Consider the following 144,179-nt stretch of genomic DNA (forward strand, 5'->3'; position numbering starts at 1 on the left):
TCTTAACATTCTCCATCCGGTAAAATTTGAACGTAGAAATATTCTGTGATATACCAGTTGAACATATAGCCTGCCAACTCTTTATGAAGGCAATGAGTAGAAGACTGCTTTTGTAAAAGGTATATGGTTTCTTATCATTTGAATGCATTCCCAGGGGACATATACTTGCACCATTAATTAGATTAAATTGCTTGCAAGCATCTGAAATACTTTCTTTAATTTAAGGTGGTTGATCAGATACTCAATAAATGGGTGGAATTAGCACTGTGCAATGAAGTAGAGGTTGAATTCTACATACATGCCTTTGCCCTTATACAGATTTTTCAAGTTGGGGCATTTAGAATTCAAAATATTTGTGATTTTTTTTAAACTAGAAAATTGCTGTGAGATTTTGTGTTTCTAAGCAGATTCTGCAATATTTGATATTTTGATCTGTATAGATCTCAACTTGGATCATAAAATTGACCAGATAACTTGTAGGCATCTGTCTACATTGTTGTGATGTCTCTCTAGGTAACTTTCGTGGTCTGGGACTGGCCAAAATAGCTCTGGGTGACTGGAATGAAGGAACCATTCTATCCACTAGGCTGAACCTTCTGATTCAACTGCTATATCTTCTTTTCTGCTAGGTATTATGGGCAAAGCTCTACTGCCTGGAGGGAAAGTGGTTGAGAAAAAAAATGGAGAATCAGTCCTTGTTCTTCAGAAGAGAGCCCCACTCATAGAATGCTCAGCTGTGGCCAGTGCCAAAGGCTTCAGATTAGTCCTGTGGGACCCTTGAGTGTCAGCCCTGCTGGCCACCAGAGCCGGGTGATCCAGAGGCGGCCCCTGGTGGCAGCCACCAAAATCAGGGGATCAGAGGAGGGTACAAACTCCTTTCTGGAGACTGTGAGTTAGATGAGGCCGAGAGGAGTTTGAATATGGTGCTGTTGCCTCCCTTCTTCCCTCCCTCCAGGAGAGTATTTCAGCAAATGAGCCTCCTTTCAAGGAATTCTGGGCACTTTTCAACCAGGTCCCTCTGCATGAGGCCCTTGGGTGGGTGAGTGTGAGTGCAGGAGTTTCAGAGTTGTTTCTCAGTTCATTCGAGTCTTGTGGGTCTCCTGGACGTCAATCCTGTTGCCTTTCAAAGACAGATGTTTTGAAGGCATGTTCTTTAGGTGCAAGTCTTAAAAGTTGGGGTGCCCAATGTGAGGTTCAAATCCTTCACTTCTCAAGCAGAGAGTTCTCTCCAATTGTGAGTCATCTGCTAGTGCTGCTAAGTCACTTGAGTCATACTCAACTCTTTGTGTCCCTATGGACAGTAGCCCACCAGGCTCCTCTGTCCGTGAGCTCCTCCAGGCAAGAATACTGGAGGGGGTAGCTGTTCAGGCAAGAATACTGGAGCGGGTTGCCCCTTTCTTCTCCAGGTTATCTTCCCGACCCAGGGATTGTTCCCAGGTTTCCTACATTGCAGGCAGATTCTTTTACCATCTGAGCCACCAGGAAAGTGGGTGGGATTTATGTCAACACTGTGTGTCAACCTCTCCTACCTGCTTGATTGTGGGTTTTTCTTCATTTGCCTGATGTGTAGTTTGGGATGTTTTTTAGAGGAAATTCAGAATCACATAGCTGTAGATTCTGAGTGTCCACAGAGGGAGGTAAGTTCAGGATCTTTCTACATTACTGTCTTGAACGAGAACCTCTGTAGTCCTTTAGCTGAAGTGAGAAACGTGTCCTGAATACTCTGTGGTCCCAGATAACCAATGCAAAGCTGACATTAACACAGCCCCCCAAAGTTCACAGAGATTAATGTGCAGCTGAATTATTTAGAAGGCTCAACAGTTCTTTATCTTATCCATATGTATTGCTTGGTGATCCAGCAAGTTTGGTGCAGTTATGATGAGAAGAGGTTTTAAAGATAAGGTTAATCAGAATGTCCATCTTAGTTAAAAATCAGCTCAGGGCTAGATAAAAATGTGTACTCTGTGGGACAAGAATCAACCTCATCAATATATTCCACTCCTCTTCAATAATCTCTCAGAATAACTGTTTGAACTGCACCTCTTCAGGAGTGCTACTGCTTGTCAATGGATTAGTCACCAGGGACAGAAAGGTAGGAGTGGAAAGAACCAGAAATGATCAGAAATCCTTAGGATAAACAAACGAATGGGACTGGATTGACTTGGTGGGCCTGGTTTAAGTTGTGGCTCTGCTATATTGTTTTCTCCTCTAAAACGGGTGCCCATGAAACCCTGGGGTTGTGTGATGCAAATTAAATGGTTTGTTCTCAGCCTGTCAGAGATGACCCGTGTAGGTAAAGTCTAGCAGGTTTATTGATTCAATATCGAGTCTTAGTGCTACCTTTTATCATTGCCAGGCCCTAGTGTTAATTCTGGATCCTTGCTGGGTAGTAAACACCTGAAGTTGTGCTAGAGACAGTCTACATGCTTCCCTTCTGGAGTAATTTAGTTAGACTTTGTTTCTCGATCACAGGAGATTAGCTGCAAAATACTGGTGAGTGGATTTAGTACTTGGCAAAGGCAACACTCTTTAAGAATCCTGTCTGGGAGAGGCTGTGAGGTGTCTTCAGTGGAGCTGGTGGCTAGTCCAACTTTGACTTGCCATATGCTGCTTTTGGGGACTAGTCAGGTGGTGCTAGTGTAAAGAACTGCCTGCCAAGGCAGGAGCTTCAGGAGGTGTAGGTTTGATCCCTGGGTCAGGAAGATCCCCTGGGGGAGGGCATGGCAACCCACTCCAGCATTCTTGCCTGGAGAATCCCATGGACAGAGAAGCTTGGCGGGCTACAGTCCATAGGGTTGCAAAGAGTTGGACACGACTGAACCGACTTAGTGCTCATGCTTGTATGCTGCTCCTTAATGCAAGGCCAGCTGGGAGCAGAGCTAGGTTGTCTCAAAAGACACCGTGGGTCTGCAGAAGAGGGAAGAGATCTCCTGAGAGACTCCCTCCCTAGCTGCCTGCAGCACTGCTGGGCTCCTGAGCATGGACAGCTGAGTTGCTCTGGAATGACCAGGAGTCTAGTCATTCCAGAGAGAAGGAAGAGCATAATCAGAACCACAAGCATTTCTTTTGGGGGGGATGGAGGAGGGACATATGGTGAAGCTGGAAAAGCAAGAAGGATCCGGATTACAATGAGCCTGTTTGTAATACTCAATGAGGAATTTGAACTTCGAATAAAGTATGTGTATTTTATGGATGTATTTTAAAAACAGAAGCGACTTTATTAGATTTGGGATACATCTGACAGCAGCCCTGAGAGCTCCTGCTTAGGGACTTTTGGGTTTGGTAAAGTAGATTTATTTTTCTAGTAGTTATGTATGGATGTGACAGTTGGACTTTAAAGAAGGCTGAGCACTGAAGAATTGATGCTTTCAAACTGTGCTGTTGGAGAAGACTCTTGAGAGCCCTTTGGACTGCAAGGAGATCAAACCAGTCAGTCCTAAGATCAGCCCTGAATATTCATTGGAAGGACTGATGCTGAAGTTGAAACTCCAACATTTTGGCCACTTTCACTGGGAAAGACCCTGATGCTGGGAAAGATAGAAGGCAGGAGGAGAAGGGAGTGACAGATGAAGAAATGGTTGGATGGCATCACTAACTCAATGGACATGAGTTTGAGCAAGCTCTAGGAGACAGAAGGACAGGGAAGTCTGTGCTGCAGTCCTTGGGGTCGCTAAGAGTTGGACAAGACTGAGTGACTGAACAATGGCAAAGTAGCTTTGCCCAAGGCCTGGCTGGTGATGTCATAGATACTGATGAACCAATGAGGTCCTCATTAAGATCAGGAGATTTATTTTTTAAAATTATTTTTTGAAATAATTGTAGATTTACAGGAAATTATAAAATCAGTACAAAGATGTTAGTTGTCCTCAATAGTAACATCTCACCATCTATACAGTACAATTGTCAAATCCAGGAAACCGACATTGGTACAGTGCACAGAGCTTATTCAGAGTTTACCAGGTCACAGTCACATTTCTGTGTGTGGGTAGCTCTATGCAATTTTATCACATGGAAATTCTGTTATCATCACCCCAACCAAGATACAAAACTGCTCCATCACCTCAAAATTCCTCATGATACCCATTACAGGCACATCCGTGGCAATCCTGCCTCTCCACCACTCCCCATCCACCATTCCAAGTCCTTGGGAAGCACTAATATGTTTTCCATTTCTGTCATTTTGCGACTGTTATAGAAATGAAATCACACAGTATAAGAACTTTTGAAATTCTTCTCTTTCCCATTCAGCATAATGGCTTTGAAATGTATCCAAATTGTCTTGTGTATCAATAATTAGGGCATTAAACAGTCCATAAAAGTTTATTTTGTTCCTACAATAGGTCTTAGTTGGTAACAGTTTAAATATTTAAATAGAGGCCAAAGAAAGTGAAATGGTGGCTAATTGTTAAAGGAATTTTGCATTAGATTCTGGAGGATAATTATTACATATGACATGTCTGGAGGAATTGAGAGACTTTTTGTCAGCCACAGTTATCTCAGATAGAGCTGCTGTTTTGGTTTTCTTTTCCTGTGATTTGTGCTTTTTTTTTTTCTGGTCCTCCCTCCATATGCAAAATGAGAGCTGAAGTAACAGACCTCTGTTTTTTTTTCTGTACAGTGTTTTGGGAATCATGAAATATCATGAAAATCAGACAACCTGGTTTTGTGTCCAGGCTCTGCCTTATACGAAGTCTCAGACTTGCAGGACTCAATTTTTTCCTCTGGAATGTGAGGGATTTTAAATTTACATTTCTGCTGAAAGTGTCATTAGTAGGATTAAATGAGATTATGTGTTTTAGAGCAATATTTAAACTATCAGAGATTATTTGAGGGGAAGGATGGTTTTTTAATATTGACATGTAGGAAGGGATTAAAAAATTGCTTTTCTATTTCAAAACCACAGATATAAAACATAAGAGGCAACTCAGTGTAAGAAAGAACAGGGCAATCAGTTCCAGCTATTAAAATCTGTGTCACCCAGAAAATTTACTTAACTTTTCTCAGGCTCAGTTTTATTTTCAATTTAAAAATGTATTTAATGCCGATTTTTGTAGTGTTTTAGTGACAGGAGATTGCAGAAATAGTGTGAAAAGATCTTAGGCCCCAGTATTTAATAGTGGTAGTTCTGCCATGATTACAAGTGCCTCGATTTTTATATATTTATTCAGTTCAGGTCAGTCGCTCAGTCGTGTCCGACTCTTTGAGACCCCATGAATCGTAGCACACCAGCCCTCCTGTCCATCACCAGCGCCCGGAGCCCACCCAAACTCATCTCCATCGAGTCGGTGATGCCATCCAGCCATCTCATCCTCTGTCGTCCCCTTCTCCTCCTGCCCCCAATCCCTCCCAGCATCAGAGTCTTTTCCAGTGAGTCAACTCTTCGCATGAGGTGGCCAAAGTATTGGAACTTTAGCATCAGTCCTTGCAAAGAACACCCAGGACTGATCTCCTTTAGAATGGACTGCTTGGATCTCCTTGCAGTCCAAGGGACTCTCAAGAGTCTTCTCCAACACCACAGTTCAAAAGCATCAATTCTTCGGCGCTCAGCTTTCTTCACAGTCCAACTCTCACATCTATACATGACCAGTGGAAAAACCATAGCCTTGACTAGACGGACCTTTGTTGGCAAAGTAATGTCTCCGCTTTTCAATATTATATCTAGGTTGGTCATAACTTTCTTTCCAAGGAGCAAGTGTCTTTTAATTTCATGGCTGCAGTCACCATCTGCAGTGATTCTGGAGCCCAGAAAAATAAAGTCTGATACTGTTTCCACTGTTTCCCCATCTATTTCCCATGAAGTGATGGGACCAGATGCCATGATCTTAGTTTTTGGAATGTTGAGCTTTAAGCCAGCTTTTCACTCTCTTCTTTCACTTTCATCAAGAGGCTTTTTAGTTCCTCTTCACTTTCTGCCATAAGGGTGGTGTCATCTGCATATCTGAGGTTATTGATATTTCTCCCGCCAATCTTGATTCCAGCTTGTGCTTCTTCCAGCACAGCGTTTCTCATGATGTACTCTGCATAGAAGTTAAATAAGCAGGGTGACAATATACAGCCTTGATGTACTCCTTTTCCTATTTGGAACCAGTCTGTTGTTCCATGTCCAGTTCTAACTGTTGCTTCCTCACCTGCATATAGGTTTCTCAAGAGGCAGGTCAGGTGGTCTGGTATTCCCATCTCTTGAAGAATTTTCCAGTTTATTGTGATCCACACAGTCAAAGGCTTTGGCATAGTCAATAAAGCAGAGATAGTTGTTTTTCTGGAACTCTCTTTCTTTTTCGATCCAGCAGATGTTGGCAATTTGATCTGTGGTTCCTCTGCCTTTTCTAAAACCAGCTTGAACTTCTGGTATTCCCTGTGAATTGATTGTTTTGGGAAAATGCCTGTTTACTTTGTTAGTTCCAACACAACAGTGGAAATTCAGTTTATTGCCTAGATGCCCTATCTTGCCTAGAGCCCCCAGCTCTGTTACTCCTGCCTTGGGCAGATCAAATAATCTTCCATCTCTTTCCTTATCTGTGAAATAGGATCCAATAACCCTTTGCCTGTGGAGATATTTTTTAAGATTATGAAAAGTGCCTAACAAAATGACTGCTATATAGCAGGTATGGGGGGTAACAACAGGCATCCTCAAGTTTAAAATGAAAAAGTATCTACTGTCCTAGTGTGGAGTGGGCAAGTTATACCTTATAACTGAGACTCTTGCTCTTATTTGTTGGTTGAGGGGTGGCTGAGATCAGGAATTGAGAACAGGTGGCCCAAGGACTGACTCTTCCATCTGAATGTGCTTTGTTTGATCAACAGATCTCTGGCTCTCTGTTCATCTCTCTCTCTCCCTCAGCCTCTCACTTGATTTTGGTACTTTGAACTTGAAATCCTTTAGGAGAGGGAGAATCTTGTTCCACAGCTCACATCACTCCCTGTTGTCTGATACCAGACTGTTTCACACATTTACTTTGTATACCTGCACATCAGAAGTACTTGAACTTGACAGTTGAAATGGACCACCAATCCCAAAGTGTGATCTATGGAATGTTAATAAATAGTTAAAATAAACTTCATAGCTAAGTACATTTGGGAATGGTCACCAAACAAGATAAACAGAAATCTTTACTGTTTTTTTCCTGTTGACAGAAGAATGTGGTTTACTCAAATTAGCAAATATTTTAAAGGTATTAAAAAAAAACAGGGTACTATCATATATAATGACATGGGTGAATTTCACAAAGAACATTGAGGTAAAAATCTAGACTCAAAAAGAGATGTAGTGTATAATTCAATACATTTAAAGTGCAAAAACACATAAAACTCATAAAAGAGTTGGAAGTTAGAAGAGTTATCTTTTTGTATGTATGTGGTAAAATATACACAATATAAAATGTACCATTTCAACATTTTTTTTAGTATACAGATTACTGAGCTGAAGCACGTTTGCATTATAGTGCGAGCAGTCATCACCACTGTCCACCTCCAAAGTGAACTTCCATACCCAGGGATCAGTAACCCTCTATTTCCTCCTCTTTCTGCCCTTTGTTGTTTAGATGCTAAGTCGTGTCTGACTCTTTTGCAACCCCGTGGACTGTAACCTGCCAGACTCCTCGGTGCATGTGATTCCCCAGGGAAGAATACTGAAGTGGGTTGCCATTTCCTTCTCCAGGGGATCCTGACTCAGGGATTGAACCTGGGTCTTCCTGCATTGGCAGGAGGAGTCTTTAGCACTGAGCCGCATAAGGAAGTCCCCTATCCTTGGTAACTACTAATTACTTTCTGTTTCTATGAATTTGACTATTGTAAACACAGAGGTCTTTACTATTGAATTTCTTAAGTACCAATGAAGAGCATAGGTTTCACCATTTCCTAAAAATATTTGATAACAGAATTCCTAGAGCATCTTTCAGGATTAGTGAGCCATAAAACAATCTACCTTAGGAAATTTCAGATGATTGTGTCAACTGATAATTTACTCCCAGCTGACTGGGTCTAGGGATTTGAAATAAATGGGCTTCCATGATATCTCAGTTGGTAAAGAATCAGCCTGCAATGCAAGAGACCTGGGTTCAATTCCTGGGTCAGGAATATCTGCTGGAGAAGAGATAGGTTACCCACTCCAGTATTCTTGGGCTTCCCTTGTGGCTTAGCCAATAAAAAATCTGCCTGCAGTGTGGGAGACCTGGGTTCAATCCCTGGGTTGGGAAGATCCCCTGGAGAAGGGAAAGGCTATCCACTCCAGTATTCTGGCCTGGAGAATTCCATGGACTGTATAGTCCATGGGGGTAGCAAAGAGTCATACATGACTTAGCGACTTGCATTCAGCACTCATTTATCTAAAATATGTGCAAAAAATACAAAAGAAACACACAAAAACGTGGACATACCAAATAGAAATGATACTGAGTAGAAATGTCATCAAAGATTATAGCTTCAAAACTTACACATTTATGCAGCATCAATTAAGAAAAAACACCTGAGTCTTTTAAAGACAGTGCTCATTCTAGCTAATCAATTTAGTTATACTTTGAAAGCTTGAAGTTTAACATGACATTTCTTTTTTTTTAATTTTAGATGCTATTTATTTGAAAGACAGATTCAGACTCTTTTACATTTAACAGATATATTAAGCAAACGTTGACTTCAGAAAGAATATTTTTTAATGAATTCAAATACAGTATCAAAAGAATAGTTGATTTACTTGCAGAAAAAACAGTAATTATTAACACTTTTTACAAGACATCTTGTTAAAAATAAATTTAAATGCAACACATTAAGCCACTGTGCTTCTTGGTAACTTTTTTCTTTCATTTATGTGATAAATACATCAGCATCCATTAGCATTTCTTAAGCTCTATAAGAGCTAAATGTTGCATTGGATTCTATTTAATACATTGGAGAAATCGACAAAGCCCAGTCTGTCCCTTCATTCCCATGTCACCTCTACTAAAAAAGCTTTCTGTTAAATATGGATGGTGAGGTAGACCTAGGGCCAGGCTGCTTGTGTTACAATCCTAGTAAACTATGTGTCATAGTTTATAAGGAGTTTAAGTTTTTTCAGTTCAGTTCAGTTCAGTGGCTCAGTCGTGTCCACTCTTTGAGACCCCTTAACTGTAGTATGCCAGGCCTCCCTGTCCATCACCAACTCCTGGAGTTCACCCAAAGTCATGTCCATAGAGTTGGTGATGCCATCCAGCCATCTCATCCTCTGTCGTCCCCTTCTCCTCCTGCCCCCAATCCCTCCCAGCATCAGAGTCTTTTCCAATGAGTCAATTCTTCGCATGAGGTGGCCAAAGTACTGGAGCTTCAGCTTTAGCATCATTCCTTCCAAAGAAATCCCAGGGCTGATCTCCTTCAGAATGGACTGCTTGGATCTCCTTGCAGTCCAAGGGACTCTCAAGAGTCTTCTCCAACACCACAGTTCAAAAGCATCAGTTCTTCGGCGCTCAGCTTTCTTCACAGTCCAACTCTCACATCCATACATGACCACTGGAAAAACCATAGCCGTGACTAGATGGACCTTAGTCGGCAAAGTAAGGTCTCTGCTTTTGAATATGCTATCTACGTTGGTCATAACTTTCCGTCCAAGGAGTAAGCGTCTTTTAATTTCATGGCTGCAATCACCATCTGCAGTGATTCTGGAGCCCCCCAAAATAAAGTCTGACACTGCTTCCACTGTTTCCCCATCCATTTCCCACGAAATGATGGGACCAGATGCCATGATTTTAGTTTTCTGAAAGTTGAGCTTTAAGCCAACTTTTTCACTCTCCTCTTGTTTTTTAGTTGAAGTAAATAAATAATGTTTTGTCATTTAATCAACAAATATTTATTGTTTGAGGATCACACTATATAGTACCTCATTAACAATTCCAGGCACTCCTTGGACACTGCAGGGAGAACAGTAAATCAAATAGGCAGCAATTCCAGCCCTCAGGGAGCTTCCATTCCAGTGATGACCCACATGACATTTCTTGAAATACAGCTCATTCTGGGCTAAAAGGAGGCATCAGGAGATTCCATTGTTTTGATGTTTGCCCTTTTGAATATTGTATGGGACAGATTTTTTTTTTTATTTCTGCTTAGAATGCTCCTGATAATTTGTATTACAATTCAGTATGATTTTAAGTGCATTAAATACAGTTAAAGAAAACAAGGGAACACTATGGTAAATCAGAGGATCCTTTTATAGTGAGCATATCTTATTTAGATTTATTCATTAGTTTATTTTTTAATCTTAATTTTGATGAGTACAAGATTTATGACAATGGGAGGTAGGTTAAGGATCTGAATCTGGGAATAAATGGAAAGTAAGAGAAATGTAGCCAGAAATAAAACAAGAGAGCTTCCCTGATGGTTGTTTTAAGTGAAAGAAACAGAAAGAACAGAATGGTCTACTACTTCCACCATGTGAGACAATAGACTCCTGCAATGAATTGATCCACTTTCCACATATTTATATTATATTTGTTTACCTGTTAACATTCTCATACCAAATCTCATAGACTGGGAATCTGAGAATCTGGCTGAATGTGAGGATGGCTTGAGGGCCACAGAGTTAAAGTGGACCCAGTTAAAGTGGACAGCGTCTAGGAATGAATCTTAGAATCCCCCCAAAAAAACTCAATCTGAAGGGATTTGGTGGAGGCATACTTTCATGGATGGTAAAGAGGCAAATGCTGAAAAAAGAAACACTAAAGACAAGTTGGTCTTGGAATATAAATGATAGATTCCCAAGGAAGGAAATGCTGAGATGTAATTCCAAGAATTCTTTTAGAGGTCTTGTGGTGGTTGAAGGGGAGCAGTTAGTGGGTTTGCACTCTAGCTTCTTTGAGTACAGCTTTCTCCTAACTCTGTCTGTCCTATGCCCTGCCAAAGATAAAGCCTGGCTGGAACCACCTGGATACACTCTGGTAGAAGACTCCATGGTCTCAGTAGCAAGGAGGAACACTGGAAATGGATTCCTGAAATCGGTCTCCTGGGTATTAAACTTTTATTCAGTTCAGTTCAGTTCATTCGTTCAGTCGTGTCCAACTCTTTGCGACCCCATGAGCACAGCACAGCAGTCCTCCCTGTCCATCACCAACTCCTGGAGTCCACCCAAATGCATGTCCATTGAGTCGGTGATGCCATCCAACCATCTCATCCTCTGTCATCCCCTTCTCCTCCTGCCTTCAATCTTTCCCAGCATCAGGGTCTTTTCAAATGAGTCAGCACTTCGCATGAGGTGGCCAAAGAATTGGAGATCCAGCTTCAGCATCAGTCCTTCCAATGAACACCCAGGACTGATCTCCTTTAGAATGGACTGGTTGGATCTCCTCGCAGTCCAAGGGACTCTCAAGAGTCTTCTCCAACACCACAGTACAAAAGCATCAATTCTTCAGCACTCAGCTTTCTTTATAGTCCAACTCTCACATCTATACATGACCAGTGGAAAAACCATAGCCTTGACTAGACGGACCTTTGTTGGCAAAGTAATGTCTCTGCTTTTTAATATGCTGTCTAGGTTGGTTATAACTTTCCTTCCAAGTAGCAAGTGTCTTTTAATTTCACGGCTGCAATCACCATCTGCAGTGATTTTAGAGCCCAGAAAAATAAAGTCTGACACTGTTTCCACTGTTTCCCCATATATTTCCCATGAAGTGATGGGACCGGATGCCATGATCTTAGTTTTTGGAATGTTGAGCTTTAAGCCAACTTTTTCACTCTCCTCTTTCACTTTCATCAAGAGGCTCTTTAGTTCTTCTTCACTTTCTGCCATAAGGGTGGTGTCATCTGCATATCTGAGGTGATTGATATTTCCCTGGCAATCTTGATTCCAGCTTGTGCTTCTTCCAGTCCAGCATTTCTCATGATGTACTCTACATAGAAGTTAAATAAGCAGGGTGACAATATACAGCCTTGATGTACTCCTTTTCCTATTTGGAACCAGTCTGTTGTTCCATGTCCAGTTCTAACTGTTGCTTCCTGACCTGCATATAGGTTTCTCAAGAGGCAGGTCAGGTGGTCTGGTATTCCCATCTCTTTCAGAATTTTCCAGTTTGTTGTGATCCACACAGTCAAAGGCTTTGGCATATTCAATAAAGCAGAAATTGTTATCCTGGAACTCTCTTGCTTTTTCGGTATCCAGCAGATGTTGACAATTTGACCTTTGGTTCCTCTGCCTTTTCTAAACCAGCTTGAACATCTGGAAGTTCACGTTTCACATATTGCTGAAGCCTGGCTTGGAGAATTTTGAGCATTACTTTACTAGCATGTGAGATGAGTACAATTGTGCGGTAGTTTGAGCATTCTTTGGCATTGTCTTTCTTTGGGATTGGAATGAAAACTGACCTTTTCCAGTCCTGTGGCCACTGCTGAGTTTTCCAAATTTGCTGGCATATTGAGTGCAGCACTTTCACAGCATCATCTTTCAGGATTTGAAAGACCTCAACTGGAATTCCATCACCTCCATTAGCTTTGTTTGTAATGATGCTTCCTAAGGCCCACTGACTTCACATTCCATGATGTCCAGCTCTAGGTGAGTGTGCGTGATCACACCTTCATGATTATCTGGGTCTTGAAGATCTTTTTTGCATAGTTCTTCTGTGTATTCTCGCCACCTCTTCTTAGTATCTTCTGCTTCTGTTAGGTCCATACCATTTCTGTCTTTTATTGAGCCCATCTTTGCATGAAATGTTCCCTTGGTATCTCTAATTTTCTTGAAGAGATCTCTAGTCTTTCCCATTCTATTGGTTTCCTCTATTTCTTCGCATTGATCACTGAGGAAGGCTTCTTATCGCTCCTTGCTATTCTTTGGCACTCTGCATTCAAATGGATATATCTTTCCTTTTCTCCTTTGCTTTTTGCTTCTCTTCTTTTCCCAGCTATTTGTAAGGCCTCCCAGACAGCCATTTTGCTTTTTTGCGTTTCTTTTTCTTGGGGATGGTCTTGTTCCCTGTCACTGTCATGAACCTCCATCTATAGTTCATCAAGCACTCTGTCTATCAGATCTAATCCCTTAAATCTATGTCTCACTTCTGCTCTCTAGTCATAAGGGATTTGATTTAGGTCATACCTGAATGGACTAGTGGTTTTCTCCACTTTCTTCAATATAAGTCTGAATTTGGCAATAAGGAGTTCATGATCTGAGCCACAGTCAGGTCCCAGTCTTGTTTTTTTCCGACTGTATAGAGCTTCTCCATCTTGGCTGCAAAGAATATAATCAGTCTGATTTCAGTGTTGACCATCTGGTGATGTCCATGTGTAGAGTCTTCTCCTGTGTTCTTGGAAAAGGGTGTTAGCTATGACCAGTGTGTTCTCTTGGCAGAACTCTGTTAGCCTTTTCCTTGCTTCATTTTGTACTCCAAGGCCAAGTTTGCCTGTTATTCCAGGTGTTTCTTGACTTCCTACTTTGGTATTCCAGTCCCCTATAATGAAAAGGACATCTTTTTTGGGTATTAGTTCTAAAAGTTCTTGTAGGTCTACATAGAACCTTTCAACTTCAGCTTCTTCAGTGTTACTGGTTGGGGCATAGACTTGGTTTACTGTGATATTGAATGGTTTGCCTTGGAAACGAACAGAGATCATTCTGTCATTTTTAGATTGCATCCAAGTATTGCAACCATGATGGCTACTGCATTTCTTATAAGGGATTCCTGCCCACAGTAGTAGATATAATGATCATTTGAGTTAAATTCACCCATTCTAGTCCATCTTAGTTCACTGATTCCTAGAATATCGATGTTCACTCTTGCCATCTCCTGTTTCACCATTTCCAATTTGCCTTGATTAATGGACCCAACATTCCAGGTTCCTATTCAATATTGCTCTTTACAGCATCGAATCTTGCTTCCATCACCAGTCCCATCTACAACTGGTTGTTGTTTTTGCTTTGGCTCCATCCCTTCATTCTTTCTGGATTATTTCTCCACTGATCTCCAGTAGCAAAAACTTTTATTCCTTAATGTCAAATATGTAAAAAGTTACATTCCTGAGGAAAAAAAGGGAAAAAGTTGATTCTTAATGGACATGGGAATTCGTGCCCTAAATTTAAGTTAAAAATAATTTTATTCTATTTCAGTGATAAAAGATATGCATGACAGAGAGATTTGATTTAAAAAGTGCTCTATATTTTGGAAAATCTTGATGTTGACATTATATATGAAATGCAATTTTAATTGGCTGTGATTGAAATTTTAACTACAGGTCATTTGTTTAATTTGGATTGTCAAATGCAGATCTAGAGTGCTTTTTAGGAAAAAAGTGCAGGTGGAGCCTGATTTTTCCTGATAATCTGGAAAAGACATTAACATTCTTACCTTGAGATGCCTTCATGATTTAGAATATGTTGAGCTAAACTTTAATAGCTTTAACAAACATACAAAAATATTAAAAGCTCATGACTCTATTCCAAGATATTGAGTTATTTCTGTTGGAAAATTGGTATGGACCTGGTATGAAATTGCCATCTATGAGAATTGGTATGGGATTACCACCAATGAAACAGTTCCCTAAAAAGCAATCCTGCCAAAATACGACTGATAAGTCATTAGGAAAAATATGTGTCTATAGAATGAGAGTACCATTAAGGTTTTTCAGTAGCTTTTGAGACAGAATTTGAACAAGTCTTGAAAACTGGTTAAATGACTACTTTGTGCTCCGCACTTTTCTACATCAGGGATCAGCAAACTATTTTTGTAAATAACAGGGCAAATATTTCAGGCTTTGTGGGCCATCTGGTCTTTATTGCAACTACTTTGTTCTGTCTTTGTAGCCCCAAAGCATCCATACACAATCTGTAAAGAAATGTAATGTCTGTGTCCTAATAAAACTTTATTATTTACTAAACAATAGCTGGCTGGATTTGGCTGCAGGCTGTAGTTTGCCAAACCCTGTTCTAGGTACTGAGTCCCAGATTAAGATTGTTGGCGCTAGTAGTAAAGAATCTGCCTGCCAATACAGGAGGCACAAGAGATGTAGGTTTGATCCCTGGGTTGGGAAGATCCCCTGGAAATGGATATGGCAACCCACTCCAGTATTTTGGAGTGAATTGAGTTTTTAAAACTCAGAGTCATGAGTTTTTAATATTTTTGTATGTTTATTAAAGCTATTAAAGTTTAGTTCAACATATTCCAAGTCATGGAGGCATCTCAAAGGAAGAATATATTATCTTTTCCAGATTAGGAGGATAAATGAGGTTCCACCTGCAATCCCATGGACAGGGGAGCTTGGCAGGCTACAGTCCATAGGGTTGCAAAGAGTTGGACACGACTGAAGCAACTTAACACAGCACTGCACATTGATCAAAACAAACAAGGTTCTTATGTGGGGCTTGCATTATGGCACTAGGCTAGGGGTAGGGGAGCTTGCAAAAAGGAGAGATAGAAATCAGTAAGCAAGAAAAATATGACATTGTGCCAAGAAGCACCCCTTCTGTCCCCAGTGGGTTTCCCCTTAGATTTCATTGCCAGAACTTAATCACATGAACCCACCCTCTGTTGCAAGGAAGGCTTAGAAAGTAGGGAACAGGTTTGTTTTGACTGGTTTAGATTAATCATGATTGACCACTAGGCTGGCTACATTGCAAACATCAAATAAATGAGTTTCTGCTGGTGAAATGAAGGGAGTTGGAAATTAAAGAGACTACTATGAAGATTATAGGTCATTGTAGAAATGCTAATTATAGAGGAAATGAGAATAGCAGAGTGAAGAATTGTATCCACACTGTGATCACCTATATTAAGGTAAATTACTGAACATTTGAGCAGTGCTTATAAATGCACATTTCCTAATGTAATTCTCATAACAACTTTATGAGGAGGATAATATTTTTGTTCCCTTTTTAAAAGTGAGCAAACAAAGATTTAGAGAAATTGGGTGATTTGGCAAGGGTCGCACAGCTAATAAGTAGTCCATCAAGGATTGAAATTAGATTCTCTGTTTCTTAATCTTAACTTCTTTCTATATGGAATTTGTGTACAGAATGACTCCTTTTAGTAACAGAATGTATGGAGCTATGAAAAAGAATATACAAGGAAACACAAATAAATGAAAACAGTTCATGTTTTTAGTATTGGGTTAGAAATTGAGATATATGTGGTATTTCTTTCTTTAAAATTCTTTTAGATTCAATTTTAATGATCTTATGACCAACATAAAATTGGATGTGGGCATTAATCCTTGATGGGAAAAGAAATAATTTACACTCTTTTTTGCCAGACCTGTACTTCTTTACCTCCCTTGAGATTTTCATTTTTGATCCCTATAGTTTTTATTTATGATTTTTCTTAAGATATTAACTACATTAAGCATACATATATTAATTGTACAGTCTAGTGAATTTTTCAGATGTGTAAATCCACATAATTACCACCCAGATCAAGTCATAAAACATATCCAAGGTCTCAGAAAGATCAATTTTGCCCCCCTTCTGGGTGGTTTCCCTTCCACCAGGTCTAACCACTATTCTGACTTCTACCATTGTAGACACGTTTTTGCCTATTAAAAAATTTTTTTTTCTGTATTAATTTATTTTTGGCTGTGCTGGGTCTTCATTGCTGTGTGCGGGCTTTTCTCTAGTTGCAGCAAGTGGGGGCGACTCTCTAGGTGCAGTGCGCAGGCTTCTCCTTGCAGTGGCTTCTCGTTGCAGAGCACGGGCTGTAGGACGAGCGGGCTTCTGTAGCTGCAGCACGTGGTCTCAGTAGTCGCGGCTTCCGGGATCTAGATACTGGCTCAGTAGTTGTGGCACGAGGGTTTGGTTGCTCTGTGGCATGTGGGATCTCCCCCAATCAGGTATCGAGCCTGAATCTCCTGCATTGGCAGGCAGATTCTTTACCACTGAGCCATCAGAGTAGCCCATATTTTTGCCTATTTTTAAGTGTCAAAGAAACAGAAACATAACACATGCAATCTTTAGTGTCTAACTTCTTATATTTAATATTTCCTCTGTGAGATTCATCTATGTGGTAACATGTATCAGTAGCTCGTTCTTTTTTGTTACTCTGTGGTATTTCAGCATAAGACCATTCCCGTTTTACTCATTGTACAATGGATGGACATTAGGTTGCCATATTCAGTTTTTGGCTATTATGAATAAAACTTTCATTAACATTCTTATACCAGTCTTTGATGGATCCAACACTCATTTCTATTGAGTGCCTGTCCAGGAGTGGCATTGCAGGGTCACAGGGTATATATACTAAACGTTTTCCAAAGTTGTCCCAATTTAGATCCCTACCAGTAAGATAAGAATGTTCCATTGTTTAATATCCTTGCCAGCATTTTGGCATTGTTGATCTTTCATTTTGGTCCACTCAGTGGGTATGTGGTAGTTTATTTAATTTTGAATTTCTTTGATAATTATTTAAGGTGGAGTATTTTTCATGCATTTATTGGCTATTTTGACATTTGATTTTGTAAAATATCTATCCAAGTCTTTTTTGCATTTTAAAATCTAGGATGTCTATCTTTTCCATATTGATTTTTTGAGTTCTGTATGTGTTCTGATACACACACATCCCTATCAGTTGATTCTCTTTTATACCATGTATATTACAACTATCACTTCGTGCCCTTTGATACTATAGTGACTCTTACACAGTCACGTCAACCTTCCATATTCAATCTTCTTTGGCTAACTCTTGCTAACTCCTGCTCTCTGTGTGTGACATACCTCCATGTGGTGAAATGTTCCAGTATCTTTTATTATTAAGAACCTCATCTTCTTCAAAATTCAGAGGAAAACTTACCTCTTGGATGTCTTTGTGTGCATGCATCCATAATCTATAGTCACTTTAATACTGATTTTCTTTTCTCTCTAAAGAAGGCTGATACATTGCTTGTATTGGTCCTAGGTTTGTGTATATATGTGTGTTTGTGTCTTAGCACATAGTTGACACTCAATTAATGTGGATTCTGTTGTCCAATCTACAAATAGCTATAAATAAATATTTATGTGTCATAAATTCATAATTATATAATGTAGAAGTAATACATTCTAAATAAATATTTTCTTCTTTGAGTAATTTCAAGAACTGCTTCACTCGATTGTCCTCATTTCTTTTTTAATCTCATATGCAATTCTCTTTCTCAGCACCTGAAAATTAAAATGGAAAATTAGGTTCAATTTGGAAGTCAGAGTTTATTGTTGAATAGAATGAAATAACCTCCCAAGAGGTTTGTTTCTTAACATTTAATTTTGTTAACGTTTTATAAGTTTTTAAATAAAAGTACATGATAATTATAGAGCAAATACTTTGCAATCATAACCCCAGTCAAAAAATAAGCCATTTCCAACACCCAGAGCCTGCGAGGCTCTGCTCCATCAGACTACTCTCTCTCCCTTCATAAAATCATTAATTTTATGATACTTAATCCCTTGTGCTTTCTTAAATCGTTTTACCATGTATGTAAATATTCCTGAATAAGTTTAGCTTTGCAAATTTTTGAACTCTATATAGTATTAATCTTACTGTAAGAATTCTTTTAACTTGCTTCTTTGGCTCAACATTGTTTGAAAGATGAATTCATGCTGTGTGTCAAATCAATTTATTTTTATTTTTGCACATATATTGTTGTGTGGATGGAATTGTATGAATTACTATGTTTTATTTATCTTTTCTGTTGTTGATAGACTTTTGGATTATCTCCAGTTTAGGGCTCTGGCAAAGAATGGTGTTATCAACATTCTTAAACAGGGAGCTTGCTCAACATTTGTATGCATTTCTAGAGTAAATTCTCAAGAATGGTATTACTGGTCATATGGTATATACATCTTTAATGTTCTTAGATAATGACACACCAATTTCCCCCAAGAATTTGGGGAAGACAGTAATAGTAGTCAGCTTTGAATGATTTCCAGTCAAAGCTTGATTTTGGAGCTGGTTCTGAAGGCAAAGAATATGATGCAGGGGAGAAGTTTATTATTTCACCTGCCTAGTGATAGCAAGTGTGATGTTTGTGGAAGAATCAGGAAGAAAGCATGATGGAATAGGTACATAAGCTGCCGTAAGAAAAAACTGAGGGTACAAACTCTGCCTCCACTACTGAACTGCTGTTGATTTTCAGCCCAGGTTCAATTCCATTACCTGGAAAATATATTAACAGAGACATACAGAATGGTAATAGAAAATAAATGTATCAGCTATGAAGTGTGTAATGCAGTGCTTTGCATGTGATAGGTTCTTAAATGTTATTTCTCTGTCTAAGAAGGAAAGCATTAACCTGTCTTAATGCTCACCCTCCACTTCCTGAGATATTTGAGTGAGACTTTAAGATGTGTCTATTTTCATGGCACTTCTCAGTCAATCTACAAAGCCAGAACTAATTATAAACCCTCCAACAAAATCCACATGCATTCTCAAAAGCAAAGTCATAGGAAATCAGTGGAGCTAGATTCATATATTTTAAGATTATTAAGGTAATTTCCCTCTGCCTATGTCATATACGGATATTCTGCACTTCATATTCTAGTCTGAAACCATCTATCATCATTATAAGAGCTTAAATTCTGTATTCCATTCTGCAAGGTAGGACGCTATACTTCATGCTTGTGAAATGAAGGGTTTAGTCTGATTCTGTGATTTCTGTATTTTCTTCTACTTATCCAATTCCAGGGTCCCACTTTGAGCTTCTCTCTGATTAAGTGTTTAGTGTGACAAGGGGAAATTTAGTTTAACATAAAGTTGGCTTGCTACAAAGACTCGGGTAATTAAGAAATCTTCATTAACTTGGCAAGACCTTTTTAGCTAGCTATATTTTGCCTTAATTATGGTAATAATAACAAAGTCAATGAACTTACTATCTTTCCATTAAGTGCCTCCAAATGTTTTATTCAGAAGAACAATGATTCTTGAAGGGTTATATATTACATGTCTCTGCATGATGAGCCTTATCATTTGATTAGATCACATAATCTTTGAGTTCAAGGTCAAAACTAGCTATGGAAACATTAACATGGCTTTAACTCATACATGCCATTATGAAAGCCTTTAAAAATACACTTGTTAACTTTCTCATAATGATCTAGATACTTAGTATTTTGGCCTGTTTCCTTTTAACACTTGTTAGGGGTCAAGTGTCAATGGTTTGTCTTTCACGTCCCTATGTGTTTAGCTGTATTTAAGGTATTTGAGATTTTTAAAAAAATTCATCCAGCAAAATTCAATCTTCATGGTATGCAGTTCTTTGCCTTTATGACAAGTGAATAAAGTTGTGTATCCGACACCACAGTTATGACACTGAAATTTCCGTTACATGAAAATTCTCTGATAATTTTTTGTAGTCACCTCTTCCCCCAACTTTACCCTTTGGCCATCACGAGTCTGTTTTCTTGCCTATAGGTTTGCTTGACTAGAATGTCATATGATAAAACCAAAACAATGTGTAGTATTATGTGACTGTCTTCTTTAATCCAACAAAATGCATTTGAGAGTCATTCATGTCCGTGTGAATCAATAGGTCACTCTTTTTCATTGCCAAGTAGTAGTTCACTGAGTGACTGCATAGTGCTCTGTTTATTCATTTACAAGCTGAAAGACACTTCATTTATCTCTGGATTTTGGCAGCTATGAATAAAGCTGATGTAAACATTTGCATACATTTTGTATGTGTGTAAACATAAAGTTTCATATTTCTTGGTCAAATACCTAGGAGTGAGATTGAAGCGTAGTATGAAAGCAAAAGATGCTATCATTGTGACCCCATGGACTGTACAGTCTGTGGAATTCCCCAGGCCAGAATACTGGAGTGGGTACCCTTTGCCTTCTCCAGGGGATCTTCCCAACCCAAGGATTGAACCCAGGTCTCCTGTATTGCAGGCGGATTCTTTACCAGCTGAGCCATAAGGGAAGCCCAAGAATACCGGACTAGGTAGCCTATCCTTTCTCCAAGGGATCTTCCCAACTGAGGAATCAAACCAGGGTCTCCTGCATTGCAGGCGGATTCTTTACCAACTGAGCTATCAGGGACGTCTGATGGTATGATAAGTGTATGTTTAATTATAGTAAACCATTAAACTATTTTCCAAATTGGCTGCACCATTTTCTTCCAGTTATGTAGGAGAATTCTCAGCATTCCATATCCTATTACTTTGTTTTGTCAGCTTTTCATATTTTAGCCATTTTAATAGTTGAATAACTATGCTTCATTGTATTTTTAATGATGTTGATCATCTTTTTACATGCTCATTTGCCATCCACACATTTTCTCTGGTGAAGTGTCTGTTTAGATCCCCTGTACCCAACAAGGTACATTGTTTCCTTGTTATTGAATTTTAAGAGTTTTTCGTGGTTTCTGCGTGTAAATTCTTTGTCCGATATGTGACTTGTAAATGTTTTTTCCTAATCTGTGGCTTGTATTTTTATTCATTAGTGTCTTGCCTAGGGCAAAGTTTTTATTTTTTGATGAAATCCAATTTATTATGATTTTCCTTTTATGGATTATACTTTTAGTGTCATATCTAAGAATTCTTTACACAATCTGAGACCAGAGATCTCTTATATTTTCTTGTAAACTTTTTACAGTTTTACATTTTATACTTAGATCTATTTTCTGTTAATTTTTAAATAAAAAGTAAGATGTAGGTTGTGATTCATTTTTATTTCTGCCTATAGATATCCAGTTGTTCCAGCACCATCACTGAGAAAACTTTTTCTCCATTAACCTGCCTTTTCAATTTTGTCAAAAATCAGTTGTCCATATATAAGTAGGCCATTTCTGAACTCCCTATTCAGTCCTAATGATCTAAGTGGCTATCCATTCATTATACTATCTTAATTAATGTAGCTTTATATTGTCTTGAAGTTGGGTAATTTGAGCCTGCTGACTTTCTTTTTCTTTTAAGAATTTATTTGGTTATTTTAGTGGTGCTGTCTTCCCATAAATGTTAGAATATGCTTGTTGAAGTGTTGTGGGGAAGCTGCTATACTCCAATATAAAATAAAAAATTCAAAAGAAAAAAAAGGTTATGAGGTTTTGATTGGAATTGTATTGACTCTATAGATCAAATTAGAGAGAACTGACAGCACTATTGACTCTTCCAATTTATTGATACGGTATATTCTTCATTTATTTGAATCCTTTGGATTTTTCTTTCTTCATCAATGTTTTGTACTTTTCATCACATTGTCCTGAATGCATTTTGTTAGGTTTATATTTATATAGTTAATTATTTTGGTATTATTGTAAATGATACTATTTCAAGTTTTGATTTCTAATTATTTGTTGCTAATACATATAAAACACTATTGATTTTTGTATATTGACTTTGAATTCTGGCACCTTGTAAAACTCAATATTTCTAGAAGCTCATTTATAGGTTGCTTTAGATTTTCTATATAGATAATCATGTCACCTGTGAACAGAGGAAACTTTTTTTTTCTAATCTGCATGTTTCTTTTAAAATTCCTCCCCCAAGACACTGGTTGGATCTTTCAGCATAATACTGAAGAGAAGTGGTGAAATCATGCCTTATTCTCAATTTTAGGATGAAAACATTTTTTTTTTCTTGGTCAGTCTTTCTTTAATGATTATGTTTTATTCATCTTCTCAAAGAACCACCTTTTGGTTTCATTGAAATCTCTTCATTATTTTTTATATTTTAATTTCATTTATTTGAGATCTTAGGAAAACATCAGAGGAGAAACAGTCTACTGTGTTTACCCAGATACCTGCCATTGTTACTGTTTTTCTTTCATTCTTGAAGGTTCAAGTTTCCCTCTGCTTTCATTTTCCTTCCCCCTGAGGCACATCTTATTGTGTTTGTTTTAGAACAGATTTTCTGGTGATAAACTTCTGAAACTTCACATGTTTTTCTCCATTTGAAATTGGCTGTATTTTGTCTTCATTTTTTAAGCGTCTTTTTTTTTTTTTTTACTGGATACAGAATTCTCATTGAGTGTCCTTTCCTTGAACACTCTAAAGGTGTTCTTCCATTTTCTTGTGGCTTTGAGAGTCTCTAAGGAGAAATCCATAACTCACTTTGATCACTTTCCTCCTTTTAGCTAAGACGTCAGTGGTTTTTCTAACTGTATTAAAGCCTGTTCAAGCGTGAGACCCCCGGGGTGCAGAACTTGAGGAGGCGCCCCCTCCTAGTCGGGGGGCGTGAACAGGCTGCGCGCGCACAGCGCCGAGAGCCCGGCCTTCAGATGTGCTTCCCGAGCGCTTCTGTCGCCTCACCCTCGGCCCAGCCCTGCTCCCCCTGCTCCCCATGGCCTCCTGTCTCCCTGCTCAGGATGACGCCTGCTAGCCTCATGCAGTCTTGTAATTGCACACAGCCAGGGCTGCCGGGGTGTAATAAGGCAAGAGGAAAACCCAACAAGGACATCCCTGTACGCTCCCGGGACTGCAAGCATCCTCTCCCCACTTTCTCTGGCCAGAGAGACGGGTTTTCTTTCAGGGGTTCGGGTGCTCTCACGGTCCACCCCCAGCCCCACTGTGATAGGCTCAGCTCTGTGACCTGGGCCGCCCTCCAGGCACGTCTAGGAGAAAACAGAGATTGAGATTGAGAGAGAGAACTTTGGGGATTTTCTTAGGCACTCGCTACTTTACAGGAGGCCTTTTCTCAATCCTCTAGCTAATGGCTAGACTTCTTCCCAGGTGGCTCAGTGGTAAAGAATCTGCCTGCCGATGCAGGAGACGCAGAAGACTCGGGTTCGATCCTTGGGTCGGGAAGATCCCCTGGAAGAGGAAATGGCAAGCTACTCCAGGATTCTTGCCTGGAAAATCCCATGGAGAGAGGAGCCTGGCGGGCTACAGAAGTCACAAAGACTCGGACATGACCGAGCACGCACTAGCGAGAAAAAGAATGTTTCTTTCAGACGTTTTGTTTTGCATTTCCACACCTCACTGCAGTGAGATCAAAGAAGTGGAAAAAAGGAGGAACAAAACAATGAACTCCACAAACTCTGGTTGTTTAAAATTCTCCATTATATGCTTTTTGTATTCTATGTAGAGTATTTAGTTGTAAACCGTGGAAGAGAAGTTATATGATCAGTTTATTCCATCTTGACATACACTGGCACTCCTAAGGTAATTTTAAAGGTGGAAAACATAAAGGTGAATAAATTCATGACTGACTAAGAGAGTGATGACCACATTTTTGAATCGTTTATCAATGGGTTGACATTTTAAAATAGATTTCTGGAGGCAAATTGTTTGAAACACGTTGTGTTCTGGAAAATCTAGATGTGTTTCCCAAGTCTTTCAGATCTTAAGACTGGATTAGATGTCTCTTCTTTATATTGTCAAAATACTATGATTTATTGCTTTCTTAGTTTTTTTCTACACTAAATTAAAATCGTCCACTTCCTCATCTTTCACATTAAACCATTTAGTTCTTGAGAAAAAGAACTACGTCTTATTCTCTTGGACATTCTCAGCATTGAGTAATAATGCCTGGCAATTGATAGGCATTGAATAAAAATTTCCTGAATAAATGGCTAAACCAAGCTATGGAAGATTCATTCACACCTTTTCCACATTCAAATACTTACAAATAAAAGATCCTGTCACCCAGTTGTGCTTTATACTCCCAAATGTTGTGAAGCCAACCTGTCCTTTGAGATTCAAATACTGAGCTAAGTCTAATATGGTCCCACACTTTTAAAAAATTTTTATGAAACATATTTAGTTTTTTAATAGCTCATTAATGAAGTTGTAATAGTTTCAGGTGGACAGCAAAGGGACTCAGCCATACATATACATGTATCCATTCTCCTCCCAACTCCCCTCCCATCCAGGATGCCACAAAATATTGAGCAGAGTTCCCTGTGCTATACAATGGGTCCTTGTTAATTGTTGTAGTTCAGTTGCTCAGTCACGTCCAACTCTTCATGACTCCATGAACTGCAGCATGCCAGACTTCCCTGTCCTTAACCATCTCCTGGAGTTTGCTCAGACTCATGTCCATTGCATTGATGATGCCATCCAACAAGTTCATCCTCTGTTACCCCCTTCTCCTCTTGCCCTCAATCTTCCCCAACATCAGGGTTTTTTCCAGTGAGTTGGCTTTTTGCTTTGGGTAGCCTAAGTATTAGAGTTTCAGCTTCAGCATCAGTCCTTCCAAAGAGTATTCAGGTATGACCTAAGTCAAATCCCTTATGATTATACAGTGGAGGTGAGAAATATATTTAAGGGCCTAGATCTGATAGATAGAGTGCCTGATGAACTATGGAATGAGGTTCGTGACATTGTACAGGAGACAGGGATCAAGACCATCCCCATGGAAAAGAAATGCAAAAAAGCAAAATGGCTGTCTGGGGAGGCCTTACAAATAGCTGTGAAAAGAAGAGAGGTGAAAAGCAAAGGAGAAAAGGAAAGATATAAGCATCTGAATGCAGAGTTCCAAAGAATAGCAAGAAGAGATAAGAAAGCCTTCTTCAGCGATCAGTGCAAAGAAATAGAGGAAAAGAACAGAATGGGAAAGACTAGAGATCTCTTCAAGAAAATTAGAGATACCAAGGGAACATTTCATGCAAAGATGGGCTCGATAAAGGACAGGAATGGTCTGGACCTAACAGAAGCAGAAGATATTAAGAAGAGGCAGCAAGAATACATGGAAGAACTGTACAAAAAAGATCTTCACAACCCAGATAATCATGATGCTGTGATCACTAATCTAGAGCCAGACATCTTGGAATGTGAAGTCAAGTGGCCTTAGAAAGCATCACTACGAACAAAGCTAGTGGAGGTGATGGAATTCCAGTTGAGGTCTTTCAAATCCTGAAAGATGATGCTGTGAAAGTGCTGTACTCAATACGCCAGCACATTTGGAAAACTCAGCAGTGGCCACAGGACTGGAAAAGTTCAGTTTTCATGCCAATTCCAAAGAAAAGCAATGCCAAAGAATGCTCAAACTACCGCACAATTGCACTCATCTCACATGCTAGTAAAGTAATGCTCAAAATTCTCCAAGTCAGGCTTCAACAATATGTGAACTGTGAACTTCCAGATGTTCAAGCTGGTTTTAGAAAAGGCAGAGGAACCAGAGATCAAATTGCCAACATCTGTTGGATCATGGAAAAAGCAAGAGAGTTCCAGAAAAACATCTATTTCTGCTTTATTGACTATGCCAAAGCCTTTGACTGTGTGGATCACAGTAAACTGTGGAAAATTCTGAAAGAGGTGGGAATACCAGACCACCTGATCTGCCTCTTGAGAAATCTGTATGCAGGTCAGGAAGCAACAGTTAGAACTGGACATGGAACAACAGACTGGTTCCAAATAGGAAAAGGAGTATGTCAAGGCTGCATATTGTCACCCTGCTTATTTAACTTCTATGCAGAGTACATCATGAGAAATGCTGGGTTGGAAGAAGCACAAGCTGGAATCAAGATTGCTGGGAGAAATACCAATAACCTCAGATATGCAGATGACACCACCCTTATGGCAGAAAGTGAAGAGGAACTAAAAAGCCTCTTGATGAACGTGAAAGAGGAGAGTGAAAAAGTTGGCTTAAAGCTCAACATTTAGAAAACGAAGATCATGGCATCCGGTCCCATCACTTCATGGGAAATAGGGAAACAGTGGAAACAGTGTCAGACTTTATTTTTTTTGGCTCCAAAATCACTGCAAATGGTGACTGCAGCCATGAAATTAAAAGACGCTTACTCCTTGGAAGAAAAGTTACGACCAACCTAGATAGCATATTCAAAAGCAGAGACATAACTTTTCCGACTAAGGTCCGTCTAGTCAAGGCTATGGTTTTTCCTGTGGTCATGTATGGATGTGAGAGTTGGACTGTGAAGAAGGCTGAGTGCCAAAGAATTGATGCTTTTGAACTGTGGTGTTGGAGAAGACTCTTGAGAGTTCCTTGGACTGCAAGGAGATCCAACCAGTCCATTCTGAAGGAGATCAGCCCTGGGATTTCTTTGGAAGGAATGATGCTAAAGCTGAAGCTCCAGTACTTTGGCCACCTCATGCAAAGAGTTGACTCATTGGAAAAGACTCTGATGCTGGGAGAGATTGGGGGCAGGAGGAAAAGGGGACAACTGAGGATGAGATGGCTGGATGGCATCACGGACTCGATGGACGTGAGTCTGAGTGAACTCCGGCAGATGGTGATGGACAGGGAGGCCTGGCGTGCTGCGATTCATGGGGTCGCAAAGAGTCGGACATGACTGAGCAACTGAACTGAACTGAAAGAGTATTCAGGACTGATTTCCTTTAGGACGGACTGGTTTGATCTCCTTCCTGTCCACGGGACTCTCAAGAGTCTTCTCTGGCACCACAGTTTGAAAGCATCAATTCTTCAGTGCTCAGCCTTCTTTATGGTTCAACTCTCACATCCATACATGACTACTGAAAAAATCATAGCTTTGACTAGATGGACCTTTGTTAACAAAGTGATGTCTCTGCTTTTTAATACACTGTCTAGGTTGTTATAGCTTTTCTTGCAAGGAGCAGGTGTCTTGTAATTTCATGTTGAAGTCACTAACTGCAGTGATTTTGGAACCCCAAAAAAGAAAGTCTGTCACTGTTTCTATTGTTTCCCCATCTATTTGCCATGAATTGGTGGGACCGGATGCGATGATCTTTGTTTTTTGAATGTTGCATTCTAAGCCAACTTTTTCACTCTCCTCTTTTATTTTATCAGGAGGTTCTTTTGGTTTGTAGCTTTTTGCCATAAAGGTGGTGTCATCTGCATATCTGAGGTTACTATTTCTCCTGGAAATCTTGATTCCGGCTTGTGCTTCATCCAGCCCATCATTTTGCATGATATACCCTGCATATAAGTTAAACAAGTAGGGTGACAATACACAGCCTTGACGTACTCCTTTCCCAATCTTGAACCAGTCCATTGCTCCATGTCCAGTTCTAACTGTTGTTTCTTGATCTGCATACAGGTTTCTCAGGAGGCAGGTCAAGTTGTCTGGTATTCCCATCTCTTTCAGAATTTTTCACAGTTTATTGTGATCTGCAATAGTCAAAGGCTTTAGTGTAGTCAATGAAGCAGAAATAGATGTTTTTCTGTAATTCTCTTGCTTTTCCAATAATCCAACAGACGTTGGCAATTTGATCTCTGGCTCCTCTGGCTTTTTGAAATCCAGCTTGTACTTCTGAAAGTTCTCAGTTCACATATTGCTGAAGCCTAGTTTGAAGGGTTTTGATGATTACTTTGCTGGCATGTGAAATGAGTTCAATTATGCAGTTGTTTGAACATTCTTTGGCATTGCCCATCTTTGGGATTGGAATGAAAACTGACCTTTTCCAGTCCTGTGGCATATTGAGTGCAGCACTTTAACACCATCTTTTAGGATTTGAAATAGCTCAACTGGAATTCCATCACCTCCATTAGCTTTGTTTGTAGTGATGCTTCCTAAGGCCCACTTGTCTTCACGTTCCAGGATGTCTGGCTCTAGGTGAGTGACCACAGCATCATGGCTGTCCTGGTCATGAAGACCTTTTTTGTACAGTCATGTATATTCTTGCTACTTCTTCTTAATATCTTCTCCTGTTAGGTCCATACCATTTCTGTCCTTTATTGTGCCCATCTTTGCATGGAATGTTCCCATGTTATCTCTAATTTTCTTGAAGGGATCTCTTGTCTTTCACATTCTATTGCTTTCCTCTATCTCTTTGCACTGTTCACTTAAGAAGGCTTATCTCTCCTTGCTATTCTTTGAAACTCTGTATTCAAATGAGTGTATGCTTCCTTTTCTCCTTTGCCTTCCACTTCTTTTCTCAGCTATTTGTAAGGCCTCCTCAATCATTTTGCCTTTTTGCATTTCTTTTTCTTGGGGATGGTTTTGATCACCACCAAATTAACCTCTGTTCATAGTTCATCAGGTACTCTGTCTATCAGATCTAATCCCTTGAATCTACTTTTCACTTCCACTGTATAAGCGTAAGGGATTTGAGTTAGGTCATCCCTGAATGGCCTAGTGATTTTTCCATACTTTCTTCAATTTAAGTCTGAATTTTACAGTAAGGAGTTCATGATCTGAGCCATAATCAGCTCTTGGTCTTGTTTTGGCTGACTGTATAAAACTTCTCCACCTTTGGTTGTAAAGAATGTAATCGATCTGATTTCAGCATTGACCACCTGGTGCTGTCCATGTGTAGAGTCATCTCTTGTGTTGTTGGAAGAGGTTGTTTGTATGACCATTGTGTTCTCTTGGCAGAATTCTGTTAGCCTTTGCCCTGCTTCATTTTGTACTTGAAGGACAAATTTGCCTGTTACTCTAGGTATCTCTTGACTTCCTACTCTGACAAAACATGGTCCACTGGAGAAGGGATTGGCAAACCACTTCAGCATTCTTGCCTTGAGAAATCCATGAACAGTATAAAAAGGCAAAAAGATATGACACTGAAAGATGAACCCCCAGGTCACTAGATGTCCAATATGCTACTGGAGAAGAGCGGAGAAATAGCTCCAGCAGAAATGAAGAGGCTGAACCAAAGTGGAAACAATGCCCAGTTATGGATGTGACTGGTGGTGAAAATAAAGTCAGATGCTGTAAAGAGCAATATTGCATTGGAACCTAGAATATTAGGTCCATGAGTAAAGGTAAATTGGAGGTGGTCAAATAGGAGATAGCAAGAGAAAACTTTGACATTTTAGGAATCAATTAACTAAAATGGGTGGGAATTGGCAAATTTAATTCAGATGACCATTATATCTACTACTGTGGACAAGAATCCCTTAGAAGAAATGGAATAGCCCTCATAGTCAACAAAAGAGTCTGAAATGCAGTACTTGAGTGTAAACTCAAGAATGACAGAATAATCGTGGTTTCCAAGGCAAACCATTCAATATGATAATAATCCAAGTCTATGTCCCAACCACTAATGCCAAAGAAGATGAACAGTTATCTGAAGACCTACAAGACCTTCTAGAACTAACACCAAAAAAGAGTGTCTTATTGGTTATTTTAAATAAAGCTGTGTGTACATATCCATCCCAAATTTCCTAACTATCCTTTCCTCCTAGGCTTCCCCCAGAAAACATAGGTTTGCTCTCTAACTCTGAGTCTGTCTGTGTTGGAACTATATGTTTATTTGTATCATGTCTTTTTAGATTCTGCATATAATGGATGTCATGTGATGTTTCTCTTCTCTGACGTACTTCACTCAGTATGACAATCTCTAAGTCCATCCATATTGCTGCAAATGGTATTATTTCATTCTTTTTAATGGCTGTGTAATATTCTGTTGTATATATGTACCACATCTTCTTTTCCTGTTCCTCTGTTGATGGGCATTTAGGTTGCTTCCATGTCTTGGCTATTGTAAACAGTGCTGCAATGAACATTGGGGTGCATATATCCTTTATCTCCAGACATATTCCCTTATCCCAGAGTGGGATTGTAGGGTCCTATGGTAGCTCTATTTTTAGTTTTTTAAGGAAGATTCATACTGTTTTCCATAGTAGCTGTTCCAATGTAGGAGGGTTCCTTCTCTCCATACCATCTCTGGGATTTATTTTTTGTGGATTTTTTGATGATAGCTATTTTGACTGGCCCAATTTTTTTTTTTTTTTTTTTGATTCTCAGGAACTTATGTTCTTTTTTTGGTTTGATGTTTCAATACAATTACAACTTACTTCCTTTGACACTACTTTGGCTGCACAGTTAAGGATGAAACTGAGCTTTTTTTCTTTATTTCCCAAATTCATTATGGAAGGGGTGTGTGTGTGTGTGTGTGCGCGCACGCACACGTGTGCACATGCGCACAATCTTCAGGAAGGTACATGATGATGAAAGTTATCTTGCAGACAAAAAATTTAGTATTAGATGCTTTTAAGAATCTATCCATCACATTACTACATAATCTCCGTTCCCTTCTCTAGATTTAATTTCCTTCACATTATTATACAGAATGATTTATCTTTTCATCCTTCTACTGAGTCTGGGTCTACTTTTATACATCCAAAAACCCGTTAATGGACTCTGCTAAAATCAAGAGTAAGCTAAACTTTTTTTAGTCCAACAGAAGGACTAGCAGAGGCTTTAAAGCTTCAGTTTCCTTTTGCCCTTCTCTTAGTGAGCGTGCATGCATGCATGCTATATTGCTTCAGTCATGTCCGATTTTTTGTGACCTTGTGGACTGTAGCCCACCAGGCTCCTCTGTCCATGGGATTCTCCAGGCAAGAATACTGGAATACTGAAGTGGGTTGCCATGCCCTCCTCCAGGGGATCTTTCCAATCCAGGGATCCAACTCACATCTCTAATGTCTCCTGAATTCGCATGCAGGTTTTTACCACTAACGCCCCCTGGGAAGCCCCTCATGAACTTAAGTATAAGTGTTAGTCATTCAGCAGTGTCTGGCTCTTTGTGACCCCTAGTCAGGCTCCTCTGTCCACGGAATTTTCTAGGCAAAAATACTGGAGTGGCTAGCTGTTCCCTCCTCCAGGGGATCTTCCTGACCCAGGGACTGAACCCACATCTCCTGCATTACTGGCAGATTCTTTACTGCTGAGGCACCAGAGAAGCCCTTAATGAGCATATAGACACATTTTCAAGTGGTATGATTTAAACCATACCCTCTACCCTGCTTCCCTACCTCCACACACACAGGAACAGTTAAAGTCCACTTTGGGTTTCAAATGACAGTTTATACTGTTACACTTCCTGGTGTACATACATATTCATTTCCCAAAGACCCAAAAAATGCGTATCTCACTGAGTATGCCTACCTGTTTGCAAAAGAAAATGAGATTTTGAACTGGAAGACCGGTGCTTGAAACCTGGCAATATAGCTTCCTATTTCATTTGAGATGTCTTTATCTCAAACTATGGAGGGCTCTTTACTTACATATAAATACTTATATATAAAGATAAATGAATAGATAAATGTTAGTCACTCAGACATGTCTGTCTCTTTGCAACCCATGGACTATAGCCCTTTAGGCTCCTTTATACATGGAACTCTCCAGGCAAGAATACTGGAGTGGGTTGCCATGCCCTCCTCTAGGAGATCTTCCCAACCCAGGGATCAAACCCAGGTCTTCCTTATTGCAGGCAGATTCTTTACCATCTGAGCCACCAGGGAAGAAATATAAAAGCCACCCATATAGAAAGATACTTATATATAAATCTGCATATTTTAATTCATCTATTTATTACATCTTTCATCTACATATTACCATTTTGGACCTCAGTTTTATCACCTGTAAAATGAGAATAACCATAATTTTGGACTCAAATTGCCTTTTGGAATATATTTGGCTTGTACATGAATCTGGTTAAATGAAAAGGAAAAATGTTCTGGAAAATTACTGATAGTGATGAGCTACTAAGAAGCATATAACTGTAGTCAAATGCCTTGACATTATCGTTAAATAAATCCATTGGAAGTTTAATGGTCATCTTTCAAATCCACTTAGAGTGATAAATGTTCACACCAAAGTCACTGGATTTGAAAGGCTAGCTTGCATCACTCCTCACTTATTAAAACATTTTTTTCACATTTGAAAGGGAATATTACAATTAAATAAAAGAAAGCTTAAACAATAAACTATAAGACATTTACTAGCTATTATTCTAATCCAATAATTGATTTGGATAATTTTGGGTAGTTTTCAAATACCTTTCAATTCCACATGCATATGTTAATTTATACTTGTTATCTTGGTGATCAGATTTCCCTCTTCCACCACTGCCCCACTGGCTATCTATTTTACATATGGTAATGTAAGTTTCCACGTTACTCTTTCCATACATCTCAACCTCTTCTCCTCTCTCCCCATGTCCATAAGTCTATTCTCTATGTCTGTTTCTCCACTGCTGCCCTGTAAAGAAATTCTTCAGTACCATTTTTCTAGATTCCGTATATGTGCATTAGCATATGATATGATATTTATCTTTTTCTTTCTGACTCACTTCACACTGTAGTGAATGGGCCCTAGGTTCATCCACCTCATCAGAGCTAACTCAAGTGTGTTCCTTTTCATAGCTGAGTAATATTCATCTGTGGATGGGTGTCTAGGTCACTTCCATGTTCTAGCTATTCTAAATAGTGCTGCAGTGAACTTCTGGACACATGTGTCTTTTTCAATTTTGGTTTCACCAGGGTATATGCCTAGGAATGGGATTGCTGGGTCGTATGGTGATTTTATTCCTAGTTTTCTAAGGAATCTACATACCGTCTTCCAATGTGGCTGTGTCAGTTTGCATTCCCACCAACAGTGCAAGAGCATTCCCTTTTCTCCACACCCTCTCCAGTATTTATTGTTTGTAGACTTTTTGATGATGGCCATTCTGATTGGTGTGAGGTGATATCTCATTGTGGTTTTGATTTGCATTTCTCTAATATTGAGTGATGTTGAGCATTTTTTGTGTGTTTGTTAGCCATTTGTATATCTTCTTTGGAGAAATGTCTATTTAAGTCTTTTTCCCACTTTTTGATTGAGTTGTTTGTTTTTTTTTTGAATTGAGTTGTATGAGCTCTTGTATATTTTGAAAATTAACCTTTTGTCAGTTGTTTCACTTGCTATTATTTGCTCCCATTCTTAGGGTTGTCTTTCCACCTTGCTTATAGTTTCCTTTGCTGTGCAAAAGCTTTTAAGTTTAATAAAGTCCCATTTGTTTACATTTGTTTTTATTTCTGTGAAATATGAGCCATGCTGTGTAGGGCCACCCAAGATGGACGGGTCATGGTGGAGAGTTCTGACAAAATGAGATCTACTGGGGAAGGGAATGGCAAACCACGTCAGTATTCTTACCTTGAGAACCCCAGGCACAGTATGAAAAGACAAAAAGATAGGACACTGAAAGATGAACTCCCTTGGTCAGTAGGTGCCCAAAAAGCTACTGGAGATCAGTGGAGAAATAACTCCAGAAAGAATGAAGAGACAGAGACAAAGCAAAAACAACACCCAGCTGTGGAAGTGACTGGTGATGGAGGCACGGTCTGATGCTGCCAAGAGCAATACTGCATAGGAACCTGGAATGTTAGGTCCATGGGTCAAGGCAAATTGCAAGTGGTTAAACAGGAGATGGCAAGAGTGAACATCAATATTCTAGGAATCAGCGAACTAAGATGAACAGGAATTGGTGAACTTAACTCAGATGACCGTTATATCTACTACTGTGGACAGGAATCTCTTACAGAAATGGAATAGCCATCATATCAACAAGAGAGTCCAAAATGCAGTACTTAGATTCAATCTCAAAAATGACAGAATGATCTCTGTTCCTTTCTAAGGCAAACCATTCAGCATCACGGTAATCCAAGTCTATGCCCTGACCAGTAATGCTGAAGAAGCTGAAGTTGAATGGTTCTATGAAAACCTACAAGACCTTCTAGAACTAACACCCCCAAAAGATATCCTTTACATTATAGGGGACTGGAATGCAAAATTGGGAAATCAAGAAACACCTGGAGTAACAGGCAAATTTGACCTTGGAGTACAGAATGAAGCAGGTTCGGTTCAGTTCAGTTCAGTCACTCAGTCGTGTACGACTCTTTGCGACCCCATGAATCACAGCATGCCAGGCCTCCCTGTCCATCATCATCTCCTGGAGTTCACTCAAACTCACGTCCATCGAGTCAGTGATGCCATCCAGCCATCTCATCCTCTGTCGTCCCCTTCTCTTCCTGCCCCCAATCCCTCCCAGCATCAGAGTCTTTTCCAGTGAGTCAACTCTTCACATGACGTGGCCAAAGTACTGGAGTTTTAGCTTTAGTATCATTCCTTCCAAAGAACACCGAGGGCTGATCTCCTTTAGAATGGACTGGTTGGATCTCCTTGCAGTCCAAGGGGCTCTCAAGAGTCTTCTCCAATGCCACAGTACAAAAGCATCAATTCTACGGTGCTCAGCTTTCTTCACAGTCCAACTCTCACATCCGTACATGAACACTGGAAAAACCATAGCCCTGACTAGGCGGACCTTTGTTGGCAAAGTAATGTCTCTGCTTTTCAATATGCTGTCTAGGTTGGTCATAACTTTTCTTCCAAGGAGTAAGTGTCTTTTAATTTCATGGCTGCAGTCACCATCTGCAGTGATTTTGGAGCCCCCCAAAATAAAGTCTGCCACTGTTTCCACTGTTTCTCCATCTATTTCCCTTGAAGTGATGGGACAGGATGCCATGATCTTCGTTTTCTGAATGTTGAGCTTTAGGCCAACTTTTTCACTCTCCTCTTTCACTTTCATCAAGAGGCTTTTTAATTCCTCTTCACTTTCTGCCATAAGGGTGGTGTCATCTGCATATCTGAGGTTATTGATATTTCTCCCAGCAATCTTGATTCCAGCTTGTGCTTCTTCCAGTCCACTGTTTCTCATGATGTACTGTGCACATAAGTTAAATAAGCAGGGTGACAGTATGCAGCCATGACATACTTTTTTTCCTATTTGAAACCAGTCTATTGTTCCATGTCCAGTTCTAACTGTTGCTTCCTGACCTGCATACAGATTTCTCAAGAGGCAGGTCAGGTGGTCTGGTATTCCCATCTCTCTCAGAATTTTCCACAGTTTATTGTGATCCACACAGTCAAAGGCTTTGGCATAGTCAATAAAGCAGAAATAGATGTTTTTCTGGAACTCTCTTCCTTTTTTGATGATCCAGCGGATGTTGGCAATTTGATCTCTGGTTCCTCTGCCTTTTCTAAAGCCAACTTGAACATCTGGAAGTTTATGGTTCACGTGTTGCTGAAGCCTGACTTGGAGAATTTTGAGCATTACTTTACTAGCGTGTGAGTTGAGTGCAATTGTACAGTAGTTTGAGCATTCTTTGGCATTGTGTTTCTTTGGGATTGGAATGAAAACTGACCTTTTCCAGTCCTGTGGCCACTGCTGAGTTTTCCAAATGTGCTGGCATATTGAGTACAGCACTTTCACAGCATCATCTTTCAGGTATTGAAATAGCTCAACTGGAATTCCATCACCTCCACTAGCTTTGTTTGTAGTGATGCTTTCTAAGGCCCATTTGACTTCACATTCCAGGATCTGGCTCTAGGTGAGTGATCACACCATCGTGATTATCTAGGTTGTGAAGATCTTTTTTGTACAGTCTGTGTATTCTTTGGCAAAGACTAATAGAGTTATGCCAGGACAATGCACTGGTCATAGCAAATACCTCTTCCAACAACGCAAGAGAAGACTCTACACATGGACATCACCTGATGGTCAAGACTGAAATCAGATTGATTATATTCTTTGCAGCTAAAAATGGAGAAGCTCTGTACAGTCAGCAAAACCAGACTGGGAGCTGACTATGGCTCAGATCATGAACTCCTTATTGCCAAATTCAGACTTAAATTGAAGAAAGTGGGGAAAACCACTAGACCATTCAGGTATGACCTAAATCAAATCCCTTATGACTATACAGTGGAAGTGAGAAATAGATTTAAGGGACTAGATCTGATAAACAGAGTGCCTGATGAAATATGGATGGAGGTTCATGACATTGTACAGGAGACAGGGAGCAAGACTGTGCCCAAGAAAAAGAAATGCAAAAAAGCCAAATGGCTGTCTGAGGAGGCCTTACAAATAGCTGTGAAAAGAAGAGAAGCAACAAGCAAAGGAGAAAAGGAGAAAAGGAAAGATATACCCATTTGAATGCAGAGTTCCAAAGAATAGCAAGGAGAGATAAAAAAGCCTTCCTCAGTGATCAGTGCAAAGAAATAGAGGAAAACAATAGAATGGGAAAGGCTAGAGATCTCTTCAAGAAAATTAGAGATACCAAGGGAATATTTCATGCAAAGCTGGGCTCAATAAAGGACAGAAATTGTATGGACCTAACAGAAACAGAAGATATTAAGAAGAGGTGGCAAAAATACCCAGAACAACTGTACAAAAAAGATCTTCAGGGCCCAGATAATCACAATGGTGTGGTCACTCACCTAGAGCCAGACATCCTGGAATGTGAAGTCAAGTGGGCCTTGGGAAGCATCACTATGATAAAAGCTAGTGGAGGCGATGGAATTCCAGTTGAGCTATTTCAAATCCTAAAAGATGATGCTGTAAAAGTGCTGCACTCAATATGCCAGCAAATTTGGAAAACTCAGCAGTGACCGAAGGACTGAAAAAGGTCAGTTTTCATTCCAGTCCCAAAGAAGGGCAATGCCAAAGAATGCTCAAACTACCACACAATATCACCCATCTCACATGCTAGAAAGGTAATGCTCAAAATTCTCCAAGTCAGGCGTCAGCAATATGTGAACCCTGAACCTCCAGATGTTCAAGCTGACTCTAGAAAAAGCAGAGGAACCAGAAATCAAATTGCCAACATCTGCTGGATCATCGAAAAAGGAAGAGAGTTCCAGAAAAACATCTGCCTCTGCTTTACTGAGTATGCCAAAGCCTTTGACTGTGTGGTCACAATAAATTCTGGGAAATTCTGAAAGAGGTGGGAAAAGCAGACCACCTGACCTGCCTCCTGTGAAATCAGTATGCAGATCAGGAAGCAACAGTTAGAACTGGATATGGAACAACAGACTGGTTCCAATACAAGGCTGTATATTGTCACCCTGCTTATTTAACTTATATGCAGAGTATATCATGAGAAATGCTGGGCTGGAAGAAACACAAGCTGGAATCAAGATTGCTGGGAGAAATATCAATAACCTCAGATATGCATATGACACCACCCATATGGCAGAAAGTGAAGAAGAAGTAAAGAGCCTTTTGATGAAAGTGAAAGAGGAGAGTGAAAAAGTTGGCTTAAAGCTCAACATTCAAAAAAGAAAGATCATGGTTCCATGATCTGGTTCCATCACTTCATGGCAAATAGATGGAGAAACAGTAGAAACAGTGGCAAGACTTTTTTTGATGGCGGGGAGGCTCCAGAATAGTGAGTGCAGATGGTTAGTGCAGCCATGAAATTAAAAGATGCTTACTTCTTGGAAGAAAAGTTAAGGCCAACCTAGACAGCATATTAATTAGCAGAGTCATTACTTTTCCAACAAAGTTTCATCTAGTCAAGGCTATGGTTTTTCCAGTAGTTATGTGTGGATGTGAGAGTTGGACTATAAAGAAAACTGAGCACCAAAATATTGATGCTTTTGAACTGTGGTGTTGGAGAAGACTCTTGAGAGTCCCTTGGACTGCAAGGAGATCAAACCAATCCATCCTAAAGGAAATCAATCCTGAATATTCACTGGAAAGACTGATGCTGAAGCTGAAACCCCAATACTTTGGCCACCTGATGTGAAGCGCTAACTCATTTGAAAAGACCCTGATGCTGGGAAAGATTGAAGGGAGGATGAGAAGGGGATAACAGAGGATGAGATTGTTTGATGGCATCAGTGACTCAATGGGCATGAGTTTGAGTAAACTCTAGAAGTTGATGATGGACAGGGAGTCCTGGTGTGCTGCAGTCCATGAGGCTGCAGACAGTTGGACAGGCCTGAGTGACTGAACTGACCTGAACTGATGAGGTGGGTCATAGAGGATCTTGCTTGGATTTATGTCATTGAGTGTTCTGCTTATGTTTTCCCCTAAGAGTTTTATAGTTTCTGGTCTTACATTTAGGTCTTTAATCCTTTTTGAGTTTATCTTTGTGTACGATGTTAGGAAGTGTTCTAATTTCATTCCTTTATATGTAGCTGTCCAGATTTCCCAGCACCATTTATTGAAGAGATTGTCTTTCCCCATTGTATATTCTTGCCTCCTTTGTCAAAATAAGGTGTTCAGAGGTGCATGAGTTTATTTCTGGGCTTTCTATCTTGTTCTATTGGTCTATATTTCTATTTTTGTGCCAGTACCATACTGTCTTGATGCCTGTAACTTTGTAGTATAATATGAAGTCAGGAAGGTTGATTCCTTCAGCTCCATTCTTCTTTCTCAAGACTGCTTTGGCTATGCAGAGCATTTTGTGTTTCCATGTGAATCGTGAAATTTTTTGTTCTAGTTCTGTGAAAAATGCCATTGGTAATTTGATAGGGATTGCATTGAATCTGTAGAATGCATTTGATAGTACAGTCATTTTCACAATATTGATTCTTCCTCCCCAGGAACATGGAATATCTCTCCATCTGTTTACGTCATCTTTGATTTCTTTCATTAGTATCTTATAGCTTTCTTTGTACAGTACTTTTGTCTCCTTAGATAAGTTTATTCCTAGATATTTAATTTTTGTTTTGTTGCAATGGTTAATGGGATTGATTTTTTAATTTCTCTTTTTGATTTTTCATTGTTAGTATATAGAAATGTAAGTGATTTCTGTGTATTGATTTTGTATCCTGCAACTTTTCTAAATTCACTGATTAGCTCTAGTAATTTTCTGACACTGTCTTTAGGGTTTTCTATGTACAGTATCATATCATCTGCAAACAGTGAGAACTTTTCTTCTTTTCTGATCTGGATTCCTTTTCTTTCTTTTTCTTCCCTGATTGCTGTAGCTAGGATTTCCAGAACTATGTTGAATAATAGTGGTGAGAGTGAACATCCTTGTCTTTTTCCTGATCTTAGGGGGAATGCTTTCAGCTTTTTATCATTGAGAATAATGTTTGCTGTAAGCTTATCATATATAGTCTTTATGATGTTGAGGTAAGTTCCTTCTATGCCCATATTTTGAAGAGTTTTCATCACAAACGGATGCTGAATTTTGTCAAAAGCTTTTTCTGCATCTCTTGAGATTATCATATAGTTTTTATCTTTCAATTTGTTAATATGGTGTATCACATTGATTGATTTGCATATATTGAAGAATCCTTGCATTTCTGGAATAAACCCAACTTGATCATGGTATATGAGGTTTTGATGTGTTGGTGAATTGTTGGCTGAAATTTTGTTGAAGATTTTTACATCTATGTTCATCAGTGGTATTGGCCTGTAGTTTTCTTTTTTTGTGTTGGCTTTGTCTGGTTTTGGTATCAGGGTGATAGTGGCCTCCTAGAATGAGTCTGGAAGTGTTCCTTCCTCTGCAATTTTAAAAAAGAGTTTTAGAAGGATAAGCATTAGCTCTTCTCTAAGTGTTTGATAGAATTCTCCTGTGAAGCCATCTGGTCCTGGGCTTTTGTTTTTTGGGAGATTTTTGATCACAGCTTCAATTTTAGTGCTTGTAATTGGGTTGTTCATGATTTCTGTTTCTTCCTGGTCCAGTCTTGTAAGATTGAACTTTTCTAAGAATCTCTCCATTTCTTCCATGTAATCCATTTTATTGTCATATAATTGTTCATAATAGTCTCTTATAAACCTCTGTATCTGCATTGTCTGTTGTAACCTCTCCTTTTTCATTTCTAATTTTTTGATTAGATTCTTCTCTCATTTTTTCTTAATGAGTCTGGCTAAAGGTTTGTCAATTTTGTTTATCTTCTCAAAGAACCAGCTTTTAGTTTTTTTCATCTTTACTATTGTTTCTTTCATTTCTTTTCATTTATTTCTGCTCAGATCTTTATGATTTCTTTCCTTCTACTAAGTTTTTTTTTTTCTTTTTCCAGTTTCTTTAGGTGTAAAGTAAGGTTGTCCATTTGATGTTTTTCTTGTTCCTTGAGGTAGGATTGCACTGCTATAAATTTCCCTCTCTGCTTTTACTGCCTCTCATAGGTTTTGTGTTGTCGTGTTTTCATTGTCATTTGTTTCTAGAATTCTTTTGATTTTCCTTTTAATTTCTTCAGTAACCTGTTGACTATTTAGACTCATGTTGTTTAATCTCCAGATGTCTGTGTTTCTTACAATTTTTTTTCCTTGTAATTGATATCTAGTTTCATAGCGTTATGGTTGGAGAAGATGCTTGAAATTATTTCAGTTTCCTTAAACTTACTGTGTTTGATTTGTGACCCAAGATGTGGTCTATCCTGGACAATGTTCCATGTGCATTTGGGAAGAAGGTGTATTCTTCTGCATTTGGATGGAATGTCTTGAAGATATCAATGAGATCCATCTCATCTAATGTATCATTTAAGACTTGTGTTTCCTCATTTTCCATTTTGATAATCTACCATCAGTGTGAATGGGGTGTTAAAGTCTCCCACTATTATTGTGTTATTATCAATTTCTCCCTTTATGTCTGTTGGTGTCTGTCTTATGTATTGAGGTACTCCTATGTTTGGTGCATAGATATTTACAATTGTGACTTCCTCTTGGATTGATCCCTTGATCATTATGTAGTGTACTTCCTTGTCTCTTGTAATCTTTATTTTAAGGTCTATTTTGTCTGATATGAGGATTGCTACTCCAGCTTTCTTTTGCTTCCCATTATCATGGAATATATTTTCCATCCTCTCACCTTCAGTCTATATGTGTCTTTAGGTCTGAAGTGGGTTTCTTGTAGAGAACATATATATGGGTCTTGCTTTTGTATCCATTCAGCCAGTCTGTGTCTTTTGGTTGGAGCATTTAATCTATTTACATTTAAAGTAATTATTGATATATATGTTCCTATTGCCATTTTGTTAATTGCTTTGGGGTTGATTTTGTAAATCTTTTTTCTCCTCTCATATTTCTTGACTATATAAGTCCCTTTAACATTTGTTGTAAAGCTGATTTGGTGATACTGAATTCTCTTAATTTTTGCTTGTCTGAAAAGCTTTTTATTTCTCCATCAACTTAGTGAGATTCTTGCCAGGTACAGTAATCTTGGTTGTAGATATTTCCCTTTCATAACTTTAAATATATCCTGCCATTACCTTCTGGCCTGCAGTTTCTGCTGAAAGGTCAGCTGTTAAGGATATGGGGTTTCCCTTGTATGTTACTTGTTATTTCTCTCTTGCTACTTTTAATATTCCTTCTTTGTGTTTAGCCTTTGTTAGTTTGATTAGTATGTTTCTTGGCCTGTTTCTCCTTGGGAGAATCTTACTCTATATGGGACTCTTTGTGCCTCTTGGACTTGACTGGGGGCTTGGACTTTCCACTGGGGAATATTTCAACTATAATCTCTTCAAACATTTTCTGATACCCTTTCTTTTTCTCTTCTTCTTCTGAGACCTCTATAATTTGAATGTTGGTGTGTTTGATATCGTCCCAGATGTCTCTGAGACTATCCTCATTTCTTTTCGTTCTTTTTATTTTATTCTGCTCTTCAGAAGTTATTTCCACCATTTTATCTTCCAGCTCACTGATTTATTCTTCTGCTTCAACTATTCTGCTATTGATTCCTTTTAGAGTATTTTTACTTTCAATAATTGTGTTGTTTGTCTCTGTATGTCTAGTCTTTAATTCTTCTAGGTCTTTGTTAATTGATTCTTGCATTTTCTCAGTTTTTTTTTTTTCAAGGTTTTTGATCATCTTTTCTATCATTATTCTGAATTGTTTTTCAGGTAATTTTTCTATTTCCTCTTCACTTATTTGGACTTCTGTGTTTCTAGTTTGTTCCTTCATTTGTGTAGTATTTCTCTGCCTTTTCATTATTTTTTTTTTTTAATTTATTGTGTTTGAGGTATCCTTTTCCCAGGCTTCAAGACTGAATTCTTTCTTCCTTTTGCTTTCTGCCCTCCTAAGATCGGTCCAGTGGTTTGTGTAACCTTCATATAGGGTGAGATGTTTGCTGAGTTTTTGTTTGTTTTCCTCTGATGGGCAAGGTTGAGTGAGGTTGTAATCCTGTCTGCTAATGATTGGGTTTGTATTTTTGTTTAGTTTGTTGTTTAGATGAGGCATCCTGCACAGGGTTGGGTGATGCTGGGTCTTGTATTCAAGTGGTCTCCTTTGTGTGAGTTCTCACTATTTGATACTCCCTAGGGTAGTTCTCTGGTCGTCTAGGGTCTTGGAGTCAGTGCTCCCACTCTAAAGGCCCAGAGCTTGATTTCTGGTCAGGAACGAAGATGCCACAAGTAGTTTGTTATGGCGTTAAGTGAGATTAAAATAAATAACCAAAACTAGAAACCAAAGATGAGCCGCAGACAAATGGCAGTTAAAAAATCAGGCAAATTATAATTAAAATAATAGAATATACACACATATATATACACTCATGAGCAAAGTCAAAACAGTCCGACAAAGATAAAGTACAGTAGATTGACCCAGCGAACAAAGGAAATCAGATATCATATTTACCAGTTAAGAACAAAACTAACTAAAGCACAGACTGGAAAACAAAACTAAAGCAAGGTGCCAATTGGGGAATGAAACAATGAAAATAAAACTAACAAATATGTTGAGAGGAAAGGAAAGAAAGTAAAGAAAGAAAGAATATATATGCAAAGTTAAACAGAAGTAGATAAAGAAGATTTATATACATTAAATATTAACTGCAAGGGGAAAAGAACAGTAGGAAAAGCAAACAGTGGAGTAAGTGTAGAAAAAACAATAATATGTTTAAAAAATTAAAATTATAAAAGTGAAAATTAAAAAAATAAAAGGAAAACTCCCCAGAACTGCCAAAGCCCAACAGAGAGGCAGAGGTTTATAACAACAATAAAAAATGTGACTGAGAGAAAAAAAGAAAAAACTCAAAAGCTTAATTACATTTCATAGTGCCAATAAAATGGACAACTCCAACAGAGGGGGAAAAAGGGGGGAAAAAAGAAAAAAAAAAAGAATCTACAGAACAAGTCAAAACATAAGAATAATAAGTGTTTTTCTTGAGTCACTGCTCTCAGAGTCCTTTCCCTCTCTGGGAGTCCCAGTCCACCTCACCTCCCTAGGATGCCCTCCAACACTGTGATGATCTCTGGACCTGCTGTGGGGGCAGCTCAGATTCTAAACTGGTCCTCCTCCTGTGTGTTCTTGCTCCAATGTCCACAGCTATCAGAACGAGAACATTTTCTTTTGCGGGAGCTCTCAGTGTCTTTTTATATATTCCATAGACACAGAGTCTGCTTAGTTGATCATATGGATTTAATCTGCAGCTTGTACAGCTGGTGGGAAGGTTTGGGGTCTTCTTCCTTAGTTACACTGCCCCTGGGCTTCAACTGTGGTTTTATTTCCACCTCTGCATGGGGGTCGTCCACTGGGGTTTGCTCCTGAGGCTGCCCTGGAGGACTTGGGTCTGCCCCTGTGAGGGCCAGGTGTGGAGAATGTGCAGCTGCTTGGGCTGCAGGGGTTCTGGCAGCACCAGGTACTCAGAGGGGTTGGCGGCTAGGTCAGAAGGGAACATAGAGCTCTAGAAGGGTATGGCGACCAATATTGGCCAATATGCTCCAGTATTCTTGCCTAGAGAACCCCCCCTGACAGAGAAGCCTGACAGGCCACAGTCTACAGGGTTGCAAAGAGTCACCGAAGAGACACCACCAAAGCGACTCTGTGTACACAGGCACAATTTTTTTTTTTTTGCCTGTGGCAGCTCTGCCCCAGTGAGAGTTCAGTGTGAAGGTCACGCAGCTGCTTGGCTTGCTGGGACCCTGGTGGTGACCAGTGTGCAGGGACATGGATTGCCTCTGCTGCAGGGGTTATGGCCCTATCAGAGTCTTTTATCGAGCCTCTTGTAGCTGGTGATCAGAAGGCCTCTATGGCCAGTCTTTCTCTGCAGCTCTGCCCATTCAGGCTCTTAGAGGGCTTCCTTTCCTGGGGTCTTTCTCTGTTGTTTGAGGCATCAGGCACATAGAGGGACACCCCTGGGTGGGTTCCTACTCTGTAGATTGGTGTGTCATGCACTTAAAGGGGCACCCTGAGTGTGGTCCTACTCTGTAGTTCAGTGCATCTGGCATTTGATGGGCCAGCCTCTCTATTGTTCAGCTCCCATTGCTGGCCTGTGGGGAGAGAGTCTATGGTGATGGATCCACCCCCATGCATGACTCAGCAGTATCGCCTTGCTTCCACGGCTTCCTGGTTTCCTCCACAGGCATTTCCCATCACAGTCTCCTCCCTTACATCCCCTCGATCTGTTTCTCCACAGTCAACAGCAATCCTCACCCTGAGATTGCTTCCCAGTTCCCAAACTCCAGCTCTGAGCCACTGTACCTTCCAGGGTATCTGTGTCCCTGTCCAGGGTATGTCCTGGTGTGGCAAGGACTGTTTGATTTTCATTCCATTTAGGCTGCCACAGATCAGTTGTTTCATTCTCAGCCTTAAATGTTCCTCTCCTGACTCAGACTATTGCCTTGACATGGGGATCGGACCCCAGCTTCAGTTCCCCACCTGCCGAGAGCAGATCCAGTCCTCCTAACACTCCAGTTTCCCCCCCAGTTCCTTCATCCTACCGCGTTTTGCTTGGGTCTATGGAAAAGACTTTGATGCTGGGAGGGATTGGGGGCAGGAGGAGAAGGGGACGACCGAGGCTGAGATGGCTGGATGGCATCACTGACTCGATGGATGTGAGTCTGAGTGAACTCTGGGAGTTGGTGATGGACAGGGAGGCCTGGCAAGCTGCGATTCATGGGGTCGCAAAGAGTCGGACACGACTGAGTGATTGAACTGAACTGAACTGATACACTGTTTCCCACTGTTCAGGGACTCCTATCTGTTCTTAGCTGGTGTTCCTCATGCCCCTCTGTGTCTGAAGGTGTATTCCTGATGTATCCATGGAGCGAGATGTACTCCACGTTCACCTACTCCTCTGCCATCTTGTTTCTGTGATCAGATTTATAATCTGTTTTTACTTAATATTATGCTATCATTATTACTTTCTACAATGGTCTGTAGTGCTCACATTATCTTAATAACAGTATATTACGTTATTTCACCAATTTAATGTGCCATCACTTACATGACCATTTAGATACTTTTCAAATATTTGCTGTTATAGATATTAGTGCACTATCTTCCTAGATTTAGCTTTTTGTTATTATCTTGTTCTGTTATTTTTTTAGGATCCATCTTCTATGCTGTGCTGTGCTAAGTTGCTTCAGTTGTATCCAACTCTTTGTGACGCTATGGATTGTAACCTGCCTGGCTCCTCTGTCTATGGTACTCTCCAGGCAAGAATACTGGAGTGGGTTGCCGCGCCCTCCTCCAGGGGATTTTCCTGACCCGTGGATCAAACTTATGTCTCTTATGTCTCTTGCATTGGTAGGTGCATTCCTTATCACTAGTGCCACATGGGAAGCCCCAGGATCCATCTTCTAGGAGACTCAAAAAATTATTGTACTACCATACACATAGGAATATACCAAGGTCAATAGAATATTCCCACTTTTTTAGAGTATTTAAAACTTTTGAATAGTTTGAATTATTTATTTATTTATTAACCTTTTTTTTTTTTTCCCATGCAAAATAAAAGTTTAATTTCATTCAGTACAGTGTAGCCACAGAATTTTGTTTTTCAGAGTCCAGCACATCTTGGCATTAGTGAATGACATGCCTGCTGGAGCTTCAAGATCTGTCACTGCTCACGTCATCACTTTCGACTGGCTGCTCTTGTCGTATCCAGGGGAGGGCTGACGTTCTGTTGAATAATTTAATAAGTATAGTTATCTCAAGATTGGCTTTACATTTTTATTAACAGTGAGGTTGAACATTTTCCATATATTTTTTATTAGAATTTCCTTTTATGTGACTAAATTGCTGCTATCAGTTGCCCAGTGGCTTGAGATATATTTTTGTAATATATATTAACAACCTGCTGTAAACATTTTTCAACTTTTGCTTTCCTTTTTAACTTGTTTTATTTTTTTTAATGTAAATGCCTTTCAATTTTAGATGGTCAAGCAAGTCTTCTATTCTCTTTACGGTTTTTTAGATTACTTCAAATAGAGGAAATAATCATTTTCCCAAGGATCTGACAGATAATATTTTAACTTTTTTTCTATTTTCCTACACTAAAACCTGAGATTTAACTCTTAATCCTTGAATTTGTTTTGAAAAGTTTGTATTTATATACATCAAATTTGCAGATTTAATAAAACACTATGCCATCAGGTTTCTGTGCACAAATATGGAGAAAGAGAGATAAAGTTGATAAAAAAGAATTTAGGAGAATAAAAAAAAAATCCAAGGACAGAAAATTATTGCAAACTGCCCAATGTGTAACTATATCTTATTTCTTCACATAACCATATGAAAAACTGATGAACATTTGAAAAAATTTTATCTTATAAAATTCTCATTTTTCTGTATTCTGCTTTTATGAATTTTGAAATTATATATTTCTTGGAAGTTTGGTGGAAATATTCCACAGTATTGCCTGAGTGTGGATTTTTTGTGAAAATTTTAAGATAGTTATGAAACTGTCTACATTTCCCTGCTTGTTTTTGATATTATTATTTTTTGCTAGTATATTTTAACTTCATTTACATTTTCAAAATGTTTGACATACAGTTTTTCTTAGTACTTTCTTAGCATTTAAAAAAATCTTTAATGTAACTGCAGTTACTTCTCTCTTTGTTCACATTTTAGTTTGTTTCTTCTCTGTCTCTTTTTCTGAATTAATTTTCCAGAGAATTAGTTAGTTTATCTCTTTAAAGGGTTGAATTTGTCTTTGGTGATGCTCTGTAATGCTTTGTTCTGCATTTCATTTATTTTCACTTTTAACTTAATTACTTTTTCTAATTTTATTATGCTTCACTTGCTAATTTCAACTTTTTAATTTTCTAATATAAGTTTATTTTAAGGCTAAAATTTCTGCTAAAAACCACTTTAGCTATATTCCACAGATTTTAATACACAGTAGTTTCTTCTAAGTATTTTATTCTTTCTGTTATGATTTCCCTTTAAACTTTTCAGTTATTTAAAAGAGATATTTAAAAATTTCCATATCTTTTGAAATTATTAATTTTTTATTATTGATATTGAATTTAATTGCACTGCAGAAAGAAAATATAATCTGTATAATGTTAGTTCTTTGAAGTCTTTTGAGACTTGATTTATGGTCTGTAAATGCTAATTTCTTAAATATCCCTTGTATGCATGGAAAGAATATATGTTTTAAAATCAATAGGTGCTCTATGGACACCTTATCTTTGACAAAGGAGGCAAAAACACGCAACGGAGAAAAGATAATCTCTTTAACAAGTGGTGCTGGGAAAACTGGTCAACCACTTGTAAAAGAATGAAACTAGAACACTTTCTAACACTGTACACAAAAATAAACTCAAAATGGATTAAAGATCTAAATATAAGACCAGAAACTATAAAACTCTTAGAGGAAAACATAGGTAAAACACTCTCTGACATAAATCACAGGAAGATCCTCTATGACCCACCTCCCAGAGTAATGGAAATAAAAACAAAAATAAACAAATAAGATCTAATTAAACTTAATAGCTTTTGCACAATGAAGGAAACTATAACCAAGGTAAGAAGGCAGCCTTCAGAATGGGAGAAAATAATAACAAACGAAGCAACTGACAAAGAATTAATCTCCAAAATATACAAGCAGTTCATGCAGCTCAATACCAGAAAAAAAAAAGACCCAATCAAAAAAATAGGCCAAAGAACTAAACAGACATTTCTCCAAAGAAGACATACAAATGGCTAACAAGTTCAACATCACTCATTATGAGAGAAAAGCAAATCAAAACCACAGTAAGGTACCATCTCACGCTGGTCAGAATGGCTGCCACCAAAAAGTCTACAAACAATAAATGCTGGAGAGGGTGTGGAGAAAAGGGAACCCTCTTACACTGTTGGTGGAAATGCAAACTAGTACAGCCACTGTAAGACTGAAGATTGAAGGTGGAAGGAGAAGGGAACCACAGAGGATGAGATGGTTGGATGGCATCACCAACTCTATGGACATGAGCTTGAGTAAGCTCTGGGAGTTGGTGATGGACAGGGAAGCCTGGCACGCTGCAGTTCATGGGGTCACAGAGGCAGACACGACTGAGGGACTTCACTTTCTTTCTTTCTTTTCTTTCACATCTTGTCATGGGCTTTCCGTAGTCTCAGAGTGGTCATGCAAATGAATCTTTCCTGCCCTTTTGATACAGGAGAAGCAGGTTGGAAGTGAATTGTTCTTGGTAGCTTTGGGTGCAGTGAAACCACAGGTGTCATTTTTGACCAGTGAAATCCTGTCTCCATAGGATGGTGCCACGTATCAGTGGAAGTGACATCCAAGTTGTCACAGCGTGCCGAGTTCCCACATGCTGTCAATCTGTGGATTTCTCCTTTGGCAGAGATGACCTTTTCTGAAATGTTTATTAGAAAGCTCAAAAAGGAAGCTTGACTTCCAAGCACCATTTATAGCTCTTGTAAGTATAAAGGCAAAGACTGTCTTACACAGTATTCTAGAAAATGTTCATAGTTTTGGAAGAAGCGAACAGATAATATTAGTCAATAAATCTCACTATCTGAGAGCAAGATTTGTGTGCCCTCATTTACATTCCAGACTAGGAAATGGTCTTTCATTGGATGATAAGAAAAAGACAGAAGCTCATTCATGACTCTTCTATTAAAACCAAATTTATGAGTGAAAAAGATATAATGACTGAAAATTTTCAAGAATTATGAGGGAAGAATTGAGCAGTGTGTTCTGCAGCTTTTGCTCTTGCTGTCTCTAATAAATCTGTGCTGCCCAATTGTTGCTCTTATCCCAGGGAGCTGAATGATGATGAAAATTTCTCTTCCACATTAGCAATCTGAACTGTGTAACAAAATGTCACTTTGCTGAAGATTAGATGGCAGCAGGGGGGTCAAAAATGCAAATACACGAGTCAATTGCACAAAAATTCCCCTGCTTCTTGTACCAGCTGAAGGAAACTTGCTATTAGGGTTGAAATTTGTGTTACCTACCTCAGGCAGGATTTGATTTTTGTCATCAGTTTTTTTTTTTTTTTTAAGTCACAGTAAGGAAAGCTGAACAATTTTGTGATGCTCAGCTGTCAAAACTCTTTTCCATAAGGCCCCAGTCATTAAGAGTAGGCTACTGGAACAGAGGTCAACAGAATGATCAGTGAAAGGGCAAGATGACCCAGACCCTCAAACATGTAAACACTTACTATACAGTTAAAACTTCATCTCACATCATATAGCCAAAAAAACCTGCTAGATTTTAATATAATGAACTACACAAGCATTATAGGAAACTGTCAGTGATTACTTCCCTGATCTCTGCACTGGAGTGAAGTTTGTAGGATAGATGCAGGCAATATAGAATGCTGTGATTAAAAGCATGGCTCAGCAGTCAACAAGCTGCAATTTAATTTTAGCTAGCAACTTACTAGCTTTTTCACTTAGGCAAATTGCCTAATCTTTCTAAATTCACAATTCTGCAGTCTGTAAAATGGGAGTGACAGTAAAAACTATCTTGGGTAAATTATGTTTCATCATCTCAAATAGTGTTAAAATAATAAAGATTGTCACAGTATATAGCAAGTGGGTAATAATAAAACTTTGTTTGTTTGTTTGTTTTTTTTTTGGCCAGGACAAAATAAAATAGTAGATAAAGCTATTAGCATAATAATTGTCTCATAATCACATCTTTCGTCATTGTCAATTTATACATTGGAACAAAGAAGGGAAAGATATGTCTATGTAAAACACTACAACTATATAAAAGAAACAAAGGCAACCATCAAGCAAAAATATTAAAAAAAATATGTCTAATATATAAACTTTCTTTAGATCTATTTTTTTTCTTTTTCTGGTGGAATAGACTCACTAAAAGTTATTTAGTGAGTTATTGGCAATGCATTCTCTTTACTTCCTTTTTTCTTTTTCCTGAAAGCATCTTTATTTTATCTTCATTTTCGAGGGGGGTTTTCATAAGATATAGAACTTCAGGCTGACTTTACATATATTATTCTATTATTTTGTGGCCTTAATTGTTTTTACCATGAAGTCAACTGTCATTTTGTCATTATTCCCCTGCATGTAATTTTTTTTCCCCTTGGTTATTTTTAATATCTTTATTAAAAAAAGTTTGGTTTCAGATATTGTATTATTTAGTTTTTAGATTCATAGTTGCCCCTTGAACAACATGGATTTGAACTGTGCAGGTCTACTTATACATGGTGGATATTTTTCAGTAAATACATTTTACAGTCCTAGAGGTTTTCCCAGGTGGCGCTAGTGGTAAAGAATCTTCCTGCTAGTGCAAAAGAGGTAAAGAGACAGGAGTTCAGTCCTTGGGTCAGGAACATCCCCTGGAGGAGGGCATGGTAATCCACTATAGTACTCTTGCCTGGAGAATCCCTTGGACAGTGGAGCCTGGTGGGCTACAAAACATAGGGTCACAAAGAGTCAGACATGACTAAAGCGACTTAGCACACACACACACAGAGTATCACATGACCCACAGTTGGATAAGTCCATGGATGCTGAACTGTGGATACAGTGGGCCAAATGTAAAGGTATATGAGGATTTCCAACTGTGTGGGGTCAGTATCCCTAACCCCTGTGTTGTTCAGGGATCAACTGTATTTTTTTTTGTTATACTGTGGAAATCTCTTATTAAATTCTCAATATATTCACTTATATCTTTGTCTTTTTATATAAACTGTATATTGTTTTTACCTTAGTTATTTTAAAATCTTATCTGAAAATAGCAAATCTGATTTGTTGTGAGTATATTTTTCTTGAATGACATTTTTTCCCGACTTTACATATTCTTGTCCTTCCCCTGTGCTACCCCTCTCCCCTACCAAATCCAATAAAATTTCATTGACTAGTGGATATTTTAAATGACACTTTATAGAGACTGGATTCTGTTATCTTCCACTAAAATATGTTGAATTTTGCTTTATTAGGCAGTTAAATTACTGATTGCTCATCTTGTACCTGTGAAGGCTTAGTTTTTTCACCTACAAGACCAGGTCTCTTTCTTGCTGTAATTTCCCTAGTGCTAATTCTTTAGTTCTGAAATGTTTCCTTTACTCCTTAAGTGGTTAGTCTTGTTTCCAGAAAAAGCTTGAGGCGTTTTTCAACTTCCTTCAATTTTAAGATAAAGAATTACACATTTCCCCTTATTCGGAGAAGGCAATGGCAATCCATTCCAGTATTCTTGCTTGGAAAGTCCCAGGGACAGGGGAGTCTGGTAGGCTGCCGCCTATGAGGTCGCAGAGTCGGACACGACTGAAGCGACAGCAGCAGCAGCAGCCCCTTATCAGCTCTTCTAGGTTTCTAGCTGCTGTTTTCACTCTGGTATCCTTGGCATCTCTCTCTCATGTATGCAGTTCAGGGATTAGCCAAGCATTTGAGGAAAATCTCACATGCAAATTTGGGAAGATCTGGATATCTTTTTTATCTGCAATTTACCCCTTTCATTTCCAACCTTTCTTGCAATTCCAAACTCCCTTTCTTGATTCCTTAGGTCAAAACCAAATCAAAACAAAATAATCTATGCCTTGCTTCGAAAGGCTTCGATAGCTCCATGCCTGCAGCTATCAAGTACCCTTATGGAACCAATTATATAAACATATATTTCACTTAATACGGTGAGACTTCCAAGAGTCAAATGCCTTCCATGTTCTATTTGATTTTGGTTGCTTTACTGTGATTTCAGTGATTTAAAAAATTTCAGTCATTCAGTCATTAAAAAAAAATTTTTGTCCAGAGTTTGTAAGTGTTATTTGCAAGAGGGATAGTCTGATATGAAAGCTCTTTCATTAGTAACTCTGTGTGTGTGTGTGTGGTCAGTCATGTCCAACTCTTTGCAGCCCCATGGACTATAGCCCACCAGGCTCCTCTGTCTGTGGGATTTTCCCCTCAAGAATACTGGAGCGTTGCCATTTCCTTCTCCAGAGGGTTTTCCTGAGCCAGGGATTGAGCCCACATCTCCCGTGTCTCCTGCGTTGTAAGGTGGATTCTTTACCACTGGGCCACTCGGGAAGCCCCTGGCAGAATTTACTGGAGACTCAGACTCCAGGAGGATATGGAACACAAATAGCATCTTAGGGAAACAGTGCAAAACTGCATGGTTGCCAAAATTATGTTGATCTTATAGTGAAAGATGAAACTCTCTCACATGATTATGCCATTCAGAGAGGTGGTGCCACATCTTCAGACTACAGTATAGAGAAAACCCAAGAAAATAGTTTTGTTAAGAGTCCAGATTTATAAGAAATGTTCCAAGTTTTATCATTTTAGAGGCCAGTATCAGTCAGAGTATCCTTTGCTTGTTTTTTGGTTTGTTGTTTTTTTTTTTTTATCTTAGAGTGAAAGTGTTGATTATTTTTATTTTCTTCTTGAATGATAGTTATTGAGATGTAGAGATTTGGTCATTTGGGAGATAGAGATTTTATGAGTTTGTCTCATGTCTCATTATACCATATGTAATATTCCCTGGTGGCTCAGCAGTAAAAAATCTGGCTGCAATACAGAAGATGCAGGTTTGATCCCTGGGTCAGGGATATCTCCTGGAGAAGGAAATGACAACCCACTCCAGTATTCTTGCTTGGGAAATCACATAGACAGAGGAGCCTGGTGGGCTACAGTCCCCGTGGTTGCAAAAGTTGGACATGACTTAGCAACTAAACCACTACCAATATTCTTTTTTGGGAGCTGAAAATATGCATCAAGTTCTTTAAAGCTGTTCATATTGTTTTGTCAATAATTCTAATATACAAAAAGAAAGTGAGGTAGCTCAGTCGTGTCTGACTCTTTACAACCCCGTGGACTGTAGCCTACCAGGCTCCTCCCTCCATGGGATTCTCCAGGCAAGAGTACTGGAGTGGGGTGCCATTTCCTTCTCCAGAGGATCTTCCTGACCCAGGAATAGAACCCAGGTGTCCTGCATTACAGGCAGATGCTTTAACCTCTGAGCTACCAGGGAAGCCCATAAAGCTCACACAAATTGATGAGAAAACCACTCTAATTTGAATGGGATACTAGGCATATGCCTGAATTAGAAAATTGACAGAGGAATATGTAAATGAAAAAGATGGGAAAATGCTTCATATCATAAAAAAATCAAACAAATTCAAAGTACAAAAACAAATACAATTTTTATGGTATTACATTAGTGAAGACTATAATACTTAATATTCACAAGGATATAATTAAATGGATATTTTCATGTACTACTGGTAGAAATATAACGACAAAACTCTTTTAAAAACCATTTGTTTATATGTTTGAAAGCCTTAAATATTCTTAAATTTTAATCCAGTTATTGTCTTTCCAAAATGCTATTTTAAGAAAACAATCAATAATTTAGAAAAGATATATTTATATGTTGGTTAATTAAGAAATTTTTACTCAGTGCTAGTTAATTAAATATATGCTAAAATGTTTACAGTTAATTCCAAAATGCATCAAAATGTATTGAAGGATATATAGAGAAAGAATAAATGGATGGATATATTCTCAGCTAAATATAATCAAACATTAATTAGTTAATGTTTAATTGATAGTAAACCTAGGAGTTTGGTGTGCTATTCACAGAATGATTCTTTCCACTTTTCAATATATTTAAAGTTTTTAAGTTAAAATGTTGGGACTAAAAAAAAATAATAATTAACAACCACAAATATTTGAAAATAGTCTAATGTATAATAAGTTTGTTATAGTGCATACAAATGTTAGATTAATGAAATAGTCAAATAGTGTTTTAAATGAGTTTTTAACAAAATTTGTTTAATGAGCTTACTATTAGGAGAGAATTAGACAATTCAGTGTACCCTTAATTTAAAAAAAAGAAAATTATATGTATTGTCAGTTAAAAAAAGCTAACCAGAAAGAAAGGGATCTACATTTTACTATTTTTAAAAAGTTCTGGATTCTAGTGTTATAGATGCCTACCTTCTTTGTGCTTTTTTCCCATATTCCAGATGCTCTGTAGATCACATGTGTTAGTTTTTATTGTTGGTAAACGTAGTACTGCAAAGGTAAAACATCAGCCTGAAACAATATCCATTTGTAATGTTTCAGTTATCTTAGAGTTGTAGATTGTAGACTCTAAATCTGACGTGGGTCACTATGGGCTAAAAGGACTGGACCATGTCCCTTTTTTGGAGACTCCAGGGGAGAATTTATTATTCTGTCTTATCCAGCTTCTGCAGGCCACCCTTAAACTTGGCAAGTGCCTCCTCCCTTCAGCAAGGTTGCACCTTTTTGACTTTTCTGCCCTAGTCATATCTTTGGGTTTCATTATTCTGCCTACCACAGCATATATTACTCCTGTAAGCAAAACACATATGTATTTAAAGTTAAAAACCACCTTAAATCATTTCTAAAGTAGTTCACTTACAAATCTCTATCTTAAAAAATGATAATTTCTTAAGATATAACAGATATAATCCTTGGTTTATATAGAAGATTATTCATTGCATTTTTAACGATAATTGTGAAAAATTACAAGTAATAATCATTCCCAAAAAACAAATGAATATAAAATATTTTCATAGAGTATGTATTATTATCCTATACAGTCATTAAAAATGTTTATGACTATTTTTATCTTCTTGGGAAGTTCTCAGTTAAAATGTTGTGCATAAAAGCAAAATAAAAGTCTACGTACTGTTTGATTTCTATGTATATACTCTATGGATGTATGTATAATCTTACTCTCTTTTATGTGTATATGTATGTGCTGTGCTGTGCTTAGTCACTCAGTCGTGTCCGACTCTTTGTGACCTCGTGGACTGTAGCCCACCAGGCTCCTCTGTCCATGGAATTCTCTAGGCAAGAATGCTGGAGAGTTGCCATGCCCTCCTCCAGGGGATCTTCCCAACCCAGGGATGGAACCCAGGTCTCCTGCACTGCAGGCAGATTCTTCACCATCTATGCCACCAGGGAAGCTCATGTTTATATATGTTTATGTATATATGTATATGTATAATGACAGAGATGAAAGGTAGCACTATACAGCAAAATGTCAAGAAAGTGGTGTCTTTCTTGGTGGTGGCATTGCAGGTAATTAAGATAATTTTCTTCTTAGTTTGTGTACCAGAAAATAAATTACTTTAAAAATATATGCATGAGTGTGTGTGCATATATAGGCATATAAAGTTGACTCTTGAAAAACACAAGTCTGAACTGTGCAGGTCCACTTATATCCCCATATAAGTATTTTTTTCCAAAGTACCTCACAATCTGCAGTTGGCTGAATCCAAGGATGCAAAGGGCTGACTATAAGTTATACACACATTTCTGACTACATGGAGCATTAACATCCCTAATCCTTCCCTTGTTCAAGGGTAAAGTGTCTGTATATATGTGTACACACACACACACACACACACACACACAAACTCACCAAATAATATATCAAATATTTAAGGTGGGATCCTCACTGTTCACTTTCTAATCAGGTATTTAGTTTCCCAATAGAGAAAGCTAGTACTTCCTGTTTTCTACTTAAGAATACTGTGATTTGTTATCTGTTTATTTTATGTTTATTGAATGCCCATTATGCAAACAGCATTGTGAGGGGCCTGTGGAGCTGTTAGATTTCTCTTTGCCAATTTGTTTTTGATGAGTGAAGAAATTTGTCTATGTCTGTTTCTTCTCTCTGCTCTCTTTTTAAATACTAAAGATAATTTTTAAAACATTGATATATTTCTAAACAGAAAGCAACTTTCACACTTCTCAAAATAGCTTTCTACCATCACTTGAAATTCAGGTGTTTATTGGAATTTTCATATGATGATCCCCTTAACAACTTCTGCAAAACTATCTATTTTTCAAATACTTTTTTAATGCAAGCCATAATGATAAGAGGATATTTCAGAACTCATTTCTAAAAGAGCTCTATCCCCACTAGAATGAAACATTGTATAACACTTAAAAATGATGTTTAACATCATCTTTAAGAAAGAAGATAGAAATTCAGGTGCAAACAGAAAATGAAGATAAAAAACCCTGATACACATGAAATATTTAGATGCTCTGATAATATTTTATTAATATTAATATTATTAACTATGAATGGCTCATTTTTGGTGATGTAGCTTCATCTTGTTAAGGTTAGAAAGAGGAGATGAGGCTGTGGGTGTGTGAGAGAAACCCTTTTGATTTATCACAGCTCAATGGACTATTTTAATCCTTTAATGAGGCTGTGGGCATCTCTGAGTTCACATTGACTTCTTTCCCATATGTCTCTACTGCTTGTTTCCCTATATACACTTTAAATTGTTCTAATTTTCTATTGAAAGTTATAAAATTCCAAGTGGCCGGTTAATAAGATTCCAACAGTTTTAAGAGGAGCATTTCTTCAGTAATATGTGAACCATGAACTTCCAGATGTTCAAGCTGGTTTTGGAAAAGTCAGAGGAACCAGAGATCAAATTGCCAACATCTGATGGATCATGGAAAAAGCAAAAGAGTTCCAGAAAAACATCTATTTCTGCTTTATTGACTATGCCAAAGCCTTTGACTGTGTGGATCACAAGAAACTGTGGAAAATTCTGAAAGAGATGGGAATATCAGACCACCTGACCTGCCTCTTGAGAAACCTATATGCAGGTCAGGAAGCAACAGTTAGAACTGGACATGGAACAACAGACTGGTTCCAAATAGGAAAAGGAGTACATCAAGGCTGTATATTGTCACCCTGCTTATTTACCTTATGTGCAGAGTACATCATGAGAAACACTGGGCTTGAAGAAGTACAAGCTGGAATCAAGATTGCTGGGAAAAATATCAATAACCTCAGATATGCATATGACACCACCCTTATGGCAGAAAGTGAAGAGGAACTAAAAAGCCTCTTGATGAAAGTGAAAGAGGAGAGTGAAAAAGCTGGCTTAAAGCCCAACATTCAGAAAACAAAGATCATGGCCTCTGGTCCCATCACTTCATGGCAAATAGATGGGGAAACAGTGGTAACAGTGTCAGACTTTATTTTTCTGGGCTCCAAAATCACTGTGGATGGTGATTGCATCCATGAAATTAAAAAATGCTTACTCCTTGGAAGGAAAGTTATGACCAACTTAGACAGCACATTGAAAAGCAGAGACATTAATTTGCCAACAACGGTCAGTCTAGTAAAGGCTATGGTTTTTCCAGTGGTCATGTATGGATGTGAGAGTTAGACTATAAAGAAGGCTGAGTGCCGAAGAATTGATGCTTTTGAACTGTGGTGTTAGAGAATACTCTTGAAAGTCCCTGGACTGCAAGGAGATCCATCCAGTCCATCCTAAATGAGATCAGTCCTGGGTGTTCATTGGAAGGACTGATGTTGAAGCTAGAACTCCAATACTTTGGCCACCTGATGCAAAGAGCTGACTCATTGCAAAAGACCCTGATGCTGGTAAAGATTGAGGGCAGGAGGAGAAGGGGATGACAGAGGATGAGATGGTTGGATGGCATCACTGACTCAATGGACATGGGTTTGGGTGGACTCAGGGAGTTGGTGATCGACAGGGAGGCCTGGCGTGCTGTGATTCATGGGGTCGCAAAGAGTTGGACACGACTGAGCAACTGAACTGAACTGAATTTGAGAAGTAGGTTTTGGTATCTGAGAAATCTTTATTCAGATCCAGTCTCTGCTATTCTGTGAACACAGTTCAAACTTAAATTCCTTCATCAGTAATAATAAGGGTAAAATTACAAAGTAATTCACTATTTTCTTGTGAAATGAAATAACAGGGGGCAGTAAGAAAAATGTTAAAGTAAATGAATTAACAAAAGTCTTAGAGTTCATTTACCTACTAGGTTCTGAGCTTTTACTGAGAAACCAACTTTATATGGCATGCAAGTTTATTTCTTGGGAAAGATAGATATGGGGAGTGAAGCTGTTCCTAAAAATGATATACATGTGATTTGTTTCCAAGGCCAACCATTCAATATCACAGTAATCCAAGTGTATGTATGCCCAACCACTGATGCCAAAGAAGTTGAAGTTGAACAGTTCTATGAAGACCTACAGGACCTTCTAAAACTAACACCAAAAAAGATGTCCTTTTCATCATAGGGGACTGGAATGCAAAAGTAGGAAGTCAAGAGGTACCTGGAGTAACAGGCAAGTTTGGTCTTGGAGTACAAAATGAAGCAGAGCAAAGGCTAACAGAATTTTGCCAAGAGAACACACTGGTCATAGCAAACAAACCAACAAACCAAGAGACGACTCTACGGATGGACATCACCAAATGGTCAATACCAAAATCAGATTGATTACATTCTTTGCATCCAAAGATGGAGAAACACTATACAGTTGGCCAAAAAAGACCTGGAGCTGACTGTGGCTCAGATCATCAGTTCCTTATAGAAAAAATCAGATTTAAATGAAAGAAAGTTAGGAAAACAACCAGTCCATTGTGGTATGAGCTACATAAAATCCCTTATGATTATACAGTGGAGGGGTGATGAATAGATTCAGAGGATTAGATCTGGTAGATAGACTGCATTAAGCACTATAGATGAGGATCTTAACAATATACAGGAAGCAGTGACTAAAGCCATCTCAATGGAAAAGAAATGCAAGAAGGCAAAGTGGTTATCTGAGGAGGCCTTACAAACAGCTGAGGAAAGAAGAGAAGTGAAAAGCAAGGAAGAAAGAGAAAGATATACCCACTAAATGCAGAGTTCCAGAGAATAGCAAGGAGAGATAAGAAGGCCTTCTTAAGTGAACAATGCAAAGAAATAGAGAAAAACAATAGAATGGGAATGATTAGAGATCTCTTAGGGAAAATTAGAGCTATCAAAGGAACATTTCATGCAAAAATGGGCATGGACATTTAAGGACAGAAATGGTAAGAACTGAACAAAGGCAGAAGAAATTAGAGGAAGGGGCTAGAATACACAGAATTGTACAAAGAAAGGTCTTAATGACCCAGATAACCATGATCTTGTGGTCACTCACCTAAAGCCAGACATCCTGGAGTGTGAAGTCTAGTAGGCCTTAGAAAACATCACTACAAACAAAGCTAGTGGAGGTGATGAAATTCCAGTTGAGCTATTTCAAATCCTGAAAGATGATGTTGTGAAAGTGCTGCACTCAATATGCCAGCAAATTTGGAAAACTCAGCAGTGGCCACAGGACTGGAAAAGTTGTGTTTTCATTCCAATCCCAAAGAAAGGCAATGCCAAAGAATGCTCAAACTACCACACAATTGCACTATTCTCACATGCTAGTAAAGTAATGCTCAAAATTCTCCAAGCCAGGCTTCAGCAATACATGAACTGTGAACTTCCAGATGTTCAAGCTGGTTTTAGAAAAGGCAGAGGAACCAGAAGTCAAATTGCCAACATCCACTGGATCATCAAAAAAGCAAGAGCATTCCAGAAAAACATCTATTTCTGCATATTAAAAGCAGAGACATCACTTTGCCAACAAAGATCTATATTGTCAAAGTTATATATTTATTTTTAGCAGTTGTGTATGGATGTGAGCATTGGACCATAAAGAAGGCTGAGCGCTGAAGAACTGTGGTGCTGGAGAAGACTCCTGAGAGACCCTTGGAAGGACTGATGCTGAAACTGAAGCTCTAATACTTTGCCCATGTGATGTGAACAGCTGATTCATTGGAAAAGACCCTGATGCTGAGAAAGATTGAAGGCAAAAGGAGAAGAGGGCAGCAGAGAATGAGATGTTTGGATGGCATCATCGATCCAATGGACATAAACTTGAGCAAACTCCAGGAGATAGTGAGGAACAGAGAAGCCTGGCGTGCTGCAGTCCATGAGGTCACAAAGTCAGACACAACTTAGCGGCTGAACAACAACAAATGTAATCACAGAATTAATGGTACTACTGATTACTGATTATCTATGGGCTTCCCTGGTGACTCAGAGGGTAAAGCGCCTGCCTGCAATGCGGGAGACCTGGGTTCTATCCCTGGGTCGGGAAGTTCCCCTGGAGAAGGAAATGGCAACCCACTCCAGTATTGTTGCCTAGAGAATACCACGGATGGAGGAGCCTGGTAGGCTACAGTCCATGGGGTCGCAAAGAGTTGGACACGACTGAGCAAGCTCACTTCACTTCACTTCACTGATTATCTACAAGGATACTCAACCATTTCCAACTGAATGTCCTTGGACTCCACACCTTGCCTGTTTGACTACTTTCTGTCTCCCTGTGCTCTCTAGGATTTTTGTTCATTTGCTCAATCATGTCCAACTCTTTGGGACCGATGGACTTCAGCACCCCAGGCTTCCCTGTCCTTCACTATCTTTCTAAGTCTATTACACCTAATTCCTTTTTGTAAGTTTATACTCACTCCATCTAATACCAGAGGAAATTTGATCTGAGGCAGAAGGAATAGACTGGCTCTCACCCCCCCCCCCCCAATCTCAGCATAATTTCTTCTAGGTATTGATGCAGAGGGCCAAGATTGTGTTTTTATCTTTATTTCCTTTTTTTAAAAAAAATCATTTTCCTATAAGCCATCAATGACAAGGAGCCTTACTTGTCATAGTAAGTTTGACCTTCCTGGTGCTCCTGTAAAACAGAGTCCTTATGAAACTTTATCCAATCACTGTAGCTCTTCTAATTCTACCTACCTGCTTGGACTTGAGAGTATCGCCTGCCTTGGATCTTTCCTGTTTTGTACTGTTCACTTGTGGGCAAGCTCACACATGATACTAATTTTTGACCTGAGTTAATATTATAGCATCTACTAAAGAATGTTTTTTAGCCACACCAATGGTCCAGAATGGGAGGACCAATAACACTGCCTGTGCAATTCTGTTCTGAATTCTTTGAACAAATATTTATTGAATTTCCTCTGTATGCCAGGATCCCAGAATATAGAGTTGATCACTACTGAGAAATTCTAATGTATAGCACTGACTACTCATAGCAAGAACAAAATAACTGTTAAGACTTGAATGGAGGAAGGGAGTCTCCAAGGGAATGATTGTGTTTGTGTGTGTGTGCATATGTGTATATGGTGTGTGTGTGTGTGTGAGAGAGAGAGAGTGAAGGTAATATTTGCTATGACTGACCAATGGAAGCCTCAGCAAAATAGCAAGTGTTGGCCGATGGCTAACATCTCATTTGCTTTCCCTGTGAAACCACACCCCCTTTCTTCCTAGGCTGCCACAGTGACACTTTCTGAGGTCGGCTCATGAGCCCAGTATTGGGAAATAGCATTTAGCATAGCTGGTGTGTTCCTGAGGCAACAGTTACCTACTGAGAGCAACAGCGAAGGCAAATTGCTTCTCAATTTTATGCAACACTGACTTGTCAACCCAGAGGATGCATTTCATTATCTGGGACTTTGTCGGGGCTTAGTCTGGATGGTGTACTGAGGCAAATCTGCCTATCAAAGCCATACTTGATGGTTTTATTTTTTTCCTTTTATCATAAAGATAATTAAAAGCGGGTGAAAAAGAAAAAGTACAATTAAAAATGTTGGCAAAAATAGAAGAAAAAAAGAGAAAATATAAGCTGTCAGGCAGCCCATTTTCTAGGTATCTAGACCAACTGCAGCAGTCACTCCTCTGCCCCAGGAAGGGCTTCCTGGGTTGTAAAATGATGAGCTTCCCTGTTCTCTTCCCTTCCATTTCCCTCTTATCATGACTATGAAGGAAGGATATTTCTGTGACCCCGTTTCACCATTTTAAGATGTCAGGGTTTCTGAATTCTATACCAGTTTGGCCCCATTGCCTTAGGATTCTGTCACATAAGCTCGAGGAGCTGAACCCTTATAGAACCCTCCTTTATCATTAATCCAAGTACCCAAGGAAAAATATATTCTTATCCACTCATGCAACAGAATAAAAGGTTTTGAAAACTACTTCAAAAAAGTTTTGAGAACACTCTAAGTAATAGTGGTTTTCAACTTTTTCTTAGCTCTGAAGCCCTTTGTTAAAAATCAAAGCTTTCAAATACGTGGTTGAAATGGATGGCGACCTAATACCTCACATACGACACTCCAGTCTGGGCCCTTCAAGTAGCTCCTTGAACCAGTGTCTTAAAGCCATCTGAGTATGTTAAATGTAACTCATGCTTATGATGGAAAATGTGAAATGTTCAAAAAAAGAAAAAGAGAAGGAAATCATATCATACAATAACTGCCTTTAAACACATGTGCTTGCATATATGTGTTTGCTTTTAAAGTTTTGAAAACACATAATTTTATGTCCCACCTTTTATTTGGAATTTTAATATGAATAATATCTATTCTTTGAAAATGCTTAATGCTGTTTAATATGGCTCTGCCCTTTTCCTATTGCTACATATATAGTTTTTTTCCCCCCGATTTTTATCTATTATTATGACTAGTATTATGACACATGGCTTTGTATATGTCCCAAGGATAAATTACAGAAATAAAAAAATTTATGGTAAAAACATTTTATGAGAGAGAAAGAGTAAACAAAGCCTCATGAATGTCTGTATGTCCAATGTTCCATGAAAGGAAACTCAGCTATTCCCCTGACTGAACACAGGCTTGATTGTTAAACCCAATGGGGTAATATGAACAAAAGTGAACTGGTTGAGCAGGAAGAAAGCTCCCCTGATTATTAGTTTACTTCCCAGGCATTCTGGTAAATGCCTAAGGCTAATATTTCAGGCTTTGAAGGTTAGATGATATTTTTAACCACTATTCAGTTCTACTGTTATAGACTCAAAGTAGACATAGATAAGATGTAAGCAAATGGACATGTTTTCATTTAAAGTTGTATTCACATACAACTTTATTTATAAGGACAAACAGGAGGTGGACTGGATATGACCTGCAGTCTATAGTTTGCTCACTCATGACTTCAAGCCCAAAGTACTGATTAGAGGTTCACTGCAGTTCAGTTCAATTCAGTCACTCAGTCATACCTGACAGTTTGTGACCCCATAGACTGCAGCACTTCAGGCCTCCCTGTCCATCACCAACTCCTGGAGATTGCTCAAACTCATGTCTGTCGAGTTGGTGATATCATCCAACCATCTCATCTTCTGTCATCCCCTTCTCCTACCTTCAATCTTTCCTAGCATCAGGGTCTTTTCTAAGGAGTCAGTTCTTCCCATCAGGTGGCCAAAGTTGGAGTTTCAGCTTCATTATCAGTCCTTCCAATGAATATTCAGGACTGATATCCTTTAGGATTGACTGGTTGGATCTCCTTGCAGTTCAAGGGACTCTCAAGAGTCTACTCTAATACCACAGTTCAAAAGCCTCAATTTTTGGCACTCAGCTTTCTTTATAGTCCAACTCTCACATCCATACATGACCACTGGAAAAACCATAGCCTTGACTAGATGGACCTTTTTGGGTAAAGTAATATCTCTCCTTTTTAATATGCTCTTGGAGGTAGACATAGCTTTTCTTCTAAGGAGCAAGCATCTTTTAATTTCATGTCTGCACTCACCATCTGCAGTGATTTTGGAGCCCAGCAAAATAAAGTCTGCCACTGTTTCTACTGTTTATCCATCTATTTGCCATGAAGTGATGGGACTGGATGCCATGATCTTCATTTTCTGAATGTTGAGTTTTAAGCCAACTTTTTCACTTTCCTCTTTCACTTTTATCAAGAGGCTCTTTAGTTCTTCTTCACTTTCTGCCATAAAAGTGGTGTCATCTGCATATCTGAGGTTATTGATATCTCTCCTGGCAATCTTGATTCTAGCTTGTACTTCCTCGAGCCCAGTGTTTCTCATGATGTACTCTGCATAGAAGTTAAATAAGCATGGTGACAATATACAACTTTAGCATACTCCTTTCCCAATTTGGAACCAGTCCATTGTTTCATGGCCAGTTCTAACTGTTGCTTCTTGACCTGCATACAGATTTCTCAAGAGGCAGGTCAGGTGGTCTGGTATTCCCATCTTCTTAAAAATTTTCCACCATTTGTTGCGAACCACAGAGTCAAAGGCTTTGGCATAGTCAGTAAAGCAGAAGTAGATGTTTTCTGGAACTCTCTTGCTTTTTCAATGATCCAGCAGATGTTGGCAATTTGATCTCTGGTTCCTCTTCCTTTTCTAAATCCAGCTTGAACATCTGGAATTTCTTGATTCACATACTAATGAAGCCTGGCTGGGAGAATATTGAGCATTACTTTGCTAGTGTGTGAGATGAGTGCAATTGTAGAGTAGTTTGAACATTCTTTGACATTCCTTTTCTTTCAGATTGGAATGAAAGCTGACCTTTTCCAGTCCTGTGGCCACTGCTGAGTTTTCCAAATTTGCTGGCATATTGAGTGCTGCACTTTAGCAGCAGCATCTTTCAGGATTTGAAATAGCTCAGTTGGAATTCCATCACTTTCACTAGCTTTGTTCATAGTGATTCTTCCTAAGGCCCTCTTGGCTTCACATTCCAGGATATCTGGTTCTAGGTGAGTGATCACAAGATCATGGTTATCTGGGTCATTAACATCTTTTCTGTATAGGTCTTCTGTGTATTCTTGCCACTTTTTAAAACCTCTTTTGCTTCTGTTAGGTCTATACTGTTTCTTTCCTTTATCGAGCCCATCTTTGCATGAAATGTTCCCTTGGTATCTCTAATTTTCTTGAAGAGATCTCTAGTCTTTCCCATTCTATTGTTTTCCTCTATTTCTTTGCACTGATCACTTGGAAGGATTTCTCATCTGTCCTTGCTCTTCTTTGGAACTCTGCATTCAGATGAGTATATCTTTCCTTTTCTCCTTTGCCTTTTGCTTCTCTTCTTTTCTCAGCTATTTGTAAGGCCTCCTCAGACAATCATTTTATTTTTTTGCATTTCTTTTTCTTGGGAATAGTCTTGATCACTGCCTCCTGTACAATGTCAAGAACCTGTGTCCGTAGTTCATCAGGAACTCTATCTATCAGATCTAGTCCCTTGAATCTATTTCTCACTTCCACTGTATAATTGTTAGGGATTTGATTTAGGTCTTATCTGAATGGTCTAGTGGTTTTCCCTACCTTCTTCAATTTAAGTCTGAATTTGGCAATACGGAGTTCATGATCTGAGCCACAATTAAGTCCCAGCCATGTTTTTGCTGACTGTATAGAGCTTCTCCATCTTTGCATGCAAAGAATATAATGAGCCTGATTTTGGTATTGATCATCTGGTGACGTCCATATGTGGAGTCATCGCTTGTGTTGTTGGAAGAGGGTGTTTGCTATGACTAATGCCTTCTTTTGGCAGAACTCTCTTAGCCTTTGCCCTGATTCATTTTGTACTCCAAGGCCAAACTTGCCTGTTACTCCAGGTATCTCTTGACTTCTTACTTTGTATTCCAGTCCCATATGATGAAAAGGATGTCTTTTTTGAGTGTTGGTTCTAGAAGATCTTGAGGTCTTCATAGAACCACTCATCTTCAGCTTCTTCAGCATTACTGGTTGGGGGCATAGACTTGGATTACTGTGATATTGAATGGTTTGCCTTGGAAATGAACAGAGATCTTTCTGTTATTTTTAAGATTGTACCCAAGTACTGCATTTTGGACTTTTTTGTTGACTATGAGGGCTACTCCATTTCTTTTAAGGGATTCTTGCCCACAGTAGTAGATATAATGGTCATCTGAATTAAATTCACCCACTCCAGTCCATTTTAGTTCGCTGATTCCTAAAATATTGATGTTCACTCTTTCCATCTCCTGTTTGACCACTTCCAATTTGCCTTGATTCATGGACCTAACGTTCCAGGTTCCTATGCAATATTGTTCTTTACAGCATCAGGCTTTACTTCTATCACCAGTCACATCCACAACTGACTGTTGTTTTTTCTTTGGTTCTGTCTCTTCATTCTTTTGGAGTTATTTCTCCACTCTTCTCCAGTAGCATAGGTGGAGACTCCTGGCTCTGCAGCAGAAAGGCAGGTCTGACTCAGTCTCTGTGAGGTCTCTGGGTCCTGGTGCTCACAAGCTTCTGTTTGAGCCCTCTGAGCATTTCTGGTATATATGGGGTTTGATTCTAAACCTGATTTCACCCCTCCTACCATCTTGCTGGGGCTTCTCCTTTGTCTTTGGATGTGGAGTATCTTTTTTTGGTGGGATCCAGCATTCTCCTGTCAATGGCTGTTCCACAACAAGGTGCAATTTTGGAGTTCTTGCAAGAGAAGATGAATGCATGTCCTTGTAGCCCTCTATCTTGCCTGGTTCTTCCTGTGGACAGACACTGTAGATATGAGTCTAGGTTACTCAGTCTGGTTACCACCTCTCCAGGTCTTGCAACTGGTAACTGAGGAGGGCCAGCCAACAGAGTTGGCCTTCTTCCTTTTTCTTTTCCCCCTGAACACGGGTCATTGTGCTGGATTCAAGGGTGTTGAAAGTCATATCCAGGCTTGTATGTGAGAAGCTGGTGGCCCTCCACAGGCCTTAAAGCTAAGCTGCAAAACTTTCCTGGTGGTCTCGTGGTTAAGAATCTGCCAATGCAGGGGACACGTATTTGATTCCATGTGCTATGGGGCTACTAAGCCCATATGCCACAACTACTGAGCCCATTGCCACAACTATTGAAGCCCCCAGGTCCTGGAACCTGCGCTCTGCATGGAGAGAAGTCTCCACATGTGAAAGCCACACAAGTAGGAGAGCCTCCACTTGCCAAAACTAGAGAGAGCCCGCACACAGCAACAAAGACCCAGTGCAGCCAAAAATATAAATAAATAAACAAATAAAATTATTTTAAAAGTTGAGTTTCATGAAAGTAAAAGTTAAACTCGCTCAGTCGTGTCTGACTCTGCCGCCCCGTGGGTTATCAGTCCATGGTATTCTCCAGGCCAGAATACTGGAGTGGGTAGCCTTTCCCTTCTCCAGGGAATCTTCCCAACCCAGGAATGGAACCAGTGTCTCCTGCATTGCAGGCAGATTCTTTACCAACTGAGGTATCAGGAAAGCCTCCAAACTGCTTGATATAACCCAATATTATCAGCAGTTTTCTTTAAGGAGTATTCAGAAAAGTTCAGCTAAAAACAGAGAGAATTTATGAATCATTTGCTGTAATTTCTTCTGTGTTAAGCTCCTTTGGAAATCTTGCTTAGTAAGAGGGTAATAGGGCATGATTTGAGACTTCTTGGGACCCCTAGTTAGATACCATTTCACCCCATAAATTTCATGGAAGCAATAGGTTTTCCACGTGCACTGTGAACAGGACCTTTTAGCACAATAGACTGTATTTTCTTCCCTGGCTAAAACCAAAAAATGTCACTGCAGTGCCCATCTGCATGGGACTGTTGTTCAGAGAACAGCATTTAGAGATGGCAGGAGGCCAGATGGACTAATGTGATTGCAAGGAGGGCAGGGATTTCTGACCTGTCCCATAGGATCTTCTGTGAGGAAATTCTAATGAAAAATAGATTAGATTTTTACCAAGTGGAGCTTCAGATGTCAAATGCCTAAGTTGTACCATTTCCCACCCTCTTTTACAATTACTGTCATAAGAATTGATTCACATCAGGCTTTTTTTTTTTTTTTTGTTCTTTTTGCAGTTTTTCCAAGAAAAAAAAAAAAAAAAAAAGATCTGGGAGTGCATTATCTGCACGGCCATGGGAACCACTGGTCCCTGTCATTGTGAGGTTTATTTTCTTGCTCAGGCAATCTGTATGTGGAGGTGCTTTATGAAAACTCATGTTCTCAGCTGGGAAAAACATTCCATGAGATGTGGAAGAGGGAGAATTTGTTTAAAGGAGCAGAAATGACTGTCAGTAGCAGAAACTGGTGGTATAATTTATATATGCCACATGACAGAGGGAGTGTGCTGGTGAAGAATTTAAAAGGAAATAAGGATAACAACTAATAATCATAACCGAGGAGCAAAAAGGCAAATGGCAAAGGCTTCTGTAGTTAACTTTTTAAGATCAAGGTTTTTAAATCATGCTGCCTCCAAGGGAATACTTTTAAAAGATGAACATTGAGAGCGATATGGAGACTCTCTGCAACTCTGCATTGTGCAGATGGAGACAGAGTCCTAGACCTCAGTAATGGTCAGAATGTGAACCTGTCCACAGATCCCTGACTCTCAAACCTTTGAATTCCTTTAACCCATAATTTTCTATTTTGAGGAGCAAATGGTTTTGGACTCATTTCTCATTCAGACTTGGGCTCTGCATTGCTTTTCCTTTAGTGGAGATGGGTCAGCATTTTATGAGGTGTATTTTAAGAGTTCTAGTCTTGAGATCTGATTCATGTTGAGGAGGGGTAGTGGATAGGGGAAGTTTCTTGGTTAAAAACATTTTGGAGGTAGCTGGAGAAGCTACTCCCTGCATCCCTCTCTTGGATGGAAAGATTCAGTTTAGAGTCTGTTTACCTTTATTTAACCCAGAGAATCGGAAAAGTATTTTGTTCTGGAGCCCATTTTCGATGTGTGTTAATAAGGCATTATAGAGTAAAATTTGGAAAACTGATTTGGACGGGACTGTTCACATATTCTTGTCCTGTGACAGACTTGGCCTCACTGAGGGTGGCAGTTGTAGCAGTGATTTCAATTACTGTTCCAGAAAGAAGAGTGAACTAGTAATTTTCATTGAAATTCCATGATGTGACTTGCAATGCTCTTTATTTTATAATCATGGTTCCCTTTTTGTCCTTTCATAGCCCCATGCGGTAGATTTTATTTTCCTAACTTTATACAAGGAACTTGAGATTCTAAGAGACAAAGTGGTGTTTCCAAAATATATCATAAATTACTTGTACAAAGGAGATAAGCAACCTTATCTAAGCAGGTTATTTTTCTGCAAAAACTGGGCTCTTTGAAATAGACCGTAGAAGGCAAAGGCAGGTAATTGTTTCCTGGAAGAGTGAGAGACATCCTAGACTCTCAGTGTTAAAATTGGGAGAGTCTCAGGGAGCCTGAGATGAGTCGGTCACCTCACATTCCCTCCTCTTAGCAGCAGAATAAACAGGTGAGACATCCCGGCACTCCTTTCTGCTGAGTCTGCCCATTGCCTCAGAATCTTACTTGACACTGTGCTCCAGATGGCCTCCGCCAGTCACCCGAAACTTGGTGTCTGTGTGAGTGGGAGGAGGGTTGAGGAGAGGGTATTTTTCATCTCTACTCTATGTTATGTTGGCTCATGTGAAATCTCTTGCCTATCAGATAGCCTGAGTGCTGAGGAGGGCGGCTCCTCGTGGAGATTCTGCTGCTATGTTTCAGATTCTAAGCCTTATCCCTTACGGAATAACTGATAGGTTCAAGATCAAGAAAGGTGTATGACAGGGCTGACTGCTCTCACACTATTTGTTTAACCTGTATGCTGAGCACATCATGAGAAATGCCAGGCTGGATGAGTTATACACTGAAATAGGTGGGAGAAACATCAACAACCTCAGATATGCAGATGATACCACTCTAATGGCAGAAATTGAAGAGGAACTAAAGAGCCTCTTGATGAGGGTGAAGGAGCAGACTGAAAGAGTCAGCTTAAGACTAAATACTGAAAAAACTAAGATCATGGCATCCAGCTCCATTGCTTCATGGCAAATAGAAGGGGAAAAGGTGGAAGCAGAGACAGATTTTCTCTTCTTGGGCTCCAAAATCGCTGCGGATGGTGACTGCCGCCATGAAATCAGAAGACCATTGCTTCTTGGCAGAGAAGCCGTGCTAAACCTAGACAGTGTGTTGAAGAGCAGAGACATTTCTTTGCCAACAAAGGTCTGTATAGCCAAGGCTATGGTTTTGCCAGTGATCAGGCACGGTTGTGAGAGCTGGACTGTAAAGAAGGCAGAACACCAAAGAATTGAAGTTTTCCAACTGTGGTGCTAGAGAAGACTCCTGAAAGTCCCTTGAAAAGTCCCAAGGAAATAAAACCAGTCACTCTTCAGGGAAATCAATCTTGAATGTTCACTGGCAGGACTGGTGCTGAAGCTCCAGTATTTTAGTCATCTGATGCAAACAGATGACTCATCGGAAAAGCCCCTGATGCTGGGAAAGATTGAAGGCAGAAGGAGAAAAGGGCATCGGAGGATGAGATGGCTGGATGGCATCACCAACGCAAGCATAAACTTGGGAAAACTCTGAGAGATGGTATGGTCTGGGAGGCCTGGCATCTCAGAGTTGGACATGACTGGGCAACTGAACGACAACAGCAACAAGCCTTATCCACCAGGGAACAAGCTGACATTTAGTGATTCTTACTTCCCTTCGGCAGATAGCTTTCATTTGTGACCGAAATCCAACCTTCCCAATTCCCAACCCATTAAGTCTAGACCAGTTGTACTTTATTTTAGTCTCAGCTCTTGGTCCTCAGAACATGCTAGTGATCTACTCAGTATTGAAGAGGGTGATTCTACCTATTTGAAATTAGAGTCACTTTACTGCAGCTTTTTTTTTTTTTGGTGCAGTAGAAATATGTTTCTTTTCTCTTTAATCAACATAAAATTTTAATTAATCATGTCATAGATCAAGGTACACATTAAAATGTCTATTCCAGAGTAAATAATGAAGTCCTTCAAATCTCAGGTTACATGTTACCTTAGAGAACATTTTCTGATGTCCAGAGCTGAAAAGCAGCCTTAATCCTCAGTCCCATACAATTTTTAAGTGAGCTTCTAAACTACAGCATACATGACATAAAGAAACAGATCATAAATATACAGCTTGCTGCATTTTACAAAGTGAATATTCTTGTAATCACTACCCAGATTAAGAAATAGAATATTAACAGCATTGTGGAAGTCCTCCTCCTGCTCAAAGCCTCTGCCCTCCTCCAAAAATCAGCCACCTTCCTGATCTGAATCACTGCAGAATAGATTTACCTGTTTTTGAGCTTTATATTAAGGGAATCTTTTGTGTCTGGCTTCTTTCATTTGCTATTATGCAGTCACAGGCATTCGAGTTGGTGTGTGTAGCAATATTTCATTTTTTCTTATTACCACGTAGTATCTATTATTAGTCCCAATGCATTTATGCATTCTACTGTTGAGAGATGAGATAAACAGAGGATGAGATGGTCAGATGGCATCACTGACTCAATGGACAATGAGTTTGAGCAAACTCCAGGAGATGCTGAAAGACAGGGAAGGCTAGTTTGCTGCAGTCCATGGGGTTGCAAAGAGTCAGACGTGACTGAGAGACTGAATAACTGTTGAGAGGCATTTGTTTACCTTCCAGTTTTGACTAGTATAAACAGTGTTGTGATGAACTTTATTACATGACTTTTCAGTGTGTACATATAGCATTTCTATTGGGCGTGTAGCTAGGAGTAGAATTGCAGAGTCATGGTGGTGGATCCATATGTTCAGCTGTATCCATATGTTCAACTGGATCCGTACGTTCAGCTTCCCAGGTGGCTCAGTGGTAAAAGTATCTGCCTGCCAATGCAGGAAATTCTGACTCGATCTCTGGGTTGGGAAGATCCCCTGGAGAATGAAATGGTAACCCACTTCAGAATTCTTGCCTGGGAAATCCCATGGACAGAGGAGCCTGGGGGTTTACAGTCCATAGGGTCACAAAGACTCAGACACAACTGAGCACACACAAACACACAGAGTGGTGGGTCCATAAGTTCAGCCTTAGTAGGTAATATCAACCAATTTTCTAAAGCAGTTGTATTCATTTACACTCCTAGCAGCAATTAGAAGTGTCCTTGGGGTTTCTTCGTGACTCAGCTAGTTAAGAATCTGCCTGCAATGCAAGAGACCTGGGTTCAGTCCCTGGGTTGGGAAGATCCCCTGGAGAAGGGAAAGGCTACCCACTCTAGTATTCTGGCCTGGAGAATTCCAGGGACTGGAGAGTCCATGGAGTCGCAGAGTTGGACACAACTGAGCGACTTTCACTTTCACTTTCCTAAGCACTCCACAGCTTCATCAGTAACTAGGATTTATTATATTATAGTAAAGGAAGTATTTTTCTTAGGAAAATTTTTTGTGGAAGTTGATCCCCTTATTGATGCCTCTTGCTCTCCTGCCTATTGCCTTTCCAGAAAATTCTCTAATTCTTTAACCCCTCTACCCTTCTCATTCTACATTTTCTTTTATATTCTTTATTAGAAACATGAGTATCTGCATTTGTGAAGAGAGCAAAGGCAATGGTAACAAGAAAAAATGAATCTTTGGAATTTTAGCCATCAGTATCGTGTGTGTCTTTTTTAAAGATTTAAACTTTTAGAGCAGTTTTAGGTTCATAGAAAGTTGAGAGAAAGATATGAGAGATCCCATATATCCCCTACCCCCACATATGTATAACCTCCCATTATCAACATTGCTCACAGAGGACTGACTACATGTATTACAACTGATAAACCTACATCTTTATCATCCAAAGTACATAGTTTACATGAGAGTTCACATTTGGTGCTGGACATTCTATGGGTCTGGGAAAATGTGTAAAAATAATATGTGTCCACCATTATGGTATTATACACAGTAATTTCACTACCCTAAAAATCCTCTATGTTCCATCTATTCATCATTCTCTCTCTCCAACCCCTGGCAACCATTGATCTTTTTACTCTTTTCATAGTTTTCATAATTTTCTAGAATATTATAAACACACACATACACATACAGTCATACAATATGTAGCCCTTTCAGATCGGCTTCTTTCATTTAGTAATATGCATTTTAGCTTCCTCCATGTCTTTTCATGGCTTGTTAATCCATTTCCTTTCTGTGTTGAATAGTATCCCATTGTCTGGATATACACCAGTTTATCCATTCACTTACTGAAGGACATCTTGATTGCGTCCAAGTTCTGGCAGCTATGAATAAAGTTTCTGTGAACATTTGTGTGCAGGTGTGTTGTGCAGACTCCAGTTTCCAACTCTGAATACGAAGGAGCACAATTGCTAGATCCCAGGTAAGAGTATCTGCAAGAATTTTGATTGCTCTATCCGTGGCCTGCTCCAGTCATTTCCTGCCCCCCCCCACCTCTATACCAGATATTTCCACTCAGATACTCTTCAAATCCTTTAAACTCAACAAATCTAACATTAAAATCATTATCTGGCCTGCCAGACCAGCTTAACTTCTGAATTCTTTCTTTTGTTCTTAGTAACCTCCCTTCTCCCATGGTTACCTGGCTTAGCAATGACTCATCATCTTTCTACCTCTACCTTTTCCTCCGTATACAATTAGTAACCAAGTTTTCTAATTCTTTCATTCCAAGTTCTCCTTTGTTAGAGCCTCCTCTTTCCACTGCCACTATCTTAGTTCAGTATCTCATTTTTACTCAAGCTGTTATAATATCTTCCTCTTTGTTTCTAACATCACCGACTTAATGGATATGAGTCTGAGCAAACTTCAAGAGATAGTGAAGGACAGGGGAGCCTGGCATGCTGCAGTCCATGGGGCTGCAAAGAATCAGACATGACTTAGCGACTGAACAACAACAACTTCCTTGTTTCTAAACTTCCAATTATTTGATTAATCCATTTTGTAAAATCCTGTTTGCCAAATAATTTTTCATAAGTGATACTTTGATTGTATTGAAAAATTATCAATTATTTCCTAGTACCTAGTGATTAAAGTCAAAGCTCACTCATCATCTTGTCAGTCAAGACCCTCCATATTCTGCTTTATACAAGAGCCCCTCTCTTCTGGCTGCTAATCCCCCCTCTTGACTGACTTTTCTCTCTCCCCTGATACACTTTGTGACTTCATGACTTTGTGCTTAGCTCAACTTGTTCTATTTTCAAAGGTTCCCCACACCTACATTTATTTCTTTGTTGTTCCTCAAAACCAAATGAATAACTATGATTTTCCTAATTGTGTACTGATCATTCTATGTATAAATTGTCTTACTCACCAACTAAACTACAATCTCTCTAATTAGAGCTCTCTCAAATTTGACTAATTATGAGTCATCTAAAGTTTGTAAATGTATACAGATTCTTAGGTATATCACAAGTCTGTTGCATCTTAAGTTCTATGGAACTATGGGATTTCTATGGTAGATGTGTGAAGCATCATCTAATCATATAAAAGACACCAGTGTTTCTTCTTACGTATTGCCTATGGTGCCTTAATATTCTTTGTGTATAATGTGATATTTCTACTAGGTTACAAGACTGCTTAGGGCTCAGGACAAATCTTTGTCTCCATATGCCTTCCATTTCTCAGCACAGTTATTTGCACATACTAGATGCTTAATAGGGCTTCCCTGATAGCTCAGTTGGTAAAGAAATGCCTGCAATGCAGGAGACCCTGGTTCAATTCCTGGGTCAGGAAGATCTGCTGGAGAAGCGATAGCCTACCCACTCCAGTATCCTTGGGCTTCCCTTGTGGATCATCTGGTAAAGAATCCACTTGCAATGTGGGAGACCTGGGTTCAATCCCTGGGTTGGGAAGATTCCCTGGAGAAGGGAAAGGCTTAATGAGTATAGATAGAATATGTGTAGACTGAATAGTATAGATGCTTAAGGAGTATAGATTGAATAAGTAAATAACATAGTTCCCAGGAATGACAGTAATTATTAAAAAAAAAAAATCAGAAACCTTCTAGCCAAACCTAATCTGTTCTTGACTTTACCATCTTTTTCTAAAAATATCTTTTATCTTACTCTGACCTCTCTTTTTGGCTGACAAAACCTATATTTCCAGGTTTAGTCTCAGGTTACAATTAATCCTGTGTCAATATCTTTTATTTCTGGGAAACCCTATGCCTGAATCAATACAGGTACACTATGTTTGATGGAGGAAGGAGAATATTATTCAGTCTAAAAGAACTGTGAGCCTAGAGTATGGTATGAAAACCATGACTATAAAATTATCTTCCCCATATGTGTGAAGACAGAAGATATCAAAAAGCCCTGTGCAGTTTGTTCTTACAATTGCTCATGGTGATTTAGTCTACTTCAAATCTCTTCTAAGTTTTTCTGAAGAAAGATAAGGCCAAATTACCTGCTGGTGCCTAATCTTTTAGTATGATTACTCAAGAGAACACTTTGGGGCAGTTTTGTGCTTTGATGATATTATGGTGCATTCACCATTTAACAATGGTGAGATGATTGTCATTTACAGGACCCATCCTCCCTACACAATGGTTTCTGATTAGGATAAGACTGAAATTGATGCCGATTAGAGTAACACACTGTGGTTGGCTGTTCGTGCTCCATATCTCCTTCTAAAAAGGTGGCACCTGTAAAAATCAATAATGCATGAGTTGAGAAGCTGAGATGACATTTCTGTTAAGTCCAGAAGGAATGACAGAATCAAACTTTGTCAGCCTCCAAGTTTCTCATTTTATTCATATCAGAGGGTTTATATGGAGCACCCGTGCTGTGCTTTTCACTCTACCAGCTGTTGTGCGTTAGACAAGAGAAATGTAAGTCATTATTCCTACCCTCAAGTAGTTTATGATTTTATTGAGTGAGACAAGACATTTAAACATATGCAATTAAAAGGCAATGTGAGGCAGTATGTGGGTAAGTTGAAAAGCATGTTATGTAAGGAAAGAATGGGATCAGATTTATAAGAGAGAGAAGTAAATGGGCCATCTATCCTTAAGGGGGGTTGGATTTAAGAATGGTCCTGATTTTACGTGAGGGTAAAATGAAATAAATAAATAAGGAACGAGACCACTGATAGAGCTGCTTGTGTTGTTTGTCTTTTAGGCAGAGGGTTGAATACTGAGTAGAAAATCTAAGAATTTTTAAGTGGACAACTTGGGTAATACTTAATATCTTGTATTCATTACCCCTGAAGGTGCCAGAACATAAACAACCTTTTTCTAGTGGGGGTATCTCATTTTGCATTTTAAAGTGATTTGATTTACAACTGGGCTATTCATTATCTTCATCAGTGGCAGCCTTCGAGCCATTCATTTGCAGTCTTTGCATTCTGCTATTTTCCTGCTGCTTCTCTTTGTGAGTGCACTTCTCTCTCTGCAGTGATCTATGGTGCTCAAGAAAGGATTTTTAAATTGACAGGCTGAAAGATACCAGCACTGGGAGAGTTTATTAAACCCACAGCCAATGAACTTGGTTCAGCCAGTGTCTTTAAAAGAATGAGTGTCTGAAAAGCTGCAGGGCCCTGTATCGTTTTAGCACTGAAAAATGAGACAGAGATTTTGAGCAGTGTGAAATGGACATTCTGTTCTGCAGTCGAAAGCGTGTGACAGAGGAAAGAGACTGTACCAGAAGAAGAACGAAGAAAGTCTGAACAGGGACAGATTTATGTAAGTGTCCATTTTCCAGGGACTCTTGGGAGTCTGTTTTCTCAAGGGTCAGAGCTAGGGAGCAGGATTTTTCTGGATAGATACCAGAAGTTCTACAAAGGTGATCTTTGCGGCTTCTTATTTTCCTGTTTTAAGGGTTGGTGGGAGGGTGGGGGGAGAAATGAAGCTTTAAATGAAACAGAAAATGCCATGGGTTATTTAGACACCTATTTACTTTTCTGTAGGCATACGTTGGACCAGATGGTCCTGGAGAGTTTGTCCAGTCCTTGATTTTGAGAGTCTCTGCTTACTGAGAAAGCAGTTTGTATTTAATTTAAACATAAAATATAAACTCTGTTGAACATTTTACAACATTGGCCCATCAGCACAAATAATGCAGTGAATTTTGTTAAATGTACATTTTCTAGTACATTCTAGATTCCAATTCCTACATTCATCTGTCTGTTCAGCCTCACTTATTGAGCACCTGTAAGTGACAGCTCCGTCATGAATCACAGCCTCCCCTTTATGGATCACAGGCTTGTCATAGCAAAAGGGCTTGCATAACTTAATGAAGCACATAACTTAATGAGGCATGTCCTGCAGGGCCACCCAAGATGGATGGGTCAAAATGGAGAGTTCTGACAAAATGTGGTTCACTGGAGGAGGAAATGGCAACCCATTCCAGTATTCTTGGCTGGAGAACCCCATGGGCAGTACAAAAAGGCAAAAAGATATGACACCAGAAGATGAGGCCTTCCAGGTTGGAAGGTGTCCAATATGCTACTGGGGAAGAGCAGAGGGCAATTACTAATAGCTCTGTAATGAATGAAGTAGCTGGGCCAAAGCAGAAATGACACTCAGTTGTGGATGTGTCTGGTAGTGGAAATAAAGTCCAACGCTGTAAAGAACAATATTGCATGGGAACCTGGAATGTTAGGTCCATGACTAAAGGTAAATTGGATGTGATCAAGCAAGAGATGGTAAGACTGAACATCAATATCTTAGGAATCAGTGAACTAAAATGGAGGGGAGTGGGCAAATTTACTACTGTGGGCAAGAAACCCTTAGAAGAAATGCAGTAGCCCTCATAGTCAACAAAAGAGTCTAGAATGCACTCCTCGGGTGCAGTCTCAAAAATGACAGAATGCTTTTGGTTTGTTTCTAAGGCAAACCATTCAACATCACAGTAATCCAAGAACATACCTCTACCACTAATGCCAAAGAAGCTGAAGTTGAACAGTTCTATGAAGACCTACCATACCTTCTAGAACTAACACCATAAAAAAAAAAAAAAAAAGACTTTATTATAGGGGATTGGAATGTGAAAGTAGGAATTCAAGGGATATCCGAAGTAACAAGCAAGTATGGCCTTGGAGTACAAAATGAACCAAGGCAAAGGCTAACAGAGTTTTGTCAAGAGAACATGTTGCTCAGAGAATATATCCTTCTCCAACAAACCAAGAGATAACTCTACACATGGACATCACTAGATAGACAGTGCTGAAATCAGATTGATTATGTTCTTTGCAGCCAAAAATGGAGAAGCTCTATACAGTTAGTAAAAACAAGACCTGGAGCTGACTGTGACTCAGGTCATGAGCTCATTATTGCAAAATTAAAACTTAAATTGAAAAGTAGGGAAAACCATTAGTCCTTTCAGGTTCCATCTAAATCAAATTCTTTATGATTTAGAATTTATACACTGGATTTATACAGTGGAGAGGATAATTAGATTCAAGAGATTAGATCTTGTAAACAGAGTGCTTGAAGAATTATGCGCAGAGGTTCATAACATTGTCAGTTCAGTCAGCTCAGTTGCTCAGTCGTGTCCGACTCTTTGCGATCCCATGAACTGCAGCACGCCAGGCTTCCCTGTCCATCACCATCTCTCGGAGTTCACTCAAACTCACGTCCATCGAGTCAGTGATGCCATCCAGCCATCTCATCCTCTGTCGTCCCCTTCTCTTCCTGCCCCCAATCCCTCCCAGCATCAGAGTCTTCTCCAATGAGTCAACTCTTTGCATGAGGTGGTCAAAGTACTGGAGTTTCAGCTTGATCATCATTCTTTCCAAAGAACACCCAGGGCTGATCTCCTTTAGAATGGACTGGTTGGATCTCCTTGCAGTCCAAGGGACTCTCAAGAGTCTTCTCCAACACCACAGTTCAAAAGCATTAATTCTTTGGTGCTCAGCCTTCTTCACAGTCCAACTCTCACATCCATACATGACCACAGGAAAAACCATATCCTTGACTAAACAGACCTTTGTTGGCAAAGTAATATCTCTGTTTTTTAATATGCTATCTAGGTTGGTCATAACTTTTCTTCCAAGGAGTAAGCGTCTTTTAATTTCATGGCTGCAATCACCATCTGCAGTGATTTTGGAGCCCAGAAAAATAAAGTCTGACACTGTTTCCACTGTTTCCCCATCTATTTGCCATGAAGTGATGGGACCAGATGCCATGATCTTCGTTTTCTGAATGTTGAGCTTTAAGCCAACTTTTTCACTCTCCTCTTTCACTTTCATCAAGAGGCTTTTTGGTTCCTCTTCACTTTCTGCCATAAGGGTGGTGTCATCTGCATATGTGAGGTTATTGATATTTCTCCTGGCAATCTTGATTCCAGCTTGTGCTTCTTTCAGCCCAGCTTGTCTCATGATATACTCTGCATATAAGCTAAATAAGCAGGGTGACAATATACAGCCTTGACGTACTCCTTTTCCTATTTGGAACCAGTCTGTTGTTCCTGACCTGCATACAAATTTCTCAAGAGGCAGGTCAGGTGGTCTGGTATTCCTATCTCTTTCAGAATTTTCCACAGTTTATTGTGATCCACACAATCAAAGGCTTTGGCATAGTCAATAAAGCAAAAATAGATGTTTTTCTGGAACTCATAACATTGTATAGGAGGCAATGACCAAAACTGTCTCAAAAAAAAAAAAAAAAGAAAAAGAAAAAAAGAAAAAGAAATGCAAGGAGGTAAAGTGGTTATCTTAAAAGGCCTTACAAATAGTTGAGAAAAGAAGAGAAGTGAAAGGTAAGGGAGAAAGAGAAATATATACCAATTAAATGCAGATTTCCAGAGAATAACAAGGAGAGATTAGAAAGCTTTCTTCAATGAATAATGCAAAGAAATAGAGGAAAACAATAGAATAGGAAAGACTTTGATATCTCAAGAAAATTGGAGATATCCAAGGAATATTTCATGCAAGAACAGGCACGACAAAGGACAGAAATGGTAAGTGCCTAGCAGAAGCAGAAGAGATTAAGAAGAGGTGGCAAGAATACACAGAGAAACTATAGGAGAAAGGCCTTAATGACCCAGATAAACATGATGGTATGGTCACTCACCTAGAGTTGGACATCCTGGAATATAAATCAAGTGAAGCTTAGGAAGCATAACTACAAACAAAGCTAGTGGAGCTGATGGAATTCCAGCTGAGCTATTTAAAATCCTAAAAAAAAAAAAGATGCTGTTAAAATACTCACTTAATATATCAGCAAATTTGGAAATCTCAGCAGTGGCCACAGGCCTGGAAAAAGGTCAGTTTTCACTTGAATCTCAAAGGACAATGCCAAAGAATGTTCAAAGTACCATACACTTGTGCTCATTTCACATGCTAGCAAGATTATGCTCAAAATCCTCCAAGCTAGGTTTCAGCAGTATATGAACTGAGACCATTCAGATGTACAAGCTGGGTTTAGAAAAGGCAGAGGGACCAGAGATCAAATTCACTGGATCATGGAGAAAACAAGGGAGTTCCGATAAACACCTACTTCTGCTTCACTGACTACCCCCAAAACCTTTTGACTGGTGTGGATGTTCCACAACAAACTGTGGAAAATTCTTAAAGAGGCAGAAGTACTAGACCACTTTACCTGTATCCTGAGAAACCTGTATGTGGGTGAAGAAGCAACAGTTAGAATCAGACATGTAACAATAGAATAGTTTAAATTTGGGAAAGGAGTATGACAAGGCTGTATATTGTCACCTTGCTTAACTTAACTTCTATGCAGAGTACATCATGTAAAATGCTGGGCTGGATGAACTATAAGCTGGAATCAAGATTGCCAGGAGAAATATCAACAACCTCAGATATGCAGGTAACACCATTCTAATGCCAGAAGGTGAGGAAGAACTAAAGAGCCCTTGATGAGGGTGAAAGGTGAGAGTGAAAAAGCTGGCTTGAAACTCAACATTAAAAAACTAAGCTTATGACAGCCTGGTCCCATCACTTCATGGCAAATAGAAGGAGAAAAAGTGGAAGCAATGACAGATTGTATTTTCTTGGTCTCCAAAATTACTGGAGATGTTGATGGCAGCAACGAAATGAAAAGGTGCTTGCTCCTTGGAAGGAAAACTATGACATACCTAGATACCATCTTAAAAAGCAAAGACATCACTTTGCTGACAAAGGTCCATATAGTCAAAGCTATGGTTTTTCCATTAGTCATGTATGGATGTGAGAGCTGCATCATGAGGAAAGCTGAGAGCCAAAGACTGGATGGTTCTGAACTGTGGTGCTGAGAAGACTCTTGAGAGCCCCTTGGATTTCAAGGAGATCCAACCAGTCCATCCTAAAGGAAATCAACCTTGAATATTCTTTGGAAGGACTGTTGCTGAAACTCTAGTACTTTGGCCACCTGATGGGAAGAGTTGACTCATTGGAAAAGACCTTGATGTTGGGAAAGGTTGAAGGCAAAAGGAGGTGGGAGACGCAGAGGATGAGATGGTTATATAGCATCACTGGCTCAATGGACATGAATCTGAGCAAACTCTGGGAGACAGTGGAAGACTGAGGAGCCTAGAGTGCTGCAGTCCATGGCATCACAAAGAGTCAGACATGACTTAGTGGCTGAACAACAACAACAAGTGATAGGAGATAAGGATACAATGAGAAAGAAGGCCTCAACCTCAGGGAGGTTTCAATCCAGTGGAAAAATTACCATATGTAATTTGTGATGGAAACATAGACTTGGAAGTCGGAAAATGATTACAGGATTGAGGTGAGTTATCATACCTTTTAAGAGCTGACTAAGCAAATGTGGAAATGCCAACAGATTATGTATCACAAGGCTTTATTAGAGAGTTAAGTTCATATGATATTGGAATGTTTTCTTTTTAAATTGTACTTGACTGTAATGCATTGAAGAATTGATGCTTTTGAATTGTGCTGTTGGAGAAGACTCTTGAGAGTCCCTTGGACTGCAAGGAGATCCAACCAGTCAATCTTAAAGGAAATCAGTCTTGAATATTCATTGGAAGGAGTGGTGCTGAAGCTGAAACTCCAATACTTTGGCCACCTGATGCAAAGAACCGACTCACTGGAAAAGTCCCTGATGCTGTGAAAGATTGAAGGTGGGAGGAGAAGGGGACAACAGAGGATGAGATGGTTGGATGGCATCAGCGACGTGATAGACATGAGCTTGAGTAAACTCAAGGAGTTGGTGATGGACAGGGAGGCCTGGCGTGCTGCAGTCCATGCGGTCGCAAAGAGTTGGACATGACTGAGTGACTGAACTGAACTGTAATGGCTATCCAAGTGTCATGTTACTAACATGTATATAATTGTAGTTATTATAAAAAACTGAAAGAAGAAAATGCCTAAAGGAAAAAGGATTCATTTATCCATGTATAGTTTGGTTGTGTCATGTAGATTCAAAACAGTTTTATCTATAATAAGCTAAACTCTGACAGAAAGGACAGTATATTACATTGTCTTGACCACAACTTGTAAGAGACTCAGGAAGGTTTCATACTAGCTCTACTGATATGTATGTTCTTGAGTGTTTAGTTATTTCCTCTGGTTGCCTTTGATGTGCGGAATAGAGCTACTTGAATTAGTAAGTTACAGTGGTCATCTGAAACAGGCATATGAGAAGAAATTATATATTTTGTGGAATTTTAATTTCTGGTGGCTTCAAACGAATAACAGATTTCCTAATGTGTAACTTTGGTCACAACCATTAATGTACCCCGTCCATCTATTAAATTGGGGGAAATAACATCCTTTCTTCTTTATAGGGTTGCAGTGAGGATCAAGCCGTGTGTGTAAAGGTCCTTCATAGACTAAAAGCTTGCCACATTCTGTTTGGGGGTCAGGAATACCAAATTAATCCCTTTCTGGAAAATCCTGACCTTTCAAAATATTCTATACTGCTCTTGATTTTCAGTTTTCCATGTCCTTATTTTATATGTAAAATAAAAATTCTAGAATTCACTGTATAGGTATGCAAAAATACAAAAGGGCTGGATTTAGTTACACATTCACAAAATATTTTTATTTTTCTGTTACCATGTTCTCATCAAGCTATGTTTCATATAAAATTAAATGACCATTTAAGATTAACTGTTCAGGCCTAGCAGGCTGCTTTCTCTTCTGAGACTCCTCTTCCATAAATTGGTGCTCTGAGATCTCTCTCACTGTCCCATCATTAATTGCAGAGCTTAATTTTTTTTGCTCCCTTGCTCGGGTGTATTATCATTAAAGACTCACTGCGATTTGTTGGAGAGTCTGAGAGCTGAATTGCTATAGGGAAAAGGTCGGTAAGTGTGAAACCTGCATGAGTTGCTGCTGCTGCTGCTAAGTCGCTTCAGTCGTGTCCGACTCTGTGCGACCCCATAGACAGCAGCCCACCAGGCTCCCCTGTCCCTGGGATTCTCCAGGCAAGAACACTGGAGTGGGTTGCCATTTCCTTCTCCAGTGCCTGAAAGTGAAAAGTGAAAGTGAAGTCGCTCAGTCGTCGGACTCTTCGCGACCCCATGGACTGCAGCCCACCAGGCTCCTCTGCTCATGGGATTTTCCAGGCAAGAGGACTGGAGTGGGGTGCCATTGCCTTCTCCGTGCATGAGTTGAGAGTCATTCAAACTCAGACCTGACAACACATCAGGAAAATATAAGATCCAATTCTAGTTCAGTGTCCTTCATGGGAATCATGATATATATATATACATATATATATTTTTTAAATTTTTAAATTTATTTCTATTTTTCAAAATTTTTATTTTTACTTTATTTTACTTTACAATACTGTATTGGTTTTGCCATACATTGACATGAATCCACCACGGGTGTACATGCGTTCCCAAACATGAACCCCCCTCCCACCTCCCTCCCCATAACATCTCTCTGGGTCATCCCCGTGCACCAGCCCCAAGCATCCTGTATCCTGCATCGGACATCGACTGGTGAATCATGATATTTTTAAACCTGGAAAGGATCTTAGGGAAAACCTACTTCTGCCATATCTCGTCCTCTTATTGTGGAAATGATGCTGAAATGAATGAAATGATTTGGCCCAGGTTTTGCTTCAAGCACCAGAGCTCAAGTCTCTCAGCTTAGAGCTCTTTCTATGACATTCTTCTCCTTCCCCTTCCTGGTATTGTAAATTTCATGGCCCTGGTGCTTCACAGCCCATTGTAGGATTTGTCAGGGCTATATAGTGAGAGTGTTGTTTTTGGGTTATATTATTCAATTTCATGTTTCATCCTAGTAGGCAGGAAAATGGATTTTAATTTAATCTTTCAGTATCATAATATTAAAAATTGTTTAGATGAAAACATTTAGCTCTTAATGTGGCATGTTTGGCTCTATTGACATAAATTAATGTAGCTTATAATTTAAGTACAAATATGTGCTGTAGGATTTAGAAGACTTGCATTCCATTTCTCCTCTCTCTACCATTTGGCTGTGAGATTATCAGCATTTCAATGTTTCAGAATTTTAATTTACTATTCTTCAAAATGAGAAGATAACTATCGACTACATAAGATTGCCATCTGGCATAAAATAATTTGTGAATGTGACAGCTCATGCTCTCTGTAAGACATAATGCATATACACTGATCTTATTACTTAACTGTGTGCCTCAGAGCCCTCTAGCTTTGCTGCCTCCTATATGTGGTTGAATCAAGTCACATACAATCCCAGCATTTCCTAGGTAGCTCCTCTGTAGGAAGTATCAAAGGGGAGTCTTCTTTAAAGCTTTTTCGATTCTTATCATAGATCACCTTCCTCGTTGCATTTTAGGCAGATGTGAATTGTAATCATTAAGAGTTTTGACTCTGGCAATGAGCAATATCAGGGAAAATTCCTTTATATTAAGAAATCCCTGGGTTGGGAAGATGCCCTGGAGATGGGAAAGGCTACCCCCTCCAGCATTCTGGCCTGGAGAATTCCATGGACTGTATAGTCCATGGGTTGCAAAGAGTCGGACACGACTGAGCGACTTTCACTCACATTAAGAAATCACAAATTAGGAGAGGTAACAAGGAAACTGAGGCACTAGAACAATAGGAGGCTTAGTAGTCAGAGCCTTAAAAGAAACTATAGTTTACTTTGAATGTTCATTTTGAAGCAGAATTTTTGTGACTTTCTCCTATGTTCCATGTCCATGCTAATGTTAACAGATGTCCCACCTTCCAAAACAGAGAGGCAAGCTTGGCAGCTCTTCCCAGCGACAAATTTAATTATGACTGCAAATGTGATAATGGAGCAACCTTTCCAAGTTTTAATTGGATCTGCATTTGGCACAAGCCACCTTCGTTTTTACACCATATGGGTAACAGCGGACCAAGGTGCTGTCTTGTGCCCTTGCTGTGAATTAGTCCACTCTTGATTATCTGCAGAGGAACCAACCATATAATGGTTCAGTCATGGCTCTTTTATAACCCCAGCCAGTTCTCCCTGAACCTAATAGGTGAATGGACTGCCTACCCACAGTGCCATTTGGTTTAGTCTTGAGAACTATAAACTTATTTTAACATTTATTTGGCAGAGACTGTTAATTCTATGTCAACTTATTCATCACTCCTTGCTATCAAATTCCATTCCAAATGTAATACTCACATGGTCTTAGACATGTACCCTGTTTTTTGATTTGCAAAATACAGTACAAATTGTGCCATCCAGACACTAGTCCTATGGCTAGGAAAGGTAAGTGTTGCAGGTAAAGAAACTGAGTTTCAGAAGAGTTGAGTGACTCATCCAGGGTCATCTTGCCGGTAGGAAGTATGATTTCAGTCTTATGTTCCTAAAGTTAGGGCTCTTGCTTCTGTATGACACATTCTGCAGAAGGACAAGGGGGTAATTTAGATTATCTGCTCTTTGGAACTGTGCACACTATGTGTGTGTCAGTCGTGTCTAACTCCTTGAGACCCCGTGGACTGTAGCCCACCAGCCTCCTCTGTCCATGGAATTCGCAGGCAAGAATACTGGAGTGGGTAGCCGTTCCCTTCTCCAGGGGACCTTCCTGACACAGGGATCAAACTCAGGTCTCCTGAATTGCAGGCAGATTCTTTACTTTCTGAGTCACCATGTATACTAGAGATTTTCTTCATTAGTGCAGATAATGGAGAATTTGAGCTTGAATAAACATGAGAAAAGATGGGGTGTATAGGTAAAGAGGCAGGGAAATTGTGATATGGATATGATATTCATTATCTTCCTATCCATTCTTCTCTGTCTCCCTTTATTATCCTCTCATAGTTTCAGGCAGGCCTGTGGTTTTTCACACACATGAGGTATAAATGAAGAAGAAATACGATATTTAGTATAAAGCATTGCCCAAAAGTATTAAAATAGTTGTCACGAACATGTGAAATTTTAAGCCAACCACAAACATACTGAGTAACTATTGGGTGCTTGGTTAGATTTTGGGAATAAAAAGATAACTAAAATCTACTGTCTTTAAGGCACTTATTCGCTAGAGGGAAAGGAAAACATAAATGACTTTGACACCTAGGAAATGCAAGAATACACAGAAGAACTGTACAAAAAAGATCTTCACGACCCAGATAATCACGATGGTGTGATCACTCACCTAGAGCCAGACATCCTGGAATGTGAAGTCAAGTGGGCCTTAGAAAGCATCACTACGAACAAAGCTAGTGGAGGTGATGGAATTCCAGTTGAGCTCTTTCAAATCCTGAAAGATGATGCTGTGAAGTGCTGCACGCAATATGTCAGCAAATTTGGAGAACTCAGCAGTGGCCACAGGATTGAAAAAGGGCAGTTTTCATTCCAATCCCAAAGAAAGGCAATGCCAAAGAATGCTCAAACTACTGCACAGTTGCACTCATCTCACACGCTAGTAAAGTAATGCTCAAAATTCTCCAAGCCAGGCTTCAGCAATACAGTGAACTGTGAAATTCTAGATGCTCAAGCTGGTTTTAGAAAAGGGAGAGGAACCAGAGATCAAATTGGCAACATCCGCTGGATCATCAAAACAGCAAGAGAGTTCCAGAAAAACAACTATTTCTGCTTTATTGACCATGCCAAAACCTTTGACTGTGTGGATCACAATAAACTGTGGAAAATTCTGAAAGAGATGAGAATACCAGACCACCTGACCTGCCTCTTGAGAAACCTGTATGCAGGTCAGGAAGCAACAGTTAGAACCGGACATGGAACAACAGACTGGTTCCAAATAGGAAAAGGAGTACGTCGAGGCTGTATATTGTCACCCTGCTTATTTAACTTCTATGCAGAGTACATCATGAGAAATGCTGGACTGGAAGAAACACAAGTGGGAATCAAGATTGCAGGGAGAAATACCAATAACCTCAGATATGCAGATGACACCACCCTTATGGAGAAAGTGCAGAGGAACTAAAAAGCCTCTTGATGAAAGTGAAAGAGGACAGTGAAAAGTTGGCTTAAAGCTCAACATTCAGAAAACGAAGATCATGGCATCTGGTCCCATCACTTCATGGGAAATAGATGGGGAAACAGTGGAAACAGTGTCAGACTTTATTTTTGGGGGGGCTCCCAAATCACTACAGATGGTGATTGCAGCCATGAAATTAAAAGACACTCCTTGGAAGGAAAGCTATGACCAACCTAGATAGCATATTGAAAAGCACAGACATTACTTTGCCAACAAAGGTCCGTCTAGTCAAGGCTATGGTTTTCCCAGTGGTCATGTATGGATGTGAGAGTTGGACTGTTTAGAAAGCTGAGTGCCAAAGAATTGATGCTTTTGAAGTGTAGTGTTGGAGAAGACTCTTTTTTTTTTAAATTAATTAATTAGTTAATTTTTTCTTTTACTTTACAATTCTGTATTGGTTTTGCCATACATTGACATGAATCCACCACGGGTGTACATCTCCCTTGGACTGTGAGGAGATCCAACCAGTCCATTCTGAAGATCAGCCCTGGTTTTTCTTTGGAAGGAATGATGCTAAAGCTGAAACTCCAGTACTTTGGCCACCTCATGTGAAGAGCTGACTCATTGGAAAAGACTCTGATGCTGGGAGGGATTGGGGGCAGGAGGAGAAGGGGTCGACAGAGGATGAGATGGCTGGATGGCATCACTGACTCGATGGACGTGAGTTTGAGTGAACTCTGAGAGATGGTGATGGACAGGGAGGCCGGGCGTGCTGTGATTCATGGGGTCGCAAAGAGTGGGACATGACTGAGCCACTGAACTGAACTGAACTGAACTGAAATGCAGAGTGAAAAGGAAGTTTGAAGTGCTGTGAGAACCCAGAGTGGAGAAAAACTCATTCAGTATGGTGGTGAATTGCAACCCTTCTTGGCTTAATCTGGCACACCACGGGAGGGCTGAAGCCTTTAATAATCATGAAACTTTTAAAAATCTCTGGAGTCAAATGAAGCTATAATTCCAAATTAAGGCTGAGTGTATAGAAATACTTAACCTTTTAATGTTAAGGCTAAACCTTTTAAGATCAACTGTTTGGAGCCATATCCGAAAGGAGTCTTTTCACTCCTAGAATGTATAGTCAGCATAAAAGCATGATGCTGAATAAAGCAGAGAAAGCACTGTCAGCAGCATAGCAGCATAGATCATTAGGAGGTAGGCAAATCCAAATAATGGAAGGACTTCAATTTAAAAATCTTGCTTTGGTCACAGCAAACATCCTGGGTGATTCCAAAGCATGTTGAAATAGTAAGGTTCCAGGCATCACATGGTTCCAAGGAGGGCTCTGAACAATGTTGTCTGGGCTGGGCTCACGGCTGGAAGGAAGGAAGCCGCCTCACAAAATGCCCCATGCTGTCTACATGCAGAGCAAAGGGGTGGGTTCTCCAATTTGTCAAAAACTCATTTTCAGGCCTCTAGGTCTCCTAGCAGCAAAATGGTTTCTGGAGCCTGCCTTCTCTTTTTCTGTGCCAAAATAGGAGTATTTACCCAGATGCAAAAGATGAAAAATAATGACATTAAAAAGATTGGAGTGCTTAAAAAATATGGATTTAATTAAGCATTTCTACCATTTGGGGATAGAAGGATTCTGATTCAGAGGCACACGTAAGATGCAGCTTCTATCTTTTCACCACTTCTGGAATCATGATCCTAATGTGCCTCATTCCTTGGCCTTTCTCTTGGTCAAGTGGGTGGTTAACAAGGAAATGATCCTCTGGGTTTTTTGCTAAACATTAGTTGGTTAAATTAGATGGGAAACAGTGGAAACAGTGACAGACTTTATTTGGGGGGCCCCAAATCACTGCAGATGGTGACTGCAGCCATGAAATTAAAAGACACTTACTCCTTGGAAGGAAAGTTATGACCAACCTAGATAGCATATTGAAAAGCAGAGACATTACTTTGTCAACAAAGGTCCATCTAATCAAGGCTATGGTTTTTCCAGTGGTCATGTATGGATGTGGGAGTTGGACTATAAAGAAGGCTGAGCACCAAAGAATTGATGCTTTTGAACTGTGGTGTTGGAGAAGAGTCTTGAGAGTCCCCTTGGACTGCAAGGAGATCCAACCAGTCCATCCTAAAGGATATCAGTCCTGAATATTCACTGGAAGGACTGATGTTGAAGCTAAAATTCCAGTACTTTGGCCACCTGATGGGAAGAACTGACTCTTTAGGAAAGACCCTGATGCTGGGAAAGATTGAAGGCAGGAGGAGAAGGGGACGGCAGAGGATGAGATGGCTGCATGGCATCACCAACTCGATGGACATGAATTTGAGTAGGCTCCAGGAGTTGGTGATGGACAGGGAGGCCTGGCGTGCGTCACAAGGAGTCGGACACGACTGAGCGACTGAAGTGAGCTGAACTGAACTGAACGGAACTGAGTTGGTTAGAGCATTCTTCCTCTGGTACAAAAAATAAGTGGTGTGTGTGTGTGTGTGTGTGTGTGTGTGTGTGTGTGTGTGTGTGTGTGTGTGTGTGTGTGTGTGTGTGTGCGCGCGCGCGCATGAGCAGACTGCAGCACAAATAGTGGATGCTGCGGTAATTCAGTTTAGAGTGATACGCAGGCCTCCAATTCCGTTTTCTATTTTTCTGTCATTTCTTTCCTCATAAGTAGCCATTATGCCGATGTGGCCACAATATGAAGTAAGCTGGCAGAATGATACTCTGGAAAAGGCCTGGCTCCCAGGGCAGAGAGGTGCGTTTAGATCCACTTGTGAGGCTTCCTGGGTGGTGAAATGGTTTGCTGCTGATGACGCTGTGTTCTCCCCTGTGAGGGCAGCCCGTCAGTTCCCATTTTACAGAATCACAGTCTCTTTCAAAACCTTTCCTAGGTCCCTCCGGGAGTCCTCAGATGTGGGGCGTCTGCACACACGTGCGCAGCAACAAGCTGGAGCGGGTTGCTCTGCTCTGCTCTCTGGTTGAGCTTTCGATGCGCTTGGCAGCGCCCCGCCCCCAACTCTCAGGCAGGGGTCTTTGGGGGTTCGCTGTCGTCCAGGGTGGGGGCGATTCAAAGTGTGTCGGGTGTGCGGCAGGGGAACACGGGTTTGGGGATGGGCTAGGTGTGATGAAAGCGGCTCTCACTCTGATTCTGTCTCACTTCATAACATGTCCCGAAGAAGCAAAATTTGTTCCCAGAATCTCACATATCCCTTATCAGACGTTAACTTATTGTTTCTGGCCTTATTTTCTCTCTCTGTAGGACTATGAATCCTGTCCTTCTGGCCAGCAGGGAGACAGATGCCTGGCAATTCCCTCCCAAATCTAATTCTCCCCTCTATCTTTGACTCAAGGCTCCCTGTATGGAATTCTTCCCCCAGACATCAACCCTGCACCATGAAATCATATAAACAGACACCCAACAGTGTCACCAGCCTGTCAGATCCACAAACAGCTCAGTTCTGAATCTCAGGTTTGAATCTGTGCAACCCAAAGACACAGCAAAGAAAGCAGTAAAGCTCTGCTGGTAACTAGAAGGTTTCACCAGTTAGTGTCCTACAGAAATAATTTCAAAAAGTAGTAATTCTGATACTTACAGACCCATTTCAGTGACAGAACAATGTAATATACCTGATCAGTGCAAACTGAGTTTTGATAAGTATATACTGGATTCATCCTAGTTATAAGAAGAGAACAACAGAATTATAATTTGGCAAATAATAATGCTTATTTACCAGCTGAGCCACAAGGGAAGCCTGAGAATACTGGAGTGGGTAGCCTATCCCTTCTCCAGTGTATCTTCCTAACCCAGGAATTGAACTGGGGTCTCCTGCATTGCAGGCTGTGCTATCAGGAAAACCCTGTAAACATACAATGTCTTTTAAAACACTTCCAGAACCATCTTGCTTTTAGGAACTACTTCTAAATGTTTATTTGAAATACACTTTGATTCAGGCATATCACTTACCATATCTTTATTGTACTTTATGATAGAGTGACAATCAAATAATTAATAATAATAGATAACATTTGTTAGAAATTTACTGCGATCAAGCACAGTTCTAAACATTTTATGTATATTAACACATTTAATCCTCTTTACAACCCTATGACATAGCTATTGTCATTATTAAAATTTTCCAAATGAGGAAACTGAGAGTCAGGTAGTTTGTCAAAGTCCTGCAGCCAATAAGTGGTGAAGCTGAGTTTTTGTAAACTGTGGCAGTTGACTAAGTTTCTTCATTTTTCTTCTGTACTCCTTTTTTCTTTTATACTTTTTAGTGAACTTGTGGCAATGCACGGTAGGCATTTGTTTAGCATCTTTCTTTCCTCACTAGATGCTGCCTGACAGCAACGACTATAACTGAATGTAGCTCTGTGTTACACCCGGTACATGGTCAGGCGCAAAGTGTCTACTGAATATAGAATATAGGATTCATCAGTGGACCTCAGGACTATTGATCTGTTTCCGTTTTGTGCACGGAAAATCTTCTCAGACAGAAATAACAAAGAACATGTGGGCCATATTTGCATATTGTTCCCAACTAATTTGTGGAGAAAATCTCTTCCTAGATGAAGAGTTATGTGATAATCTGAAACATGACAGTAACTAATACAAGACGATAAACTGGTACAGCTAGTGTGTGAGAAAGCCCCAAATGAATGACGACAAGGAGGAAGGAGCAGGCCTGGGATCTACTGAGTTGATAAAAAACATAGAGTGAGTGAGTGTGTGATTGAGAACTAAAACTGAAGTCTTTCATCTGCCAGGTTAGAGCGTTACTAGCTATGAGATGCAACAGATCGTTGTGGGTCAGTTAGGCCTGTATGGATCAGGGATCCAAACCTACAAGAAGATAAGAGGATAGAAAAGGGCTAAAGTTACTGATTTCCAAATGCTTGAATGATCAAATAGCAAAATTAGTCGATTTATAAAACTCCCGGATCTGTAGCTTACTAAATTATTCACTCACTCACTCACTCACTCACCCATCACATTTATAATTAGTGCTTACTATGTTCCAAGTTCTGTTTTAGTCATGGATGTCTCTGGGTTTGAAAAAGAAGAGTAGAAAGCCCTATGTTTTGGAATAACTTTTCTGACGAGGCAACAATTTCTTGGCAGCAATGTGACATTGTGGGAGGTGTTTAAGAAACCATGGCTGATTTTGGATGTGAATCATGTACCTGACTAGTTTTATCAATTTCGCTAGCATATTTTGAGCACCTACTATATTTAAGCATTGTGAGAATAAAGTGACAGAAAGTTCCTGCACTCAAGTAACTTACAGTGTACTTAATTAGGTTTTACGGAGGGGCTTTCCAGGTGGCACAGTGGTAAAAATATTTGCCTTCCAACACAGGAAACTCAAGAGATACAAGTTTGATCCCTGGATCAGGAAGATCCCCTGGAGAAGGAAACGGCAACGTGCTCTAATATATTTGCCTGGAAAATTGTACAGACAGAGGATCCTAGTGAAGCTACAGTCCATGGCATCACAAAGAGACAGACATGGCTGAACAACTGAGGGCACACACACACACACACACACACACATACACACACACACACACACACCGGAAGCTGTGGGAGTCCATAGATGGGGAGGATCTTTTCATTTAATATAAACTGAATAAGTGCATAAATTCATTATGCCTTGGCTGAGAGTCTGTGTCTCATGCTCCCAACAATTCGTGTCCTGTTCATCCTGCTGGGTACCAAAGCCTACCATTTCCAGATCACTTTTGTAGTTAGCTATGGCAATGCAATTGGGTTCTACACAACAGTGTGAGTAGAAGTGTTACATACCTGCCCATAAAATTCTCTCAACACTGTCCCTACTCCGTTTCTTCATTTGCTGGTAGAAAAGAGAGGGCTCTAGGAACCTAGGGTTGGGTGGACCCATGACATACAAGAAGCTGGGATGAAAAATCACCTGCTGGTGCATGATGGGAGGTGGCATGAGCGAGCAGGTGGGATAAGCCACGATAAGCCAATGTGATTTGGGGGTCTGTGGCTTGCAGCAGTTAGCCTACCTTAATTTTGCAGCCCCAGCACTCAACTTACACCCTGCCAGATTCTAAAAGCCAGGACACTAAGTCCAGACATAAGGAGGGGCAAAAATAAAACTTGTAATCACGAACTGTGTTCACATTTACAAAGCACTTTCATGTACCAGTAGTTAATTTTGTCACTGGGTCTTATAATAACTCCAGGGAAATAGCGCAAGTAGCACGATGTCTACTTTTCCCATGGGGAAACTGGGCTCTTTATGTTAGTTAGGCTACTTGGAAATATGGGACTATCAGACTTTAGTTCAGTTAGGAAACAACTGCTCCTGGGGACTATCTCCGAACTAGGGCTTTTTCCTAAGACAAAGTTTTACTCAAAAGTCTTTCCCAGCCTCTGCCTCCCTGCTTTAACCAGATCTGTGAGTGTGGGATGAGGAAGAGCACGAGAGAGGTGGGATCACCCTCTGAGGGCCCCGCTGACTGTCCTGGATGTGCTGTGGACTCCAAGAGCACAAACTAGCCTCCGCCTCGGCAGAACTGGGCCTCCTCCCTGCCTGGATTACTATAATATTTTGAGGGCATCCGGGTTCTGTAACTGTAATTTCTGAGCGGATACCATTTTTCTTTTCACTCCTTATCCAGTACAGGCAATTCTACTCTCCCCAGAGCATCAGAATGCCTGCAGCCCTTGGCGTAACTTTTCTCAACTTTCTTGATATAATTGTGCATTTTATTCTTTCTTATAAAAGGAGATTTTTCTCATTCAACATTTTTACATAGCTTAGAGGGACTCTGTACTGGCAATAACTCACTTCAAATCCTCTTACCCCAGTGAATTTTTCTAATTCAATTTAACTTCATCATTTTGTGCAACTAGTATGCTTAACATATTTTACTAGGGATTGGGCATATAAAAGTACTAGTGTATACAGATGTATAGAACAGTCTTTTGGACTCGGTGGGAGAAGGCGAGGGTGGGATGATTTGAGAGAATAGCATTGAAACATGTATATTATCATATGTGAAACAGATTGCCAGTCCAGGTTTGAAGCATGAGACAGGGTGCTCGGGGCTGGTGCACTGGGATGACCCAGAGGGATAGGATGTGGAAGGAGGTGGGAGAGGGCTTCAGGATGGGGAACACATGTATATCCATGGCTGATTCATGTCAGTGTATGGCAAAAACCACCACAATATTGTAAAGTAATTAGCCTCCAATTAAAACAAATAAATTAAAAAAATACTAGTGTATGATTCCCACTGTTAAATGGGTCTTTTTCATGGAATAGTTTATAAAAATATTTAAACCAATCAAAGAGGCTTGAAACTCAACATTCAGAAAACTAAGATTCATGGTGTCTGGTTCCATCACTTTATGGCAAATTGTTCCATGGAACAAGTGGAAGCAGCGACAGATTTTATTTTCTTGGGCTCCAAAATCACTGTGGGTGGTGACCACAGCCATGAAATTAAAAGACGTTTGCTCCTTGGAAGGAAAGCTATGACAAACTTAAACAACATATTAAAAAGCAGAGACATTATTTTGCTGACAAAAGTATGTATGGTCAAAGCTGTGGTTTTTCCAGTAGTCATGTACAGATGTGAGAGTCAGACCATAAAGAAAGCTGAGAGCCAAACAATTGGTGCTTTTGAACTGTGGTGTTGGAGAAGACTCTTGAGAGTCCCTTGGACTGCAAGGAGATCAAACCAATCAATCTTAAAGGAAATCAACCCTGAATATTCATTGGAAGGACTGTTGCTGAAGCTGAAGCTCCAAACCTTTGGCCACCTGATGCAAAGAACTGACTCCTTAGAAAAGACCCTGATGCTGGGAAAGATTGAAGGCAAAAGGAGAAGGAGGCAGCAAAGGATGAGATGGTTAGGTAGCATCACTGACCCCAAGGACATAAGTCTGAGCAAACTCCAGGAGACAGTGAAGGACAAGGAAGCCTGGCATTATATAGTCTATGGAGTCACAAAGAGTTGGACACAACTTAGCAACTGAACAATAACACAGCAACAAACTAATCGATATTTATATTCATTTGGAATGACCTTATAAATGTAAGTTTATATACTTATAAACTTACCTCCAGTGAACATCTGATTATGCTGCATTGTTTTGTGAGAATAGAACATATGAGACTCATCAGCAAAGAACTCTGAGGACGAGAGAGCAGATTTTACCAGGCTTGTCTATGTCTGCAAGACTAGATAAGCCTAGTTGTGGGTCAGGGACTGTGTTAGTCTAGACTCTTTTGGTAGCAAGTTATAGAAAATGCAATTCAAATTGGTATTTGAGCCAAGGAGAATTTATTGGCTCCTATGTGTGAAGCATCTAGGCCATATATCTGTGTATCAGTGGGATTAGAAACAAATCTTCTAATTTCAAAGGTGGGAATTAGAAAGATTCTTGTAGATAAAACAAAAGCAAGCTTTAAGGCAACTACTTGTCTGTCTTAGATACAGTAAAAAACAAACTAAAGCATTTCAGCAAGGGTTAACAGATTCTCATCTATATGGCCAAGGAGGTGGTATAAATGCCCTGATAGCCTATGTCCTCCATCCTCAAAAAAGTTGGGTCATTTTTTTATCCTTATAAGATGAGAAAACACTTGTCTAGTCAGAGGCTCCCAGCAAGTGTAGTAGCAGAAGGCCAGGCTGGTGTGTGTCTTTTATCTGGGGCTCCCAGCAGAGATGGACCCTCTTTTCTTTGGCATCATCTGTGTATGAGTGAAGTGACTTAAGCACACCAAGCTCTGCCAAGACGTTTAGACAATGGTGGATGCTGAATGCAAAAATGTACAAATCGTTTAAACATATAATTAAAAACTTCCTGCATACTATCATTATACACATAGCAGTTGTACCTAAATTCAAATTGCAATGGTATTGTCAAGTTTTTGTCAAGTTGGGCTAATCATCTTTTTTATCAGTGGCCAAAAGTTTTTAACGATGCTGTTGAACTATTTGTATATTAAAGATATTCTTTTTACAAAAAAATGTAAAGGGCTTCAGGGCTCAAGTTCTCAAACAAAGGGTCATTTTCTTCAATTCTCTGCTGTTCTTTCCTCTGTGTTGATGCTTTCTCAGGCAGATTCTCTGTTTAATAAGCTAAGACTGCTGCTCCAGTGTTACATTTCATTGCCTCATTGTCCAACAGAGAAAGTCTTTCTTCCCCAAACTTGAAACAAAGTTCCTACAGTTGAGTTACTGAATCCTCTTAGATCATGAGCCTATCCTGAATTAATCAGTTCCAATGAGTCTCTAGGTTTTGATGATTCAGTTGGCCAGCGTGGGTCATATACTACCCACACCACATGGACTGGGATAGCCAGGGATTGTTGAATCAGTTGCTGTGTATTATACTATAGGCTTCCCAGCTCCAGACCAATTTAGACCCTACTTTAGACCAATTCCTCACTTCAGGAATTTTTACTTGTACCATTCTCCTTCCTAAGACCTATTTCTTTTTGATTCAAAGTTCTGTTTACAAGACACAGAAAGTAAGGTGTCTTTCTAAGGCCACACATAAAAAACACAACAAACCCTTAAAAAACACAACAAACCCACAGACAACTGCTGGAAGGATCGCTGGGTGTTTCACAGGATCAAAAGATGAGTCCAGTGTATCTCTGGAAAAACAAGGAGAAAAAAAGTCCCTAGTATCTGAGATGCAGGATTGTATGGTATTTTCTCTTCAACAGTGGTACCAATGTCACTATATTCCAAAGTCTTTCAATCTCTCTCTCTCTCAGTTAAAAATATCCAGATTCTCAGAACAGAGCATTTGATTAGCGCATCTTTGTGTCAAATGTAAACCTCTGGATTATTTAGCCATTGCTGGGAGACTGAGACACATAATACAATGTGAAAAAAAATACTGTCATCTCTTTTTAAAGGTGGAAAATTATGTTTATGGAAATAAAATTTTCCAATGCTGCATAGCTAATAATAGCAAAGCCAGTTTCAGTTCAGTTCAGTTCAGTCGCTCAATCGTGTCTGACTCTGCGACCCCATGAACCGCAGCACGTCAGGCCTCCCTGTCCATCACCAACTCCCGGAGTCCACCCAAACCTATGTCCATCGAGTTGGTGATGCCATGCAACCATCTCATCCTCTGTCATCCCCTTCTCCTCCTGCCCTCAATCTTTCCCAGCATCAGGGTCTTTTCTAATTAGTCAGCTCTTTGCATCAGGTGGCCAAAGTATTTGAGTTTCAGCTTCAATATCAGTCCTTCCAATGAACACCCAGGATTGATCTCCTTTAGGACTGGGTGGATCTCCTTGCAGTCCAAGGGACTCTCAAGAGTCTTTGCCAACACCACAGTTCAAAAGCCAGTTCAGTTCTGATTAAATGTTTTTATTAATACTCTGTATATATCATGCCTGTTAAATCAGCTATAATGGGATTCTAAGCCTATTCATTGTTGAATGTGATGATTCCATTTGTATATTTCAGTGCCCTCTTTGTTAGTGTTTTATTAATTCCTTTATTTTAATCAGGTCACATTTAAAAATTCTAGTCTTTCTCAACAAGGCAATGTCTTCAGGGAATGCGTATAGCTGGTGTCAGGATTAAAAATGGGATGTGCTCATCAGAGGCCAACTCACCCTTGGACAGTTATCTCTTCTCTTTCAGTGAGTGTTTCTGAGAGCTCTTTCCTTCTCACTTGTAGAATTTTGAGTTTAGTTTTTTTTTTTTTTAAGAAAAAATTCTCTTATCACACCACGCTACCCCCATGAACATCCATGATTTGAAAATCCAAATTCTAATAGTTTCTACTCACAATATGTGGAAAGACGAGTCAGAAGCACATTTCACAGTAAGAATGAAACGTGGCAGAACTAGATAGAAAGCAGCCGACGGTGACACAGTTCTGTGAGAGTGATGGGGCTGCTTCCTTTGCCTGTTCTGGACACCAGACATTTGACTATCAGCGGCTTTTGACTTCATGCTGATATTGCTAGTTGATATTACAGGTCAGGTCATTTTCTAAAATACTTTTTGGAAGTTATAAAATATATATTCAATCAGCAAAACTTATTTTAGAAGCATACCTATATATCTATGAAACAAGCTAAATTTTATACAACATCGTTTTATATATTTACTTTTTAAGACGTGACTCTAAGTTTAGCTTCTTAGCTTCTTTACTAAAGAAGAATTAAAGTGCTTATGGTGGCCCTATCTGACTTTTCTTCTTTCACTGTTCTTTTTTATGGATGGGTTTCTCCTGATTTCAGGCAGCTCTCATCCCACACAGTTCATGCTGGGTTAGTCACTTCTTACTGTTAGGGAATATTACAGTCCATAAGATTCAGGGCCTCTCAGCTGGCAGTTGTTCATAGCTCACCATTAGGGCCAGAGTCCTTATCTTTATCTAAACATTCTGGGAGCTTCCCATTGCCATTGCTGTTTCTGTTTTCTGCTTGGTCCCTTTGATCTGTATAACTGAATAAAACCATTTCCAAGCATGGGATAACTTAAGAAAAGCCTCCTTTCTACAGAAATAAAACAACTCTGGCATCAGTTCAGTTCAGTTGCTCTGGCAAAGTATCATCTAATATTCCCTTTAACTCCTTGATTCCCTTCTTTCACCCTTGTTTCCTCCCTCCCACTCCCCTGGCTATATGGATAAGTGGAGCCTTGTTGCTTGAAGCTTTTCAGGTCAGCATCAATGTAGGTTACAAAAGCACATGTTGATGTGGCCTTCAGAGACGACTGGGAGCCAAGAAACTTACCAGATGTTGTGATACACCCCTCTAATGTCTGACCCCATCGCAGGCAATCTGGCTCCAAGGAGAGTACGGCCGTGTGCATGAGATAACTTTCCTTTTCTGTACTGGAAAGTCATCAAGAAAATTATAACAGATTAGCGTCTGACAGTCTGCAGAGCATTTCTACATGCATTATCTCCTTTAATCCTCACAACTCTGAGGTGTGATTATGATCCCCCTTTTCAGAGGAGGCTCAGAGTTAAGTACTCAGAGCCAGCATTGGGTTGGGATCGAGATCATTTAGCTCGGGATCTCATCTCTTTCCCTGATGCTTCATAGCTGAACCAGAAAAGGGAGCAGTTTTTGTGCCTTTCTAACACAGAAACATACCTTGCTTTGCCTTTGTGTGAGTATCCTGAGGAACAGGTCTGCTAAACAATTCCCTTAAAGAGAGATCTGACAGGCAAGAAGGGGATCAATTTGTAGGACAAATGCAAGGAGACTTGCTTTAGACAAAGGAGTGAAAATAAACTGTAGATGAAGATCAAATGAGGCTTCCCAGGTGGTGCTAGTGGTAAAGAATCTGCCTGCCAGTGCAGGAGATGCCAGAGATACAGTTTGGAGCCCTGGGCTGGGAAGACCAAGTGATCAGGAATGAGACAAAGAGGTGCTTTTTTTGTTTGTTTCTTCTGTAATCAACGAATCCACACAACTTGTACTTTCTCTAACAAATAGAGGCAAACAAATTGCATTCTTTTGCATGAGAATATTCAGTTTATTCAAAAATCATAAGAATCAATATTTTAAAAAGAGTTGAAATATTACATGTGTTGAAAAAAATCTTGAAATTCTCTAGAATAAGTCAGCTAGCCGAGGCTATGACTAGCACAGTTAAAACAGAAAGGAAGGCTTTTCTTGCTAAGAGAAACTGCTGCAGCATGCCTCGTGAAAGGAAGCCCGGTCTGTGCTTGTCTTAGGTGATGAAGAAGGAGACTGGCTAAGGCTTTTTCTCCCTTTAAGGTTTTTGATTCTATAGAGGAGAAATGCATTCTGGACATCTGAAGACAAGCCTAAAATATGGAAAGCAGCCAAGGCTTCTTTTCTCCGTGTGACAATGTTGCTGACACACAGCTGGAGACTGATTTATAAGGAAAGTCTTTAAAAAACTACAACACATATGGACATTAGGTAGCTCCTTTCCCCTGCATAAAACAGTGATAAATGGTGTGTGAATTTTAAAGACATAATTTCCCCAATAAAAACTCTAAAACATGGGAGTTAAAATATCTAGTGATTCTCTCATTTCAAATTTACAAGGTGACTCATGGAAGAGGATTGAAAAAACTTAGTAGAAGTCTATTAGTCTCTTATTTAATGCTAGTCTTATATCACCATTTCCGTGCCTCACATTTATAAAATGCACTGTGATTTTCCTTAGAAGACTGAGGTGGGTTGGATTTATCACCAGGCTACCCGCTCTGCATGTCTATGATATCCAATTTTTATTGTTCACAATTAAATTAGGATGATTTAAAGCAGACCAAATCAGAAGCAGGTCCTTAATCTATAAATCTTTGAAATTTATGGAAGAAAGTCAAGAAGACCAAATCAAGAGAAAGGTCGTGGAATACGCCAAAGTTTTATATGGCACCTGTCAACAAGACATCTAAGGTAACCCAATTACCTCCAGTTCACACAATTCTTCTTTGGACATTTCAGTTTCAAATTTTATCCCCTTGGGAGTCTAAGTAGCCAGCCTGGCATCAAGGTCTAGACCAAGGATTGGTATAACCAAGATCAGCCCACTGCCTGCTTTTATGAATAAAGTTTTATTGGAACACAGCCAAGCCCATTTGTATTGTTTATGGCTGTTCTCACACCACAATGGTAGAATTGAGTAGTTGTGACAGTCTGACCTGAAAACCCAAAAATGTTTACTGATTGGCCCAGGTCTAGTCCCATTTATGCACGGAGAAGGCGATGGCACCCCACTCCAGTCCTCTTGCCTGGAAAATCCCATGAGCAGAGGAGCCTGGTAGGCTGCGGTCCATGGGGTCATGAAGAGTCGGACACGACTGAGCGACTTCACTTTCACTTTTCACTTTCATGCATTGGAGAAGGAAATGGCAACCCACTCCAGTGTTCTTGCCTGGAGAATCCCAGGGACGGGGGAACCTGGTGGGCTGCCATCTATGGGGTCACACAGAGTCGGACACGACTGAAGTGACTTAGCAGAGCAGAGTCCCATTTATGCAAGCGTCATAAGGCTATAAAAGGGACTTTTTCCTTCCTATTCGTTGATTTACAGCAGTTTATTATTTTTTTTCAATTGCATATCTGTTATTTGGAAACTCATCAGGACTGGCTGTGGACCAGATTCTGTTCTTTACATTCAAATGACCATTAGACTTGGCAGACATTTCTCAGTCTGTGATTTCTCTATTTTACCATTTAAAAGTACTTTCAATAGAAAGATTAAAAAGTCATTTCTTGGACTTCCCTGGTGGCACAGTGGATAAGAATCCACCTGCCAATGCAGAGGACACAGGTTCGGTCCCTGGTCTGGGATGATCCCACATGGCATGGAACAACTCAAACCACGCACCACAACGACTCAATCTGCACTCTAGAGCCCGGGAACCACATGGACCGGTAGCCCCACTCACTGCAACTAGAGAAAGCCCGAGCACAGCAACAAAGACCCAGCCCAGCCAAAAATAAATAAACCAATAAAAAGCTTAAAAAGGCATTTCTTGGGTACTTAGCTAGCTTTACAAATCGCTGTACATCCTGATAATATCCACAGAAATCTCCAAGTGATTTTTTCGATGACATTAGATCACTAAGTGTCCATGGCTCTCTTCTCACTCCCCACCCCCACTCTCATCATGTATCCAATGGTCAGAGTGTTTGGTCCTGGACAGAAATATGCAGGAGACACATAGCGCCCTTTCAGATAAAGCAGCTTTAATTTTCATGGTTTTCCTTATTGCAGGAATTGAGATTCCTGTAAGGAAATAACACTCTCTTTAGTGTGTTTGAGTTGAAATCCTAAAACTATAAAGCTTCCTGCAAACAGTCTGCTCATAAATCCTTTTAAGCATGCAGCCCTTAACACAAGTCCCTACTAAATTAAATATCAAGCAGAGCTAGGAAAGGACTGGTAGGTACACTTGATTATTTTATAAGGTTGAGGGAGAGAAAGTGGGGCAGGAGTTTGAAACTATGATTGCTGCTTCTTCCTTGTTTTCCTCATCTCCTGAAGAATCATAAGAAACTCCGTTCCCCTGGCCATACGTGTTCACTGTTTTCCTCGGCTCTGACCCCAAGTGCCAAAAGTGCTTACCCAGAGGACAGGGGAAGTCAGGGTAGTTTTCCTTTTTATTGTTGAGATTCTTCCTTTAAACAAGGAATAGGTATCTTTGGGGCACTTCACCACATCACCTGAAGCAATAAAGCAATTCACTAGTGACTCAACAACTTGTAAATTTCTCTCCTCTATATCTCAAATCTCAATAACTTTGCAAGTCAGAAGTGAAATTCTCCAAATACCCCCTCCTCCTAATATGACAGAGGAAAATAAAAATCATATTATCAAAAGAGAACTAGAAGCATGAGTATATTTCACAACACAAGGGAGGCACTTGAGTTTTTTGGACAGTGTGCAATCATTGAGTTCTAATCCTTGAGCTGTGTTTGCCTAGTTATATGTCCTGAAGGAGCCTTTCATTATCAATAGGTTTGTAAATGTAAAAAAGGAGAGAGATCAGGACTTAGTCAATCTGGCATGTATATTCAGATTATACTCAGATTCTGAACTGTGAGGGCTGTCAACCTCTGAAACAGAGTTTTAGAGAACGGCAGTCTTGGAAAATTTATTGTCCTATGTCATCTTCCCTCTGGTCCTAAATAAGCCTATTTAGAACTTGCAGTGAGAAAGTACAAATCCTTGAATACCCTTGATAAGATAAATGGTCCTTCTGTTTGAAAGGTTGTGCTTCTTGACCCAATGTGTATCTCTGGCAGGTGCCCAAGTAGAATGATGAGAAAAAGAGGAAGTCGCCGCCTTTCCCACCAGAGCAGCTGAAACCACCGTGAACCTTGGAGATGGCTTTCGCATACTAAAGGGGATTTCAGCATTTTACATATTGTCTCATCTAGAGCCAAGGGAACAGACAGTAAGTTAAGTAGCTTCCTACCTAGGCCTATAATTTTATGATTTTCTTAAGTCTACAATTGAACCCTTGATAAGCACACCTTTTTATTGAGATGAATCTTGCCTTAAGAGCTGCAGGTGGGACATGGTTTATTAGGAGACTCTCTATTAAGAAACATGCAACCCTCTCTTAGTTTTTATACAAAAAATTCTCGACAGTGACACGGTAGTATTTGACCTTAATAACTGCACCTGGAATCATTCACTAAGAACACCAGAGGAATTTTGCCAACAAATTTAGCTCTGTACATTAACAAAAAATGATTCTGAAATCACATTCATCTGCACTTCTTAGGAGGTTCTAAAGCAGCTCAGTTAGCCTTGATGAATTAGTTCTTTCTCTGAACTGGGAAATCATATAACTTATTATTAGCACATTTTATGGAAATGACACTAATCCAAATTGTTAGTAATTTAAGATGCATATTTCAGAAGTGCATGATTTAATTCAGTGAAATGGATGAGATTAAGAGTAAATTTCCTCCCACTTCTTATCATGAAATACAGTACATGGAGGCGTTATAATGCATGGGAGGTAGATTTGGTAATATAGCACACTTAGCGATTTAAATTAAAGGATGACTTTCTCTGGTGTTCCACTCAGGGGTCCTATGTAGAAGGAGACTGCTGCCTGCCCGGGGAAACCAGTGATTCTTCTGCAATCTTTCTAAGTCTACAAGCACTTGGAATGCATCAACCTTGAGACTGTTCAGGAAAGAAATATCTGTTGAGAAACAGGAAGAAAAAGAAAGGAAAGCTACATTGTCCAAGCCCTAAAAAAAATGCATAAACCTTTTCTTCTTACACCTTGAACCCCAATATATGAGGAAGAGATTTAAAGTCAATCTTTTAAGAGGTTGAAATAAGAGTTTCAACCTGGCTGCTTCACCTGGGAGAAGGTTGTTCATCTTCACTGCTCTGCCCTAGGTCAGGACCCTTGACATTTTCGCCTGGAAAAGTATTGCAATGGCCCTGTAACTGATTCCTTTGCAACCAGTTCTGCCTCTGGCCCACCTACTTTCCGCATTGTTCACAGAGTTATCTTGTTGAAATAGAATTTAGATCCAATCACTCCCATGCTTGAAAATCCTTCAGTGTCTCCCATAAGCCATAACAATCACGATGAAATCCAGATTAGTCAATAGTGGACCCAGGCTCCTTCCAGGTGATCCGGTCTCCCAGAGGGATGCTCAGTTCTGGGCCAGTCCATGTGCAGTCTCCCAAATGGTTCCCATTCTCATGCCCTTGACTTTCTGTACATTCCCCTCACTTCTTGTTTGAGCTGAAACTGCAAGGATGAGAAATGACAGCCAACTTTGTTGGGCACTTAATTATGAGCCAGATAGAATTCTGAGGGGCTTGCATTTATTAACGCATTCAGTACACTCAGCAACAGCACAAGTAGGTACTCTTATTATCCTTACTTTAGAAAGGAGGGACCAGGAGCATAGAGGAATTAAATAACGCCTGAGGTTACACAGGGAGGAAGAGTCAGATCTGGGACTCCTCACCACACGCTTAGGACCACAGTGCTCTGCTGCCTCTGGGTTTCAGGAAGCATTTATTCATACCTCACCTTTCAGATCAGGGATATTTTGCTGGGACGCTCCCATTATATCCCCGATCTGAAGACAGTATTGTGTATCTGTGCTTTGTATCCCATCTCCCAACATGTCACAAAACTTGCTAAATTCCAGGAGAGGCAGGCATCTTGACAGTGTCTTCTGCCTTTGTATACTTAGTGCTTCATAAGTATTTGTGGGATGGAGGAAAAGTCATTGTTTCCTCTCTAAAATTATTTCCTTTTAAGATTTTTTATATTTCATGGGCTTTCCAGGAGGCGCAGTGGTAAAGAATCCACTTGCCAATGCTGGAGATGCAAGAGACATGGGTTTGATCCCTGGGCCGGGAAGTAGGAAATGGCAACCGACTCCAGTATTTTTACCTGGAAAATCCCATGGACAGAGAAGCCTGGTGGGCTACAGTCTGTGGTGGTGTGAAGAGTCAGACACAACTGAGCACACACATACACATACTTCTAGTGAATAAATTAGCCCCTAGCAGCCAGGAGGTATTCAGTAAATGTCGGGTGATGAAAGAACAAATGAGTTCATGGCCTATTGCTTGGTGCCCATAGGAAGTAGGAGATCAGCTTCCATAAAAAATGCCATAAAAAAGTTCTCTTCATTTTATCACTTTTTTGGCCACTCCCTTAATTATAAATACCCTTGTTCCATGCAACTATGAAATGTAAAGAAAAACTTCTATGATGTAGAAACAAGAAAATTCTCTTGTGTTACCTTTGACTTATAGAGTACAGCACATTGACTTTTAACACAAAAATAAAAAATTACCACAGAATGCTTTCAAGATTACTGTTTGCTATAGCAATAAAAGTGAAGGGAACACCTACTATATGCTGGGTCCTAGTGTAATCATTTTATATGATTTTATTTAGTCCTAGCACTTTTAGGATAAACATTACTCCCATTTTAGAGATGAGAAAGCTGAGGTTGAGAGTGATTAAATATCTTAGCAGAAGTGACACTAAGAGTAATCTGTAGAATAAAAATCCAAATCCAGAACTGTCTGACTCCAAAGTATCTATCTGATTTAAGATTTATTCAACGGCTTGGTGTCTGAGGCCAAGGTACCTATGTAACTGGCCACTCCTTGAGATTACACATTCTACTCAGCTCACCTCTTTGGCAAGCCTATCTACTTCATTCTGCAGGGGCAGGCTCTGTACTGAGTTGACAGTGTAGTAGGAAGAAGACATCATTTGCTAGCAATAAAGAGAACAACTCCTGGGGCTAGATTGGTGGTTTGAATCCCTGTTTGCTTACTATGTGTCTTTGGGTGAGTGGCTGAACTCCTCTGCACCCAGTTTCTCCACCTGAAAAAAAGGAATAACAGTAAACGAACCAGTTTACCATAATAAGACCTATCTTATGGGGTTGTGGGACTCTGACTCCTGATCTCTGATCTAAGTTCCAGCTTCCCTACTAGCATCCCAGTGCTGGAAACACTGCAGTCTCCAGGCCTCCTTAGTTCAGAGCTTCTGGAGTCTGCTTGTTCTGACTCCAGTATGCTGCTCCTCAGTCCAGGCTCTGCCGCAGGATGAAGGCAAGTGGTCGTGAATGCCAACAATCCTTTTGCTAATGTATTCTTTCCCCAGGAAAGGATGGAAGTTTCTCGCTTCAGCTCTGTCACGCAGTTTATGTATACACCCTGAAATATACATTGAAGTCAGTTACTTAAGGTTAGCAATTGCAATTCCCAGTAGTAGTAAAGAAGCTAGCCATTTGTAAGTCATTTGTAGTAATCTTTAGTAACTGACAATTAGCCACTAATTAGCTCATTTGCTTGTGTTGTTTTTACTTAGTAAGACATTTAATGAGTTAATCACAAGCAAAAGAATTGAAGGGTAATTAAATGACAATTAAAGGGTTTTATATGTAAGCAAAGTACATTGTTTTAAATAATAATGTTTAAAACTAAAACAATGGACTAAATGATTTTAGCTAATGTGGTAATAATTGTTTTATCCCTTACTACCAATTTTCATGGTGCATTAGTCTTGCTTGATGTGCAAAAGACTAAGGAAACCTTAGGTTATCAGAGTTTTTCAACCTCAACACTTTTGACATTTAGAGCCAGATAATTCTTTGTTGCGGGGGCTGTCTTATGCATCACTGAATGTTCAGCAGCACCTCAGTCCTCTACCCACTAGGTGCCAGTAGTACTCTCCCATTTGTGACAACAAAAATATCTCCCATCATTGCCAAATGTTCCCTGCTGCTGCTGCTGCTAAGTCGCTTCAGTCGTGTCCAACTCTGTGCGACCCCATAGATGGCAGCCCGCCAGGCTCCCCCGTCCCTGGGATTCTCCAGGCAAGAACACTGTCGTGGGTTGCCATTTCCTTCTCCAATGAGTGACAGTGAAAAGTGAAAGTGAAGTCGCTCAGTCGTTTCCGACTCTTAGTCACCCCATGCATGGACTGCAGCGCACCAGGCTCCTTCATCCATGGGATTTTCCAGGCAAGAGTACTGGAGTGGGGTGCCATTGCCTTCTCGGAAATGTTCCCTGGGTGGGGGGGGGGGGTGGTGGCGGACAAAACTGCCCTACTTGAGAAGCACTGGGTTATATTATATGGGCTTCCCTGGTGCCTCAGAGGGTAAAGCGTCTGCCTACAATGCAGGAGACCTGGGTTCGATCCCTGGGTTGGAAAGATCCCCTGGAGAAGGAAACGGCAACTCACTCCAGTACTCTTGCCTGAAAAATCCCATGACGGAGAAGCCTGGCAGGCTACAGTCCATGGGGTTGCAGAGTCAGACATGACTGAGCAACTTCACTATAATTTCACTATATTATATACCCTGTTCCTATTTTTCCTTTTCCTCAAAGGTATTTTATTTGCACTACTTACCTGAAGCTGGTTTTTTTAATGCTCACTCCACTGACTCGACTGAAGCAACTTAGCACAAATGATACAGGGACAAGAGCACTGAATTTGGTACCTGAAGCCTGATCCCTAGTAAGTCTCCTACTTACAGCGTGAGTAATAGAGCATTTTAAAATCTTAGTTCCCTCATCTTTTTAACAAAGGTAAGAGAACGATTTCTAGTTTTTGAATAGGGTTGTAAGACTTTGAAGGCAAAAAATGCTTTGCAATATGACCTTTGGTCACAAGGATCATCTAAACCTTCCCTGATCCATTGTCTATTTGTTTCTTTTATTGAAATATATTTATTGAGTGTTTTCTATATGCCAGGCACGTTTCTAAGCACTGGGGAGATAGCAGTGAACAAAGCAGACACACAACAGTATGTTATATTAGAGTGAGAGATAGCACAAAGACAATTAAGCAGAGAGTGGGGATGGAGTATTCAGGTTTTAGTAGGGTGATCTGAGAAGCCAGCTTAGAAGGAGCCAAGACTTGAAGAAGGGGAAGCAAACCATGTGGATATCTGAGGGGAGAGTAATCAAGGCAGAAGGAACAGCCAGGACAAAACCTGTTTTTTTTCTTACACAAAATTTGAAAAGTTTATGAACTTAAACAGACATCTTAACTGATCTTGTTGCTTATAAATTAAAATCAAGCATTTTGTTACAAACATCTCAGACTTTTTCCTTTTAAAATATATTAATGCATATTTTCAGGATACTTATACCTTTTTATTATAATATTGGGATAATTTGAAGAAATGAGGAATATCTTTGTATATCCCAACTAAGGATAGTGAAAGTAAAATTTTATTGAGAGTCTGTTAAAAAAGAGAGAAACACTGCTATGTTACTGTCTTTTAGTAACACTAATTAGTTATTTTTGTCAATTTGAGTCTATTGACAAGAACTCAGCACAACATTAAGAAGTCACACTATGACCTAGGGCTTCCCACGTGGTGCTAGTCGTAAAGAACGCAACTGCCAGTGCAGGTTAGACATAAGAGATGCAGGTTTGATCTCTGGGGTGGGAAGATCCCCTGGAGAGGGCACATAAACCCACTGCAGTATTTTTGCCTGGAGAATCCCATGGACAGAGGAGCCTGGTGGGCTGCAGTCTACGGGGTCACACAGGGTCAGGCACGACTGAAGTGACTCAGCACAGCACACGATGACCCGTACAATTTGAAAATCTCAGGATACCTATAAAAGCACTTCTCCTTTTAATTAGAGATCCTAACAAAGTAGATAAATATTGGCTTTAGAATCTTAATCATGCAATACAAATCAGTCATAACTGCAATAAATACCACATGCTTTTGTTGCTAGATTTTCATATTCTTTTCAGGCCACAAAGTTCAAGGGCAGATCATGGGTCTCATTTCGTATTTGGTAGCATGAAAGCTGATTTTTTTGAGTATTTCCATCAATGAACACTGTGGTTAATTGTACAATAGACTGACAATCGCACAGCCATTACCTGAGTCTCACAGACTCTCTGTTCAACAGCTGAACTAGCAGTTCACCAGTCTTTATGTCAGTATCTCTTGGATCATTTAGAATGTATTACTCGCTAATAATTTCTCAGGAAAGGCACAAAGGAACTGTGTAGTCCTCAAATCCTTGCATGCTCATAATAGTTTATCTGTGGGTTTTATACTTAAAAGTCAGTTTGCTGGTGTGTAAAATTCTTGGCTCAGATTTTCTTTCCCTTAGTAACTTAACATATTATTCCATTGTTATCTGGAATGAGGCACCTGTGTAAAAATATGATGACACCTTTATTTTTTTTCCTTTTAGTGAATTGGTTGGTCTGCATGGATGTCCAAAGGGTTTTTTTCTTCTTTTTCACAACAGTCCTGTAGCTTTACTAGAATAGATCTCGGTTTGGGTCCTTCTGGGTTGATTTTCCCAGATAGATACACCCTTACAGAATGTAATGTCCATCAGCAGATGAATGGGTAAGAAAGCTGTGGTACATATACACAATGGAGTATTACTCAGCCATTAAAAAGAATACATTTGAATCAGTTCTAATGAGGTGGATGAAACTGGAGCCGATTATACAGAGTGAAGTAAGCCAGAAAGAAAAACACCAATACAGTATACTAACACATATATATGGAATTTAGAAAGATGGTAATGATAACCCTGTATGCGAGACAGCAAAAGAGACACAGATGTATAGAACAGACTTTTGGACTCTGAGGGAGAGGGAGACGGTGGGATGATTTGGGAGAATGGCACTGAAACATATATACTATCATGTAAGAAATGAATCGCCAGTCTATGTTTGATATAGGATACAGGATGCTTGGGGCTGGTGCACAGGGATGATCCAGAGAGATGATATGGGGTGGGAGGTGGGAGGGGTGTTCAGGATTGGGAACTCATGTACTCCCGTGGCGGATTCATGTCAATGTATGGCAAAACCAATACAGTATTGTAAAGTAAAATAAAGTAAAAATAAAAATTATATCTATAAAAACAGAATGTAATGTCCACTCTTTTTTTTTTCTCTTTTAGTTAACTTAGAGGAAAGTTTTATTCTGTTAAAATTTGTATATTTGTTCTGCTCCATTGCTTTGGTTCACTTCCTCAGGGATTCTATTAGAAGTTTTGCATCAGATTATATTTTTCCAAAGGTGGTCACACGCATGCTTCCTCTACCCTCATGCTCTCCTCACATTATAGCTGACACAGTTCTCATCGAGAGGTAAATCTCTGCTCCCTCTTCTTGAATCTGGATCATGCTTTGAAACTACTAATACCAATGGATAAAAAAGAAGTGATACTGTATGACCTCTGAGTCTAGGTCATGAGGAGAATACAGCTTCCTCCTGGCTGTTTCTTGGGCTACTTGCCTTTGGGACCCTGCCCTCAGGCTGTGGGTGGCCCAGGCCACCTAAAGAGGCCACATTCCAGTATTCTGGCCAAGAGATCCAGCCAGGCTCTCAAAAATAACCAGCATCGACTGCCAGGAGTATGAGGGAACTAAGGTTTAGATGATTCCAGCCTTGAATCTTCCAGCTGAGGCCTCAGACATCATGGAGCAGGGATAATCTCTTCCACTGATGTTTGACTTTCAGAACCCAGAGGGATATTATATGGCTGTAGGTTTGGGGCATATTTGATACACAGCAATAGAAAGTTAACACAGGTGTATTGGTTCTTCATTCTCTAAAACAATTTCTTTTAGTTTTTTTTTTGTTTTGTTTTTCACTTTTTTGCTGTTACTTTCTTTTTCTTTTCCAAATTCCATTGCCTTATATTTATTCACTTCTGGGTTCCTTCTAGTTTAGTCAGTCTTCATTTCTAAATGATTTTCAGCATTTTATTTTAATTTTTTCTTGAGCTCTGTCCTCTTGTTTTACCTTTATAAGTTGTACTCTGTCTTATGTCCCATTCACGTGCTTTTTAGCTTACTTGAGGAAGTAGGTCACCATTTTTTGTTGTGTTGTGGATATGTCTTCCTGGTGTATTTTCATTATTTGTGGTATTAGCTTGTCCTTGTTTTGCTTATGAGAGCTTTGTAGGCTTGTGTGCAAGCATGCTCAGTCACTCTGTTGTGTTCAAGTCTTTGGGACCCCATGGACTATAGCCCACCAGATTCCTCTGTCCACAGGATATTCCAGGGAAGAATACTGCGGTGAGTTGCCACTTCCTCCTCCAGGGGACCTTCCCAACCCAGGGACTGAACCCATGTCTCCTGCATCCCCTGTACTCCAGGTGGATTCCTTACCGCTGTATCATAAGGGCTTCCCTATGAGAATTTTGTAGGTCATATTACCTCCATCCTTTTTGGTTGCTCATTTTTATGTGAAACTAGTTCTCCTGAATGTTCAGGGGAAAGGGTTGGGTTGAAGTTGCCATTCTGGTTTCCTGTGCTTGAGCTCTTTCAAGTTTTTCCCTCAAAGTCATTCTGAGAGCTGCCTCTTGGTAACTCCTGTGCCCTACTGGTACCTCCTTTTCTCTGTGCCCCTCATCCCTGCCCTGTCCAGGAGGGATTTTCCTTCTAGCAACTTCTCCTCAGTGAAGGCATTTGTCCAGGAAGGGGCATATTTTTCAGCATTTTCAGACCTCTCCACAGATTTCTTGTACCTGTTCACTATAAGGAAGGGTTCAAACTCCTCCCAGGATTGGCTCCTGTCTTCAGTCAGCCTGTGACATGTGCTGTTTAGTGTATTTTTGTTGACAATTTTGAGGTCCCCTGTTCTCAGGTGTGTGTAATGCTGGTGCTTCATCCCACACAGATGCTGATATCACAAGGGCCTTTTGGCTCTAAGTGGCTTCATCCCACACAGATGCTGATTTCACAAGGGCCTTTTGGCTCTAAGTGGCTTCATCCCACACAGATGCTGATTTCACAAGGGCCTTTTGGCTCTAAGTAGTCATTCCTCACCCTTATATTTTGGGGTTTGTGGTAATACCTTTGTTACATCATGTTGTCGTGGATGTTGTCTGTGTGAGTCTTGCTTTGAGATTTTAGTTGCTGTATCTGATTTAATAGGGGTTCAAAGAGAATTGGCATCATTCTTATGGTCCCAGTATTCCATCTACGTATTTTAATCTTACTTTCTTGTATGTGTTTCTGAGGCCGCCTCAGAACCTCTTGTTTATAAAGAGAGGATATAAATAAATTTCGAGAAAAGTCTGTGGCATATGACCCTGCCCTCTTAAAAGTCAGCCTCCAGAAATTTGGCAGGAAACAGAGCCACAATCTTCCTAAATGGTGCCCATTATAGTGTCCTCCACATAAAAAACAAACAAAAACAAAAAACCAAAAAGCTTCTTATCCTAGAAATTTTAGGCTTTGCAACATGAAGAAATACAGGGCTTCTTTCCTTGACACGATCTCTTACAGCCAAAGCACTTTTTGTCTACAGTTCCTCTCAAGACTTCAGAAGCTTGAGAACTACTTGGAATGTGAGGGGACGGGCAGGCGTGAAGAAGGAGAGGAAAATGGTGGGGATGATGTCAGCGCTGAATTCTCGAGTCACGTTACTGAACCTACTGGTAAGTTTCTTCTCTATGTTGACTTTGCTCAACGGTTTACCCTTAACAGTTGGGAACAGCAGATGACAGAAACTAACTCCCATGAAGAACTGGTGGGGAAAAAAACCCTGGAGAAAATGAGTGATAGATGTAATGTCGTGAGCCCTGCCCTTAAGCTCCTGTCTTACAGATTCTCTGAAGGCTGGTGGAGTTATCAGAGTCCTCAGTGCAGAAACCTGCACTCGTCTCCTGATCTTCCCAAGCTCATGCTGAGCAGTCAGCGGAAACCCAGCTGTTGCTGACTTCACCTTACTTTTAAGGTGTTAAGGGAGATTAGATTTGAATTACGTTTGGGAATAAATCTCTACTTTACTACTATGAAGCAGATAAATCCTTAATGGTATTAAAAAGGCACTTCAAGGTTTCTTTCTGCCTTTTTTTTTTTTACACCCACCAAATCTTACTTTCTAAACAACATATTGCTGAGTTAAGTGTAAACCAATCAGTAGCATATGGCTTAATCTTCTCTCAAATCCCCTTTGGGTGTGAGGAATTAATTGACAAACTTAGTAGCAAAAGCTTCCTTGTAGTATTTGGAACCCCAAACTCAGGCAGCATGCCTGGAATCACTTAAGGACTCCAATTTCAGTTAATGCCGTTTTCTCTCTCTATAAAAAAAAAGTCTTCGAGGGCTAATTGGAACGCAGCTTTCATACCTGGCTACCTTAAGCTCCCATGTCACGCTTTCTCTCTGTCTTTTTTAAAATTATTTTTAGAAAATGAGCATGAGTTAAACAAAGGGCCAGTTGCTTCTGTCCAGCTAGGCAGTCAAGCAAGGCAAATGCGAAGCTGGGAAAGTTGAGCTGAGCTGTTTCTTGCCTATCTGCTGTTTCAGAAGTCCCTTGAATTCTAAGCATCCCACAGAGAACTCAGAATGAGATAGAGGGGAGCAGGTTCATGTTGAATCCCCCAAGTTTATTTGATTCTTTTTTGTTTGTGGGGGGCTTAAACAGGAGAGTTAGTTGGTATGCAAGAAAGACCATGGGTTTTGGAGTATTGAGAGATTGGAGCTCAAATCATCTCTCTGCCTTCCACTAGTTATCTCATGCCTGCGAGCGTACTAAGTCGCTTCAGTTGCATCCGAGTCTGTGCAACCCTATGAACGTAGCTTGCCAGACTCCTCTGTCCATGGGATTCTCCAGGCAAGAAGACTGGAGTGGGTTGCCATTTCCTTCTCCAGGGGCTTTTCCTGACCCAGGGATCAAACCCAGGTCTCCTCTCTTATAGGCAGGTTCTTTACCCACTGATACCTGGTGACTGGTTACAAAAGCTGAGCTGAAATGACAAGTGCGTAACGGCCTGGTGGGAACCCCAATCAGCTCTTGCTGGAGGCCTGATGGGGTGAGTTCTGGGGCTGGGAGACTTTGGGAGCAGAAGGCAAAATCAGTCAAGACAGCACACTCTGCTGAGATTCTGGTCAACGTTAGAGCTGCTTCAGACATGGGAAATATCTATAGTAATTAACAATGGAAATGACACTATCAGGGACCCTAAGGCAATCTGCATTCTACTTTTTGGTAAACTTGCTCTCATTACTTAAGACACAAATAATTGCCTCCTGACTTCTAAAATAATTCATTTTGCTCTTGCTTAACCATGAACACTCTCCCTGTTAGCAGGAGAAGGAGCAGGAGCCGTTGTCTGTGCTGTACTTCTGGGGACTCAGAGACATGCTGGGCCAGTCTTTTTGGCAATGGGTCTTAACCTCATAGAATCCATTTTGTCATCTGTAACATCGGTATGATAACATGTACCTCACAGTGCTGCAGTGAGAATTCAATAAAATAATGTCTACAACATGCTCATGCAATAAATGTCACGTCATAGGGGCTTATAGCTAGATGTCTCACGATTTGCTATCTCCTGGTTTATGAAGTGCTACACATCAATGGCAAAGATTTCCATATCCTGAAGGTGACAGGGCAGGGTGACTGTGAAGTTCAGGAGGTTCTGCTTGTATGTAATTTGATCGAAAGTTTTAGGAGTTGGAATGAGTCTTAGAAAAGTTATTCCCAAAAGCCCTTTAAAAGACATAGCTATCAAAAAGCAAGGTGCCCCTGAAACCTCAAGCTGCTGTTTTGTGCCACTGTTACATATGGGAATGGAATCTCCTTTCCCCAAATAACCACAAAATTCAATCAGTATAATTACAGAAATCACAGCTGACTCATATTTTTTCTTCTGCTTTTTTATGTAGCTTTATTATTTCTGTTACTAGTTGCTTTATAGCTGTTTTATAACTCTCATAATGTTTTGAGATATCAAACTTCAAATAACATTTTTTGTAAAATTTTGGGAAAAAATAAAATAGAAAGGATCATGGAGAATAATATTGCACCTACGTACCCACCATAGAAAATGAATAAATGTGAAAATGACAAATTTCTTTTTACTTCTGATATTTCGTTTAAGTTCAAGTTTCTATCTCATTAACCCTGTTCTTGCTTGTGTGCCAAGTTGCTTCAGTTGGTGTCCTAATTTTAGCAACTTGATGGACTACAGCCTGACAGGCTCCTCTGTCCACGGGATTCTCCAGAAAAGAATGCTGGAATGGATTGCCACGCGCTGCCCCAGGGGATCTTCCTGACCCAGGGATCGAATCTGAATTCTTGTGCTTCCTGCATTGGCAGGTGGGTTCTTTTCCCAACGAGTGCCACCTGGGAAGCCCCCCTATTCTTGTTCAGTTTGGTTCAGTTGCTTAGTCATGTCCGACTCTTTGCAACCCACGGACTTCAGCACACCAGGCTGCCCTATCCATCACCAGCTCCTGGAGCTTGCTCAAACTCATGTCCATCGCATCAGTGTTGCCATCCAACCATCTCATCCTCTGTCATCCCTTTCTTCTCCTGCCTTCAATCTTTCCCAGCATCAGGGTCTTTTCCAGTGAGTCGGTTCTTTGCATTAGTTGGTCAAAGTATTGGAGTTTCAGCTTCACCATCAGTCTTCCAATGAATATTCAGGACTGATTTCCTTCATGATTGACTGGTTGGATCTCCTTGCAGTCCAAGGGACTCTCAAGAGTCTTCTCAAACACTACAGTAAAAAAGCATCAATGTTTCAGAGCTCAGCTTTCTTTATAGTCCAACTCTCACATCCATACATGACCACTGGAAAAACCATAGCTTTGTCTAGACAGACTTTTGTTGTCGAAGTAATGTCTCTGCTTTTTATTATGCTGTCTAGGTTGGTCATAGCTTTTTTTCCAAGCAGCAAGTGTCTTTTATTTTCATGGCTGCAGTCACCATCTGCAGCGATTTTGGAGCCCTAAAAAGAAAGTCTCTCACTGTTTCCATTGTTTCCCCATCTATTTGCCATGAAGTAATGGGACTGGATACCATGATCTTAGTTTTCTGAATGCTGAGTTTTAAGCCAACTTTTTCATTCTTCTCTTTCACTTTCAAGAGGCTCTTTAGTTCTTCTTTGCTTTTTGCCATAAGGGTGGTGTCATCTGCATATCTGAGATTGTTGGTATTTCTCCTGGCAATCTTGATTCCAGTTTGTGCTTCATCCAGCCCAGCATTTCCCATGATGTACTCTGCATATAAGTTAAATAAGCAGGGTGACAATATACAGCCTTGATGTGTTCCTTTTCCTATTTGGAACCAGTCTGTCGTTCCATGTCCAGTTCTAACTGTTGATTCCTGACCTGTATATAGATTTCTCAGGAGGCAGGTCAGGTGGTCTGGTATTCTCATTTCTTTCAGAATTTTCCACAGTTGTGATCCATACAAAGGCTTTGGCATAGTCAATAAAGCAGAAGTAGATGTTTTTCTGGAACTCTCATGCTTTTTTGATGATCCAGCAGATGTTGGCAATTTGATCTCTGGTTCTTCTGCCTTTTCTAAATCAAGCTTGAACATCTGGAAGTTTACGGTTCATGTACTATTGAAACCCGGCTTGGAGAATTTTGAGCATTACTTTACTAGTGTGTGAGATGGGTGTAATTGTGTGGTAGTTTGAGCATTCTTTGGCATTGCCTTTCTTTGGGGTTGGAATGAAAACTGACCTTTTCCAGTCCTGTGGCCACTGTTGAGTTTTCCAGATTTGCTGGCATATTGAGTGCAGCAAATTTCACAGCATCTTATTTTAGGATTTGAAATAGCTTATCTGGAATTCCATCACCTCCACTAGCTTTGTTTGTAGTGATGCTTCCTAAGACCCTAAGGTTCTTCTTACTTAGAGTCAATCTTTAACCTAACTTTGGTGTGAGTCTTCCTAGTCCATGCTTTTGAAAAATTTTCATTATATATGAAAGCTTAAAATTTATATGTAATAATATTTTGTATTTTTTAAAAAAATTATGTGAATGTTTTGAAACTCATTTAATTCAACAACATGTTGGAGAGTGATCCATGTTGATTGACACATGCCAATCTACTAGCTCACATTAGCCACTGAATTATATTTTATTATGTGACTGTACCAGAAGATTGTTTATCTCTTATTGATTTACGTTAAAGTATTTCTTAACTATTTGCTGTTTATTTCCCAAAATGCTTTAGTAGTTTAACAACATGTAAACTTACAAAGCTGCAAGATAAATAAGGCATGCTTTTTTGGATAACATAACCAGGAATAAATCATCACTTTCAGGATAGAATTCTGTAAGAAACTTTGCCCACTTGGAACACCAGCATCTTGACTGTAATGGAATCAGTTCAGTATGTTGGTTTTATATCTGTGGATCTCAAATTTTAGTTTTTACTAGTATCACCCAAATGTATCCTTAAACAAACTCTCTAGTTTTTCCCTGGTTTATATTTTGGGAAATCCCATCTGAAGAGAGAACCCACGTCCAAGGTAAGAGAAACCCAAGTAAGACGGTAGGCACTGAGAGAGGGAATCAGAGGGCAGATAGACTGAAACTACAATCACAGACAACAGGCCAATCTGATCACACGGACCACAGCCTTGTCTAAATCAATGAAACTATGCCATGCCATGTGGGGCCACCCAAGACAGCCAGGTCATGGTGTAGAGGTCTGACAGAATGTGGTCCACTGGAGAATGGAATAGCAAACCACTTCAGTATTCTTGCCTTGAGAACCCCATGAACAATATGAAAAGGCAAAAGCACAGGACACTGAGAGATGAACTCCCCAGGTTGGTAGGTGCCCAATATGCTACTGGAGATCAGTAGAGAAATAACTCCAGAAAGAATGAAGGGGTGGAGCCAAAGCAAAAACAACACACAGTTGTGGATGAGACTGGTGATAGAAGCAAGGTCTGATGCTGTAAAGTGCAAATTGAATAGGAACATGGAATGTTAGGTCCCTGAATCAAGGCAAATTGGAAGTGGTCAAACAGGAGATGACAAGAGTGAACATCAACATTCTAGGAATCAACGAACTAAAATGGACTGGAATGGGTGAATTTAACTCAGATGACCATTATATCTATTACTGTGGGCAAGAATCCCTTAGAAGAAATGGACTAGCCATCATAGTCAACAGAAGAGTCTGAAATGTAGTTCAGTTCAGTTCAGTTCAGTTCAGTCTCTCAGTCGTGTCCAACTCTTTGCGACCCCATGAATCGCAGCACGCCAGGCCTCCCTGTCCGTCACCAACTCCCGGAGTTCACTCAAACTCATGTCCATCAAATCGGTGATGCCATCCAGCCATCTCATCCTCTGTCGTCCCCTTCTCCTCCTGCCCCCAATCGATCCCAGCATCAGGGTCTTTTCCAATGAGTCAACTTTTCACATGAGGTGGCCAAAATATTAGAGTTTACTTGGATGCAACCTCAAAAATGACAGAATGATCTCTCTTTGTTTCCAAGGCAAACTATTCAATATCACAATAATCCAAGTCAATGCCCCTACCAGTAACGCTGAAGAAGCTGAAGTTGAACAGGTCTATGAAGACCTACAAGACGTTCTAGAACTAACACCCCAAAAAGATGTCCTTTTCATTATGGGGGACTGGAATGCAAATTAGAAGTCAAGAAACACCTGGAGTAACAGGCAAATTTGGCCTTGGAGTACAGAATGAAGCAGGGCAAGGGCTAATAGAGTTTTGCCAAGAGAACAAACTGGTTACAGCAAACACTCTCTTCCAACAACACAAGAGAAGACTCTACACGTGGACATCACCAGATGGTCAACACTGAAATCAGGTTGATTATATTCTTTGCAACCAAAGATGGAGAAGCTCTATACAGTCAGCAAAAACAAGACTGGGAGCTGACTGTGGCTCAGATCATGAACTCCTTATTGCCAAATTCAGACTGAAATTGAAGAAAGTAGAGAAAACCACTAGACCATTCAGTTCAGTTCAGTTCATTTCAGTCGCTCAGTCGTGTCCGACCATTCAGGTATGACCTAAATCAAATCCCTTATGACTATACAGTGGAAGTGAGAAATATATTTAAGGGAGTAGATCTGATAGACAGAGTACCTGATGAACTATGGATGGAGGTTCATGACATTGTAAGGAGACAGGAATCAAGACCATCCTGAAGAAAAAGAAATGCAAAAGAGCAAAATGGCTGTCTGAGGAGGCCTTACAAATAGCTGTGAAAAGAAGAGAAGTGAAAAGCAAAGGAGAAAAGGAAAGATATACCCATTTGAATGCAGAGTTCCAAAGAATAGCAAGGAGAGATAAGAAAGCCTTCCTCAGCAATCAGTGCAAAGAAATAGAGGAAAACAATAGAATGGGAAAGACTAGAGATTTCTTCAAGAAAATTAAAGATACCAAGGGAACATTTCATGAAAAGATGGGCTCAATAAAGGACAGAAATTGTAGGGACCTAACAGAAGCAGAAGATATTAAGAAAAGGTGGCAAGAATACACAGAAGAACTATACAAAAAAGATCTTCATTACCCAGATAATCACGATGGTGTGATCACTCACCTAGAGCCAGACATCCTGGAATGTGAAGTCAAGTGGGCCTTAGAAAGCATCACTATGAACAAAACTAGTGGAGGTGATGGAATTCCAGTTGAGCACTTTCAAATCCTGAAAGATGATGTTGTGAAAGTGCTGCACTCAATATGCCAGCAAATTTGGAAAACTCAGCAGTGGCCACAGGACTGAAAAAGGTCAGTTTTCATTCCAATCCCAAAGAAAGGCAGTGCCAAAGAATGCTCAAACTACTGCACAATTGCACTCATCTCACGCTAGTAAAGTAACGCTTAAAATTCTCCAAGCCAGGCTTGAGCAATAAAAGAACCATGAGCTTCCAGATGTTCAAGCTGGTTTTAGAAAAAGCAGAGGAACCAGAGATCAAATTGCTAACATCCACTGGATCATCGAAAGAGCAAAAGAGTTCCAGAAAAACATCTATTTCTGCTTTATTGACTATGCCAAAGCCTTGACTGTGTGGATCACAATAAACTGTGGGAAATTCTGAAAGAGATGGGAATACCAGACCATCTGATCTGCCTCTTGAGAAACCTGTATGCAGGTCAGGAATCAACAGTTAGAACTGGACATGGAACAACAGACAGGTTCCAAATAGGAAAAGGAGTACATCAAGGCTGTATATTGTCACCCTGCTTATTTAACTTATATGCAGAATACATCATGAGAAACGCTGGGCTGGATGAAGCACAAGCTGGAATCAAGATTACGGGGAGAAATACCAATAACCTCAGATATGCAGATGACACCACCCTTATGGCAGAAAGCAAAGAAGAACTAAAAAGCCTCTTGATGAAAGTGAAAGAGGAGAGTGGAAAAAGTTGGCTTAAAACTCAACATTCAGAAAACTAAGATCATGGCATCCTGTCCCATCACTTCATGGCAAATAGATGGGGAAACAATAGAAACAGTGTCAGACTTTATTTTTCTGGGCTCCAAAATCACTGCAGATGGTGACTGCAGCCATCAAATTAAAAGACGCTTACTCCTTGGAAGGAACGTTATGACCAACCTAGATCGCATATTAAAAAGCAGAGACATTACTTTGCCAACAAAGGTCCATCTAGTCAAGGCTATGGTTTTTCCAGTAGTCATGTATGGATGTCAGAGTTGGACTATAAAGAAGGCTGAGTGCTGAAGAATTGATGTTTTTGAACTGTGGTATTGGAGAAGCCTCTTGCGAGTCCCTTGGACTGCAAGGAGATCCAACCAGTCCATCCTAAAGGAGATCAGTTCTGGGTGTTCATTGGAGGGACTGATTTTGAAGCTGAAACTCCTATACTTTGGCCACCTGATGAGAAGAGCTGACTCTTTTGAAAAGACCCTGATGCTGGCAAAGATTGAAGGCAGGAGAAGGGGATGATAGAGGATGAGATGGCTATATGGCTTCACTGACTCAATAGACCTGAATTGAGCAAACTCCGGGAGATAATTAAGTACAGGGAGGACTGGTCTGCTGTAGTCCATGGAGTCACAAAGAATCAGATAGAATTGAGCAACTAAATAACAAGAACAAGCTTTCCTAACCTTGCTTTAAAATTTTTAAGGTGGTATTAGAGCAGCCTTTAGTCTACAACTTGACTTTCTTCACAAAGACCATACTCTTCTGAATGCCCAAATGTCCAATTCATTACAAGATTCATCCACTCTCTGCCAGGTGGGAATACAAACTATTCTTGGCCCCATGAGCTCTGGATACTGTTCCTCTAGTCCTTTTGCATTGCTCTTGCCCTGACTTTGGGTAGTTTTTTTTTGTTTGTTTTAATTGATTCTTTCATGCCCTAAGTTCTCAGTTGGAGCCTGGAGGGGAACTTTCCACAGACATCCTGAGCTCTCCCTCTGCACAGCTGTCCTCTCTGGCACTTCACTCTGAGAACTCTTGCTGCCTTGACTTCTCTGGACTCATATTTTCAATGTCTTGACTCATTGTTCTAGAAACTCTGCAGTTGGTAAGTTGGAACAATTGTGGAGCTACTCTCTTATTATTTTTCTTCTCTTGGGAATGGTTATCCTGTGCTACCTAACATACAATGTCGAAAAATCTTTGTTTCATGTATTTCATCTTGTTTTTAAATTATTTCAAGCAGGGAGCAATCTAGTCATTCTTACTGCATCTTGCCATGCAGTAATTTTTCTTTTTCATGAATATGATCCTAGATTTCATTCATACAGTGTACCAAGCAACTGTGGTAAATAATTTCATAGTGCTTGAAACTAGATAACACTCAAACTTTTACGTTCAATATCCATTTGAAGAAATTCATGACTAACCTAGACTGTAGCCCAAAAGTTGTGATTAGAATGAAAATGTGTTTAGAGTGAGGATGATGACTGTCTTCAGGAATTTATTCTCCATGTAGCAGTCAGAAGTGATTTTTTAAAAAATCAGAAATCCAGTTATATTTCTAACTTTCTTAAGACCCTCCCACGTTTTTCCATTATACAAGAATAAAACCTAAACTCCACACAAAAGCCTGTAAGCCCTGTGTGATCTGGCAAGAGCCAGTTTTCTGATTTTCTCTCCTAACAGTCTATTCCACTCCCTCTGAGCTTTACTCACACTGACTTTCTTGTTCAAAAATATTAGGTTCATTGCTACTTTAGGGCCTTAATTCTTGCGGTGTCCTCTACCTGGACAGTCTTTCTCTATATCTTTCCAGGGTTGGCTTTTAAAAAAATCATTCACATTAGTATCCAGGAGTTATCTCTTCAGAGAAGCCATCTCTTTTTATATAGCCAATTCCCACTGTACACTGTGTTTTTCAGAGCACTCACCACTGTTTTTCTCTGATTATATTTTGTGCTTTTTATTTACTTATTTGTCACTGTCTTTTGGCCCAGCATGTAAGCTTCATGAGGAAGGGACTTTGTGCTGTTTGCCATTACATGCCCAGCCTTTTGAATGGTATCTGGCATAGTGTAGATATGCAGTAAATTCTCATTTAATGTGTGAAGGAGTGCAGAAGACCAGAGTTTTATATGTGCTCCAGATAGTATTCATCTAATTATATCAGAGATAGAAATGAGAATGATCATTACTGAGCACCCATTAAACACAAGTCACTTTACATATATCATCTCACAGAATAGGGACAAAATAAAATCATTTATAGATATCAGATAAGGTTCAGAAGGATTATTATTATTATTTTTGGTCTCGTTATTAGAGGAGCAGGGATGTAAATCTCAGTTGATTTTCTCCAAATGCCATCATCTTTCTATCATACTTCAGTACAGATCCTCAGCTTGGTCAATAGAACACTAATGAGTTCATTAACTTCATAGAAAGGAATCGGTCCCCAGGGTCACACAACATACTGAGGGGGTGAAACAAAAGATGATTTTGCTTTGTGGTGGCTGATTCAGTGCAGGGGAAATAACAGACCTACATGGGCAAAATATGTGCATACCCCATATCATTGCTTCTTGTTCCTCCTCTCTCTCTCTTTTTGTCATTTTTATACTCTCAAGACAGATTTAAAAATCCCATCTTGTATTTAAAGTCCCATGTCTCAGTGTGGTCCTGCTACTGATAACTCCTTCTCAGTGTCTGTTTTTCCAGCCTTTGCATTCACTATGTTGCTATCATCCCAACAAATGAACATGTTCTTGCTAAGCTTGTCAGAGTTCATTTTTTTGCTCTGAAAATAAAGAAAACCTCAGAAAAAATGGAGTCCGGCAGCCCTGAAGGGGGAGCTCTCACACTCTCATTGTAGGAAGCAGGAAGAGAAGAATTCTTTGGACAACTGAGAACATAAATCATCTGGGAATTTTATTTCCTGCTTTAAAGAAGGAAGAATCCTCTGCTCCAGCAACAAAGCTCTAACCACTGTGTACAGCCGGTGAGAAAACACCAGAACTGTATAAACCCCTTTTCTTCTCCAAGGAAATTTTGTTCAAAACAAGCCTCCTCAGTTTCTTCCTAAAACCTAACAAAAGCTGACCTTCCCTTTGTCTCTTTGAACTTGCCTGTTTCACGATACCTTGCTTGCCCTGAACTGAAGTTCTCTGCTTTCCTCAAGCCCATTTTGCTGGTAAAAGAGCTACTGTTTTATTTTTGAGGTTGATAAGTCAAAGAAGCTATCTGCAGCATATCTGCAAATGTGTTTTGGATGTTGAAGGCTTTTTCCTAATTATAACATTCTGATTTTGACACAAAAGTGAATATAACAGATAAATGAATTATTGTGGGGGTAGAAAGGAGTTTCTTTTTTTTAAACTTTTTATTTTGTATTGAGGTATAGCTGCTTATGGGCTATACCCCATATATGGGCTCTATGGACTTCCCTTGTGGCTCAGCTGGTAAAGAATCCACCTGCAATGCGGGAGACCTGGGTTCAGTCCCTGGGAGAAGGGAATGACTACCCATTCCAGTATTCTGGCCCGGGGAGTTCCATGGACTGTATAGTTCATGGGGTCACAAAGAGTCGGACATGACTGAGCAACTTTCACTTCACTTCATAGCTGATTAACAAACAGTGGTGTGATGGTTCCACGTGAATAGCGAAGGGACTCAGACATACATATATATGTTCCATTATCCCCCAAACTCCCGTCCCATCCAGGCTGCCATGTAGCATTGAGCAGAGTCCCATGCGTTATATAGTAAGCTGCAAGGAGTTTCTTTATATGGTAGTTGGTAGACCCTTGAGTGCTGCTTTGACCTGTCACTAGGCTAATGACTCTGTGTTACTGAAACTTTACATGTTTCTAGATCACAGTCTGCCTGCAATGCGGGAGACCTGGGTTTGATCCCTGGGACAGGAAGATCTCCTGAAAAAGGGAATGCCAACCCAGTCCATTATTCTTGCCTGGAAAAATCCAGGCAAGATGGAAGAGCCTGGAGGACCCCAACCATGAGATCAAAGAGTAGGATGCGACTGAGCGACTAACATACTCACACTCAAGGGAAAAAAAAACAAAACAAACACATTGTTAAGATGCCTCCACTTTCTTGCACTTCAGTTTCAAGTGTCCTTTTACGCTGAATGCTTGCTGATTTGGTAGCAAACTGAAGTTTTCATTCTTTTACTCTTTTGGATTGAGCTAGCCCTTTGTCATATGAACTGGTTTAGAAAGGTTTCTTCTTGGCAATCAGCTTGCCTTAAGACACGCCCTTGAGAAAGGAGCTTTCATATTAAGATACAATTTATGCTATTTCTTCTTCAGGAGGAAAACAGGGTGCATGCATCTATCTCAGATTCTAGGTAATAGACTTTCAGCAATACCTCCTACACAGAAGTCATTTAGGCACATTCAAATTTCCAGGAAACCAGAAGTAATTTAAAAGCTCAGTATACTGGGTTGTTACTCATCAAATCTGGCCTAAGTGTCCCATTCCTTATAAGAACTGAACACTTTGGTGGGAGGGGGGTTCAGGATTGGGAACATGTGTACACCTGTGGTGGATTCATGTTGATGTATGGCAAAACCAATACAATATTGTAAAGTAATTAGCCTCCAATTAAAATAAATAAATTTAAATAAAAAAAAAGAATTGAACAGAAAAAGCTAGATCTTTCAGTACTCTAGCTTAATTCTGGGATTCTTATTCCTCAAAACCAGATTTACATTTCAAAGTAAAATGGCTCTAGAAGGCAATTAAAGAGATGGGACTATCTCTTTAGACTATCAGATCACTTTACCTGTCTTCTGAGAAACCTGTATGCAGGTCAAGAAGCAACAGTTAGAACCGGACATGGAACAGCGGACTGGTTCAAAATTGGGAAAAGAGTACATCAAGCCTGTATATTGTTACCCTGCTTATTTAACTTAAGTGCAGAGTACATCATGGGAAATGCCAGGCTGGATGAAACTCAAGCTGGAATCAAGACTGCTCGGAGAAATATCAATAACCTCAGACATGCAGATGATACCACTCTAATGGCAGAAAGTGAAGAGGAATTAAAGAACTTATTGATGAGCGTGAAACAAAAAAATGAAAAATCTGGTTTAAAACTAACATTCAAAAAACGAAGATCATAGCATTGTGTCCCATCAGTTCAGTTCAGTTCAATGCAGTTGCTCAGTTGTGTCTGACTCTCTGTGACCCCATGGACTGCAGCATGCCAGATTTTCCTGTCCATTACCAACTCCCAGTGCCTACTCAAACTCATATCCATCGAGTCAATGATGCCATCCAACCATCTCATCTTCTGTTGTCCCCTTCTCCTCCCACATTCAATTTTTCCCACCATCAGGGTCTTTTAAAAAGAGTCAGTTCTTTGCATCAGTGGTCAAAATATTGGAGTTTCAGCTTCAGCATCAATCCTTCCAATGAATATTCAGGACTGATTTCCTTTAGGATGGACTGGTTGGATCTCCTTGCTGTCCAAGAGACTCTCAAGAGTCTTCTCCAACACCACAGTTCAAAAGCATCAGTTCTTTGGTGCTCAGCTTTCTTTATAAAGTCCAACTCTCACATCCATACAAGACTTCTGGAAAAACTATTGCTTTGACTAGATGGACCTTTGTTGGCAAAGTAATTGCTTCTTAATATGCTATCTAGGTTGGTCATAGCTTTTCTTCCAAGGAGCAAGCATCTTTTAACTTCATGGCTGCAGTCACCATCTGCAGTGATTTTGGAGCCAAGAAAATAAAGTCTGTCACTGTTTCCATTGTTTCTCCATCTATTTGCTGTGAAGTGATGGGACTGGATGCCATGATCTTAGTTTTCTGAATGTTGAGCTTTAAGCCAACTTTTTCACCTTTCTCTTTCACTTTCATCAAGAGGCTCTTTAGTTCTTTGCTTTTGCCATAAGGGTGGTGTCATCTGAATATCTGAGGTGATTGATATTACTCCTGGCAATCTTGATTCCAGCTTGTGCTTCATCTAGCCCAGTGTTTCTCATGATGTACTCTGCATGTAAGTTAAGTAAGCAGGGTGATAATATACAACTTTGATGTACTCCTTTCTCGATTTGGAACCAGTCTGTTGTTCCATGTCCAGTTCTAACTGTTGCTTCCTGACCTGTATACAGATTTCTCAAGACACAGGTCAGGGGGTCTGGTATTCCCATTTTTTTTTCAGAATTTTCCACAGTTTGTTGTGATCCACACAATCAAAGGCTTTGGTGTAGTCAATAAAGCAGAAATAGATGTTTTTCTGGAACTCTCTTGCTTTTATGACGATACAAAAGATGTTGGCAGTTTGATCTCTGGCTCCCCTACTTTTTCTATCACTTCATGGCAAATAGATGGGGAAAAAGTGGAAATAGTGATAGATTTTACTTTGGGGGCTCCAAAATCATTGCAAATGGGGACTGCAGCCATAAAATTAAAAGACGTTTGCTCCTCGGAAGGAAAGCTATGAAAAACCTAGACAGGGTATTAAAAAGCAGAGACATCACTTTGCTGACAAAGGTCCATGTAGTCAAAGCTGTGGTTTTTCCAGTGGTCATGTATGCATGTGACAGTTGGACCATAATGAAGGCTGAGCAGGGAAGAACTGAAGCTTTCGAGCTGTGGTGCTGCAGAAGACTCTTCAGAGTCCCTTGACCAGCAAGGAAATCAAAGCAGTCAGCTCTAAAGGAAATCAACCCTGAATATTCACTGGAAGGACTGATGCTGATTGGCCACCTGATGTGAAGAACTTATTCAGTTGGAAAAACCTTAATGCTGTGAAAGATTGAGAGTGGAAGGAGAAGGGGGTGACAAAGGATGAGATGGTTGGATGGCATCACTGACTCAATGGACATGAGTTTGAGCAAACTCCAGGAGATAGTGAAGGACAGGTAAGCCTGGCATGCATCCATTGGGTTGCAAAGATTTGGACACAACTAAGTGATCATCAATAACAACAGGAGGCAGTAGAAGCTAAGAAACACAAAGCAGAAACAGGAACACAGTGTGTAATTGCAATTCTGAAAGACTTTAGTATAACGTGTGGGATTTAGACACAGAGATCTGTTAGGAGTGGGACAAAAATGAATCAGGCAAAGGCTTAGAAAAGCAGTTGGTAATGAAGATTTCAGGGCTTCCCTGGTGGCTCAGTTGGTAAAGAATTTGCCTGCAGTGCAGGAGAGCTGGGTTTGATCCCTGTGTTGGGAAGATCCCCTGGAGAAGGAAATGATAACCCACTCCAGTATTCTTGCCTGGACAGTCCCCATGGACAGAGGAGCCTGGCAGGCTGCAGTCCTTGGGAGTCACGAAGAGTTGGACACGACTGTGCAACTAAGCAAAGTCCAACACATGGAGATTGGATTCTGGGAGGGAAATGGGAAGTCCTTTGGTAACCTTTTGAGGAAAGGGATAAAAGGGATGGTAATCAGGTTTCCAAGCAGAGGTTACTTCTCTGAATTGGTAATGGACTGAAAGTGAAAGTCACTCAGTCATGTCTGATTCTTTGCGACCCCATGGACTACACAGGAGCGGGTAGCCTTTCCCTTCTCCAGGGGATCTTCCCGATCCAGGAATCAAACTGAGGTCTCCTACATTGCAAGTGGATTCTTTACCAACTGTGCTATCAGGGAATATGAAGAAAAGTGGCACATGAGTAGGGCTCAGGAAGAGCTCTGTTCTACAATGGACTCTTCAAGTTCTAGGGTGAGGGAGCTCAAATTTCCAAAGGTATCAGCAGCCGTAGAAACTCAGCCGAGAGAAGAAACCTGGAGGGAAGGGCCTTCACTGAGATCATGCCTCATTTCCAAACCCCATCAGATCTGGGAGGAAGAGGGTGAGAGTGTTGATCAAGTATGGAATAGGGCATTGTCGTGGTGGAGCTGAGAGGTGATGAAGGACCAAATAGGGAGGACTGAGCAGAGGATAAATTGTGGTGCTGCTGATGAGGAAGACAGGGAGAGATGGTGCTGGAAAGGAAAATGATGGGTAAGTAGAGGTGATTATGGTAATGGTGGAGGTGGGAGGGGATTGCATTGGCATTGGTGTTGATGGTTCGGGAAACAGATTCTGAACATGTATTTCTGGAGTGATTATTTTAAATCTTACACCTGTGGGGATTGGTAGGATAGACTCTGGATGGGATTTTTCAACAGATTCAGCAGAAAGATTTTAGATAGGGCAGAATCAGAAGAAGCAAGGAAAGGGCTGATATATATGACCTCCAAAGAACTAGAATTATCTTTTACTATACTGCTTGCAAAGATCAAAGAGATGAATTTACATTTTTAAGTATTTATATTTCAGTCTTTTTTTCTTAATTAAGCTTGGATAAAATTAGAAACTGAAATGCTCCATGATGAGACACATTAGAAGTACCATATGCAGAGACATTTATCTCTAAATTAATGTAACTGACTGGGCAAAGGAGTCAGGGAGACAAGCGGTTTCTTACTTCTCTGATAACCTAGGGAGAGAGACACATTTGAGACATAACCAAATGAAAAATATTACTAGATTTTTACAGGTAACTGGCAGTAAGCAGTGGAGATTGTAATTATTACAAATATTTTATATTCCATTCATGTCCATTGTTTATTGGACCTTCCTAATGTTATATAATGGAGAAGGCAATGGCACCCCACTCCAGCACTCTTGCCCGGAAAATCCCATGGACAGAGGAGTCTGGTGGGTTGCAGTCCATGGGGTCACGACTGAGCAACTTCCCTTTCACTTTTCACTTTCCTGCATTGGAGAAGGAAATGGCAACCCACTCCAGTGTTCTTGCCTGGAGAATCCCAGGGACGGGAGAGCCTGGTGGGCTGCCATCTATGGGGTCGCACAGAGTCGGACACGACTGAAGCGATTTAGCAGCAGCAGCAGCAATGTTATATAATAATATTTTCAAAGACTCATAGAATTAAGAGCACTCATTCTTGAATGGGGTAGGTGCTGTATTGATACTCAGTCAAGAGACATGATGTGTGAATTTTCTTTTTTTCTGCTCACTGCTCCTTTGAATAGTGATTAAATCCTCTTGTCAGATTTACAGCTCAAGGAACATTTGAGGTATGCAGCTTTCAGCCCAGCTTCTAGTTTCTATCAGAAATGTAGCTGGTTTGTTCTTGCTATAATAAGTTGAGATCTGATCTTACTCCCCAGTGGCTGCTCATGATACTCTAAACTACTAGAGGACATGTAAGCAACATCAACAATAACACAAATGAATCCAGAGAAGAACAAAAAGCTTTATATTCTGGCTTCAGCCTACAGTATCATGAGTGTTTTCTCTCTCCCTTGCTGCCTCTGGTAACTGTGGGAATGTAGGGTAAAGGGCCACTCTCAACCCTCAAATTCTTTTTCTCGTTCTTCCTCCACTTTCACCAAGGACATCAGCCTTAACGTGGATGTGGAAAGCTGTCTTCTTCAAATATCAGTGCTTGGTCAGGAGAAGGGAGTTGTTCAGTTTCTGACTGGCAGCAGCTGGGAGAATGGGGTGGTGTATAAAGAACAATGTGTTTTCCTACTTTGTTTCAACAGAATGAGTAAACCATCCATCTTGCAGTTTTAGGTTTTCAAGATAGCTGTAAATTTTTGGCATTTCCTATGTGTCACACATGAATATCTGTTCATTGAGCAAAAAATCAGAAAAGTCTCTTTCAGAGTTCTTGAGCCAGAGGAAATCTAAAAATGTTGGTTGGATTCAAGCAATGCCCATTCTTTGGATGTTAAAAAGAGCAACTCTATGAAAGGCCCTTTTTATACTGTTCATGGGGTTCTCAAGGCAAGAACACTGAAGTGGTTTGCAAGAACACTGAAGTGGTTTGCCATCCCCTTCTCCAGTGGACCACGTTTTGTCAGAACTCTCCACCGTGACCCGTCCATCTTGGGTGGTCCTACATGGCATGGCTCATAGTCTCACTGAATTAGACAAGGCTGTGGTCCATGTGATTGGTTTAATTTTCTGTGACTGTGGTTTTCATTTTGTCTGCCTTTGGATGGATAAGGATAAGAGGCTTGTGGAAGCTTTCTGATGGGAGGGATTGGCTATAGGGGAATGTGGGTCTTGTTCTGATGGGTGGGGCCATGCTTCAGTTCAGTTCAGTTCAGTTCAGTTACTCAGTCGTGTCCGACTATTTGCGACCCCATGAATCACAGTACGCCAGGCCTCCCTGTCCATCACCACCATGAGTTTACTCAAACTCATTTCCATCGAGTCAGTGATGCCATCCAGCCATCTCATCCTCTGTTGTCCCCTTCTCCTTCTGCCCCCAATCCCTCCCAGCATCAGAGTCTTTTCCAATGAGTCAACTCTTCGCAAGAGGTGGCCAAAGTATTGGAGTTTCAACTTTAGCATCAGTCCTTCCAATGAACACCCAGGGCTGATCTCCTTTAGAATGCACTGATTGGATCTCCATGCAGTCCAAGGGGTTCTCAAGAGTCTTCTCCAACACCACAGGTCAAAAGCATCAGTTCTTCGGCGCTCAGCTTTCTTCACACGCTTAGTAAATCTTTAATCCAATTTTCTGTTGATGAAATCCTAAAAGATAATGCTGCTGCCCTCAATATGCCTGCAAATTGGGAAAACTCAACAGTGGCCACAGGACAGGAAAAGGTCAGTTTTCATTCCAATCCCCAAAATGGAAACACCAAGGAATGTTGAAGCTACTGCACAACTGCACTCATCTCACACGCTAGCAAAGTAATGCTCAAAATTCTCCAAGTTAGGTACATGTTAGGTACAGGTAACTTCAAGTTAGGTACATGACCAAGGACTTCCAGATGTTCAAGCTGGATAAAGCAGAGGAACCAGAGATCAAATTGCCAACATCTGTTAGATCATAGAAAAAGCAAGAGAATCTCAGAATCTCAGAAAAACATCTACTTCTGCTTTATTGATTATACCAAAGCCTTTGGATGTGTGAATCACAACAAAATGCAAAAAATTCTTAAGGAAATGGGAATACCAGACCAGCTGCCCTGCCTCCTGAGATCAAGAAGCAACAGTTAGAACCAGATATGGAATAACAGACTGGCTCCAAATTGGCAAAGGAGTATGTCAAGGCTATATATTGTCACCCTACTTATTTGACTTATATGAGGAGTACATCATGTGATGTGCCAGGATGGATGAATCACAAGTTGGAATCAAGATTTCCAGGAGAAATATCAACAACCACACATATGCAGATAACATCACCCTTATGGCAGAAAGTGAAGAGGAAGTAAAGAGCCTCTTGATGAAACTGAAAGAAGAGAGTGAAAAAGCTGGCTTAAAACTCAACATTCAAAAAACTAAGATCATAGCATCTAGTCCCATCAGTTCATGGCAAATAGATGGGGAAACAATGGAAACAGTGAGAGACTTTATTTTCTTGGACTCCAAAATCACTGCAGATGGTGACTGCAGCCGTGAAATTAAAAGATGTTTGCTCCTTGGAAGAAAAGCTATGACCAACCTAGACAGCATACTAAAAAGCAGAGACATTACTTTGCTGACAAAGGTCTGTGTAGTCAAAGCTATGGTTTTTCCAGTAGTCATGTACGGATGTGAGAGTTGGACTATAAAGAAGGCTGAGCGCCAAAGAATTGATGCTTTTGAACTGTGGTGTTGGAGAAGACTCTTGAGAGTCCCTTGGAAGGACTGATGCTGAAGCTGAAACTCCAATACTTTGGCCATGTGATGCAATGATCTGACTCACTGGAGAGGACTCTGATGCTGGGAAAGATTGAAGGTAGGAGGAGAAGGGGATGACAGAGGATGAGGTGGCTGGATGGCATCACCAACTCAATGGACATAAGTTTGAGTAAGCTCCAGGAGTTGGTGATGGACAGGGAAGCCTGGTGTGCTGCAGTCCACCAAGAGTTGGACATGTCGCAAAGAGTTGGACATGGCTAAGTGATTGAACTGAACTGAACTGATGAAAGGCCCTGATTCCTCTTTTAAAATATGATGAAAGCCATTTCATCCTTATCCAAAAATATGCCCATTTGGGCATGCTTGATATCTTCTCATTTCCAAAAATGAAATTCAGGCAGGGATCTCTTACTTTTAAATATTACTACATGTGCATGCAGTGGTTTATTCCTGAGCACATGAGGAGAATTTTTATAGAGTCTTTTATTCATAAATGGATTAACTACCTTTTACAATCCCAAATTGATAACACCCTTCTCTCAGAAATCTCTGAGATGCTATAGCTTCTTTCATGAGTCAATGTATACTCTGTGTTTTATGTACACATTCATGTCTGCAAATATAATTAGGAAATTCTGCCCCTTAAAAAATGCTATATCCCCAAACCTAGCAGGACCATTTTTCATTATTCTCTTTTTTGCATTAGAGTCTCTACTATATTCCTTTCAGGGTGAGAGTTAGCTACCTTTAAGGGAAGCTTAATTCTTCTATTTTTAAGGTAAATGGGGTCAGAAATAATTTAAATCACCTCAGAAGACCATGTGTTAACTCTCGGGAAATGCTAATCCCTGAGTTTATGAATCTGGCCCTGTGATGGTTATGTGGGCCAACCCAGCATATTTATTTCTTTTCTTTTCTCAGAACTATTTTAAAAATAAAATCTAAGTGGTTCTTTGGTGGAGGCCTGGATAGAAAAAAATTAAGCTGTTTTTCACGTTGATTCCTTTCTTTTCCGAACGACAGCATCATAGATCCCAGTCTGACACCCGACATGATCAAATGAGCCAACTATAAAGTGCTTCCCTTCCTGCTGCATTTCTTTGGCAGCCCTTCAGACAGCCCTTCTGCTGCTTAAAGGAGTTGGCGGTTTTCTGCTGGATCTACAACTCTGAGGCCTGGCTAGGGTGGAAGGGTAGAAAAAGCTAGTAAAAGGGAAGAGCTTTGTTTACCTGCATCCGACTAATTCTCCAAGGTTTGGTTTACTCACTGCACTTCAAAAAATGCATCAGGAGAGAAAGAACTCTCAAATCCCTTGATTGCCCATCTGTTTCACCTAAAACTCAGGCTATCCTCCCCTGATTGTTGTAATATTTCACCCTGCCTTCTGACTTCAGAACTTCAGTTCACATAAAGCAGTCAAGGAGAGTGTTTATAACAGAAAAGCTTAATAAAACCAAAGGAGGCCGGAAATAGGTCACTGATGGGCAGTTATCATTGTTCAAGGATTTTTTTTTGTTGTTATTGTTGTTTTCTTTTGTTTTTAGCTAGAGGGAAAATATTCAAGTCTCAGGAACATCTACTACAGACCTCCTCCCCAGAGACATGCTGCCTGAATGACTCATCCATTTCCTAGATGGAAAACACAGAAAAAGGTGATTGAAGCCCAAAGTGACTTTCACTTGGAATTAATCATTTTCCTAGTTACCCATTTTCTTTTTCCCTCTTTAGGGTCAACACAAGGATAAGGAGGCTGGCTTTGTGGGCATGCAGTCTATGCAGTCACCGAGTCCGAGTCCCCACGCCCAGAAGAGTTCTTGATTTGTTTAATGGATTTTGGCCCACTTAAAATTCTTAATATTTGCTGTAAATTATTTAATTGGTTCTGAGGCAAATTAGAGGTAATGCTTATTTTGATGATGAACTGTGAATAATAACAGAAGTACCAGACTGGAAGATCTCACTTAGGATGCATCACTAATTAGCAGTCTGAGCACTGGAAGTTAACCATTTAATCTATCTGGTGAACTTGGTGAGTGAATTAAACTGGAGCAGTAGTTTAAAGCAGATGATATGTTCTGCTTGAGTTATCATGATTTTTGCTGCAGGGGGGAAGAGCTTCCCTGGTGGCTCAGATGGTAAGGAATCTGCCTGTAATGCAGGAGACCTGGGTTTGATCCCTGGGTCAGGAAGATCCCCTGGAGAAGGGAATGGCAACACACTCCAGTGTTCTTGCCTGGAGAATTCCATGGACAGAGGAGCCTGGTGGGCTACAGTCCATGGGGTTGCAAAGAGTCGGACACGACTGAGCAGCTAACGCTGTACTACTGATGGAGGGGAATGAGGGGACTCGCCTCTGAGTCCCTGTTCCTGCTTCAGTGTGAAGAGTGGGTCTTGTCTCTTGCATGTTCCAAAGGTCTCTTCAGGGTCAACTACTACTATTCTAGGAATAGTGTTCTTGGAGGTCTTAACTTATGACTGGGGATGAGGAAAAAACAGAGAGGCACAGAGTGCAGTGATTTTCCAGGATGAAAGGAGTTTATGTAAAGATTTGGATTGGGAGGCGCCAGATGCCAAGAAAATTATGATGGCAATTTAAACTCCTCACTTGCCAGCTGAAATACTGTCTGCGCAATGAATTCTTCCTTGATTCACCTCGTTTCTTCTGACATTTCTTGCATCTGAACTCCCACAGGCCTTAAGATCTTATCACTCATTTGACACAAACATGCTGCTTTAAATAACATTTTGATAAAAATGCTAATATTAGCATTGCATTACTGTATTTTTTGTTTCTGATGGAATAAAAGTTTCATTTGGATGGCCTACCTCACCAGCCAGTTATAACTTAGCATATGGTAATCTAGCAAAAATAGTTTTGACTGTGTTTATGGAATGGATAGATTATAAGCTCCTTGAAGATGGATAAAATTAATTTCTACTTCATGTGTTTCTCTCAAGACTGAGCAGATTATATGTATTCTACTGATACTGTTATGAAGTGATTTAACAATTGCTTCTCTGGCATGTTGCCTGGGGGAGGTTTTATGAAGGTACACAAAAAGTTTTAGTATACTATAAAATAGGAAGTTCATATTCAGTTTAATTTTCTGGAGGAAACTGATCTTTCTTAAAAAAAAATGTCTCAAGCAAACACACAAAGAAATAAGAAATGTAAAAGAGAAGAAAAAAAGCAGCCCATTTTTCTTTCATTTCCTAGCACAGTGACTTAAGTGCATAAAAAACCCTAATCTTTCAGAGGAAGTTATCCAAATGGAAATTATCCTCAAAAACAGTCCCAATTTCAGTGCTCAGGTTGTAGAGCATAGACCAGCAGCCTTCTGAAACCATAGCCTGAATTTTGCAGGTCATATTGGAAAAAAACAATATTTCCCTTAGAAATTATTTGATTCACAGTCAGTCCTTAAAGACCATATTTTAACCAAACATATAAACCAAGAATTAGAGCTTAGTGCCCCCAGACAAAGTATGGATAGAAAGCATCTGCTTTCCATAAAAGCTTCCCTGAGACCAAGAGAAATTTGACAAAGTTAGGCAATTATACACCACACTAAGAACGAACAGCTTCAATTCAAGATGCCCATAAAGGAGGCAACTAAACCCACCTCCTCATACAGGTTCAGTTCAGTTCAGTTCAGTCGCTCAGTCGTGTCCGACTCTTTGTGACCCCATGAATTGCAGCACGCCAGGCCTTCCTGTCCATCCCCAACTCCCGGAGTCCACCCAAACCCATGTCCATCGAGTTGGTGATGCCATCCAGCCATCTCATCCTCTGTCATCTCCTTTTCCTCCTGCCCCCAATCCCTCCCAACTCTTCGCATGAGGTGGCCAAAGTACTGGAGTTTCAGCTTTAGCATCATTCCTTCCAAAGAACACCCAGGGCTGATCTTTAGAATGGACTGGTTGGATCTCCTTGCAGTCCATGGAACTCTCAAGAGTCTTCTCCAACACCACAGTTCAAAAGCATCAGGTACATATGGAAAAATGTCCTTTGTTGGGGCAGGGGGAAGATAAACTAGCTAAGCAACTCCTACATTTTGAGTGAACAAGAAAACCCACATCCAAGAAAGCAGAAGAGACTGAAACACAAATCTCACCAGAAGCCTGACACCTGGTGCAGTAACCCATGATTGGAGAGAACCCCGAATTCTGGGCTTCTCTGTAAGGAGTGAAGGATTTTCACCCCCATATCTAGCTTTTAAGACTTGCACATCAGAAATGAGCCCCCAAAGCATCTAGCTTTGAAGCCAACTCGACTATAGCAAACTGAGAAATAATCCTTAAAGGCTTTGCATGGACTCAGCCACCCTCAGGCCCAGCACAGAGGCAGCTCTCTGGAAAAGGCCCAGTCTCTATGGAAGAGGCTCATCTTAAGAGTATTGGCCTGAGAGGCAGACATCTGATTTAACACACATTCAGGAATCTCCTGAAATACTCTCCAAAAAGACAGAGGCTGATGGATGCCATCTTTGTGGTTTGCCTGTATTCATGAGTTTGTTGTCTTGTTTTTTTTTAAGTTTAGATTTCACATATAAATGAGATCACACAGTATTTGTCTTTCTCTGACTTGTTTTACTCAGCTTAATGGTTTCAAGTTTCACCTGTACTGTCACAAGGGCAGAATTTTCTTTCAGTGGCTGAATAATATTCCATATATGTATATGTATATATATACATACACACACCATATTTTCTTTTTCCATTCATCCATCCATGGGCAATAAGGTTGTTTCCATGTCTTGGGTATTGTAAATAATACTTGCAAGGAAAATGAGAGTACAGATATCTTTCTGAGATAGTGATTTCATTTCCTTCAGGTATATATCCATAGCTAGCATTATGGGATCACATAGTAAATTCTATTTTTAATATTTTGAGGAACCTCCAAATTGTTTCCCATAGGGGTTGTGTCAATGTACATTCCCCTCAACAGTGTGCAAGGGTTCCCTTTTCTCTACATCCTTGCCAGCAGTTATCTCTTTTTTTGGATAATAGACGGTTTAACAGCTAGGAGGTGATATCTCACCGGAGCTTTCATTTCTGTTTCTCTGGTAATTATTGGAGTTGTGTACATTTTGGCCATTTGCATATTCTCTTTGGAAAATGCTTTGTTCAAGACCTTTGTCCATTTTAAAATCAGATTTTAAAATGGCTTCATTGTTGGAAGGGCCACTGTGAGCAGGTAGGCTTCTGGCTGTGTCCCGCTGCTAGGTGCTGTCACAGGCCAGGCTCTCGGGCAAGGCACAGACTGTTTTCCATCATCCAGGGGTTGACGTCATCCAGGCCGGGCTCTGTGGTTTTCAGGGTCACTGTTCAGGTTCTCTGGTTGTGCTGGGCCAGTGGCTACGCTCAACATTTGGGCAGGGCTGCAGGTTTGACTTCCTGCCCAAGTGGCCTGTCGGACAGGCTCTGTGGCTGTGTATGTGTGACTGGAAGCTATGCTCAGCAGCTGAACAGAGCCGCAGCTTTGATTCTTTGCTTATGTTCTGTGGATTAAATTGACATGCATCACTCTAAACATTCTCACTCTAGGAAACAGTACCAGACACGGTTCCACAACATTTCCGTTGAAATCTAAGTTAAAATACATTTTTATAATTGAAATACTTGATCAAGATCCACACAGCTATTGGGCATTGAATCCTGAATTTGAATCCCTTCTTTGTCTGATTTTAAACCCTGTTTTATACCCAGATGTTGTATTCCCAGAGCATGGAGTTCAACATATTTTGTTTGGTCTTCACAGTGTTTTATTAAAAGGGCTTGTAATTATATATATGATAATCTTTGGATTAATATGTATAAATATCTTTTGGAAGATGAAAAATAAAATGGTTGAGATGAAATACATACTGGGTGGGTTCAAGAGAAGATTAAATGGAGCAGAGGGATAGATTAGTAAACTTGAAAGAATATCCAGAATAGAACACAACAGAGGAAAAAGACGAAACAAAAAATAAAGTGTCAGTGAGTTAAGAGATAATGTCAAACAATCATAATTATGAAACTGGAATCCTTGAGGGAATAGACTGGCCATTGGCAATGGTCTAAAATTCTATAAAAATGTGCAGATGGGCCAATACTTGGTCAAGGCATCCAATGCTCAGATACCTGCTTGAGATTCAGCAAAGTTTTCAGAGACATGGTCCCATCAGGAAGGCCCTGGTTAAAGGAGGAAACCCTCTGTCACGTGTGGCAAAGGCACTGCTGTTCTGAAGTATGTGAGATCATTCAGCTGATCTCAAGGCACTGCTGAGGTTGTTGCCAAGGGATCTGAGAGAGGGGTGAACTCCGTTAAGACTATAGTATCTAGCAAGGACCATGGAGGGGTGAGGCCACTCCCTCTGGTTAGGAGAGGTACAGCAGAGGGCCCAGCCCTTAGCAAGGAGGCTTCAGTGGCTAAGCCATGCTTGCAGAGACTACTTGCATGGCCCTGGGCATGACGGGAAGCTACCTGTAGATGGTCACAGGCTAAGGGATCTCTGTTCCTAAGAGAGCCCAATATGTAGCCAGCAATTACCACCTAGTGGCATAGAGCCTGGGACCAAGGAGAAGGGCAGCTTCTTATGTAAGAATCCCATGGAGAGCTTATGGCCATCTTAGGTGGTCCAGAAACTCTGGAACATATGAAGGGAGTTTACTAAACTCTTTAGAATGAAGGAGTCCCTGGAGAGCCTTAAGGAGAGTACCTACTGTTTTGTAATTTGGAAAGATTCTACAGACTTTCTTTGGAGGCAACCCTGTTCAGAGTGGGAAGATTTACAAATAATGACATAAATGGGTTTAAGTAAAAATTTGTATGTTGCTTCTAGAACCCTCTAAAGCCTGAAAGATGTTGGGCTTGTTTTATAGTTGTAGACACTGGGAGTCCATAGCTGTTTATTGACAGTGTCAGGAATGGACTGGCCTTTGATTTACCAAATAATTTTCAGGAATTTAATTGAGGCTTTGAACCATGTTTGGGGCAACAGCTCATCCCCATCTTTTTGAGCTCTTTTATAAGTATTTGTTGGAGAAGGGAATGGCAACCCACTCCAGTTTTCTTCCCTGGAGAAATCCTTGGACAGAGGAGCCTGGTGGGCTACAGTCCATGGGGTTGCAAAGAGTCGGACACGACTGAGCAACTAATACTAGACTACACTATGAGTATTTGCATTTACCAAAGAGTATATTAAATGAGTCATCTTGGAAGAGAATGTCATCAATGTAATATCATATCTATGTCCCAGGAGAAACTTAATGCAGTTAAGATGTTGCCTGTAAAGATTATGTGTGATTAAAAGCTGTTGAGGTACCTGATGGCTAGATGGGTGTGTGTGTGTGTGTGTGTGTGTGTGTGTGTGTGTGTGTGTATGTATGTACTCATATATAAAATATCTCTTCAGAAATGATGGCAAACCACAGTTGAGAGATGGCTTAAAAAGGTACTGAATGGAACATAGCCAAACCTATTACGGTGAATATTTACCAGTTTCTAATTAGACAGAGTCAATAATTTCAATTTCTATTCAGTTCCTAATTAGATAGAGTCAATAATTTCAATTTCAGAGGTTAAAGAATCTGCCTGGAATGTGGGAGACCTGGGTTCGATCCCTGGGTCGGGAAGATCCCCTGGAGAAGGAAATGGCAACCCACGCCAGTACTCTTGCCTGCAGAATCCCATGGAAGGAGGGAGGATCCTGGTAGGCTACAATCCATGGGGTCGCAAAGAATCAGACACGACTGAGTGGCTTCACACCAATAATTTCAATCATATGACTTAATAGTGGGAACACGGCATTACATTTGAAGTAATCTACTGTGAAGCACCATTCACTCCTACCAAGTTTAAGAATAGACCAAATTGAGCTGTTAAGTGGAGAAGTAATGGGGATTATCATCCCTTATATAAGTAGGTGTCTCTTTGAAAGCCCAGTTTACTTTACCCTGGGCCGGATTAACTGCACAGTCGCTCCTGGGCTCACTTTTCGTTTACATTGGCAGGCTGGATCCTATAGCATTTGTATGCTACACTTCTGGAAGCCAGTCACCTGGATGAGTTAAAACCCCCCAAACATAGTCACCTTCCTGAAGGAGCCTCCACATCACCTATTTTTTCAGATTCTCCATAGCAAATGTTTCTTCTAGAAACATAGCTGGCATGCAGTTGGTATGTTGAGTCTGAAACAGACAGTTCAGTAACTTCCTTCCGTGAATTAAGCCAACTTGGAAGACACGGCAGTATATAGGTTGGTATCTGAACTGGGTCTGTTTTTTGGCTTTTCCCCTTCTAACGCTGTAAAAAGAGCAAGTCAATTTCCTCTCTAAGCTTATTTATAGAATGGAGGTATAATAACATGTATTCTAAAGTTATCATGTATCTTCAATGAAATCTAGTTTACTGATGACAAAATGATAATCAATGAGTAGCCTTCAGCGCACCTCCCCCACCCCACTTTTATTTCCAAAGGCATGTTCCTACCTCAGACATTGTTGTAAACAATCAATTACATTTTGATTGCTCGTGGGATGTCCAGAAGGGTCCTCTTCTCTTTAGGCTGACTCTCTCATAGCTGTTTATAGCTTTGTTATACTTATACTGTGTTTAGGTACCTTGATCACTTATTTCTAGAATTTCCTCCGATTTTTAAGTTTGAAGTAGAAACCTGAAATTGCTTCCACCATAGGAAATTCCTTTCCTGTAACAGTGCATGCAGCAGATGGTGTTCTCGGATCCTTCTGCTCTACTCTGAAGGGTGAAGGTGGTTTGCATTTTTTTTTTCTGATGATACTATTTCTCGTGAATGAAGAACATGAAAATAGAAGTCACTGCCTACTCCACTTCTGCTTAGAAAACTGTCCTTCAGCTTTGCTCATTTGTATCCATCCTTTAAACCTTTCCACAGCCCACTTCTCCTCCCCGAGGCAGCTAAACTCTCTTCTTCCATCTGACAACACGTCTCCCACACATCTTATATAATACTGGAAAAGAAGAGAACTTACACACCACCAAGTGTAATATTTTGAACTATTTTTCAAACCAAATTTGCTCAATTTTGCTTAGCCATAAATAAAAAGAAGATTCAGTTCAGTTTAGCTGCTCAGTCGTGTCCGACTCTTTGTGACCCCATGAATCGCAGCACGCCAGGCCTCCTTGTCCATCACCAACTCCTGGAGTTCACCCTAATTTATGTCCATCCAGTCGGTGATGCCATCCAGCCATCTCATCCTCTGTCATTCCCTTCTCCTCCTGCCCCCAATCCCTCCCAGCATCAGGGTCTTTTCCAGTGAGTTAACTCTTCACATGAGGTGGCCAAAGTACTGGAGTTTCAGCTTCAAAATCAGTCCTACCAATGAACACCCAGAACTGATCTCCTTTAGGGTGGACTGGTTGAATCTCCTTGCAGTCCAAGTGATTCTCAAGAGTCTTCTCCAACACCGCACTTCAAAAGCATCAATTCTTCAGCACTCAGCTTTCTTCACAGTCCAACTCTCACATCCATACATGACCACTGGAAACACCATAACCTTGACTAGACGGACCTTTGTTGCAAAGTAATGTCTCTGCTTTTCAATATACTGTCTAGGTTGGTCATAACTTTTCTTCCAAGGAGTAAGTGTCTTTTAATTTCATGGCTGTAGCCACCATCTGCAGTGATTTTGGAGCCCGCCCCCAAATAAAGTCAGCCACTGTTTCCACTGTTTCCCCATCTATTTCCCATGAAGTGATGGGACCAGATGCCATGATCTTAGTTTTCTGAATGTTGAGATTTAGGACAACTTTTTCACTCTCCTCTTTCACTTTCATCAAGAGGCTTTTTAGTTCTTCTTCACTTTCTGCCATAATGGTGGTGTCATCTGCATAGCTGAGGTTACTGATATTTCTCCTGGCAATCTTGATTCCAGTTTGTGCTTCTTCCAGTCCAGCGTTTCTCATGATGTACTCTGCATAGAAGTTCAATAAGCAGGGTGCCAATATACAGCCTTGACGTGTTCCTTTTCCTATTTGGAACCAGTCTGTTGTTCCATGTCCAGTTCTAACTGTTGCTTCCTGACCTGCATACAGATTTCTCAAGAGGCAGGTCAGGTGGTCTGGTATCCCCATATCTTTCAGAATTTTCCAGTTTATTGTGATCCACACAGTCAAAGGCTTTGGCATAGTCAATAAAGCAGAAATAGATGTTTTTCTGGAACTCTCTTGCTTTTTTGATGATCCAGCAGATGTTGGCAATTTGATCTCTGGTTCCTCTGCCTTTTCTAAAACCAGCTTGAACATCTGGAAGTTCACGGTTCATGTATTGCTGAAGCCTAGCTTGCAGAATTTTGAGCATTACTTTACTAACATGTGAGATGAGTGCAATTGTGCAGTAGTTTGAGCATTCTTTGGCATTGTTTTTCTTTGGGATTGGAATGAAAACTAACTTTTTCCCATCCTGTGGCCACTGCTGAGTTTTTCAAATGTGCTGGCATACTGAGTGCAGCACTTTCACATCATCTTTCAGGATTTGAAACAGCTCAACTGGAATTCCATCACCTCCACTAGCTTTGTTTGTAGTGATGCTTTCTAAGGCTCACTTGACTTCAAATTCCAGGATGTCTGGCTCTAGGTGAGTAATCACACCTTCGTGATTATTTTGGTCGTGAAGATCTTTTTTGTACAGTTCTTCTGTGTATTCTTGCCACCTCTTCTTAATATCTTCTGCTTCTGTTAGGTCCATACCATTTAAACCAGCTTTCAAGCAAGCACGTATCTTAATATTGAGCTACCTGGTGGCTCAGATGGTAAAGAATCTGCCTGCAGTGCAGAAGACCTGGGTTCAATCCCTGGATAGGGAAGATCCCCTGGAGAAGGAAATGGCTACCCACTGTAGTATTCTTGCCTGGAGAATTCAATGGACAGAGGAGCCTGGTGGGCTATAGTCCATGGGGTTGCAAAGAGTCAGACAAGACTGAGCAACTTTCCCTTTCGCTTTTTTCACTTTTCATATCTAAATATTAATCACTTAAATACAAATAAAAGATGCAAACTGTATACAGAGTAGATAAAAACAAGATCTTGCTGTATAGTACAGGGAACTATAGTCAGTATCCTGTGACAAACCATATTGGAAAAGAAGAATAAAAATAGATACAAATAATATATACCTCGTGCAATAATTTAAACATTGTGAAAGTATTTAGAGTAAGATTAATAGTGTTTTGAGAAAGAGAAGTATCATATGACATCCGTTGTATATGGAATCTAAAAAGAAATGTTACAAGTGCACTTTCTATAAAACAGAAACAGACTCACAAACTTAAGAGAACAAGCTTATAGTTGCTGAGGGGAAGGATGGGGGAAGAGTTAGAATGCACATGACACACTGCTATATTTATAATGGATAACCAACAAGGACCTCCTATATAGCACATGGAACTCTGCTCAATGTTATGTGGCAGCCTGGATGGGAGGGGACTTTGGGGAAGAATGGATACTTGTATATATATGAATGACTGACTCCCTTTGCTGTTCACCTGAAACTATCACTATATTATTTGTTAATCGGCTATATTCCAATACAAAATTAAAAGCTTTTAAAAAATTAATAGTGTTTTTTCTCAAGCTCCAATTCAATGTATGCACTGTTAAAAATAAAATTGTCATTCTATATATTTTATTTATTTATGCAAGATTATACCAGTTACATACATATATAATTTTATTTTAAAAGCAAGATCACAATATGTGTTATTCTGGATTTTTTTCACTTCATCTATTTCATGAATACATTTTCAAGTCAACACTCAAAGATATAACTCAGTTTTTAAAATAAGTAAATTGTATTCCATACTAGGAATGTGTATCATTTTCTCAAACATTCTCACATTGAGAGAAGTTCCAAATTTCCCAGGGTTTTAGCTAATAAAATGATGCTTTTATAAACATTCATATGTCTACACTTTATTTTTAAAATGAATTCCTGGAGGTAGGATTGTTTAGTTAAAGGATGTCTGCATTATAAATTTTAATATATACTGCCAGAAGGCTATTTAAAAATTGTTGCAAGTTAAACCTTTCAACAATGCCTGAGTAGACTTGTTATTTCCCTGTTTCATGAAATGTTAAAATTTTTCCATTGGAAGGAAAAATTTTGCCTTTTAAACATTTATGTTTATTTTGTGTTTTGTTAATTATTCTTCTTGATTGTATTTTCATATTGGCCTTTTGCATTTCATTTTCTGTGATTGTTTCTTCAGATATTTTTGTTCATTTTTATTGTTTTATTCTTTCCTAATCAACTTGAAGGACCTCTTTGTAAATTAATAAAAATTATTCTTTGCCTTTCTTATGTAATGTACATAGTTTGTATTTTCCCAAGTTTATCTTTTATTTT

This window comes from Oryx dammah, unplaced genomic scaffold (assembly GCF_014754425.2).
Source record: "Oryx dammah isolate SB20612 unplaced genomic scaffold, SCBI_Odam_1.1 HiC_scaffold_8, whole genome shotgun sequence".
Classification (NCBI taxonomy): domain Eukaryota; kingdom Metazoa; phylum Chordata; class Mammalia; order Artiodactyla; family Bovidae; genus Oryx; species Oryx dammah.